At 50.3% G+C, this 123,370-nt stretch overlaps 1 protein-coding gene across 1 annotated transcript; it reads right to left on the reverse strand.

Moving 5' to 3' along the window:
* Positions 1–2,027: 2,027 nt before the first annotated feature.
* ABTB2 (ankyrin repeat and BTB domain containing 2) lies at positions 2,028–117,606 on the reverse strand. The gene is made up of 17 exons (XM_054171843.1): positions 116,489–117,606; positions 48,883–49,029; positions 44,559–44,769; positions 23,877–24,029; positions 18,561–18,726; positions 15,975–16,064; positions 15,422–15,523; positions 13,385–13,481; positions 12,026–12,161; positions 10,975–11,201; positions 10,104–10,282; positions 9,030–9,135; positions 8,815–8,917; positions 8,116–8,206; positions 6,087–6,155; positions 5,122–5,235; positions 2,028–4,223 (listed from the first exon to the last, which is right to left on the reverse strand). Exons 1-17 carry the CDS (start codon positions 117,351–117,353, stop codon positions 4,026–4,028), a joined length of 3,054 nt encoding a protein of 1,017 aa, XP_054027818.1. The 5' UTR covers positions 117,354–117,606; the 3' UTR covers positions 2,028–4,025.
* Between the last annotated feature and the right edge of the window lie 5,764 nt (positions 117,607–123,370).

The raw sequence follows: 123,370 nt of genomic DNA on the forward strand, positions 1-123,370 counted from the left end.
CTGCTTGCTCGGGGACCCCTGAGCTATTTTGACAGCTGGAAGGAGCTGACCTCTGCCTGGTGGCTGGGAGGAAGCAAACCCAGTGAGGCTGAGGCTCTTCCCTGCTGCCAGGAGCTGATTGTGCTGGCAGGAGGAGTCACAGCGGAGGGAGCAGTCTGGGGAGCCAAGGTTGGCTCCGGCAGAGGGGCAGGCTGCAGAGGGGCAGGACGCAGTCTTGCCTGTGCCATTTGGCCATCTTGATGTTCCCCTGGCAGCCTCTTTGTTTTTTTCCTACTTCCACAGATGGATTTTAGGTTGGCTGTGTCACAGCTTCTTCCCTGTGTAGTCCCTGAATCAGGAGGCTCTCTTGGGGAGGCTGTGAAGCTGACACACAGGAAGGCTGAGCAGGGAGAGATGCAGGGAGGGGTGCAGGAGGCTTTCTCCTGCCTGAGCTGGAGACAGCAGGGTTGGCTGAGCTCCTGTGCTCGCTCCAGTAAGCAATGAAATGATTCCAGCTGCAGGGCTGGGTGCTGCTGCAGCAGGGTCATCTTCCCTGCTGGGTGGTGATTTTTCATCACCTGCCAGAAGCCTTTTTTCCTGCCCCTCTTCTTGGGCAGATAGTGCTGAGTGCAGTATTCCCTTTTCTTTGCCCTGGATTGATGGATCCCTCTGACTCAAACCCACCCCTTGGGGAGGCAAAATCTGGCTTTGAGTCCTCTGCCACAGGCCCTGGTGACAGCAGCTCACTGCCCCTGCTCCTCAGGGAAGTCTCCTCTCTCCTCCCTCTCTCTGCTGTCTCCTTGGCTGTCTCTGTTATGGCAGGTGCAGGAAGCAGTGTCTGGCTGCTGGGGCAGCATTTGGTGAGGGCAAAGGGCCAGTCAGGAGTGGTGCTGCATTAGCTGGTGCTTGCCTGCTGTGCAGAGGCTTATTACAAAGCAAAAAAGGTTTTCTTTTAGGCTGAAAGTCATCAGGCATGCTCAGGCAGCTGTGTGAGCTCCATTTCTTTCCTTGGCTCCCTCCAATGATGTAATTATGGCCAGCAAAGTTCTGTGCTTCCCCAGAGCTGGGCAAAACTCTGCTCCTATTTCAGACCCCAGAGGCAGTGCTGTGTAAACTAGAGGTGGTAGTGCAGCCAGTTTGGTAAGACAGATCTCTGTAATCTCCTTGTTAAAGTGCTCTAAAGGGAATCTCAGGTGTTTGTGTTACCTGATTCTTGAGAACAAGTTGCTGTTGCTGTTGGTGGCTTTCCAGGCACGCTGGTGCAGATGGCACAACACAGGAGAAAGCTCCCCCCTCGTGCACCACTCCCAGCAGGCTTCTCTTGGGTGATACAAATCCAGTGCTGAGGAAGGCTTGGGCTGGTAATTTAGTCTAGAGCTGGCCAGGGGTACACTGCACAGCTCCTGTTGTTCAGAGTGTGGTGGGAAATTCAAGGCAAGGAAGAATTAAGAGGAGACTCTCAGCAGCCAGCTGCAGGGTCTGGCTCTACCCATGGTTTCCTCTCAGCTGGCTGCTGAGCATCTCTTCTTGTTCTGTCACTAACTACCTGGGAGAAGAGACCAGCAGCAGCCTCTCCACAACCTCCTCTCAGGTAGTTGTAGCCAGCCAGGAGGCCTCCCCTCAGCCTCCTCTCTTTCACACTAACCCTCCCCAGCTCCTTCAGTCTCTCTTCACCAGACTGATTCTCCAGGCCCTTCCCAGCTTCCTTGGCCTCTGCCCTGGCTCCAGCACCTCCACATCTCTCCTGTGCTGAGGTGCCCAAAGCTGCACACAACACTCCAGGTGTGGCCTCCCCAGAGCTGAGTGCCAGGGGCCAATCCCCTCCCTGCTCCTGCTGGGCACAGCATTGCTGACCCCAGCCAGGATGCCACTAGGAAGGGGAAGTGAAAGCCTCTTGCTCCCTTGGTTGAGGGCCTAACTACAGACCCAGTCGAATGGGAGAGGCTGAAACGGCAACTGCCCTTTCCCCAGAAGTGTTCTGTCAGTTTGAGCTTTTCCTTCCCCCTGTTAGAAGAGCAGAACAAAGAACAGCAGCTGTGTGGCTTTAAAATTAGGTTGTTAATAAAATCCTGGTACATTTACATAAATGCCAACATTAATGTACAACTAACAGAGCAGTGGAATATTCCAGCACCACGAGAGGACCTGTGTGTTTGTACAGAGCTGGAGCAGCTACTCCAAAGTACTTTCCAGGCTGAAGCCTTGGTGGTAGTTCTCAGGCAAACCAGTGATGGTTCTGAAAGGCCTCTCTGGCTGGCTGGTAATAAATAGAGTTATTGAAGCTGGTGATCTCCAGAAGTGGAGGTGGACTCAAGCCCAGACTGAAGCATGCCCTGACCCCCCCCTGCCTGCCAGCCTGCTGAGCCTGCACTAATCATTCTCACCCTTGCATGCAATTTGCCTCCCAAGTAAATCCTTTAGGAATGAGGCAGTGTCAGGGTTTGATGGATTTGTTTGGGAGATGCTGTAGATCCTTCTCCTTCCCTTCATCTACCTAACCCCTGTCTGTGGTGCTCTGGAGCCTGGGCCCAGCTGAGCCTCCTCCTTCCAGTGTGTTTAGTTCCAGCATTAATGAATTTCCACGCAGCAGTTCTCCACTGGCCACCTGGTTTCCTCCTCTCCATCACCCTCCTGTAACAAATGATGGTGCCTCAGCTCCTGCTGGTGGTGGGTGCCAACAGAGACCAGTGGGAACAGGTAAGGTCTTCCCTTGAAACTTGCTCAGCAGCAAGGTTTGTGTTTTTCACACAGGTAACTGCGTCCCTGCAGCGGGGATTAGCTCAAATGGAACACCACACCCAAAAGCACTGCTTCAGACTCAAACCCGGAGATGGAACTCTCTCCTTTTAGCTCTAAAGCAGCTCTAAGAAGGCCTAGAATGAGTCCTTTGGGCCCAGGACCACCTCTCTGCCGAGAACAAGGGACAAAAACTGACTCTTGGGCATCTGAGGCGAGACATCTTCAAGTGCTGCTGCCTAAATGTTAGACTGCAGCCAGCCTCCAGGAACCTGCCAGGTGTGTGCTCTGCCCAGCCCCCCCTGAGGTAGCAGATCTGTGGGAACATTCCATGGATGAGAATGTGGAGGTGGAGACTAGAGGTCAGAGCTTCTACTCCCAACTAGCTCCAGAGAGAACAAACCTTCAGGTTGTGAGTTCCTCGGGGCCAGAGGAGATTCTTATTGCTATTTATGCAACTGGGCACTGCTTGAGCACAGTGCTAGTGCCTGCTACACCTGAGTCTGTTAGGAAGCATCTTTCATGGGGTTGGGTCTCACAGGTAATGGTCAGAAACATGTTTTGTCAGGTGAAGGTCGTTGGGGCTATAAACCTTTGCAGTTGTCCCTTTCCTCCTCAAGAGGGATGCAGATTAACAGCCAGCACAGTGAAACCCTAGGAAAAAAACACAAAGAAGCACTTTCCCCCTCCCTGCCCCAGCTGGGTTCTTCAGGCTGGGTTTAAAGAGGCAGGCCAGAGTCAGTATTGGTCTCTGCCTGGCTTTGAACACCTACACACAATCTCTCTCTCTCTCTCAGTGTGCAAACAGGTTGGGGATAAATTCGTGTCCAAGTCTGTGCCGTGCACAGGGCTTGGTGTGTGCAGCAGCCTTTGTGTTCAGAGCTGCTGAATGGGCAGGGGGCCAGCACCCTCCTCCCAAGTCAAACATCTGTGAGTAGGAGCTGGGGGGGCTGTGGTGGTGTGGAGAGAGATGCTTAAGACAAGGTGTTGGGGGCAGGGTCCGGGTGGACTGCCTGACTCCCCTGCAGCCTTGCCCTGTGCCTGTTGGAAGGGCAGCGCTGGGCTCCGGGTCAGGTCCTCGCCTTGCATCCTCAGTCGCTGGCTGTGCTGCGGCAGTGTTTGTGTGACAGGAGCAGCACAGAGCTCCCCTCCCTCCGTGGGGCGAGGCACAGCACCCTTGCCTGGGGGGGGATCTGGTGGAGGGGATTTTCAGCAAGATGCAGAAGGCAAACAGGAAAGCCAGAGCTTTGCCCAAGGACACATCCCCGTGCAGGCTGACCCAGCGCTGCTGCCGCTGCCTCCCTCCCGCCTCACACCCTGGAGGTGACATAGACAGAGTGCAGGCGGCCGGCCAGGGCGGTCTGCAGGTCCCGCAGGGGGTCCAGGCCTTGCACTTTGCTGTTCCTGCTGTAGATCAGCTGTTTGAAGGAGTCCTGCTCCAGCAGGGAGCTCATGTGCTTGAGGAAGAAGCCCTCACAAAAAGAGGCCAGTTCAGGTGCGTTGTGAATCTGCAGGGGAGAGGAGGAGCAGTTAGGATCGCAGGCAGGTGGGGTGGGAAGGGACCATCAAAGGTCACTGAATCCAACCCCCCTGCAGGCAGCAGGGACAGCTCCAGCTAGAGCAGGTTGCTCAGAGCCCCAAACACCTGGAATGGTTCCAGGCATGGGGGCATCTCCCACCTCTGGGCAAGCTGAGCCAAGGCTTATCACCCTCAGTGTCAAAAATGTCATCCTTCTCTCCAGTCTAAACCTCCCTCTTTTAGTTTCAAACTGTTACTGTCTGTCCCCAGCTGCCTGATCCTCCCCTTTAAGCACTGAACAGCTGCAATAAGGTCTCCAGCACCCCCCCAGTCCTTCTCCACAGGGCAGCTCCCAATTAACCTTTTCTGCCTCAGACCCAAAGGCCACGCCTGAGCCTCCTCTCCTGGCTCATGCTTTCCCCTATAATTACAACAACAACAACAGGGATAAGCACTGAGGGTAGGACCAGTGGTGGCTGATGATGCTCTCAGGCACAGGTGTGAGCTGGGAGGCACTGAAGCTGCTTTAATTCCTTCCCCTGCTGGCCTGCTGTTGGCAGAGCCCCTGGCCTGCACTCCAGTCCCTTCCTCTTAAAGGAGCAGAGCAGCTGGCTGATGGAGTAGCCAAGCTACCTGCTTGGGCAGGGGCTGGGCAGGGGGCAAACAAAACACTGCACTGCCAGCTGGCACACACAGCTCGTGGCAGGAAGAGTATGGTTCATGGGATGGGAGCCTGACTGCCCAGAAAGGAGCTGGACTCTCAAGCAGGTGCCTCGAGTTCCCAGCAGAGCAGGGGCCCACACTCTGCCCCTTGTGTTGAGTTCCAGAAGGGGATGCAGGGGATGCTGCTCCCCTGTGAGGCCCTGGGGAGGCACTTTGCTGCCTACCTTTGCATATTTGTAGATGTTAACAGAGTTCTCCAGGCTGATGGTCTGGGCACAGAGGATTTCACAGTGTCTCTGGAGGCCATCCAGTTGAAACAGGCTGGCAGCTGACAGCAGCTATTGGGAGAGAAGAGGGAAGCTAGTTGAGATCATGAGCCCTGGGAAGCTTTAGGGCAGGGAAAAGGGACAGAGCTGATGATTTCCCCTCTGAGTGAGCTGCAGCTCCCTGTTCTACTGGCTAAGTCCTTACAAAAGAGCAGAAAGACCACAGAGAGCTTTCCCCTCCTGGCCAAAGCTTGCACCTCCTGCAGGAAGTGCATTTGTGGTACCTTCTGTCACCAGGACCTGTGAACTCCAGACTGCTCAAAGCCCTCTTTTATCTCCTCAAAAAGAGCTGTGTAGGCTTTAGCTGGAAGCTTTAGTGGCAACAGACTGCTTGTGGCTGAGCAGCATTACTGCAAGAGGACCTACCCTAGAATGTAGGGCTTGGAAGGCACCTCTGGAGATGTCCAACCCCCCCTTCTCAAGCAGGTAGAGCCAGAGCAGGGAACTGCTGTTGGACACCAGGCTTTGCAGTACCAGCAGCTGCTCTGCACAGGCTCAGCTGTGAATCATTTCTCTGCAATCTGCAGCCCCTTGCTGTGGGCACCTTTGCTGTGCCCCTCCAAAGTACTGCCCTGCCGCTTCCTTCACCCAGGACAGAGGACCTGGTGCCGAGGAGGCTCTGATCCAACCCTGGGCACCAACAGCTCTGTAGTGGTTTTTCTCCCACTGCATCTGCTGGACATCATAAGCTGTAACTGGGAGTTCTTATTTGTAAGCAGTTGTGTTCTGAATCTTTCAGCTCCTTCCAAAGTGTTGATTTGCCTCCTGGCTTAGCAGCTTGCTCTCCGCTGCTGGAGTTTGCTTTTCAAGCTCTTGTTTCTGCCCCGGTGCTCTTGGCAAGACTTGGAAGACCACACTCTCACCTCTAAGATCTCAGTGGTGGGGATTTCCATGGATTCTGTTCCTCCATAGTACAAATACTGCATCAGCATCTGCAATGGGAAGAGGGCCAGGCATGAAGCTGGTACTGAAGTCAGAGGGGCTGGGAATGCTGAGCTCCCCTTCCTGTGGGCAGGCTGCTGGCTCTCACCTCTGCTGTTGGCTTTTTTCTGGTGCTGCAAATCTGCTGCTTTCTAATAGACTTTTCTTCCTCTGGCTCTGAAAAGAGCCCTGGTGAGGATTTGAGGCTGAGTGTGACAGTGACAGTTTGTCTCTGAGCAACACCAATGTCCTGGGAGCCAGTTTTGTAAAGCCCTGCAGGCTGCTCACCCACAGAGCTGCCACTTAGCTGCAGAGCTGAAACTGCCACCATGAGCCTGTGTCTCGGGGACCTCCCAGCCACTTACTTCCCCTGCTGTGCTTCTAATCAACTTCCAACCCCCCATCAGGGCTGGAGGAAAAGGCCCTAATTGTTTGCAGGGAGAGTGAGAGGCAGCTTCTGCTCTTTGATCTGCATGTGCACAGGCCCAGCAAGCCCAGGCTGTCTTATCTAGGGAAGGGCTGGGTCTGGTGATGGGAAGAGAATTCCTTCCAGGGTCTGGGCTGCTGTGTGAGCAGGAGTGGGACTGCCAGCTCTGCTGAACTTCTCTAGCAGTAGTGGTGTAGCAAATCCAAACTTCTACCTTTAAAATTGCCTTCTCTTGTAATGGCATCACAGGGGGGCAAAGCAGCTTCCCAGCAGAGAGCCAAGCAGAACACAGCTCTCTGGTGGCTCAGCATCCTCCATCCACCACAGCTGGGATTCTGTGCACCCACCCCTCCTCACCTTGCCTGGTTTTATTTACCTCCACGTTGTTTAACTCTGTGGAAATCTCTCAGTGGTTCGATGCCTTTTGATTTCTGCTCTCTCCAGTGAGGCAAAAGTTTAGAGAGCTCTTGATGTACAAATGCTGTTAGGGAGGCTGCTTTTGCTACAGCTGAGCTGTGTTTGGGCTGCCAAAGTTGGATGTCCTCTACACCCCACAAAGATTTCTCATGGGCAGCCTCACTCCCTCTGCCTGTGACAGTACTGCTGACCAACAGCTTTGCTGTTCTCTTTGCTTGGAGGAAGAGGAAAAGCCTGAGCCCTGTAGTGAAACAGTCACAACCTGTCCTGCACCTCACATTTCCCTGCTCTCCACCTTGCTTCCAAATCTGAATTGCAGATGGAAAGCTGAAATAGCTGAACTCTCACATTTCACTGACTTGGCTTTTTCCCTGGGTGTGTGGTAAGTACCCTACTTTCCCTCCATCATGAAGGAACCTCCCTTAAGTCTGTTTAGTGTGGAAATGTCATGAAAGCAAAGTGCAGGGCTCCATTTTGAGCCTTTCTTGCAGGGGACATGGATGATTTATGACCATCTGATGTGAGTCCCTGTGGAACCTGGCAGTCCACCTGCTGTTAGTAGCTCACTTTCTGCTTAGCCCAGCATGAAAAGGGTGCCTGAAGTATGGCAGTGGTGTAAAACTACTTGGAGCAGAAGCCCAGTGTCCTAAGGAGGAGTCAGCTGTTGGTGGAAAACTAAAAACCACAGATGCATAGAATGGGTTGGGTTGGAAGGGAGCTTAAAGCTCTTCCAGTTCCAACTCCCTGCCATGGGCAGGGACACCTCCCACCAGCCCAGGCTGCTCAAGGCCTCATCCAGCCTGGCCTTGAACACCTCCAGGGAGGAGGCAGCCACAGTGTCCCTGGAGAACCTGTTCCAGCCTCTCACCACCCTCACTATAAAGAATTCCTTCCTCCTCATCTCCAGCCTACCTCTCCCCTCTTCCATTCCCTCTCATCCTATCACAACAGGTTTCTGGTTTAGGCTTGGACCTAGATGAAAAGTTCTGACAAAGATCAGAATACTGCAGTGCAGATGGGGTGAAAGGGACTCCACCACACAGTACCTCTGATTTCAGCCTTGGCTTAGCCTTATCTGCCAAGTGTGGGAGAAGAGGAGAAGGTTAAAGGAAAGGTAAGTAACCTACCTTGAAAATATTGTATTTCATATCACTGATTTCAACAGTCTTGCTGCCATGGCTGTCATGGTCTGTTTTGTTGGTCATCAGTGTCTTGAACCTGAGAAAGGTGTGAGAAGATTTCTGTGTTAGTGCTTCAGGTACTTGTGACCTCCTGACAGCCAGCCTGAGCGAGGGGGAAACAAAGCCCCTCCCTTCTTCTCATTTGCAAGCTGCAATGGAAACTATTGCTTTCCATTTCATCAATTAGTTTGGAACTTGAAGGACAGCTCAGCCTGTGAACTGTTTGGGTCTGATCCAGTCCCACCATGTAATAGCTGCAAATCACCAGTGACAGAAAGTACTAACTGCAAGTGTGCCAGGTCACATCTCCAGGTGATGTGGAGCAAGTGGAGCTGTAGCTGGCAAACCCTGAGAGGAGGGACAGGAAGGCAGGGAATGGCTGGGCAAGTACCCTCCAACTGCTGCACAGCAGTTTAGGGCTGACTGCTGGTTAGCTTGGCAGCAGAGCTCCTGGAATCTTAGCACACACTCTCACTGCCACTCACACACAGCAGCTTCAAAACCTCAGCTTCACTCTCCCATTAACAGTAGAAAAGCTGATGTGGCTTGGTCCTGCAGACCTCAGTTAGGGTCTGCTCTCTGTCCTTGGCAGCTGCCTGAAGGCTCAAAGCTTCCTTTGCCCCTTGGCTGTGGGCAGTGGCTCACCTGTTAGATGCAGTCACCAGCAGGACTTTGTGTGCATAAAACAGCTTCCCTTCCACTAAGAAAGTGACATCAGACATCTCTTTGTTGTTTAGGAAGTGAGGATCTGTGAGGGTAAGGGGAAGACAAAGCAGAGGGTGAGGACTGTGGGAGCTGGGGGTGCTTTCTAAACAGAAAGCCCAGGGCTGCAGTGCTGGGTGGGACACCGAGCTCCTCACCTAGCCGGGCCGGCAGCGCCTTGCGCAGCTCAGGAATGCTGGGGATGGGGCTGCTGCCGTAGCAGTGGGTGAAGATGGCTGCCAGCTGCTGATTGAGGGACTCATTCTGTAAGGAGGATGGACAGGTACCTTCAGTCAGCACTTTGCATTCAGCAGGTCTCAGACATGCCCTAACAGTTCACCTGAGGCTTATCACGGCTGCTCCCTACAAGAATAACCTCAAAGAGAGGGACAGGAGCAAGGCCTGAACAATGTCCTGACAGGATTCTCTCAGCAGGAGTTTGAGGCCATCCTCTGTCAAGGGGAAAGAGTCCCTCAGCAAAAGCTCATCCCCCCACTTCTCTAAGCTGGGAGCCCAAAGGTGTGCTCTCAGCACGCTGGACCTGTGGAACGTGGACCAGGTTCCACTTCCTAGTTTGAAATTGGTTTTTGTTGACCACTTTTAATGTCAAGAGCATTTATAATGTATGCTGCAGTGGCTGGCTCTGGAGGTCTCAAGAGCTCCTCAGCTTCCTCTGTGCATTTCAGCTGTCTCCTGTCTGCAGGCAGCCATCCACACACACCCCCACCCCCCACCGTGGAGGGAACAGCCTCTTGGAAGAGAATGTGGCAGAGACTGGAGAACTCAGCTGCAAAATGGAAGAGCTGAACTATTCACCATGCATCAGAGCTGCTCTAGGACCTGCTTTGAAAAGCAAGGAAAACTCACTCATAGGCAACCTTTAACTCAAAGGGAAACAAGAGAAGGAAGATGTTGCTGAACAAAAAGCATCATTCAGGAACCTGCTAGAAAATGCTTCTGAGAACCTGAGCTGCCCCCTCCTGTACTGGTGCCTCTCCCATTCACAGGGGCCCACAGGCCAGCTGCTGAACTGGACTTCCAGAGAGGAGCTTTCCCTTCTATGGAAGGAGTGAAGTGAGGGCTGCATCTCTCTTAGATAAATGCTCCCAGGGCCACCTCATACCCTGACTCATTAAGGACCCCACAGAGGACTTCCACCTGAGCCTGTTGTGCACTGCAGTACAGCAGAGCACAAACCAAGCACCTGACACTGTTACAAAAGCAGTAATTACCTTGCTGGTTTTGAGGATGTCAAACATGAGCTGCAGCCCTTCACTGACCAGCTCTTCATTGTAGTCCTCCTCTTTAATGGTGACAAACTCCCTCAGCAGGGTCTGCACCACTGAGTAGCGAGACTGGTAGAAGGTTGTCCGCAGCGACTCAATCCACACATGGAGCTTCCATGGGACCCCTGTGCCCACAGCAAAAAGGACAGGGAGAGGTGGTGAGGTGCTGGAGTCCCTGGGAGTAGGTGGTCCTGCTGCTGTGACTAACACAAGCAGAGCTTTGCACACAGCCTGACAGCAGATTCATTTCTCTCTCAATATTCCAGGTGACTGAAGTGGCCCATCGAGAGGTTAAGTGACTTATCTCCAACAGCAGAGGACTGGTACCAGGGCTGTAAGTTAGGGCTTCCTGCTGCTTGGTAAGGGCCACACAGACTCCCAGTTGCCTGTTTTGCTTCAGGATTAGTCAGAACTACAAAATAAATCTGAACTGAACATGTAAGGACATCTAACTACACAAACACGGTGTGAGGTCTCTTCTGCTTACCTGGAACAGTCTAAGCCACAGAAGCTTCAGAGCTTCTCTTTCCTACCACTAGGTCAAATCTTTAAGCCTCTTAAGCTCTGAGGTTTTCTTTGGGTTTGAGGCCAGCCAGCCTCTTGAACACTGAGTGGTAGGTGTCAGAGTGTCTGATGAAGAGACATGCCCCTTGCTTTTGATACTTGGGAACAGAGGATCCAGTGGGGGACATCCCAGATCAGTAGGAATTTGTGGGGAGCTTTAAATTAGGGCAGCTGGTTCCCACAAGCACTTGGGCTTACAGACTCTTCTCTGAGTGAAAGGGGCAGAGAAAAAAGCTCAGAGCAAAGCCCTTACCAAGTGCCCTGAGCTCCATGGTGATGTCCACGTAGCCATGCTCAGCACTGTAGTACATGGCCTCCTGCAGGGCCTTCATCCGTGTCTTGCAGAGCCTGACCTGCCCCTCGCTGGAGCTGCCCTGGCTGGAGGTGTCACTCTCCACTCCCTCAGCTAAAATCTCCTCCAGGGAGAGGACATCTTCCTTCAGCTGCTGGGGCTGGGTCAGGAGCTTGCGCAGAACGTTCCTGGGGAGGAAGAGGAGAGGCCACTTAATAAGGACAGAGCCTCAGACAGGACTCTGCTGCTCTGGGCTTAGGGGTCTGGCAGTAAATCATCATTTCCCTGCCCAAACCTGAGAGCTGGCAGGCATGGAGCAGCACTCAGCCCCCTCACCCATCCCTGTCCCACATGCCAGGGACTGGTGCCCTGGGAGCCAGGGCAGGAGCACGGAATAGGTTCCTGCACCTCAGTGGTCCCAGGGCATATTTTGGAGTGCTGGGGCAGCCTGGCTCTTACTGCAGTTTATACTTGGACACAGGAGCAGGTTTCATTCTGCCAGCCCCCACTGTGGTAAAATGTTAATCAGAGCCTCTGTTAGAACTCTTGCAGTTCCCCCAGATGCCCCTCCTCAAGCACTGTTACATTGCTGTAGTCAGACCTGCTAACTCTATCAGTAAAGAGAAACCATTAAAAAACAACAGTTCTGCATCACTGCCTCCAGGGAGAATTGGTTTGGGTTGGAATTCCACACTGCACTTGCAAGGAAGAGTCTTTCTTGTTTGTGTCCAGCCGCTCTGGCAAGCTTGCAGCCATCACTGGTGTCCCCACAGACAGCTGGAGCCAGCTGCAGCAGCCATTCCCCAGCCCAGTACTCAGCTGTGCTGCTGCACTGCCATGGGCTGCTGCTCCCTTTGCAGCCACACCACTCAGCATGGCTAAAACCAGTTCAGGTTGGGCTGTAGGATCATGTCTTGCTTTGGGTGCAAGACATGTCATGGTCAGTCAGAGGAACAGCTGCAGTGACAGCCTTAGGCTCACAACCCTCTTGTGAGCATGAGCCAGGCCCTACCTGTGCCCATGTGCAGCCGAGTGGCTGAAGCAGTTCATATCTTCGTGAAGCGATGAGGACATCCCATTGACTTCCAGCATGCTGAGCAGGGGGTCAGCACCCCTGCTGAGCAACAGGCTGACCAGCTCATAGTTCCCTGGGGGAAAAGGGACAGAAACAGCAGCATGATCCCATGTGTCACCTCTAGGAAAGCATGCAACATGAGACTGGTAGCAAAGCAAAACCTGTATTCTACCACTAAGGCTTTCAGGGTGCCCTGCAGGCATCTGTTAGGCTTCCTAACCTCTCAGAGAGAAACTGAGCCACAAAGCACTTCAATTGCCTAAAAAAAGGAACAGCTAGCCAGAGGCAGAGTGAAAAGGGAGGTAAAGTGGTCTGGGTGCTTTCAATACAGCCCCAGCAGGGATGGATGCAACCAGTTAAACCAGGGTCAGTCTCAGCTGCTCCACTGGTGGATGAGGCAGGATGAGAGCTGCTCTGTGCTGTGCCTGCTGGCCACAGGCTCACAAAGCCACCCTGCAGACAAGCACAGCTGTGTGGTCCACCTTCAGCCAGGCCTCCCCTCCACTGGGGCCATTAGACACAGCACTGAGTGGCGGCAAGAGACCAGCACAAGGAGTGTCTGTGGCTGGGAGGGGAGGAGGAGGAGGAGGCCCTTTTTTATCCCTTCAATAAAACTTGGAGCAGAGCAAGCCAGAGACTTGTCTTCATAAATGCACAAAAATAAAGTCAAAGGAAATAAAGGGGAGGGGGGGGGAAAGCAAAGCCAGTTAGAGCTGCTAAGTGTTGGAAAGCAGCACTTTCATGTCCTGCTAGGCTAGCACAGACTTGCTTGCAGAATGCTAAATTCTCCTCCTGACAGCTGGGTAGAAATGCAGAATTTTACTGGTATTTAATAAATCCTAAACTCAGTTTCTTGATGCAGTTGTTTTTCCCCAGGCTGATTTTTAAACCTGTTCATTTTTGCATCTGGAAGTTCTTTGGATCCAAGACATGCTGAGGCTAGGCAGGAGCTGCTTCGTGCTTCCTGACAGTGCCCTGTGCAGGGTTGCTGGAGTCAGCTTTGCTGCAGAGGCTGCTGGCAGGGGGGGAGTGGTGGCACTAGTCCCAGGCACAGACACTCAGTGCCCAGCAAGCTCTCACTGCATGACAGCAGTTGTTAGCTGCTGCCAACCCAGACAGGGCTCCCTCCAGTCTTTTAGAAATGAAAACCTGGTGGCTTTTTGCAGCCAGCTCACTCTGGCACCTCAGAACACAGTGCAAAGGGACTCCTTCCACAGACACCAGACACCCCCCTGAATTGGTTGTGGTTATTCTGGGGTAGCAAGAGACAGTGTGCTGAGGCTGCCCTGAACCTACCTGCTGCTGAAGCCAGCTGAAGAGGAGTCTCAGCATAGTTGTCCTCTCCACTGTTCACAGCAGAGCCCTCCACGTGGGCACCAGCATCCAAGAGCAGCTGCAAGAGACACAGGAAAGACAAGGAGCTGAGAAAAGAGGAATTCAGAAGGACAAAACAGAAGAGGCTGTGTGCTGGAGAGGAAAAGCAGTAGCTTCACAGTGTCTGTGGATGTGTGCACACAAAGGCACTGTCCCTAAAGCTGAAGCAAAATGTCTATTCCAAGGCAACTCTCTCCTGCACTTCCTTGCTCAGCCTAGGGCTGAAGTCTCCACACCAATGACAGTTCAGAGTTCTCATTTTGCCTTTTGCTTTGCTGTGCTCTCACCACTGAGTGTTTGCTGGGAAGGTGCTCAGCTGGCAGCTTAGAGAACATCACCTCCTTTCCCCTCCCCTTTTAACCTCCCTTATGAACATGGTTTTGCAATTGTAATTTCCCAACCCCAAAGAGCTTTGCAGTCAAAGCTCCTCTGCAGTGCAGGAAGTCCAACTAACTTAGCTTCATGCTGGGCAGGAAGCAAGGTTCCTCCAGGGAATTAGCCCTGGAGGCCAAACAGCCCTCTCTTGGGCTTCTAGGCCCTGGTAGTTCAGTGATTTGTCACACACAGGACCTGCTCTCTTTGAACTCACTGAGCTGCTCACAAGGGAAATTCAACCTCTCCCAGAGGACGGGGAGGAGGCTGCAAGAGGATGGGGAGGAGGCTGCAAGAGGATGGGGACCAGCCCCCAGGTAGGGCTGGCACACAGCATCAGAGCACCCAGAGCAGTGCTTGCTGGTGCAGAGTGGTGGCTGCTGCCCCTCTCCCCTGGCAGGGAGGACAAGCTCTGCATCGCCAGCACTGTTGGAGGCCCACCTGCTGGATGCAGGAGTCCAGCTGGCTTCATCATGCAACACTCTCACAATTCACCAGTTTCAGCCATCCCCAATTAGTGATGACCTTGGCACAAGCAGCAGGCACAGGCACAACCTGATTCTGAAAGTGGGTTTCTCTCTTGAGGCAGCAGCTCTTCCACACAGGTACCACAGGAAGGTGATTTCCCACAGCCAGCTCAGCAAGAGCTGGCATCTACCCTTTGTTAATCACTGCCACTTGAACAAAGCCTGGGGAGCATTTGGAAGGTGCAGTCCCACCTGAGCTTTGCCAGTTCTCCCTACATCTCCTGAGAGAACCACACTCTCATCCCCCCTCTGAACTGAAGCTGTCCAACCTCTGCAGCAGCAAAGGCTGCCCTGGCACTTTGCTTTGTGACTGTCGACAAGTGTCCACTAAAATCAGCCTCTGCAGCATCACTTTGCTTTCCCTCCCCCCAGACCTCTTTCAGCAGAAGGTAAACAGCTGACTACCTGCTGTGATCAGTTTCCAATCCCTCTTGCAGTTCAGGGTCACATTTCCAGGCTTCCACCCAGTTCTGCTGCTCCTTATGTTAATTCCCCAGGAGAAGGAGCAGGGAGGATGTCAAAGGCTCAACTCCCAGGGCAGCTTACATCTTTTCCATGCAGTTCTCAAGGATTACAAAGGAAGCTACAGATGACTTGCTGCCATTAGAGCAGCAATCAGCATGCCCTGAACTTTTGCACATGTAAATGCACAAACCAGTTCACACCCCTGGCAGGCAGCACCCCCAGCAAGCAGCCTAACTGGAAGCAGTCCCTGTGCAGCCCTGGTTTGTCTAACAGCACAGAAAGCACTGCTCAGAGTCCTTTCTGTGGTAAACCCTAGACCAATACTGAAACCAAAGAGAGAGAAGAGAACATCCTGTGTGTTGTTATCAATCCCTGTGTTGTTAGGACTGATACCATCAGCCCCTGGTTTCCCCCTCCCAGACAAGCCCAGCACTGCCCTTCTCCCCACGTGCCAAACAAGCCATTTCTCAGCAGGTTTTATGGTTCCCACCAAGCTGCACACGGAGCCCATGACAGATGCACAGCTCAGGACGCCTGAGGGTGCTGTGCCTCAGCCCCTCTGGGTCTCCCTGACTGCAGGACGCCCTCTGCTCACCTGGACGACGGAGATGTGGCCGTGCAGCACAGCAAAGGTGAGGGCAGTCCAGTGGCGGCTGTCAGGGTGGACTGAAGGGTGCCGTGGAGAGGCACTGGGAACCTGGGGGAAGGAGCCAGGCAGTTATTAACCACCACAGTCTGTCTGCCAGCCCCTTTGTACACAACTGGCTCTCTCCTTTGTAAGTGACAACCCCAGGGAACTGCAGCTTGGGCCATTTAGAGAGCACTGCCAGCGCCGTCTGCTCCCCTGGGCCTTTTTAATGGGCTTGTTGGTTTCTCCTAGTGGCAGCTCTTTGAGGAGGGAGACCCCTTCACCCCCACCCTGCCTATTAGACTTGCCAATGCCAATCATAATTGGAGTCACTGAATGCTCCAAGAGGTTTTGAAGGTTTTCTTCCCCCTCCCAAATCCCTGAAGTGATGATTTCTGAAGGAAGTGGCTTGCTTAGAAGCTTCCAGAAATGAAGGCTTCAGTGGCTGGGAGAGGTTCCCTGACTGCTCCTGTTAGTGTCCAGATGAGTGCTCACGAGGAGAGGCTGCTCTGGTACTCACTTTTATATCTAAATTTGCTCCAGCATCTATAAGCATTTGCACCATGGCTTCATCTCCAGCAGCACAGGCATACATGAGGGGGGTCATGCCCTTCAGGAAGGAGACAAAAAGTTATCTTTTAGTACTTCTCAACAGTGAAACTCTCACAGACCCAGGGAGTCTCAATGTACAGAACACTGTGTGTGCAGGGGCAGCACAGCTCTGTGTTCCAAGCATCTGGGGTTCTGAGTGGGCACAATGTGCTTGTATTGGAAAGTGAGGTGGACAAAGTCACAGGGACAAAACTGCCAGGACACAAAAGGGATCCCTGAAAACCTCAGCCCTGTGTTGTCCACAGTCCCTGAGCTTTCTCAAGGCTGCCTGAAATGAAGGCCCATTTCTTGGCTCATTTGTAGCCAGATGAACTGAAAGCAGGAAACACAAGAAATACTCAAGATGAATTTATTTGGCAGCTCCCCCCCTTGCTAAAATCCTGGCTGCCACAATATTTCAGCATTTCACTCCCATCAATCTCTCTGTTTAACCAGCAAACCATGACAGCTCAGGGATGAATGATGAGAGCAATGAGCCCTTCTCAGGGAGTGCATTCCAGAAGGAGCCAAGGACAGAAGGGAAATGGCCTGGTAAAATCCATTCCTGCCCATACCTATGGCTTCTCCCTCCCTCCTTAATTACTGTGTTTGATTTTTACCCAGGCACTATCTCTGCTGCTCACTGTGCTATAACAGAGCTTCATCTTCAGAGAGGGACACAGCTCATAAACCAGAATTATCTCTGACACTAAGGGCTTCTGACCTTGTGTCTGCAAAGGCATCTCTTCAGAACAGCCACATCCCCAAGCCTCAGTCCCACGGTGGAAGGGAGTGGCTGGGTTTGGCTTTGGGGGGGCTTGGGAGGAGCTGCTCACTATAAACAAGTAAAGAGTGAATTAAAACCTTGGGTCTGCAGGCACATTTACTGCCACAGGCAGGCTCCTAAACTCAGCAGATTTCTACAGATTTACCTTTCCTCTGCTTTTCAATGTTTAATATCAGTTCTCCATTCCCTGCCTGTTCCTCAGTATGCAAAGGGAAGAGGAGAGTCACAGGAGATCCTCTGAAAGCAGAGTGCTGCCTGGTCCCCACCACAGGGCAGTGCAGGCTCCTGCTCCAAGCTCAGGTTTCTGAAGGAACACTTGTGAGTTCTCTCCCTCTCTGCACACACACAGGGCTGAGCACACACCTCAGTGCTGGACTTGCTCAGCTGCTGGGAGTGGTGAAAATCTGAAGCCTGTGTGTGAAACTACCCCAACAGTTCTGCCTCGTGTAGGAGACCAAAGCCTTGGCTGTGCTTGCCAGGAGGGAGGGTCACACCTTTCTGTGATGCCTCAAAGGTGCTGCCTGCTGTGCTGTGTTTGCAAGACTCATCATGAGTCCAGCTATGGCAGAGTCCCAGAGTTTGGATTTAACTCCCTCTGGGCCTGGCAGGGCAGTGGTCACTTAGCTGCAGATGAGGTGCCCCAGAATCCCCCAGAGAACTGCAGAGCAGCAGCATCTCCAAGGGAGTCTGTCTTGCCCTCCTTGGGCAGGGCCAAAACACTGCTCTGAGCATGCTGCAGAGAGCCCCCAGCAGGCTGGGAGCCCCCAGCTCACAGTGGGACTGGCCAGAGGATGACACCAAGAGGATGGCAATGAGACCATAAATAAGTGCCAGCAGAAACTCCTCACACTGCCTCAGAACACACTCTTGATGCAACTGAAAGCCAAACAGCTGCCAGTGCACTGCCTGGCTGAAGAGGGAAGAAACCTCCTTCCTCTGCTTGAAGGGAAAGCCTCCCTGCTGCTCAATGTCCTGCTGCTTCTGAGGCATGACAGCTCCTCCCCACTGCTGTGACAGCCAGGAGTGTATGGGGGGGACAGGTGTGGGGTTTCTTTTCAGTTAGAAGCTAATCCAAGGCACTGAATGATGCCCCAGAGAACACTCTGCTGTTACTTGATGGGACTGACAGCACGAGCAGAAGAAACTCCCCAGACTCCCAAAGCCCTGGGGTTCAGGGGAGCTGGGAACAGGTCAAAAGGACATGGCCCTGATGGACTTTGAACAAAGCTAACACCGACTGAGCCCAGGGCCAGTGGGGTTCTCAGCTGTCTCTCCTCTGTCAGATCAAGAACATCTGAGTCACTTCACACCTGAAAGCCCTCAGACAGTAACAGCTCTTGGTCACTCCTCACTGACCCAGACTGGATTTAGGCTGCTGAACCAGAAGAGTGTCCCTGGCCAGACAAACATTGCTTTGGCATTGCCTTAGCTATAAGACACCATCAGAGTTTCCATTTGCAGCCAGAGTATCAACCTGCTTCCCATCAGTGCCTGCCACAGGCCATCCAAGGAGCAGACCTACATTCCAGCTGATAAAGAAACAGCTCCCTCCAGGCCCTGTCTGGCTCTTTGAAGGGGGTTACTGTTTGTTTGTTTGTAGGGATGCATTTGCAGACTAAAGCAGGAGCTGGAATTAGGGAAGCCTTGGAGAGGCAACTAACACAACCACAGGGGAAGGAAGATGCCATTGGGTGATGCAGAGAATCTGTGTGTGGCTTTGTGGTGCACCTGATCATCCATGGTGTTCACCCCCTCGGGGCCCAGGGCGTCGATGGCTTGGCTGATCAGGTCTGTCCTGCCACAGTTCAGCATCCGGAATCCCAGGTCCTGCTGGAACTTCTCAGTAGCAGCCTTAGCATCCAGCCTCCGGAAGGAGCTGAAGCAGCATTCAGGCCTGGCAAAGACAAAACCACTTCTGCATTCACTTTCCCTTTTGTTTGAGCCTCATCTCCTCCAGAAGCCAGGGCTAGGAGGTGTCATGGCTGTGGCCTCGCCTAGCATAAACCTTCCCTGGGAAATGTGACTCCACTCCTGCTGGAGGTGGAAGTTTTAGTTCTTGGAGACAAAGTTCAGGTAAATGCAGTGAAGCACAAAAAGTGCTGTCCAGGGAGCAAAACCTCCAAGGGAAAGGCAGGAAGAAATCCTTATCCCTTGCTCAGAGCAGGAGTTTCCAGGCAGCTCCTCACTGCAAGAGTAGCTCTGGGCCAGGCATTGCTGCTGCTACATCTTACCCAGCCAGGTGGGAAGGGGGCACTGGAATACAGCACAGCAAAATGAGCACTGAGCAGCTGGGGCTGCTGCAGCAGCAAGGGTGGTTGTGGTGGGTCCAGTGCTAGCAGCTGCAAACCTGCAGCACTCAGCTGTCCTTAGTTCTGCTGCTCACAAAAAAAAACAAAGCAAAAAGAAGCCCAAAGAGTCCTCCCAACCCCCAGCTGGGTCAAATAATTAGCCACAAGGATGAGCAGAGGGCTGGAGCTCCTCTCCTCTGAAGGCAGACAGAGAGTTGGGGTGGTTCAGTGTGCAGAGGAGAAGGCTCCCACTGTGGACTTCCAGTACCTGAAGGGGGCTCCAAGAAAGCTGGGGAGGGACTTGTGAGGGTGTCAGGGAGGGATAGGACTGGGGGGGATGGAGCAAAATTAGAAGTGGGGACATTGAGATTGGATGTGAGGAAGAAGTTCTTCCCCATGAGGGTGGTGAGAGCCTGGCACAGGCTGCCCAGGGAGGTGGTGGAAGCCTCATCCCTGGAGGTGTTTGCAGCCAGGCTGGATGTGGCTGTGAGCAACCTGCTGCAGTGTGAGGTGTCCCTGCCCATGGCAGGGGGTTGGAGCTGGCTGAGCCTTGAGGTCCCTTCCAACCCTGACAGTTCTGTGATTCTATTCTGGATCTCATATTTTGTTTCCTGCTTTTTGTAGGACACTGCACACACAAAGGGACATTGCAAGGAGGTGAAAGAGGTGGAAAGTGTACCTGGCAGAACACCAGAGTGGCTCTAGGGTGCAAGAGTTCTGGTGCCTCCTATCAGAGTAGCTGTGACTCTCAAGCCAAAGGCACTTGTGACAGTGGTTCTCACTCTCTTTTGGGAAAGAGGATCAAATTAAAACAAAATATGAAATGAAAATCAACTGTAGGCAGGGGAACACTCTCAGTGCTCCTCCAGTGCCTCAATAAAAGGAAGTGTGTTAATCCTCCCCCACTAAATCCTTATCCTTTAGATGACTATCAAATCTCATTTGGAAGGAGCCCAGGGATTACTGTAAATCCTCTGGTTATCTGCTCAGTGTCTCCTGAATTCCAGCCCTGGAAGTGTCTCTGCTTCACTGCAGAACCCAGCCCAAACTGGAGGTGTTTCCCATCTCCGCTGTGGCTCGCTATGGGCAGCCCTTTGATGCTATTTTGGGGTGAGTGTCGTCTCCAGGAGCTGTCTGGTTTTCAGCACAGGCTCTTGTGCAGGCTCTCAGAGAGTGAGATATCAGCCTGCCAAGTTCCTTTGAAAAATGAGACTCTCTCAACAAGGCCAAGCTCTTCTGGAAACTTCCTATTGCCTGCCAGCCATGGGCAGACACTCTTGAGAGGGAAGATCCAAGGTTAATCTTATTCATGCTTTAATTCAGCTGGTAATTTTGTAATGCTCCTAAACCTGCCCTGATGGGGGGTGACAAATGGTGAGCAGATGCTGTGAACAAGAAAGGTCTCTCCACAGCCTGGTGTCCAGACACATGGTACAGGGCAAACCACAGCTGCCTGCAGAAAGGGAACCATCAAGGGACAATTTGGGGACGGTCAGCAGGGAAGCCAGGTGGCAGCCTTGGAGTCACAGCCCTTTGGAGAGGCATCTGCACCTAAAATGTGCCTCCCAGGCTGCTGAGTGCAGCAGAAGACAACTTCTCTGAGGCACCCAGATACCAGAGGAGGGCACACAGAGCACAGGAGGACACTGTGGTGAAATGCTTAATGCTAGACATGCATAAATCCTAGAGCTAATAAATTAATCATCTAGTTCTATTAAGGCAGTTGGCACAGTACCATGGTGCTCCAATACCACAGAGAATATGATGCAATGACTTCATGGAGTGAGGAGGAGAAAGAAGGAAGGGGAAAGGAGGAGGAGAAGGAGGAGAATCCTGTGGAGAACAAAAAAAAATGTGAAATAAGATTGCAACTCCTGAAATGCAGTGAGCCTCTGAAAATAAAAGCTTGGGAAGGGATGGAGCTCTCCCTGCACTGCTTCTCCTGGGCAGGAGTCCACCCAGTGCCACTTAGGTGCACTGCTGGATGGAGCAAGGGTGCTGCTGGGACAGTTCACCATGGAGCCCTGCAGAGCAAGCAGCACAACAAAGCAGCTGCACAGAGCTGCCAGAGACCCAGCAAAGAGGTGAGCTGTGGCCCTTGGTGTAAAGCTGCCAGGAGGCCAGTTCAGGAGTAAGAATCTGCCCTTCTAATCTGTGAGCTTCACTCCTGAGGGGCCTGTGGGCTCAGCCCAGGCAGCAGACACTGACATTGTGCTGTTCTGGGGTAGCTGCAAAGGAGCTTTTTCTTTCAGAGTGTGATAAAAGCATCCTACCAGAGCTGGGGGAAGAGCTCACACAGGCACAGCTGCTGTGCAGCAGCTGTAACCACAGCAGGTTTTCCATGTGGGAGCTGTTACCCTGTGCAGAAGAGAGGCAAACTCCTGCCTGCTTCCTAGAGTAAAGCCTGTGCCCTGCAGCTGCCCAGACAGCAGCCCCCACTTACACCCAGCTGTGCCCAGGGGAGACACTGGACAGCTGAAGGTGGACCAAGAGACATTGAGGGGAGAGAGCGGGGACAGGGCTGAAGACCCTGTTTGGGAAGGGAGGGCTTGAAGACCTTTTCCAACCAGGCAATTCTACAGTTCAGTGATGAGGGAGCAGGAGACTGGTGTGCTCTCTGTGTTTCATGAGTAGCCACTACCACAGCAAGTATTGGCAGTGAGTGATTTAAATTTGGCCTGGAGTGAGGAAGAAAATAACAATGCTGGTTGAAAAAGCAGTGTGTGATAATGACTGACCAGGAAATCCCAACGTTTGTATTTAAGGAGGTGGAGGAGGAAGAGAGTTCTCTCTGTAGTATTTAACTGGTACCAGGTGAGTACTGAGGATGCTTATAAACTGTCTGGCAAACAGAGCTGAAGACAGCATCCCATTAGGAGGCATCATCCACCAGGAGACAAACAGTGGTTGTGGAAGCCTCGGCTGCCCGAGCAGCCTCACCTCACAGAGCAGCTATTAGAGGTCTGAATTTCAGGTTACCCTAATGATACTTCATCCTCCTGCACAATCTCTCTTCCAGGGCTTTCAACACACTCCACCTGATGCATCACCACTGCAAGGAGCTGTCATGGGGTGACTTACAGCCTGAGCATTGTGAGGAAAAGGGAGCTGTAATTTCCCTGCAGCCACACAGGAAACCAGGAGGAAATTTGGCTTCAGTTCAAAGAAAGCCAACCAAGGAAGCGCTGCAGTGGCTCAGTACAAATGGCTGCTTGAAAGGATCATAGCATGGGCACTGGAAACGAGGCACTGGCCTCTGCTGGGGGGGCTGGTCCTGTTAGTTGGACTCTTCCATGCAGCAAAAAGCCAATGCTCCTCTCTTACCACTCATCACAGAACATCCTCTCAAACTCAAGCAGACAGCTCAGAACAAGGAACCTGCTCAAGCTCAGCTGGGACTGACTGGTTTTTTTCCCCTCTACAAAAGGTGTCCCAGGCCAGGCTGGACAAGTCTGTCACCTACCACATCTCAGCAACTGAGAGCTGAGATCAAGACTAGGAGTCAGCTGCAGCCAACAAAACATTCAGTCATCTGAAGGCACCTCCACACTTGCCAACTAATTGAGCTCCCAGTGAGGCTTTGTGTAACCACCACCTCCCAAGTCGCAGCTGGGGAGAGGGAGATGTAGCACAGAGCAAGAGCCTCCTTGGCTGCCAGAAGGAAAAGGTACAAGGCAACAAAAGCAGATCCAGGACTCCTGATTAAAAGCCTCTTGCTGCTTGTATTGTTCATGACAAATGATCCCAGGAGTAATGAGGTATTGCGAGCTCTTGGGGTGAGCATTTCAGCACGGAAGAGCATGATAAAAGTATTGCTTGGTGTTATGAGTGTGTCCTGCCCACTCATTTAACCCATATGGGGGACAAAATTCACTCAAGGAGCAAGCATTTACCTTGTACTAAGCTCAAGCAGGAACCCTCATCTCAATCCCTGTGCTAATCACAGCAGCTTCAAGGACCACAAACCTGAACAGAACAGCTGTGATGTGCTAATGAATCAAGCTAATTACAAATCCCCCTTCAATATAGAAGACATTAAAAGGTACTGATACTTTTCATCAAGGTATCTCAGAAAGCAAAGAATGATCCTGTAATTAAGGCTGAGGCATAAAAAGGACAAATATTTGTGTTTCAGCCCTCTGACTCAATCCTCCTATGTGACTGCAGGGCAACAAAGCTGCTGAAGGGTCTGGAGAGCAGGTGAGGAGTGGCTGAGGGAGCTGGGGTTGTTTAATCTGGAGAAAAGGAGGCTGAGGGGAAGCCTTCTGGCTCTCTGCAACTCCCTGGAAGGAGGTTGGAGTGGGGGTTGGTCTCTTCTCACAAGTCACAAGTGCTAGAACAAGAGGAAAAGGCCTCAAGGTGCACCAGAGGCTGCAACATGAGGAAAAACTTCTCCAGTGAAAGGGTTATCCAAGACTGGAAGAGGCTGCCCAGGGAAGGGACTGAGTTGCCATCCCTGGGTGTATTTAAAAGCTGCCAAGAAATGTGCTCAAGGCCATGGTGTGGCAGTGGCCCTGCTAGAGCTGAGTGAACTTGATGATCCTGAAGGTCCTTCCCAACCACAGTGATTCTGCAGCTTGCAGCAGGACAGAAGCTTTCTGCCCCAGTCTGGCCAAAGTCTCTCTCTCGGAGTACCAAAGAATGAAACACCCATCCCCTGTGTATAGCACTTGGAGATCTGGATCCCATGGAGTACAGAGAGAAGGCTGGTGATGTGAGAGCTACTGTAGCTGCTGCTAAAGCTTAGTGCACGTACTTGAGCTGCCTGGGCTCGCAGTCCAGCCCAGGGAGGAGCAGTCTGGCTGTCTGCCTCACGTCATCACTGTCCACCGTCAAACTGCGCCGGTGCTCCGCGTAGGTGATGGCCACCCTCATCCACTCCATCAGTGGTGGCAGCAGCATGAAGGGTCTATGAGACAAGGGGAAAACCAAAATAATTCATCATGGTTAGCACTGGCTTGCTGTCTGGTAGCTGGGATGCCAAGGACCCCTCCTAGCCTCCTGGCCAGCATGGCACAGACAAAGCCTGCCTAGAGAGGCCGGCGCCGTGCTCAGCCCCACTGGCAGCTCACAGCAGGAACTGCAGTGGCTCTGCTTTGGTTCTTTCAGCTGATTCTCACCTAAAAGGTGGTCACACCAGCACACACTGGGTCCTTGCAACACATTTCAACCTGTGGGCATCTGGGGCATGCTGGATGTGAGGAACCTGCACAAAGGCACAGAATTGTTTTGGCTGGAAAAGCTCTCTGAGATTTATAGCTCCAACCAGCAGCCCAACACCACCACGGCCACTAAACCACGTCCCAGACTGCCATGGCCACAGGTTTCTTGAACACCTATGGGGATGGTGACTCCACCACCTCCCTGGGCAGCCTGTTCCAATCCCTGGCTGCTCTTGCAGGAAGAAATCTCCATCTGCTATTAGCTATAGGTCAGGACCCCCCCAGCTCAGGTGGCCAAGTGCTTTGATTTGGACCAGGAGAGCTCTCATCTCAGGGCTGCAGCTTATATACTGATGGTGTCTGATGCTCTAGGTAAGGCTGCTGCCCTGCTCAGCAGCACTGGAAACATTCTTGATTGTGCACTACCTCCACTGAGTTATCACTACCTGATCACTACCCTGCATTTCTCACAGGCAGCCCTCGGGCCTCTTTGGGTGTTTTTTTGCCACAGCTGACCCCCCCCTAGACCACAGCAGAAGCGTTGTAGCTGTGTTGATGTGAACTGGTTTGCCAGCATCAGAGAGAAGAGCTGAGCTGGAGACTTCCCTGCGCAGGGGCAAGTGTCTCTTGCTTAAACTGAAAGTCATTTGTGGCAAAGCAATCCATCTGTACAGCATCCAACAGAAGGAGGCTGCACAGCAATCCAGGGACATGAATAAGGTTCTCTACAAAATCTATACAAACAAGGAACATCAATAACATTCCCACAGCACCAGCAGCTGGGTTGGGATGTCTGCCTTCTGAAGAGCAAGCACTGGACCGAGATTACACAACAGTATATCGGAACCATAATGCTCTCATACACAACAGAGCTCAGCATCCAGCCATACTAATCCATTATTTGCTTGGTTTCCCCCCTCAGGATGCTTTGCCACCCTGGTGGAAGGTTCAGAAGTGTCAGCTGTAATTGAAAACACCTTTCCCATTTCCAGTAAGGAATTTATATTAACACTGGGAGAAGGGGGGGGGGAGGGGAGGGAGAAGCTCTTTTCATTTAAGCCTTCAAAAGAAAATAAATGAGAGTAGAAGGTACCAATCCCTTTATCAGGTTCAGAGGGGGGAAGAAAGACAGATCCCAGCAAACACAAAGTGGTTTTGGCATTCCTGAGAGGAGCTGAAGCCGTGGAAGGCACTGGGAGAGCCGTGCACGTCTCTGTGTGCACACACGTGAGCGCAGGCACCAAGCCCCTCAGAAACCATTTCCCAGTAATGGCATTTGCCAGCAGAACTCCCTTTGTGTGACTTGGAACATCCTTCAGGGTGGAATAACCACTCTGTAAAACACAGGCCATCTGTTTCCATTCTGCTGCTTGCAAGGTGTGCTCTGAAGTGCTGCCATTAGCTCTTCACAAACAAGTGCACTGTGTTCCCGCTGCTGCTTCTCTCCTCCTGAGTAGAAAAGCAGCACCTGACCAATCCTGCACTGCTCCTGCAAGGGTGGTTTTAAGAGGGCATCTATTTCTGCTCCTGCCAGTTCACTTCTGTGTCAAACAATGCCACATTCATCCTTTAGAAACTCACCCAGCAGCCCAGCACTTGAAAGACTTTCAACTCTGGAAGCTGAAAGACTTTCTGGACACAAGGAGGAAGTTCTTCACAATGAGAGGGGGAAAGAATGGCACAGGTCACCCAGAGACGTGGCCAAGGCCCCATCCTTGGAGACATTCAAGGTGAAATTTGGCCAACCTGATCTGGTTGGAGATGTCCCTCGTGACTGCAGGGGGGTTGGACAAGATGACCTTGGAGGGTCCCTTCCAGCCCAATGCATTCTATGATTCTATGAAGTTGAACTTGAGTCCTCAAGCTGTTCAGGCTTCCCAACTTGCCCCAGACCCACAGGATGGGATGGATCCCTCCAGCACAACCAAGCTGGAGCTGACTGCCTTCCCTAACAAGGAGCAGCCATCACCAACAGGCACTTGGGAGATGCTTTTCAGCAGCCTGTCCCACAGAACACCAACCCTCACCTGGCCTCCAGCAGGGGCATCGACACCTTTTACATGCAGGCACTTAAGGGAGGAGCCTAAATTAATTACCCAGACTCTAATTCCACAGCAGAGCCCCCTGAGATGTGGTGAGGACAGTGAGGGAGGGTAAAAGCACCAGAATTGAAACACCCAGAGTCAGATGGGCTGAAGAGATCAGGAGCAATGGGGAAACCTTACAGGGGACTCTGTCTATCATCTTCTGTGGTAGATGAGCTATTTGGGCCACATCTGACACTTTCATGGTGGGAACACTGCTGCACAGAGAATCATATGGATTGAGCACAGTCCTGATCATCGTATTAGGGAACAACCCCAAACTCCTAGCACTGGGCAGCAGGAGCCTGTGGTCAGCCAAGAGAAAATACCATCCAGTCTGCACCAGAAATAGCCTGGCCTGTGAAGAAATTTCCAGTCTGTAACAAATTCACATGTGCCAGGGTTATAAATGGCTTCCAGGCACAAGCAGCCCTTGAGGGTGGAAAACCTGGGTTGGGAGGAATGGGAAGGAGGGAGAAAGACTTTTTCTTTCTCTTTCAAATCTCAACAATTTTTTCCCCAAAGCCTTTCAGACTCCCAGGCTCAACAGAGCTGAGCCCAAAGGAGGACAGACTTTGGACCTCAACATAAAATGGCAGGAAGGGTGTTTCTCTCTTACTGCAACCCCAAGCTGGATAAATCCTTATCCTATCAGCAGCAGCTCTAACTACTCCAACTTCTATTTTTGCTCTAAAGACTTCGCTTCTCCTGAAGGTTTCCAGCTTGAGGATGGGTTTTCTACTCTTCCTCCCAACACACACACTCTCCTTTCACCCAGCTCCTTTCTCTCTTCACCCTGTCAGAGTGGGCATGCTTGCAGGAACAGCTCTGGTTTACTTTGCTCACTTACACTTCATGAGATCAGCAACATCATCCCTTGATCCAAGCAGGAAGAGATGCAGTGCTGCTGAAGGGAGCCCCAGCACTGGGCTGCACTGCACTGGAAGGAAATGCAAGCATTCTTCTTGTAGGAAATAAAGTTATCCCTGTGGCCCTTAACCTGGGCATCTGCCTCCAGGGAAACAGTGAGAGACTCTGCAAGGGGGCAAGGGGAGCAAACCTTCATGGGAAATGACCTGGGAGATGCTGCAAGCTCAAGCATTGCTTTGTCTCTGCATTTCTGGCTGTGCCATGCTCTGTGCTGTGCATTTTCTGCTTCTGGACTTCCTGACATTTAGAAGCAGTTGGCAGCTCGTTGAGTTCTGCACAATGAAGTGATCCAGCCTGGGGCATCTGGCAGCAGCTCACTGGGGACATTCTCTGTTTATTATGAGGCAAATGCCAGCACTGCTTCGGTCACTTTCTTGCCATGAAGTTGTCCTCAAGCGCTGCCTCATGCAAGGTTCAACAGGCACTGCTCATCTGAGACACCTCTTGCCAAGAGCCACACAAAGTCTGACTTAGATGGAGATGATTTTTGCAAAGGAACAACCCCCAGAGCCCTGCTGTGCATGAGCCATTCAAGAGCTGCTCAGGGCTCCCAGGGAGGGCTCCTGGGCAGCTCCCAGACAATCAGAGCTGTGTAAGGGAAAACCAGGTGGGAAGAAGACTAATATGCAACAAAATGGTGAATCATACAGGGGGGTGGTGAGGAGATGGTGTGGTGGTTGGACCTTTACACCCAGGTGGAAAATCCCCACAGATGGCAATGGAGTAAAAAAGAAAACAGAGTGAATTCTCATGGACTGGAGAAAGGAAAAGACTCTGAGACAAGGCAGAGTACCCAAAGCCTAAACTACATCCTGTTGATGTGGGGAACAGCAGCATATTTACCCTTTGGATTCTCAAACACTAAACCCTTCTTCAAGCTGCAGAGGCAAAAGAAATTAACTCAGTCTCAGTGGGTAATTATATGTGAAGAAAATAACAACAGAAAGGATGATTTTAAGCAGAGAGAAACTCTTTGCTCCCAAAACACAGCCAGCTGAAGCCAGGAGCCACTCCTTTCAGCCAGCTTACTGAATTTGCTAAAGACTCCCACATTTGGAGAGGAGAGGCAGGAACTGCCATGCTGGAGCTGGTTCAAGAATCACAGAACTGTCAGGGCTGGAAGGGACCTCAAGGCTCAGCCAGTTCCAACCCCCTGCCATGGCCAGGGACACCTCACACTACAGCAGGCTGCTCACAGCCACATCCAGCCTGGCCCTCCAGGGGTGAGGCTTCCACCACCTCCCTGGGCAACCTGTGCCAGGCTCTCACCACCCTCATGGGGAAGGATTTCCTCCTAAGCTCACCTCCACAGATGCCAGCACTTCCCAAGCAGACTGTCTCAGATCGTCACAGAAAAGGCAGAAATTTAATCACAGCCAACTGACCTCAAGTTTCCTTCTGAAGTGCCCTGAAACAGTGCCTGCCTCACATCTTGGAAGATAAAAGTCCTCAAGGTTTAGTGGATCATTATCAAGTTGCTAAGGTCCTGGCTTGGCTGTGGCACGACAGGAACAGCTTAGAGAGTTATCCTTCAGTCAGACACTAATGGAATGAAGAACATCTGGATAATATTATATTTATTGGGATCCCTCCTCCATTGGATCTGCCTTCACAGTGGTACAAGAATAGCTTTGGTCTAGAACTGGCAGCTCTGATCTTTCTTAGCAATCCTGCTAACCACAGACAGAAACATCAGCACCTTTTCCACCCTTGTCTGCGAAGAAAGGAGGTGCAGCACCAGACAGGTTTTACTCCATGCACATCACAGTGAAAGCTAAATTCAAGCCCACTAAAACCCCAAGAAGTCAGCAGTAGGAACTCTGAATCTGAAGAAAAGAGAGAGAAGGAGAGAGCCTCAAGCCTGTGGTTTATTTGTGATGATCACATTTTACAAACTTTGTTTTAGCAACAGGGGAAAGGATTCTGTTCTCAGGCTGGAGAGGAGGGCTGGAGCAGCTCTGGAATGTGCCATGTGCCTCGTTAGGAAAACAGATCTGCAACATCTGCAGGCTGGGGCAGAAGGAACTCTTGGTTTGCAGACTGACAGAAAATAATTAAAACCAACTTCAATTGCATAGAGCTGATGATAAGAGGCAGAGAGATAAACACAATATGGCCATAGTTATGTGGTCGAGGATGGGCCTGCTTCCATCTGCCTCCCCCAGGCACACACAGAGCTGTTTGATGATGCCTGATGGGCACCGTGAGCAGACACCTCCACGGAGGAAGGGAAACCAGTGGCCATGCTCCTCTTGCTCCACCCAAAACTCCCCAGAAGCTGAAGAGAGTTGCAAGCAATCTGGAGATGAGCTGCTCCTGTCTGACTGGACCCAGCTGCAGTTAATGTACAGCTGTCGGTCCAACCACCCGAAAGCTCAGCTGCAACCATGAGGACTGACTTGCTGAACCCCCCAGCAGACACAGAAAGCAGCACTTCCCAGGGACCTCTGTGTGCCAGCTGGCACCACCCAGCTTGCAGAGGTTAGTTCTGCAGAGTTTTGAAGGGCCTGGATCTCAGATCCCATCTCTGACCAGCCAAGAGCATTCTCACATCACCACTGAGACAGAGGCTCTTCCCACCACAGAGCAGTGGCTCTGGCTGGGTCATTTCCATCAGATCCTTCCCTGCTCCTAGATAAAAAGCTGATTACCTTGGCTTGCAAGTCACTGTCACAGATCACAGAATGGTTTGGGTTGGAAGGGACCTTAAAGAGCACCCAAACCCCCTGCTATGGGCAGGGACACCTCCCACCAGCCCAGTTTGCTCCTGGCTTCATCCAACCTGGCCTCGAACACCTCCAGGGAGGGGACATTTTCTAAGGACAAAATGCTTTCTGGACAAGACCTAACCAGGGCCCAGCCCCTTCACAGCAGTTCCTCAGTGCTGGTGCATGCTGAGCAGCTGGGATGGGAGCACATCTCACTGCTTGCAGACTTCACATCTGCATGTCCCTCAGTAGTGCCTGGCTGGCAGCCCAAAGGTGCTTGTGCTGAGCTCCATAGCAGGTCACAAACGGCCTCAAAACTTCAAAATCTACTCACATGGAATGAAAAGATTTGAAAAGTGCCTTTGTGTCCTTGTTTGAAATGTGATTAAATATGTATATATCTATTATTTTAAGCTAGCATCATTAGCTAACAGCAATATGAAAAGAGAGAGGTTGTTCCTATGGATTTCCTGGGCTGGGCAGTGAAAAAGGGGCAGGAAAGTTTGCAGGAGGTCCAGAAATATCTTTGGAGACTCAGTACCAGAGCCCAGCCCACAGAGCCACAGAAGAACTTGCCATGTGGAAGGATTCCTCCTGCAAGGCAAAACACTGGCAGAGTCTGGAGCAGGACCTGCATACAAAGTACCTGCATGAAAGCAGCGAGCCTGTCACAGCACGCTGGGAGCAGGCAGAGATAAACACAGGCAGGGAGCCAGGGTGGGCTGTCTGCTATTCTTGGATTAGCCCTGATCCCGTGGGCAGAAGAGCCCAGGGGTAACTCCTCTGGTTCATTCCAACAGCTATGCTGGCAAACTGAGAGAACAACTCATCACTATCTGCAAGCTGATTTATCTGAGGTCAGCACAGTGCTGACTCCTCCACCACACCTCTTCTGCCCATTCCCAAAAGCACTAGCAGCACTGAGATAGGAGGCCTCTCAGTTCTGCCTTCAATCTGATTTGTCAACGTGCATATGTTGAAACCATATGCTGAGGCTCCAGCCAAAACCAATCTGCCAGCCTGAATCACAGAACTCACTTTCAGAGCCCAGTTGTAAAATCCTGGAGGCTGAGCATTGCCCTGCTGATGGAAATCGCCCTGAAGCTGCCGGGCTACAACTGTGTGAACAAAGAGCCAGAAAGAGAACTATTTGTGTGCAGTTCTGGAATACTGCAAACTCTGTTAATTAATTAGAACTGCAAAAGGTTGTTCAGCTAAACAGAGATAATCCTCCCCAAAAGAAAGGCTTCTCACAGCCACCAGGGCACTGTTTACCAGCCACCTTGCAGCACAAGCCAAAACCTACTTGCTGTTTCCAAGAGAGAAGTTTTCAAACACAAAGAGTGGTCTCGAGAGGATAAACATTTCAAGGTCAAAAGAGGCTTCTTTCCTTTTGGGGACTAGAAGAAAAATTGGGTGGAGTTTCCATTTTTGAGTGGCTGGAGTGATGCCAACACTTCTGTGCCACACCACACCACGCTGCTGTGAGCATGGTCCTCTTGCAGCATCACTCTTGCCTGGTGCCAACATCAGTGTTTTCCTACAGACAATCTAAGTCATCTTTTGGCTTTTGGAATCTGGGAAGCTCCAGAAGCTAATTTAGCATGAAGGCAGGAGGAACACAGCAATACCTGCGAATGAGAAGAGCTGGGGCTGGAGCTGCCTCAGGTAATGTGATGTGTGCACTAAAACCAGGCACTCCCTCCACCCAGGAGGGTAATTATACAACCCACGGCTCTGGCTGCTGCAGAAGGTCCCCAAAACAGCCAACATTTAAAAGTCCTCTTCTTGAATAAAAGGCAGTTGAGCCCACAGAGTGCATCATTTGTGAATGAATAGGCAGCAGCCTTCTCTCTAAACCAGTGCCAGGTAAGACACATTCCGTCCTTAAGGAACGCTCCGAAGGAGTAAGATCACTGCGGGATGGAAGGGATGCCAGTGTGGCACGGGTTTAATGGTTAGTTTGCAAGAGAACATCTCTTGTCCTAATGGCCACCTGCTCAGGAGCAGATTTCATCTGTGCCTTGGAGGAGCTGCTGCTTTGTCCCTCAGTTATTGTCTTGAAACACTGAGGAGAGAGTCCTGGCTCCTCCGGAGATGTTTGGTAGCAGTGGTGAATGGATGCCCTTCTGGCTCTGCCTGGGAAGCAGGAGTCGTCTGTTTGCATCCTGCCTTAGCTAAGTAAGTAAGTCAGTGTAAGTGTATAGACAGGAGAGGTATTAGTAACAGCTGTGTCCTAGCAATGCCCTCCCTCTTCCATTTTGTGTTCAATACTGTGAAATCTGATTTCAAACCCTTTGGATGCTTCCCCCACTGTCCCTGACAGCGATGGCCTTACCCAGGGACATCGCTGACCCTGCGCAGCACTAGGAACGGAGCACACAGATCCTGACAGGAGGACTTCCCTGGCCAGGCATCAGGGAATGCTGTTAAAAAGGCCCATGTCAAACATGCCTCAGCTCCCACACCAAGTGCAATGTGCAACTATGCTTTTTCAGCTTAGGGAGAAAAATGGAATTGGAAGATCTTCATCTGCTCCACACTCCTCATGAGCGAAGCTTTCTGCCCACAGCCAGTGCTCTGCCTCCCAAGCACAAAGGAAGAGGAATCAAGAAACTCAGCAATAAAAGATGTATGAAGTGTGGTACACCAATACCTTTCTTCCCAGAGTTCTAACTCGGAGAACAAAATCGAGACAGGAACTCATTTCCATTTGCCTTTCCCCACAGCAGGTTCCCCTGAGCCCTGACTAAGAAAGCTGCACAGAGCCCAAGCTAGAACACGGCCCTAGGCTGGGGTGAATGCTCCTCCTATGTGCACACTCAGATCAAGTGATTTGGCTACTTAAGCTGAGAGCATTTGGAGTGTCTCAGCACAGAGGGTTTAGCAGACTAAACGAATTTCCAAACTGAATTAACCAACCCATTGGAACTCCTTGGGATGGACAGATGGAAAGCCACTTAAGGAACATTTGCTTCTGTTACGTTCTATCACATCAGCCCTTCAGAGAGAGCTCTGCTGAAGAGTTTGGCAGCCAGGAGGGGGAACTGAGCACTGCCTCCCTGGCACAGTGCAGTGCTGCACAAAGGTCACTCTGAAGCACTCAGTGAGGCTGGAAGCAGCATCATTACAATTAAGATACATTCTGAGCAGAGTACATTAGTCCTGGTTGCAGTTCATGCTAAGGTGCTTCTGTTCCTCTCACCCAGCTTAACTACCTTCTAGTACTGCATCATGGACATCTCATCCTTCCCTGCTGAAAAATCCTGGCACTTCTGAAGGTCTTAGAAGGACCTCATGCTCCTCTGAGAGGAACTTTTGCCTTTCTGAAGAGGTGAGGAATAGCTGAGCACATTCCTTGCAGTAGCAGAGAGTTTTCCAGCAAGCCTAGCCATAAAAACTTAGAGCTTCTGTCTCCCCTCTCTGGTCTCTAGCCATCAGGAGATACTTTCTGACCCATGGAAGAAAGAGCTTGAGTGGAATCTCTTAGTGGAACTGAAGTTCCCAGTAGTCTGACTCCAGACTGAAACTGCCACTTTCAGCAGCATCCCTCCAGATGCACACTGATAAACAGCAAGAGGCAAACACCCCTTGGTCTCTTCCCTCTCTCTCAAACACGTTAGACCAGCATGCAGGGTATCAACACGAGGTTGTTTAGCCCCAGAAGCATCCACAAAGCTGAATCAGCTCAGACATGCAACTCATTTGAATAGGATTTGTCTTGCAGAGCAGACATGCTTTCTAAAAGAGCCAGTTCAGCACTGACTGTAAAAGCATGATGAAAACAGCAGGGGTTAGGGCCAGAAGTGGCCACCAGGTCATGGCAGCACCTGGGCTGTAGGATGAGGAGGTGCAAACTGCAAGGGTCTCCTTCAAAAAGGAAGCAAAGCAGAGCCCAAGCGAGCTGGGATACCCCAGGGAAAGCTTAGTTCTAATCTCCACAGGGTCAAAGAGAAAGAAATTGTTGCTATTATCATAAATTATACCCAGAAATATTTACTTTGCAGAAGAGCTGAGCTCTTAGCCCCCTCTGTTAGAAAGATGTCAGGAACAAGAAGAGCAAAACCCCCACAACCTGCCAGCCCTGGCTGCTGCAGAGCAGAAGCTCAGAATTGAGTCTTCAGTCAGAGTGGCTTTGTTAGAGCAGCAGCAAGCCCCTTCCTCAGGAAACAGGCAGGTCCTGCAAGGGAAGGGCTGCAGTTCACTCCCAGAGGAAATCTATTGACTCCAGTTGGAATGCTCAGCAACTGCTGAAAAAGAAGAAAGTCATTGGCTGTCTCCATCATCACCCTCTGCAGCATGCTCAGCACCTTCCATCCACACTTCCTGCTCTCCACTTCTGTCAGTTACAAGAGCACTATGTTGGGATCACAGTACTACCTTCAAGGATCTAAGCCTAGGACAAATGGGGGGGGAAATGGAGACAGGCTGAAGAAAAGGAGACAAGAGCCCTACAGCCCCTAGTGAGGCTGCCCCTGGAGTACTGCAGCCAGTTCTGGGGTCCCCAGTTGAAGAGTGACAGGGAGCTACTGAAGAGTCCAGTGGGGACTATGAGGATGATCAGGAGCCTGGAGCATCTCTCCTGTGAAGAAAGGCTGAGAGCCCTGGGGCTGTTTAGCCTGGGGAAGAGCAGCCTGGGAGAGGATCTGATCAATGCTCAGCGAGAGCTGAAGGACCTGTGGGAGGCAAGAGGATGGAGCTGGGCCAGGGGTAGCCATTGATAGGCCAAGAGACAATAGGTACAAAACAGAACACAGCAAGTTGAGCTGAGCTTCTGGAGAAACTTCTTTGCTTTGTCAGTGCTGGAGCCCTGGAACAGGCTCCACTCTTCCAGCCCCCACCAGGCTGGAATGCTTTGATGGTAAATGACAACAGACAAGCAAGGCAGGTAGAGAAGCTTAGATTCTCAGTCTCAGGTAGAAAAAGAAGGCAGGAGACTTTGCCTCACTCGTTTCTGGTTCTAGAAAGCCTCTCCAGTGACACAGGCTCCAGCAGCTTGGGTTTAAGTTTCCCTGAATTACTTCTTGTTCAATTTGGATGCTAGCTTGCTGCTGAGCCCTCCCATCATGGAACAGCCAACAGCAAACACCACAAAGGGTGCCGACAGGCACCGGAGATTCCAGCTTGCAGCAGCCTTGCAGCTCCCTGCCAGGTTTGCCCTTCCTTTCTTTCTCTCTTTTTTGCACCTTCTTTTTCAATGATTCTTTATTTGAACAGATGGAAGTGAAGAGCAGCAGCCAAGCACTTCTCACAGACTACCTCCCAGTAGTTAGAGTAATTACTGTGGCTGCAGTTGTAGTAATTGCAGGGTGGCAGGACACAGAGACAGGCACAGTAGCTGTCATCTCTCCATCACTAAACCAGACAGGCAAGGATCAATCAAGGCAGCTTCCAAACACTGCTGAAGCCAGGGCACATTCACCAGAACTGGCTGAGGTCAAAGAGTCTTTCTGGGGATTTCCAGCAAGCTCCAGGGTCAGAATGCCTGGGCAAGCAGAAAACTCTGGTTTCATAACAAATGGTTTGTACCTGACAGGACAAAGACTGTTACAGGACTTAGGAGTTCTCCAGGTGGGCACTCAGGACCAGCTACTGCCTGCCTGAATCACAGAATGGTTAGGGATGGATGGGACCTCAAGGATCATCTAGTTCCAACCCCCCTGCCATGGGCACAGATTGGTTTGCATTGTTAAGGACCTTTAAAGGTCACCCAGTCCCATCTCCCTGCAGGCAGCAGAGACCTCTGCAACTAGAGCAGGTTGTGCAGAGACCCCAGGAGCTGCCAGGGCTGCTGCAGGAGGCAGCCTCTTTACCCTCCATGAAGTCTGCTCTGTGCTGTTCCATTTTGAGTGACTCTCACAGCTCTGCAGAGGATTTAAACAATGCTTGCAGCACAGCCCTGCTCTGGTACACAGAGATCAGAAGACACTTTGGAAACTCCTTTGGATGCACTCCAGTAACACTACAAATTGCTTGCAGCCAGCAGCATGAAGGCAGGCCAGTCTGTCCCAGGTGTGAGATGCACTTTGTTTATACAAACAACATAAAAGAGAGCTGGGGGATGAAAATAATCTAAGTCAGGGTAGCCTGAATTGCCTGCTTCAGCAGTTGGATGAATGCACTCCTCAGGGTCTGCAATTCATTCCCTTCCCCACTGCCAAGGTCATCCCTCACATTCCAATCACTGCAATCTTTAAACTATAGAGAAATTAACAATTAAAAAAGAATGAAGACACTTGAAGATGCCTCAAGAGGTGGTGCCAGGCAGATGCAGGAGTATTTCCAGGAAGCCAAAAATATCTACTGACTTTCATGGGACTTGGGGTTAATCCCCTTCAGATACCCAATGCTTTGGTGCTCAGAGTAAAACATTTCACCCCGGATTTCCCTGCAGGCTTTCATTTGGGATGCCAGCAGCACATGCAGAGGAGTCCCACAGGCCAGGCCCTGACTCTGGGAACAAGTCAGTAGTTTGAGTGTCACTGGTTCTTAATGGCTGGATGTTACTGCTGAGAAATGTGCTGAGATGCCACCACACAGAGGAGGGAAGCTGAAAGCTGCTCACCAAGGTGTGCTGAAGGCCCTGGGTTCTCCTGTTGAATGTTAGGTATTCTCAGTTCTCAAAACTGGGGAGAATATTCCAGATGCAGCTATTGAGTATGGGCTCAGCATAAGCAGCATCCTGCCCAGGGTCTGCAGTAGCACTGCAGGGAGTTGCTCAGGGATGCAGACTCACAGAGCTCTTTCAGTTGGGAAGGATCCCTGAGATCCAAGCATCAGCCTAAGACCACCACGGCCTAAACCACCTCCCAGAGTGTCCTCTCCATGTGTTTCTTAAACAAGGCTTAGTGGTGAGTCAGAAGTGTTGGACTTGGGATCTTAAAGGTCTCTTCCAACCAAAACAATTCTCTGATTCTGTGAACAGTTAATTTTAATCAGAGCTTGAAACAGCTGATTGGCCTCTGACATACAGCCAGGCACTCCAGCTTCCCTGAAAGCACCTCAAAATCACAGCTAGGTCTGAGATTAACTTGTTGAAGTCTGAAACAGGCAAAAAACACCATGGTAACAACTTCTCCTTAGTGCTGGTGAGGGGAAACTGATCTCTGCTTATAGCCTTCTTCTAATACCTCTTCCAGCAGCTTTCATCAACAGCAAACAAAGAAGGACACATTTTTGTTTCATAGAATTGTTAGGGTTGGAAGAGACCTCAAGGATCATCCAGTTCCACCCCCCTGCCATGGGCAGGGACACCTGTGAGCAGGTTGCTCAGAGCCACATCCAGCCTGGCCTGAAAAACCTCCAGGGCTGAGGCTTCCACCACCTCCCTGGGCAGCCTGTGCCAGTCTCTCACCACCCTCATGGGCAACAACTTCCTAACATCCAATCTGAATCTCCCCACTTCTGGTTTAGCTCCATTCCCCCAGGTCCAGTCACTACCTGACATCCTAAAAGTCCCTCCCCAGCTTTCTTGTAGCCCCCTTCAGATGCTGGAAGGCCACAATTAGGTCTCCTGGGAGCCTTCTCCTCTCCAGACTGAGCAACCCCAACTCTGTCTGTCTTCAGAGGAGAGCAGCCCCAGCCCTCTGCTCATGTCCACTCTGAATAAGCAGTGCCATAATGGCACAGTTCAAGGTAAGGCTTCCTTCTCTTGCCCCACATTTAACCACTGTATTTATATCCAAACAGGTCTGGGTGGGGAAAAGCCAACACCACCACCACAGCCAGTGGAGCTATTGCATGGGGCTGGGACTGGAACATGCTCACTGCCACATCTCTCTGTAGCCACCTTGCTGACTTCAGGGCTATTCTGAGTGGATTTCAGTCCAGCTAAACACCAGGGTATGATCAGAGCATTATTCCCTCCCAAGGTAAATTAATCAGGGTCTAATTTATTATTCCTACCTACTCCTGACTGGTGAGGCAGCTGTAGACTAAAATGAGAGCTATTAAAATCTCTCAGACAAGAGGTCTCAGAGCTTATTTTATTGCAGACCTCTTCAAAGGGACAGCTCATGGAACTAAGTGTATCGAGTTCTGTTCCTGATGCAGCCTGGTAACAATGAGACATGGCTGTAAAATACAAGAATTCAGACATAAATACATTAAATTTGAATTACCAAAGGCTAGGCCACAGATAAATCTAAAAGACAGACAATGATGTAGCTATTGCACTTAATAAAATTCCATAAACCTGCAGTTAAAGAGAGTAGAGGGGAGGGAAAAAGCCTCATGACAGATCAGTGAGTCTGGAAACATCCATCTGGAGAAAAGATTTGTCCTGCAAAGCCTCAGGCAGCTCTGAGAGCAGCAGTACCTCTCGGTGATGTTCTCTCCGTGGTGATGCTGAGGATGAAGCTCAAGCAAACACAGGCAGCAGGCCCTGCAGGTTATTCCTGATTGTCCTTCTTTTCCTGCCAGTTGGATGCCCATGCAACACAGAGCAGGATTTGCTGGAGACAATTCCCACTCATAACTGGGATGTTGGCATTTGCTTTAACCTGGACTGATACTGCTGCAGACATTTGATCCACAGAACTGACCTCCTCCTGTCTCAAGCAGTTCCAGAAGGAACATGTATTTGTGCCAGGTATTTTCTGAAGGTGGGGGAAGAAAGCAGCCAAGTGTGAGGGGGAGAGCTGAAGGCTCTGATGGCTTCTAATGATGCACCTAGCGAGAATCAAGTCAGAAGGCACTAAGTAAAACTAAAGCAATGCTTCTTCAAAACCTGTGGTGAGGAGGTGGTCCCTGGGGATTCAGAAACAGCCCCAGCACAGAAGGCTCTGAAAGAAGGTTGCAGTGAGGTGGGGGTTGGTCTCTTCTGCCTAGTATCAGGTGATGGAACCAGAGGAAATGGCCTGAAATTGTGCCAGGGGAGGGTTAGGTTGGAGACTGGGAAAAAAATTCTTTGCTGCAAGAGTGGTCAGGATTGGAAGAGGCTGCCCAGGGAGCTGGTGGAGTCCCCCTGCCTGGAGGTGAACACTGCACTGAAGGACAGGGTTCAGTGGCCATGGTGGTGGTAGACTGATGGCTGGGCTCAATGATCTTAGAGGTCTTTTCCAACACAAACAATTCTATGATTCTAACCACAGCAAAATTCTTGCTAGGGAAACTGCCAGAAGGCTCTGGAAAGCAGCACTGCAGGAAAGCAGATGAGAAACACCTTGGAGAGTGTTGTTCTCTCAGGAGAAGGCAGTAGCTTGCCTCTGATGTATCTGAGGACACACTGAACTTCACAATGAGTGATAACAGAGTAGGGTCTTGAGGCCATTGTGCTGCTCAGTCTGGTCTGAGCATGAATGAGTTTGAACCTAAGAGCATACCAAGCCAGGAATCAAACTTGATCACAACTGAACCCAGGGGTGTTTGGAGAGGATTCTAACACTGCATCAGGAGCTATTAATTTAGCTCCATGCCTGGTTTCCACTCTAGCCAGAGTTAATTTGCATTGTACAATCCAAGACCAGAAATACCAAGTTCTCCAGCCAATGAGCATTGAAATCAAGAGCTCAGCCATTAGCAGAACACAGCACTTGAGCCACTCAAAAATGGCAGGGAAGGGCTGCAATCTTTTCTCCTGGCAATGTCAGAGGCACTTTTCATCCTTCCCCAATAAAGACTCTTTCAGAGCAGGCATTGCTGGAAATAGTCCACAGGGAGAAAACCCAAGTGGAGAGCTCAGCTCCACCCTCCTGCAGCCCAGCTCACGAGGCACAAGCAAGCAGGCACTAATCCATTTCTAGAACCTCCTGAAGAATATGGTTTGGATGCTTATCCACAGGCCCTGGGCCATGGGAGGTAGCAGGTGTCATGAGAGCAGCAACACTTCCAGGCCCCTTGGGTCCCCCCTCAAAGTTCACTTTGTAGGTAAGAGCCATCCAGCTGCAAGCAGAAGGAGCAGCAGCCCCTGAAGGTTTTCCTGTGACAAGGGAGAAACTGAGACAGCCCAGGTTTGATTGCAATCACCACAGTGTCCTCTAGAGAGGTGGCAAACCTGAAGCAAGGTTTCTAGGTGCTAGAAAACAGAATGAACCTCTCTCTTCTTTACAAGGTGGCCCACTGGTGGCCCTTGCCCTGTTGCAGTGTCCATCAGACTGGGCCAGCCCAAATTCTCCTGCTGGCAGCTGACAGATCTGACATCATCTCTGGGATTCCAGCAGCATTTGCCTGGATCTTTCCCGACAGAGTCAGATGGGCACAGGCTGTGTGCTTCTGCCGATGTGAATTGTTTTATCCTGACTGACATTTGGAAACTAATAATGCACCAGCAAGCTCAGCCAGTGTGCAAAACTGGGCACAGGGGTAGTTCAGAAAGGTCTGACGTGGTCAGAGCCAGGGGAGTCATAGGGTGAAGAGCAATGGATATCAACTCCAGCACAGGAGGTTCCACCTCAACATGAGCAGGCTGCCCAGAGAGGTTGTGGAGTCTCCTTCTCTGGAGCCTTTCCAGCCCCATCTGGATGTGTTCCTGTGTGACCTGTGCTGGATTCTCTGCTCCTGCTCTGGCAGGGGGCTTGGATTTAATGATCCCCTGAAGTCCCTTCCAACCCCTGATATCTTGTGATGGACAAGCCCAGAATTACTTTTAGAACACTCTACAGACCAAGATTCAACCTCAGACCAAGACAATTTATAGGTTTTTAAAGCAGGTGGCTGAGGAGGAGGAAGCTCAGCCAGCCAAAGGCACACACTGCTCAGCTACACAAGGAACCAGGATCCAACATTCTTTTGTCTGTTCTTAAGCACTGGATCCTACTCACTTTGCTACATAACCAAAGAGAGATGGGATGAGGGCAGTCAATGTTGTGTTGGTTAACCAAGGGCAGAGTAGTCCACCCAGCTGTAAACTGACACCACTGCACTGAGCTGAGCTGTGCTCTTTGAGGAGCTGAGTCCCACGGACACAGAGGTCTTGCCTTGACACACCATCAAAAAGAAGAGAACAGCTTTATACTCTGCTTGGGGAAATGTGATAAAGAAGCTTCCTTTACCCTTGGATGGCCCTTCTCAAATCACAGCATCCCTAAGAGTTCCAGCAAACGTGCTCTGCTGCTCTGGGACATGATCTCACCCTGTGGAGTGCTCCCAAGCTCGGCCGGCTTGACACAAGCATGGGAAAAAACCCCAGAGCAGAACCCGAGCCCAGAGAGGGGGAGTACCACATGTCTGCTCCCTCTTTGTGGTCCCCAACCACACTGTTCGACCCCTGACACCAAAGAGTGATCTCTGAGAAACTCCAAGAGTCTGACTAGCCAGCAGAGAGACTTTTCTGCAGCAACAAAGGCAGATGTGCTGTCTGATGACACAGACGAGCTCCCAGCCCCCGGGCGGCTCAGGTGGATCCTTGCTGCGGAACGCAGCTTGCTCTCACCTCGGGGTCTAATTCCTCTGCCAAAGTGTTGCACAAGTGGCACTCTGTGTTTGCAAAACGCTTCCTCAGGTGGCCTATTTGACACAACAGAGCAGATGGTTTACTGTCCATGCAGTAAATAAGGTCATCTGGGGGTTCCAAGTGGGTCCTGGCTTGGCCAGCAACTGCATTCCTTGTGGAAGAGTTTCGTATCTCGTGGCTAAAATGCCTCTCTGCTTGCTCTCTAATTCTGCCTCCTCTTCTGCTGCTTCAGGGCCTCTACCTGGAGGCAAGTATCAGAACCAGCCATAACCAACCCACAAATTTCCTGGAGTTTCACTCTATTGCCATCCCAAACCATTTGCTTGCTAGGGGCCAAAACAGAGAGGTCTTCTATCTGCAAGCTCTGGAGACCACTGCATCCACTCCATTCCTGCAGGACAGTTTGACTCACCTCAAGTCCTCAGCAGCCAAGGTGCAGAGCATGGCTAAGGCACAGAGCTGGCTCTGCTCAGCAGGGTGCCTTGCACACCTCCCTGCAGTGGTGCAGGCTGTGTGTTTTCACACCTTGCACAGTCTGCTGCAGGCTAGGTTGGGAAGCTCAGGGAGGTTTTGCAAAGCTCTTTGTGGCATATGAAGCCCTCCGGTGCACATGGGGCCAGGACTATGTTGCTTTCACGTGTGAAGACCTCCCAGACCCTACACTGTGTGGATTTCCACAGCACTCTGCAGGGGTGTGACACAGAGAAAGCTCACTAACAGCAAGCCAGGCAAGGAGGACAGAAGGTTGTCAGGGCTCTAGACAGACTAAAGGACTGCAGCTCTCAGAGCCTCTCCTTGCCCAGGTGCAGAGTGCTGTTCAAGAGTGCTATCACTGTTCCCACAGGAGCCTAGGGCCTGCAGCACAGGTCAGCACTGCTGTCCTTGCTGGTGACCCAGATTTTCTCAGCTGCACACAAAGTGGGATGGCAGTGCACATGACAAGGGTGCTCCAGAGAGAGCACAACCACACAAAAGAGCAGTGTGGGATCTGCAGCTGATTGAGTGCAGCTCAGGAGAGAATAAAAGAACTGAGCTGCAAAGCCTTTCCAAGTCACATTAGGTCAATCAATGTCCTCATCTCTCATGCCACGAGTCCAGCTTCCCACACACAGCCTCAACCATCTCCCCTCTTAAGCTATGAAAAAATAAACTCTCTCCTGTCTAAAGTGCTGCTGGCAATAGGGACCCAAGTGGCCATGCTGAACACAGTGCACAGAGGTCAGTACAGCCAGACTCACACAGTTATTACCTTGGAGCAAATGACAGGCAGGGCTGGGTGTTCATTTCTGCTCCACTGGGCAGTATTTGTTTCATTTCCAGGTTTCATACACTTTCAAAGCCAATTCACAGAGTCAGAGGGTGTTAGGGGTTGGAAGGGACCTCAGGAGATCACCGAGTCCAAGCCCCCTGCCAGAGCAGGACCAGAGACTCCAGCACAGGTCACACAGAACACATCCAGATGGGGCCTGAAAGTCTCCAGAGAAGGAGACTCCACAACCTCCCTGGGCAGCCTGTTTAACCTGATTGTCCTCAGGTTCTGTTTTCCCTCTAATGTCAGGTTTTGCTCCATTTTAATGTACTCTCTTTAATTTCCTTTACAGCCAAGTGCTGGTCAGAAGATCAAGAATGGCAGAAATTTCCCTTACCCCAGCTGCTGCAGGATCTAGGGAGGATTTGAAAACAAAAGAGAGTTGCAGCCTGCATTCCAAAACCACTCCAGTGAACCATGTGAAAAGCATTGTTTGGGAGCAACTGGAGAGAAAACTGCACTCCTGATTTAACTCATTCATTATCCTCGGTGTACAAAACAAGTAGCTGCAGTAACATCACACAGAGAGCACTGAAAAGAGCTCAGCACAGAAGGGCTTCATCTACAGCTCTGAGATGGGAGCAAGTGAGCAGCTTCAGCTCTATGGCTGTGGGAAGTGCTGGCCCAACTTCCCAGAGGCTGGCCTCACTCACAAGAACTCTCTTTGCACAGAGAGCAAACACAAACCAAACCGAACCAAACCACCCTGCTCCAGGTATTTGCTGAAGATCAGTGATCCCCAAAGGGCTCTGGGTTATGCAGCTACCTCTCTTCCTATCCCTAGCTTATTCAGCTTCACTGACTTCATGGAACTGTTGAGGTTGGAAGAGACCTTTGAGATCATCCAGTCCAACTGCTCACAATCCCAGCACTACTACTATGCCACTACCTCTATGCCATGTCCAAAAGCACCACATCCATGCATCTTCTCAACCCCTCCAGGGATGGTGACTGAACCACCTCCCTGGGCAGCCTGTTCCAATGCCCGAGAAGCCTCTCTGGAAAGAAAGTTGTCCTAATACCCAACCTGAGCCTGATTTCTGAACTGAATGTAAAATTGGATGTGCATTTCAAACTGGGAGAGTCAGGAAGCAACTGCAAGGAAACCAGTTCTCAGTCTGCCTTTGAGCTGAGAAGCTAGAGAGCAGAAGCTGCCTGACCTGTCCAGGAACTCCAGCTGTGGATGGGGCTCTGAGGGTCCCTCAGCTCCCCGCTGCCACCAGCCTGTCAGGTGGACTGCCAGGGAGCTGGGTAGGAAGGAAACCAGGGTGGGTTCCAACAGACAAAAACATCCCCCTGGAAAGTTTCTGTCCACTCTAATAATGGAGCCTGCTTTCAGAGTTAGTTATGGCACTGGCAGAAGGCAGGGGGACCACTGCCTTCCCCCTGTAGGTGTTTGCTTCCTATACCAGACACACAGCACCAACTCAAGTCACCCTTCAGAAGGACGATCATCAATCCCTCCAGACCTCTGCACAGCAAACAAGGTTGCTTTTCCTCAGCAGGCTGACAATTGTTAATTGGTGCTATTCAGAAAGTAACATTTTCTTTGGTGAGGTCCTGAACTGCTTTAGGCAACCACATGTGCTTTTGGCAGCCTCTCTGGACAAGCCCTGCTGGCAGCAGCGGGGCTCTGCCTCGCTCGGAAAGACTGCACGAAGAAACAGCTCACTTTCCAGTGCCGGTGCCAAGGCTTCGTGAACTTGGCACCGCCGACCACAGAGCCTGGCCTGGCTGCAGAACAGCTCTGGCTGACAGGTAGCAGCCCCCAGAGCTGCCCAGGCACACGTAGTCACTCAGCAAAAGGAGAGCTGAGCTCCCCCCCGGCTCCTAGGGCTGAGCCAGCGACTCACCGTTCGTTGTTCAGGGTCATTCGTGGAGGGTCAAGGTTGGGGTTCTCCATGGACTCCATCTGAGGACAGCGCAGGAAGTAGTAGAGGGTGTGGAGAGCATCAGGAGACCAGGAGATGGGCTGCTGCTGGCGGGGCTGCCGAAGGGGGCTCATGCCTGGGCGGAGGGTGTTCAGGCACTGCATGTGGTGCATGGCTCGCGACACCAAGTCGCCTGCACGGAGAGAAGGAAGGCAAAAGCATCTCTTGTACTGCTCAGCCACAGTGCCCTTAGCTATGCTTTCCTGAGCTAAACAAAAGCTCTTACAGCTGAGAGAAATGTCTTTTGTGTGTGCACATCATCCTTTGCCTGCACAGAGCCACAAGCTGTCCCCGGCCTGCGACCCTGCAGGTTAGCCTACAGCAAACAGAGCTTTCTTTCAAAGGACAAGCTCCTGGCTCCAAAGCATGGAGTGAAACTTCCCTCACTAACCACACATTCAGAACAGTTTAACAGCGATTTTTCCATCCTACTCTGTTGCTGGGTTTCTCCTCTTGCCAGCCACACACACCAGCTTCTGGCTGCCTACAAAACCTACTGATAGCACAGCTGGAGTACTGTGTCTAGCTCTGGGCTCCCCAGATCCAGAGAGACAGGGAACTGCTGGAGAGAGTCCAGTGGAGGCTCCAAAGCTGCTGAGAGGCCTGGAGCATCTCTGTGAGGAGGAAAGGCTGAGGGACCTGAGGCTGTTGAGCCTGGAGAAGAGCAGCCCCAGAGGGGATCAGATCAATGCTCAGCAAGAGCCAAAGGGTGGGGGGGCAAGAGGATGGGGCCAAACTCTTGTGCCCAGTTACAGGACAAGGGGCAGTGGGAGCAAACTGGAACCCAGGAGGTCCCACCTGAACATAAGGAAAAACTTCTTTGATGGGAGGGTACTGGAGCCCTGGTGCAGGCTTCCCAAAGAGGTGATGGGAGGGTACTGGAGCCCTGGTGCAGGCTTCCCAAAGAGGTTGTGGAGTCTCCTTCTATGGGGAGCTCCCAGCACCCCTGGCCATTGTGCTCCTGGGCAAGCTGCTGTGGGTGCCCTGCTTTAGCAGTGGGGGTTGGACTGAATGATCTCCAGAGGTCCCTTCCACCCCCTCCATGCTGGAATTTTGTGACAGCTGTGTGGAATGTGCAGTGCCCAAGTTGGGAGCCCAGCTTGCACAAGGCACACCCAGCAGCACCAGGATGAATCCCCTACTCCCATCACCAGCAGCACCATCTTATGAGGTTGTTGCCACATCTGCCACCAGGGCTGTGGTGTTCTACCCTCCTGCCCAGGCACCTGTGACAAATCAATGATATGTTCAGTAGAGAAATCTCTTCTTCTAGGGGCCTGCTTCTCTCTCCCTTGCCCCAGCTGCAGGTTGCTCCAGAACAAGGCAACCTGGCTCTCCTATTCAAAAGCCAATATTCACCATGCTGACTGGCACGAGCTGGCCAGAAACTCTCCCAGGAGCCCTTTAAGAAGTTCAATCCAGGAGCTTTCTGAGCTGCTCAGCCCTCTTGGTCTTTGAGTTTGATGCAACCTGCCTCTGTGTCAGGGGACTGGGGGACTAGGCTTGGAGGACCCTGACCTGTCCTACCCAGTTTCTACTCAGGATTGTATGATTGCAGATGTTCAGAAAGTTCACAGAGCAATGGCCTGTAGACAGCAGCTCTGCTGCCACATCAAGCTGGTCTTTGTGCAAGAAGCCTGCTTTGGGCACACCCTGTTTACTCTCCTTTTATTGTGGTGCATTTCAAACTCAAGAGCTTTGCAATGAAGACTTCAGACACTACACCTCTGAGCAGTGCAACTACCACACCAGGGAGCTGAAGGATCACTGCACACAGCTAGGATCTACTTTTTCCCCTTGGGACAATCCTCTGCTGCTTTATGTTTTGCAGTCCCCTAAAATCCTGACAGGAAATCTCAGTCTATTGTGTCCTCCAGTTACAATACTGGGAAAGGATGGAACTGAAATAGGTGCCCCATCACAAAGGTGGTTCCTGAGAAATGGCCCCGAAATTAGCTGGGACATGTGCCTCAGTCTGGAATTCCTAGGAAGTTATTTTTAGTTCCTCTAACAGCAAGCTTCCCAAACAGCCTCCAGCTGAACAGGTTAGGAAGAAACCTCCATGTCCAAACATGACCTGAGAGAATCACAGAATTGGATCAGTTGGAAAAGACTTTGAAGACCATCGAGTCCAACTCTCAGCCTAAGACTACCATGGCCAGGAAACCACAGCCCAGGGGGCCATGGCCACAGGTTCCTCAAACACCTCCAGGGGTGGTGGCCACCCTGGGCAGCCATTTTTGTCCAGTCTCCAACCTAACCCTCCCCTGGCATAATTTCAGGCCATTTCCTCTCCTCCTATCACCTGAGACTAGGGAGAAGAGACCAGCCCCCACCTCACTCCAACCTCCTTCCAGGGAGCTGTGGAAAGCCAGGAGGTCAGCGATGCCGAGCGCCGAAAGCTTCGCTTTGCCACTCATTTGTGGCACAGGGCATTCGCTTTGAGGACTCACTTCAGAAGGTAAAACCTCCCAGCACCTCTGCCTTTCCCCTAGGGAACTCCTGACTCTCCAGAACCTACCCATTTTAGGCCTGTTGTGGATCCTCTGTGCAGTTGGAGCAGAAATTCATCTGGAACTCAAGTTTTCAGTGGGCAATAACCTTCCCTCTCCTCTGCACACTCACCCTCTCTATTTGTCTGGCAATGTGCAGCGGCAGTTAAAAAAAAAATTAAAAAGGAGGGAAAAAAAGGTAGGGGATAAAAAAAAAAAGTAGGCAACTGTATCAGGAGATCCATTCACTGGATGTAATGACCAAGCTGGCCCAAAGCAGGGACATGGGAAGAGAAAGAGGAAGCTGTATTCGATCTCAGGCCCATGCTACAAATGTTCTCTTGTGTTCCAGAATAAATAGAGGTGTGTTCAAGGAATCTGAAAACCTCAAATGAAGGCAGGTTGCAAAATAAATGGTGAAAGCCACAAGCTTCTTGCTGGCCCTGAGCTTCATTAGCATTCAGGTGGTGGAGGCTAAGAAAGCGATGCCAGCAGAAACCTTGCGAGGGGGAAAGCAGACCAGGAAAACACAAATCAGTTTTGTTTACTTTAGAGGGGCTTTGTGAGCGGCCTAGGAATGGAACATTTCATTTGGTTAGCATTAAAAGAAGGAGGATATGAACAAGTTTTTGTTACCAAAGTGCTCTCAGAATTTTTTTTCCCCCCTCCACTTTTTGTTTTGGAAGGAACTGAAAAGCTTCTCCCTGAACTGCCAGCACCCTTCACAGTTCCACTGCACAAGTGCCAAGAGAGGGAACTCTCTCTGCTGTCTGAAGGAGGTGCCACTGCTGCACTCCACAAGTGTACAAGAAAGCCTCCAGAAGCAGCTGGGCAGTTTGAAACTGGAGCAGGTAGATGTAGGTTGGGCATTAGGACAAAGTTCTTCACTGTGAGGGTGCTAAAATATTGGAACAAGCTGCCCAGGGATGTGGTTGAGGCCCCGTCCCTGGAGACATTCAAGATCAAACTCATTGTGTCCCTGGGCAGCCTGATCTAGTTGGGGTGTCCCTGCTGACTGCAGGGGGTTGGACAAGATGAGCTTTGAGGGTCCCTTCCAACCCACAATCTGTAAATGTGTGAAAGATGATGAGAGCAGTGGAGCAGCTCCCCTCGAGGGAAGGCTGTGAGAGCTGGGGCTGCTTAGCCTGGAGGCAAGGGCAGGGATCCCATGAATGCTGAGCAGTAGCTAAAGGTGAGTGCCAGGAAGATGGAGACAGACACTTCTCAGTGGTGTGCAGTGAGAGGACAAGGGGCAGTGGACACAGCCTGCAGCACAGGAGGTTCCACATAGACATAAAGGAAAAATTCTTTCCTTGGAGAGCAGCAGAGCTCTGGAGCAGGCTGCCCAGAGAGCCTGGGGAGTCTCCAGCCCATTCCAAACCCACCTGGATGTGTTCCTGTGTGATTTACTCAAGGTGCTCCTGCTCTAGCAGGGGTGTTGGGGCTGGATGATCTCCAGAGGTCCCTTCCAGTGCCCACCATTCTGTGATTCTGTGCACAAGGTCCATCCTCTGTCAGCACTAAGGCCAATAACCACCCAAAGGCTTGAACAGCCCCAGCTGCTGCATCTCTGGGGCCAATCAAACCTAAAGCAGTTTAATGAAGCAACCTGATTTTCACTACCAGTGCCACCTGGCAACCAACTCTTACCCAGCACTAGCCAAACCTCTGCTCACACTGCCAGCAGCCACTGACCTCAGCAGCAGAGGGACTGCCTCTCCTGCTTCCCCGTGAGCCCACGTTTGATTACTTACTCAGCTCCGAGATGCTCCCAACACAAGTTGCCAACAGGGATTGCTCCAAAGTTCGGAGTTCCAGCTGAGCATAAGCATCAGCCCTTCCATCACTGCCCACAGAGCCATCGTTGTATGGGCTGAAGGAGGCAGGCAGAGAGAGCACACCTGGGGGGAGAGCAAAGAACAGCCCTGTCACAAGTGGAGCTGCAGCAGAGGAGAAGCAAAGCCTCCCTCCTGCTGCTCTCAGCAGAGACCTGGACACCTTTGCACCTTTGCTTGGGGGGACCTGAGGCCTTTCAAACAGTTCCCATAAAATCCAGCAGTGCTGTCAATACCATTGGAGTGGCTGAAAGAGTGAAACCAGGCTCTAGGGAGTGAGGCTGGATGTTGCTACAGCCTTTAAAGAACTAGAAACAAATTGGAGTTGAGATGAACCTACATGAAAAGCCTCAGTGAAGCCTCCCCTGTTGTTTACACAACAACTCAGCTGCAGGCAGGCAGCTTGCTTTGCACCAGCTGTATGCAGATTGCTAACCATAAAGGCCTGGGTCTGGAGGTGTGGAAGATAATCTCAAGTCCATCTAAGGTAAATGTGTAGCTGCAGCCTTTGCCACTCCAAAAACAAAGCCATGGGCTCTGCCAGCTCTTTGAACCTGCAGTTTCTCCCCATGTGCCAACCTCTGGGAACGCCAAACTGCACCCACGGGTTCTGAGGTTGAGGAGATCTTCATCTCTCTAAATGACCTCTCTGCAGCACAGAGGGATGGGGAAGATCATTGCATTGCACACATGCATTCACCACACACTCCTTCCACTGCAGCCTCTTACACAACTGCCTCTGCTCTTACTCTGCTCAATCCTTTATTTCTGCCTTCAGCCCTGAGCATGCACAGCCACACTGATGTGTTTCTCTTCCTTCCCAGCCTCACCTTCTGACCCCGGTTCGGTCTCAGCCGTGGAGACACTTCAGCCCTACTGCAGTGACCTCCAGTCACAAAGGTGCTGTGAATTCTTGTCACACAAAGCCCTGCCAGCCTGGGAGGCAGCACCTTGGGCCAGGCTTTTGTTTCTTTGTCTCAAACGTTTTCTTTTGAAATGCTATGCTGAACTGATCTCTCCTACCCCTTTCACATCCTCTTTGCATCCTGCTTGGTGGTAAGAAGCCAAGGGCTGCATCAAAAACTTCCTGGAGGCTTTGAGGATAAGGGAATAATTGACCCTGTTGTGGTGGTGCACTGTACATCACTGTTAGCTGGTGGAGAGAGCTCTGCCAGTGCCCTCTGCAACCTGAATAATTAGGAAGTGGAGGCTTTAAGGGCTACCAGAAGGGATGCATGCAAACTAGAGGAGCTTGCTTGAAAAACACTCCAGCCTCCTATACAGAGCTGAAGCCACTTCCTTTTCCATGTTAAGGCTATGAAAGGATGTTTAAAGGACATATGGATTGAATTTATAGCAGAGGGAGGATGAAAATAGACTGATTTGTCCAAAGTTTCAACTGGAGGCACATAATTCTGCAGCAGGGAAAACAGCAACTGGCAGTTACATAATGAAGGCAGGCAGGGAAGGAAAGGGGGGAGGGGGCTCCTCTGGCAGCCACTTTGGGTTGGTTCTGTTTCCTAACAGGGAATCAAAAATAAAGATTTGCAGAGTGGTTTCAGCTGGCTCAGAACCGAAACAGCCTTGTCTCAGTTCCTCAGCTAGCAGTTTTCCAGGTGCTGTGGGGAAGAGGAAACAGAGCTGATTTATTTACTAGTGGGGAAAACAACTCCCTTGTACCAGATAGCTGAGCACAAGATTGCTGTGCTCGTCTGCCCTGGGACAGCTGAGGAGCAGCCTCGGTGCACAAGACACAAATAAGGATGTTACTGAGACTGGCCACCTGCCAGGGCCCAGTGATGCCACTTGGGATTCCCCCTGGGATGGCAGTGGGCTATGAATCAGCCTCTCCTTACATCACATCTCCTGAAGGTCCCCATGTCTGGCAGCTCTCAAGAGGGCTGAGCAGACCTGGGAATGAGAAAACAACTCCTGACACAGCTTCGAGACAGAGAGCAGTGACTGAACCTGCAAAGGGCAGGACCTGCTCTCCTCCCACCCAGGTCAAGGAATTTGCAGTCAAAAGGTGCTACGAGGAAGAAGTTCCTTGCTCTGAGGCTGGTGGAACACTGCCCAGGGAGGTGATGGAGGTCCCATCCCTGAACACATTCAAGGTCAGGCTGTCTGGGGCCCTGAGCAACCTGCTCTGGCTGGGGATGGAGGTTGGATTGGATGACCATGAAAGGTCTCTTCCAAGCCAAAGCATTCTGTGATTCTATGATGGTATAAACCCCAGGGGCAGCTTCCATTTCTGTTTGCCATTCCCTGCTCTGTATCTCGATAGCTGTGGCAATACTGGCTCCAGTCAGCACTAGCTAAACAAACACAGCTAAGTGAAACAAACCAACTCACATCAACACACTCTCTCGTCTGAGCACCTTACAACTGCCAGTTGGGCTCCTGGCCCTTAAGAATGTGCTTTCCCTGTAAAACAAGCAGGTGGAGCAGCAGGTAAGTGCCCTGCAGGAAGGGGCCAGCACTGTTCTCACAGCAGTGTCTCTGCTGGGGGCTGTGCTGCGGTCCCTGCACAGCCCTGGCTGGATCCTGACCTTCTGCTCACAATATCTTACTCATTTTTTAATGAGCCAAGCATGGCATATTAAGAGCATGGGCCCCTGAGGTATCTAGGAAGAAGACATGAGCCAGCAGTGTGCCCAGGTAGCCAATGGCCCCCGGCCTGTATCACAGACAGTGTGGCCAGCAGGAGCAGGGAGGTCACTCTGTCCTTCTACTCAGTGATCAACTTGTTCTCTTTAATCCCCACAACCAGGGGCTTAAGCATGGGATCCAAATCCAGGGGAAGTTAGTGGGAATGTGTTCTGTAAGCATGGCTGGCAGGGGGCAGCCCCCTGCAGCAGCCCAGTGGAAGGCACTTTTGTGCCACGGGGGCAAGGCTGAACAACCAATTCCTGCTACTGCCACAGCCTCTGAAAGAGCAGCTGGAAAGAAAACCAAACTCACTCTGCCTCAGCTAACAGACCCAACCTGTTCACAGGCACTTGCTGCCAACAGGCAGTCACAACTGGCTGCAATTCCTGTTAGGCACTTCCTCAAACTCCTTTCTTCTGCTTGCCTCAATATTTTGGAGTTGTCTGCAATTTGATGCTTTTTAACTGAAAAATGTTTCCACGGCGTGAGCTGGGTCCAGGGAAAAGTCTGCTCACACTGCTGGGCAGCTTTCTGCCTTCAGAGGGGCTGCTGGGAGCTTTGGCTGCAACCTGCTCTGCAGGGCTGGGCAAAACTCCTCTGTGGTTTCCCTCAGCTGGGCCACTGGTCCAGCACCCCACTGGGCAACTTCTGCAAGGAGCTCTGGGTCCATCTCTGAGCATCCCATCGTCACGCAGAGGCTGGCCTCAAGTTCTGCTCTTTTGATCTCAAGACTCAAGTCAACACAGACCTTGACCTGAATTTTGTTTGAAGATTTGACTGGTTTAAAACCTTATCTCAGTGGGAGAAGCTCCCACTCCATGCTGGGTGCATGGCACACTCCCAGCCCAAGAGCAGCCATCACTGTGACCCTGCTGCAACGATCTCTGTGCTCTCTCTACTTCAATCTAAATCCTTCACTTCCTCATGATTAACTCATCAGCATTTGATGACTTTCAAACACTTTCATGATGTCTGGAGGTTAAGATGGGGACTCTCAGGTGGCAAAGGGTTAAAGGAGGCTTGTTTGCAAAGCACTCAGGCTCTGCTGTTGGGACTCCTTGTGGAGGTTGCCCAGGGGTTTAACTCCCTTCTTCCAGACATGTGCTGGCTCTCTTCCTGACAGGTTAGGCAGGGAATCAGGAATAAAATCAGGACAGGGAAATACACTGCAAGCTGCTGTGGTTTTTAATGAACCTAGCAAAGTCTATGAGACAATACAACACACACTGATTTCTCCCTTTGGCCAGAATTGAAACAGGTTAGGAACTGTTTCTGAAAGCCCTGCAAAAAGCCACAGAAGTGAAATCAGAACTGCTGTAAATATACCAGAAAAATCTGCTGGGAAACCAAAAGCATCAGTGCAGTACTTGGCTTGTGATGAATTCCACAAGCAACAGTCTGTGAGATGAGAACAGCTGACCCCAGAGAACTGAGCTGTGCCTGGGAAGGCCAACTACAGAATGGTCTGGGTTGGAAGGGACCTCCAAAGGTCATCTAGTCCAGGTTGTTCAGCCTGGAAGAGAGGAGGCTCTGGAGAGACCCAATAGTGGAGTGACAGGATAGTAGAGTGACAGGATGAGGGTCAATGGCTTCAAACTAGAGAAGAGCAGATTGAGACTGGATGTTGGGAACAAGTTCTTTACCATGGGGGTAGTGGAACACTGTGACAGGTTGCCCAGGGAGGTGGCTAGGGCCCCATCCCTGGGGATATTCAAATGAACATGACCTGACTACACCACAGTGACAGCCAAAGTGGGTCTGTTTGAACCAGGGGACTCAGAACCTCATCCAAGTGAGCTGCAGTTCCCACACTGGCAGCTGGCTGTGCCATCAGCATGGCTGTCCCTGTCACAAACTCTTGCAGCTCTTTGTGGCCAGGAGCATGCAAGGCTCTCCTTGGCCATCTCCTACTCTACCAAGCAACACAAGCACCACACAGCTCCTTCTGCCCCATCAGCTCAGAGCACAGAACACCATCCAGAACTGATGCCAGTTGCTGACCTCCCACAGCTAGGAAAGCTCAACCCTTCTCCATTTTATGAAACAAGACAGGACCCTTCTGACAGAATCCAAACAATGCTTCCCACCTCTCAAAAAACACAGAGAGTCCACAGTGTTGCTGGTAGAACTCACTCAAATGGAAACACACCAGGTTCTATAATCGACTCCAGCCACTTTCTGGATGGTGAGAAAGGCTTGTGATCAGCAAACAATGCAGCTAATTGCTCACATGCAGGAAAGTGCTGTGGGCTCTGCTCCAAAGCAGGCAGGCAGCTCTTTCAGTTTCTCTCTGCCAGCAGGAAGGAAAATCAAACACAGTTGCCTGTATCTGCATCCACATTAAACAGTAATCCTGTAATTGGAAACAGGAGGAAAAAGCAGAAGGGGAACCAGCTTCAAGCAGAGAGAGAAGATCTTGTAACCTCCTGCAAGTGCTGAACTGAATCTGTCCATTGAAGAGCTGTTGTCCTGCTTTGGCACTTCTGGGCAGATCTGACTCGCACAGCCCTCCTGGGGGCTCCCTATGCAGCCCTCCTGGGGGCTCCCTATGCAGCCCTCCTGGGGGCTCCCTATGCAGCCCTCCTGGGGGCTCCCTATGCAGCCCTCCTGGGGGCTCCCTATGCAGCCCTCCTGGGGGCTCCCTATGCAGCCCTCCTGGGGGCTCCCTGGCTTCAGGCTAACTCCTCCTAGGGACAATGTCCCTTTCAAGTGAGCAAAATGCAGTTTGCTTTAAGAATCTGATCATAGAATCACAGAACTGTCAGGGTTGAAAGGGACCTCAAGGCTCAGCCAGTTCCAAGCCCCCTGCCATGGCCAGGGACACCTCACCAGAGCAGGTTGCTCACAGCCACATCCAGCCTGGCCTTCAAAACCTCCAGGCATGAGGCTTCCACCACCTCCCTGGGCAACCTGTGCCAGGCTCTCACCACCCTCATGCTGAAGAGTTTCTTCCTAACATCCAACCTGAATCTCCCCATTTCTAGCTTTGCTCCATCCCCCTCAGCCCTATCCCTCCCTGACAGCCTAAAAAGTCCCTCCCCAGCTTTCAGCCATGTGTCATCTCAAAGCATGCAGGCTGGTCCTCCACGTAGGACAGGCAATGTCAACAGACACTGACTCACTGGCAGCATCAAAATACCCCCAGAGAGAGTCTTAAAGCACTCACAAAAGTCTGCTGCTGATTTTGTAGGATCAAGGGCACTGCAGCACCTCCTGGTCCGGAAGCAGGGGAAGCAGCAGCACTATGTGAGCTGCAGCATCACCCTGCCACAGCAAGAGCAGAACCCTTCTGGTGGTCACTACAAATACCAACACCACCTCCTCACTCCTAGGTTAGTCCCTGTGCCCTGCCTTCACCCCACACTTGCAAGTGACTGACATGCTTCCCCTCACTTCTGCTGTGAAAATGGTGGCCCTGGGCTGGAAGCTGGAGAGCAGAAGGTGGGAAGTATCTCAAGGACTATTACATTTAATCCAGCTGTGACAGAGGAATGTGAATGACTGCAAATGCAGGAGAAAGGCTTTGGGCTTGTACTGAGCCAGTGATTCCTGAGTCATCAATCCCACTTCCATATCCCTGTGGTCTTCTGGACAACCAGGAACCTGGCTTGGCCCCAAGCCCTTAATTGAACATAAGCACAAGGGAACATATCCTCAGCTTGTGTTATAGTGACTGCCAAGAAATACAGCAAGCTATCTGCTGCAGCAGCAGCACACTTTGCAAGATGAAAGATAGGAGTACTTCTGGGAGATGGTGACTGTCCTCATTCCCCTCCCTTGATGGAGAAACAGAGACAGAAGGAAAGGAAGCAACTGCCAAGCTCATGCAGCAGAGGCAGCTCTTTGCACCTCCCAGTTCATTATCCCTGTGCCATCATCTCTTGCCTGGATGAAACTGCCCAACACAGAGCCACTGCTCCCTACACTTGGATCCAGAGACTGGAAATAAATGGCATGACTGCAAGGCTTTAGGCTGGCTTTGTAGAGCCACACCAGAGTAACACTGGTGGAGAGAGAAACCCACCTATGTTTCTAGGACTCTATTGTCAAGATCCAGCAAGGAGCACTGGAGAGGAACCTCCATACTGGGCTATAAATAACAACGAGACAAACCTCACACAAAAAAAGCAGCAGGAAGTTTGATGAGGCCTGGTATAAATAGGTTACAAACACTGTGAAAGAAACAAAACCAGAGCCCTGTGCCAAAAGTGACTGTGGTCCAAGAGGCAGAGGGCTTAGCATTAATTAGTTGTGTAAACCCCAACCAGTTTAACTCAGTGTCCCAGCTCACTTAGCTGGAAAATGAGGAGGCTGCTTCACTCCTCTTGAGGATGGAGTAACAGGAGCAGCACTTCTGCTTCCTTTCTCATTCTCATCTTCCTCCTCCATGCTTCTCAGCATCTCAGCAGTGTCTCCATTTCCCATATGTGTCAGCAGCACATTGTGTCCCTTAGCAACACTCCATCCTCCCTTCACTTCGCCCTTTTCACCTTCAGCAGCTCCAAAGGTCTCAGACACAGCTGCTTGGGAGGTGGATGGACGATGAGCAACTCCACCTCAGTGGAGGTTATGACACAAGAAGAGAAGCTTTACCCAGCTGAGAGGGTGGGGAAAGGATTTCAGGCTAGCAGAGACTGTGATGTGGATACAACACTGGGAGGGTTGTTCTGAGAGATCTGGCAAAATGATACAGACTCATGGAATGGTTTGGGTTGGAAGGGACCAAGGTCACCTGGTTCCAACCCCCTGAAGAGCATACAGAGATGTAACAGAAACACAGGAAAGCTCACAACCAAGCTTCCTTTCAAAAGGAAAGCTACAACAGGTAACCAATAACAACCCCAGAACCACCACAGCCTTTAGCAGCATTACTCTGGGATTAGAAAGCTTAGGGAGAAGAGATTGGAATCACTTCCTCCATCCCCCTTGGCATTCTTCAGAAGCCTCCAATGCAGTAAAACCAAATTCATTGAGTAATCCATGGGGCTGCAGTAAGTGCAGGCACCAAGTAGAGCCCTCATGGCCTCCACAATACCCTCTTCTAATCCAGTCCTTATTGTTCACTGTCCTTCCTGAAATATGGTCTCTGAATCATGCCCAGTTCTCCAGATGTGGTCTGACTGAGCCCTTTGTGCATGCCATAATGACCTCTCTCTACTTGTGTTCAATTCTTCTATTTATACATCCCATGATCTGTGTGCTTGCCAAGCACCAAGAGGATAGCAAAATTATATCCTCTGTCACTCCCAGTTCCTTTTCTTGGGGAAAGTCTAGATGGAGAACCTGGCCAGGGCAGTGCCCTGCAATCCCTTCCCAGCTATTCCCAAGCAGTCTTTTGAAAGTCCTCACTCTTCCTGACCCCTACCCAGCAGCTCCTCATACAGGTGAGCTCCTGGTGTGGCCAAATCCAGCCAGGAGACTCCTTGCTGCAGCAAACCTGCCATTAAAATAGACTTGTAGAACTCCTGGTCACTTAATCACAAACATCCAGACTACAATTACATCAGTTAATGACTTAAAATACCAGAGCATCATAAGAGCTGCTTATGCCACACTTGTGAGAAAGCCACAAGGAAATAGGACCTCAACAGTAACCAAACTGCTGCTCCTGCAGCTGGATCAGGGCAATCCCAGGCACCCATACAGGCTGGGCAGGGACTGCCTTGAGAGCAGCCCTGAAGAACAGGCCTTGGGTGTGCTGGGGGAGGAGAAGCTCAGCAGGAGCCAGCAGGGAGCACTTGCAGCCCAGAGAGCCAAGCAGAGCCTGGGCTGCAGCAAGAGAAGTGTGGCCAGCAGGGCCAGGGAGGGGATTCTGCCCCTCTGCTCCACTCTGCTGAGACCACAGCTGGAGCTCTGGGTCCAGTTCTGGAGCCTCTGTGCCAGGAAGGATCTGGAGGTGCTGGAAGGTGTCCAGAGAAGGGCCATGAGGATGAGCAGAGGGCTGGAGCTGCTCTGCTATGGAGACAGACTGAGAGAGTTGGGGCTGTTCAGTCTGGAGAGGAGAAGGCTCCCAGGAGACCTAATTGTGGCCTTCCAGCATCTGAAGGGGGCTCCAAGAAAGCTGGGGAGGGCCTTTTGAGGGTGTCAGGGAGGGATAGGACTGGGGGGATGGATCCAAGCTAGAGAAGGGGAGATTGCGATTGGATGTTAGGAAGAAGTTGTTCCCCATGAGGGTGGTGAGAGCCTGGCACAGGTTGCCAGTTGGAACTGGCTGATCCTTGAGGTCCCTTCCAACCCTAACACCCTGTGATTGTGATTCCTAAAGGACTGGTCCCTTTTAGTCACCTCAAGGATTGTCTCCACCAGCACCAGTGCCCCTCTGAAGCACAGCCTGGGCTTTGCCAGGGTGAAATCTGCAACTGCCACTCAGCATCCCATTGACATTCTATCTAAGTGAAACACAGTGCAGTCCTGAGACCATAAAGCCTGACCCCAAGAGGGCAAGGCCTGGAGGCCTGCTTGGCTGATCACAGGCACACCATGCCTGCAGAGCAAAGTGATTCAGGTTTTGAGTCACTGGCCAGGCACGACACAGCTGCAGGCAGGTGGAACCCGGGCAGCTCACAAGAGCAAAACCGGTGCACAGTAGATTTGATACCTAGGGGTTAATCTCCACTCTTTTTGTCAGCGCAGCTACAGTCAGTTGCTCACAGCAGCATTTACATGCATGAGCAGCTCATGAATCACAGCCTTGGTCATTTTCAGCCCAAAACTGCCTGGGACCCAACATTAGCTTCGGTGAGCACAGGTTTCTCGGGACAAGCATCCACACAACCCCCCACCAGAGAGATAACAACGTTTGTGTTTGACAGGCAGCCACCGGGCAGAGTTTGCTCCCCCCGAGTATTTGATGGCTCTAAAGAGCAGCAACAATTCTATCTCAAACCAGAAGCTGTTCCTCTATTCACTTTTGTTTCCTCAAGCACACACTTGGGAGTATTTGGCAGGTTTTTTTCCCACCACACAGAAAATCAGTCTCTTCCTAATGACAGCATTTTGCAACCTTCTGCTTCCTCCCATCAAAGCAGCTCCGAGATCTTGTCAACAATGGCTAATTGTTCGGAGACTCAGAAGCGGAGTGGAGGAATTCTACTTATTCACAAACTGCTGGATTTTGCTCTCTGTCCTTGCCACACCTCAGCCTCTTTCTCCCATCCGATGTGGTACCGAAGACCATCTCCTACCATCGACATTCCACGGTCCAGGCCACTTGATCTGGCTTTTAGCACCTATTTACTCTCCACTTCAGCCTCCCCATTCTTCTTCCTTGTCCTCCTAATCACCTGCTCATCATCATCACCATGCCCCTACCCCTCCCAAGATGCAGCCTTTCAAGGCTCAACTCGAGAGCTGGCCACAAGACCTATTTCTGAATGCACTCTCGAGGGGCAGCAACTCTGAAAGAATTTGGCAGTATCTGTAAGGCCAGCAGCAGAATAAACCCGCCCCGCTCCGGGGCTCTGGGCTGTCTCTCTTTGAAATGCAAGTCAAAGTCTAAGGCTCTTAGTTGCAGCCATTTATAGTTTGTATGAGAAGCAAAATTTGTACACTGCCATTCGAGCCCTAAATAAAACTGCCCCCGGCAAGAACTCCCTCCTCAAACAGAGCCTCTTTCAATTTGCTCTTCAGAAGGATGCTGTCGCCAGTCGATTATTTATAGACATCTATGTTGAGATCTAAACACTTGGTCGGGAAACTAACTCAGATTAATGGTTGCCCAGCACTGTTTTGGAAGTAAATAGCTCAGAAGCAAGTCAGCTGGGCTACCTTTGTGTTAATTGCAGACCAGCATCTGGGGGGGTTGGGGTTGGTTTTGTCTTGCATCAGAATAAGCAGCAGCAATGTTTGCAGCGTTAGACTCATGGCTCCTGGGTGAAGCTGGAAACGCTACCTGCACATCTTGGGGAGACACTGGCACAGGCTGCCCAGGGAGGTGGTGGAAGCCTCATCCCTGGAGGTGTCTGCAGCCAGGCTGGAGGTGGCTGTGAGCAACCTGCTGTAGTGTGAGGTGTCCCTGCCCATGGCAGGGGGGTTGGAACGGGATGATGCTTGAGCTCCCTTCCAGCCCTGACAGTTCTGTGATTCTATGCTCAGTCCCAACTGTTTTATTGATACTTGGAGCATAAATTATTTGCTGAGGTGACCTCCTCAGGGTGTTGAGATGATGCAACAATGCCTTATGGCAGAAGCAAAAAAGAAAGCCTTTCTGAGAGCAAGTCAGGCTCTTGTTGCTTTACAATGCTGAGCACACCCCGGGACGCTGACAGCGTCCCCAGGACAAATAGCAGCTCAGGGAGCCAGCACACACGTGCCAGAACAGCTTTGGCAAGAGCACAGCCAGCTCTCCAGAGCCCAAAGTGGTTCTTGTCACAGACAATAAGCACAAATAACGCCGGGATTCTGTGCCCAGAGTTTCTACCAGACTCATTTTCGTTACCTGCCATGGAATCCCTGCTGCTACCTGCAAAGTGAAGAGGCTCCTCCGGCACCCTGGCCAGAAGGGCAGCCCAGCCCTGTTCCCATCACTGAAAATGCCACAGAACGTTAGGGGCTGGAAGGGGCCTCGAAAGCTCATCCAGTCCAGCCCCCCACTGGCACTGCAGGCAAATCCCTGTTGGACCTGAGGTGTAGCAAACAAACCTGCCCAGCCCTGCCTGCCTGGCCACTCTTCTCAATGCCTTCCGAAACCAGGAAGCCAATCACCTCTCAGGTAACCTTCAACGATGCTGTGGCTAAAATAACTTGCTCAGGGCCACAGCCAGGGGCTGTTCAAACAGCACAGCAAGCACTCACTAGCCAAGGCCAGGAGGACACAAGCAGGCAGGTATTAGCACTGTGCAGCACCCATTTCCAGCAGCAAGCCAGCCTGCTCCTACTTGTGAAGGTAACTCCTACAGCAGCATCTCTCACACGGGTGGTGAAGATTAAGATTCCAGAGTACTTCCTGCAATTCTTAGCAAAATAATGGGGAAGTCAAGAGGAAGATCCTTTCATTGAGGGAAAATAGCTGGGAAAACTTTTCTTTCCTTTTCCTTTAATAAATGATCATACCATCACCTCTGTCTGTACAATGTCCCTAGTCATGGGGCTAGGAGATGAAATCTGCTGGACCCAGACTATGCTGCAGTTTTCTCTTCGGTGGCAACAGGCAGCATCCTGTGGCAGTTTTAGGCTGGTGCCTAGGAAGTTTTCCACAGGCTGAGCAGAAAGTGGTAGGATGTAAAGGAATTACCTTTGGATGCTAAAGAAGAATAATGATAGGGTCTAAATAACTACCATAACTGACAGCTAACAAAGAGTGAGTTGTGTAAACTCCTTTCCTCTCTTTTTGGTGTCTTTCACACCCAGAGGTAATTCAGTTACATTCTGCCACTTTCTACTCCATCTGTGGAAAGCTTCCTAGGCATCAGCCTAAACCTGCCTCACATCCCTAGTGCTGCAGAGCAGAGATGCACAGCATGGAAGTACTTGAAACCCAAAACGTCCCTACCACATAAATAATCCCACACCACATCAGTAATCACTTCTTGGATCCAGCTGTTTGTATGCAACCACTTATATCCTACTGACATTCAGACATTTGGCTATTGCCAAGGGCAAAAAATCATCTTAGAAGGCTTTATCACGGAGGAGAGCAACAGCCAGAACCGTGGCAGAGGCAGATTTGAGGAGGCTCAAGTGAGAATACTTCTTGTCCTCAAGTGGCACTTCCTTCCTTCCACTAAATTATTGGAGCAAAGGCTCAAGCTGAAACAGGAGGAGCTGGTGAAGGCTCAAAGTGCAGCTTCCACTCAGGGAAGTGCAAGTGCAGATAGGAGTAAAGTCTGGGACACACATCTGAAACCTGGGTGCTCCACAACTGAGACTCGTTTGGAGCTGAAATTTTACTTTAGACCTAGAACTTTCCCCCAGAGAAATACAATACAAGAGAGGAGAAGAAAAGGAACAGGCAAGAGGTTTAGAGGCTGGAAATAGAGATATGGAAGAAGGATGGTGGGAAAGGATGGGGAAAACACAGAACAACCTGAAACAGTCCCTGGTGAAGGACTGGGAGAGTCCCATCAGGAAGAGCCACTTCTGCTTTCTTATCTTGGAAAGAGTTTGTTTTTCCTTGAAAGTTTCAGAGTCTTGAGGAAGTTATAATGCTCCAGATCTTTTAACCCCCCTAATACAATCTGTCTCTGTCCCACTCACTTCATTCCCTGAAAAGTGGCACAATAAACAGAGCAGCAGATGTCCAGAGCTGGACAAGTCTCCTCTTAACACCAGTGGAACCTGATATCCACTGTAACTGGCAAAGTCATCCCGTTCCCACACGCTCCTCTGTGGGCTGAGTTCAAGATAACCATAACAAATACAAAGATAAATGAATCCAGTTTGAAAACTGTGCTTTCAAAGCTGCAGATCCTTGGGTTTGCTCTGCTTGTGCTGGTTTATTGTTCTTTAGGGCAGAATGAGCAGGCAAACGTGAACAGAACAGAATCCTGCTCTCCTAACTACCTCTTCTCTTCCCCCTCCACCCCTGCTCTTACTAATAAATCACTGAGTCTCCGTCAGGGTGCTGCAGGCTCGACCACGGCTGCTTCATCTCAGTGGGAGCCAAATGATGATTGAGATGCCAATATATTAGGCTGGCCTGATTCAAAGAAGGATAAGGAACAAAGCATTTGTGCAGGGCAAAGATAAATGAATATAAATCAAGTGCTGAGCCATTTTCTGTGATGGATTAGCACCTTTCTCTGACCTAATAATGTCGAGGGGTCTCCGTGCTGACAGCAACTAATGGGGAAATCTCTGTGCCATGTAAAGGCAGCAGGGATCCTGATCTCCAGCTGCACTCTTTCCTTGTTTGTATTTTGCTGGGTGTCTCACTGAGGTGTATGTAATCCATCTCCTTCATGGCACCTTGAGAAAGGTCACTACAGTGTCCACCAAACTACCTCTAGTGGATAGGAGAGAGGATTCTTCTACTATTCTGGGTGCCCCCCTGTAATGCCACTTCAGCAGCAAGCCAGCAGGTCACAGACAGCATTTTCCTAGCCAAGGACAGGATGGAAAAGTTTTCTCAGTAACTGTGATGTTGCTAGTGAATAAAACTACACAGAGTCATCAGCTTTGGATCAAATCTAGCAACCCCATTTCGCCCCAGACAAGATGAGGGACAAGAATGGCATGCACAGAGAAAACTTTGCTGGGACATAAGTCCAGACCTCTCAGGTTTGGCCACATGCAGTAGCTAAAGCTAGGCTCAACAGTGGGTAAATATCCAGTGTGTCACTGAGAGGTGGCAAGAGCTGCAGCCTTGGAGAGCAGGAAATACAGCCAAGCCCTGCAGCTATTGCAGCCTCCACCACTCGCTTCCCAGATGCAAGAGAGTTGACCAGTACTTGCTCCAAGAAAGAGAAGAGTAACACTTGTCCTGTGTGTGTGTTTGCAACAGGAGCCCCTGTTGCATGTGCCTGGACACTTGAGCCAGTTAAAACAAGCTGTTCATCCCCTGGCTGTTCTGAGAGCCAGCTCTGGAGCTGCCAACAGCCAGGGACACTCAAAACAGCTCTCAGGTACCCCACAGGTGACTGGTGCTTGCCTGACCTGTTATCTGTGTCTAGAGACTGAATCACCTCTTACCCTCTCTAAAGAGCTGACCTGATGAAGGAGACCTAGGGCATTAAAATGAGCTGAAGGCTTGGGACTTGCATCCTACACTGTTTTAAACTTCCCTTGAACTACCTCCAGCATGAGAGCAGTCAGGGCCCTGCCTCTCTCCTTGGACCCCCAAACTTTGTGTGCTTTGTCAGAACTGGAATGTGTGGAGTTGTACCTGAGATGCTTCAGGAAGCAGGGGAGGTGTTTCTCTCTCTCACCTCTCTCTCAGCAGGCTTAGCTCTGGTTCCATCAGTTCCTTGCCTCAGCATAAGCACTGTGTGAACACACAAATGCAAGAGCAGGCATAGAATTGGCAGTGGGAAGACGTTTGGGAGCTAAAGGGGATGGATGCAGCAACTCCAACTTAGTTTGGCTTAAGCTGCCACCAAAATAAATCATCAGACCCTTACACTGCAAGCACCTCTTGTAGAAGCTCTTTGTGATCCTCAGCATTTCAGCAGGTTCTGCTAAGTAAGATCCCTGGAATTGATCTCTTCTGCTTCTAGATAAAATGATAAAAGGCAAACTTCCAGTGATTAGTCAGAGAACTTATTCACAGTTTTGGCACCATGAGGCCACTCGAATTTGCCAAATGCAAGAAGTTGTTTATAGGAAAAGAAACAGAGGGCTGGAAATAGTTCCAGAGAATTTATGATGATCCACCTGGCTGTAGCCAACATATTACATCAGCCCAGATAGCCTGAGAACTGGAACAGCGCTACTCTCAAGCTAGCAAGCTGCTTGGTACAACAGGCAGGGAGAAATGGTTTTGCAGGAGGTCAAGGTTCTCTCCCCAGCTCTGCTAGGGACCAAGGACAAGTCACAGAATCATAGAATGCTGGGTTGGGTTGGAAGAGACCTTTAAAGGTCAGCTGGCCCAACCTCTCTGCAGCAAGCAGGGCCAGCCCCAGCTAGAGCAGGCTGCTCAGAGCCCCAGGAGGCTGGTTCTTGACTGACTGCAGGGAAGGGGCTTCCACCCCCTGCCTGCACAACCTGCTCAACAAATGAAACTTGCTGAGGCTGCACTTGCTCCCACTGTCTGTCTCACTGAGGAGGACATCAAACAGTACTTGTCCCAGTACTGACCCCTGAGGGACACCACTTGTTACCCATCTCCATCTGGACACTGAGCCACTGAGCCCTAACCTCTGGCTGGATGCAACCAGCCAGCCCATTCCTTATCTGCTGACCATCCACCCATCGAACACACATCTCTGCAGCTTAGAGAGGAGAATGCTGTGGGGGACGGTGTCAAAGGTCTTGAAGAAGCCCAGACACATCTGCTGGCCTTCACTTGCCCACTGGTGTAGTCACTCCACTGTAGAAAGCCACCAGGTTCATGGGGCAGGACTTGCCCTTCATAAAAGCCATTCTGGCTGTCTCAAATCACACAGATCCTCAGCCAGCTTCTCTGCCTCTAAACTTACTACCTGGTAACCAGAAACAAAGACATTTGTGCTCTGTACTCCCCAGGCTGGATGGTTTGTTGGTTGTTTTTGCCTGGGCAGGGGGAGGTGGTGCTGGTTTGCTTTTAAAGCTTCTTAGGACACTGAGAATCTCTTACTGACACTTCCAGAATTTGCTGCTTTCAGACAGGAGCTTTCCTGATTCATGCTTAAAGATGGCTGAGGGCAAAGGCAGCTCCCATCCAGATGTCATGGAGCAATTGGTGATGACAATTAGGGTTAAGTGCGGTGCCAGTTTGCCAAGGAGTGCTGCTGTACATTACAAAGGAAAACACATCACATATGAAAAGGTCGATTGATGCTCGACTATTTTACAGCTCATCATTAAAGAGCACTTTGCCAATGTTTAGCCAATTTCACTCCAAAATGAGACACAGCACTGCTCTGGTTACAGCCTGACAGCTCATCTAACAGCATTCTTCTCCTCTACCCATGCAATCAGAGCAGGCAAGCTCCTGGCTTCAGCTGGAGGGTGGTTTCTCTCATTTAGCACAACTGATCAATGACCTGGTTTAGGAGAGTCTAAGAAGCCAAGACTCATAAACTCTGATGGAGCTGGCATGACAGCATTAAATCTGAAGCAGGGTAATGGATGCCTTTTATCTTGAAGTGTCTAAAGAACTAATTCACAGGCAGTGCTTCCTGGAGTAAGGAAATACAGCCAGTGCTGGGCTGAGAGGAAAAGGAAAGCCAGGAGGTGCCCACACACAGCAATGCTGCCCTGCCCTGCCCTAGCAGCGTGTCCTGCAGACAGGCTAAACGTTTGGCTGCTCTATGAAGCACTCTGAAGTCCCAGCTGGACCATTTGGCAAGCCCAAAGCACTTCCCAGTGCCACAGCTCATTAAAGCCCTGACCGGCTCAGGGTTCCTCCTCCCTCCTTCCCCACAAAAATGCCACAGAGAGGTGGGAAGCAGGGAAGAGCCTCTGCTCATTGCCACAGCACTCATCCTGGGCTAGCCAGCACACACACTGACAAGACAGGCTTGGCTGCCATGAGTGATCCACCACCACCAAAGTGAGCTGGCTGTGCTCTGCAGGTCTTAGCACTGGCCTTAGGAGAGGGGAGGGGAGAGAGGAGCCTTCCCTCCTTATCATTAGAAGAGAACAATCATTTCAGCTAGGCAGAAGTTGCTGCAGGGTTCCAGTCTCTCAGGACACATCCTGAAGCTTATTCTTGTACTGCTATTTTCAAATGAAAGCCAAAACTTGTGCAAAGGATTCCCCAAAGCTGTCCTGCTTGGGACTCAGTCCAGCCATGGCCACTGAGGAGACAGAGGCTACAGAACTGGATGGAACCCCCAGGCTGCTTCTCCCCCACCTTGAACGATTTAGCTGTTTTCTGAAGTGGTGACCTGGTGACCCCAGAGCACCTGGGGCAGTCTCCAGGTGAAACCCCTCTCCACCAAGCAGTTTTATGCACATCCTACCTGGTAGCTGCTTGACAACCTAAAAGCTCGAGGCATTTCCACATGGCTTTAGCTTATTCAGTGTCTTCAGCTGGGAGTCACAAGAGCAAACAAAGCATATTTCAGTGCTAGAGTCCTATTCAGAATTGCTTTGGTTACCCTCCAGCTTACTTTCTTTAGGCTCCAAAGGGAGAGAGCCAACAAGACCTGCACCACTCCAAGGGAGAATGAGGAGCCTGGAAGGGGAGGCTTGAGGCTGCCACCTCTCCTGTTCTCTCCCTTTGCTCAACAAGTGTCACTCTTCTGGTTTGTTGCTTCTGTGCACCAGGCTAAGGGCTTCCAAGATTTTTCCACAACAATATCCAAGCCTCTCTTCCAGCACAGCATTCTGGATGATTTTTCCAGTGCACACAGACTCCCCAGCTGACTTCTTTCATTTCCAAGTTATTGTACCATTAGAATGACAGCAGTGGATTTATTACACCGTGGATGTATCTTAAATAACCCAGAGAGGTGCTGACAGTCCCTGCTCTGGATGGGGCTGATGCAAACCCCTCTTTCCTGCTGGAAGGACGAGCTGGGATCAGACTGATGTGGAGTTTTGCAGCAGGGGAAGGGGGAAGGGGAGGTATTTTGAAGAAAAACTCCTCTGTTCTCAGAAGAAAAGGCAAACTATTTTGAGGCAGTGTTATGAACAAGAGGATATAGTGGGAAAAGACTCAGCAAGCTGTAAAGGCAACGGTAGGTTTAGTACATAGCTCAGGGGACCCAGCAGCAGAAACACTGAATTCATTCCTGCCTGCCACTAAATCATGGGAGGGAGGCACTCCCCTTGGTGTTCTCATCTGTGCAGCAGTTAACAATGCTGCATCCACTTATGATGCCTCAGAGATGCTTTGAAAACACTCTGAGATGCAGAGGAAGGAAGAGCTGCAGCCAGACAAAAGCTCTCAGTCTTCACAGGGGCGAGAGCCTGTCACTAGGAACAGCAAATCCAGGATCTGCTTTATGCAAAGCAGCAAATGCAAGAGTGTACACCAGAGGGGCAGCTCTGCCAGGTGAGGCCAGGGTGAGAGCTGCAGTTGTTAAAGCCTCAGAAAGAGAGGGCTCAGGGCAGACCTTATTACCGTGGAGCAGCACATGAAGGGTGTCTACCAGGAGGATGGAGACCCCCATGGAACAGACAAGGATGGATAGGTACAAGCTACTCCTGGGGAGATTCTGACCAGGCTCCAGAAGAAAATCTTTCACCATGAGAAGGTAGAGATTGGAATCCTCTCCCGTGGGAAGGAGTGAATGCCCCCTGCACTGGACAGTTTGATCACAGTATCACAGGACATGAGAGGTTGGAAAGGACCTCAAGAGATCATTGAGTCCACCCCCCCACAAGATTCGGCTTGGCAGGGTGCTGGGCCAGCTCATTTAATCTCTGCTGTTACCTAGAAAGGTTGGACCAGATGATCCTTGGGGTCCCTTCCAAGCTGGTACTCCATGGTATCAGCCTCAGAGCAAGGCTACTTCATAGTTCTGGTTTTCCCCCCAAAAAAGCCCCACCAGCCAAACCCTTGGCAGAGAGATCCAGTCAGGAGAGGTAGCTGCTTTTCCAACACAAGTACTAACCTGAAAGCAAGCAGGTTATAGTCCAGAGCAAGGTAGGTGGTGCTGCAATTACAGACTGCTGGTATTCACCATTCCAAGCCTAATTCTCACCCTCTACAGATCACCAGGCAGAGCAAGGGAGGAGCCTGGGCTGCTCTGTCCAGAGCCACCAGGTAAGCAGCAGGGCTGAGCAGCGCCACTGTGCCCTGATGAGAAGGCAGTCTCGCTACAGAGAGAGAACGTTTCTCAACACCAGTTACTCAGAACTGCTCTAGAACAAATTCTGAGAGAAGGTTAAAAACCTCTCTGTGCTCCCCTTGGCCTTCTAAAAGGCTGAAAGATGAAAAGCAAGCCCAGGCATGCCAGTGGGAGCAGGAAAATGACTTCTAAGATCCCCAGTTACACGCAGAGGAAATTCTCTTTCATTGCCAGTGTCTGACTGGGAGGGAGGAGGAGGAGGAGGTGTGTGTGGGGAATAAATTAACAAAACCCCCCAATAAAAATCAATCTGTTGTGGTTAGAATCAAAGTCACAGAGCCTCAACAGACATCTTCACATCATGGCTTACACAAAGCTTCACTTTGTTTGCCACTTGGAGTCCTGCAGCAAGAGATGAGCGCAAAGCTTGCTCTGTCACAAGGTAGACTACAGAAGGATGTTGTTCCTCCCAGCCACAGAAACAAGGCACTACCCTTCATGGATCAAATCCCCTTTGGCTCTTTTGTTCAGGCTCTCTGGGATGTTTTACTTCATGTCTCCTTTTCCACAGTAGGAACTAAGGAACGAAATGGGCTCTTAATTGAATATTGGTATCTGCAAGGGTGTCTGATACAGGGGAACGCATTCTGTATGTGTGAGGCTGCAGCACAGCTGCTTCCTGGCCAAACACTTTGTCTGTTTCATATTTACAGAATTGCTTTGGCTGGAAGAGAGCTTTCAGATCACCCAGTCCAACCCTTAACCCAGCACTGCCAGGTCACCACTAATCCCTGTCCCCCAGCACCACATCTCCAGGCTTTGAAACCCCTCCAGAGAGGAGGACTCTACCCCTGCCCTGGGCAGCTTGACAGCCCCCAAGAACAATAAACATTTCCTATGTCCAACCTAAACCTCTCCTGGTGGAACTTGAGGCTCTTGCCTCTTGTCAGCTGACTGCTTTCTAGGAGAGATGACTGATCCCCCACCTGGTTCCAACACCTCTCAGTTGTGGAGAGCCAGAAGGTTCTCAGCCTCCTTTTCTCCAAGCTGAACAACTCCAGTTCCCTCAGCTGCTCCTCCCCAGCCCTGTTCTCCAGACCCTTCCCCAGTTTTGCTGCCCTTCTCTGGACAAGCTCCAGCACCTCAATGTCCTTCTTGGAGTAAGGAACCCAAAACTGAACCCAGGATTTGAGGTGCAGATCATCAGTGCACAGTCCAGGGGAATAATCCCTGCCCTGGTCCTGGTGGCCACAATATGGTTTCAGACACCAGATGAGCCAAGCAAAAGGGGGTGAGGGCACCCTGGAAGAAGGGCCAGAAGCAGATGAAGTTAAGAGTCAGAGTGTGTTCACAGGATCACAGATTCACAGGGTGTCAGGGGTTGGAAGAGACTTCTGAAGATCACTGAGTCCAAGCCCCCTGCCAGAGCAGGAGCAGAGAAGCCAGCACAGGTCACACAGAACACATCCAGAAGGGGGTGGAAAGGCTCCAGAGAAGGAGACTCCAAAACCTCTCTGGGCAGCCTGCTCCAGGGCTCTGTGAGCCTCACAGTGCAGAAGTTCCTCCTCATGTTGAGGTGGAACCTCCTGTGCTGGAGTTTCCATCCATTGCCCCTTGTCCCGTCCCAGGGTGCAGCTGAGCAGAGCCTGTCCCTGTCCCCTGCCTTGACCCCCAGCCCTCAGATCTTTATAAACATTTATTAAATCCCCTCTCAGTCTTCTCTTCTCCAGACTGAGCAGCCCCAGGTCTCTTGAGGCTCTCCTCACAGGGCACAGCAGAACAGGTTCCACAGCAGAACAGGTTCCTGTGGGTGTTCAGAGAGCTGAGGCTCCAGAGCACAGTTTACCATAACTCTGCAATGAGTAATGAATCTGCACAGCTTCCAGCCACAGCATGTGAGCCATGCAGCTTCTCAGTGGAGGAAAAGGCCTCTCCCTGCCACTGCATGGCTGGTCAGGAGAGCTGTGCTAGAGCCAGCTGAGCTATGCTCCCCAGGCTCCAGCAGCAGCTCCTGCATGGAACCAATCTCTACCACAACTGAATGAAGTAACACAGAGAATCCTCAGCTGTCACCTTGAAATGAAAGTTATTTCTTTCCTTTGCAGCTTGCCACCTTCCCTGTCTGGTTCTGAGCAACCTCAACTTCATCTCATGTTAATGACATCTCCTCTGTTGGGACCTGCTGCTCCATCCCTTGAAGGGCTCTGGCACAGCGAGTCTGAATGGCATCCAAGCTTGTGCCAGGCAGAGCTGCCCTGCCTCAAAGAACAGGCAAAGAGAAAGAGCTTCCCTTCCTCACCTGAAAGAGTTGGGGTTTATTTCATTTTTATTCCAAGCCAACAGCCTCTAAGAATAAAAGGCAAGAAAAGGGCCAGTGCAGCTCCTCCACTCCCCGTCACAAGGCCATGACTAAGGCTTGGCAGGCTCACAGACAGACCCTGAAATGGAGGAATTTCCTCTCCCTGCTCTTTTAAAGAGCATAACATCTTGGCTCACCCTAATGCCTCCTTAATCTCTTTTCAATGTTCCTGCAGCCTCCCAACCAGCTAGAATCAAGCTGCTCCTGCTGCCTCTCATTATGTAGCATCATCTGCCTGACCCTGCACGGGGGAGGCAGAATGGGGTCTGGAGCACTCACAGATCCCATCCCAAACTAGCCTGAAAGGACTTTGTCTTGTTCTGGCTTCGTTTGACAGCCTCTCATTGCAAACAGCTCAGCCTGCCACCTTTGCAGTCTGCACAGCTACCTGTTTAAAAACAGCCATGCAGCACCAGGCCAGGGGGGGATGGTTTGAAACTAGAGCAGGGTTGACTTAGGTTGGACATTAGGAAGCAGTTCTGTGCTATGGAACACTGGAGCAGGCTGCCCAGGGAGGTCGTGGAGGCTCCATCCCTGGAGTCACTCAAGGTCAGGCTTGACAAGGCTCTGAGCTGACTGCAGGGAGCATTGGGCTGGGTGACCTTTAGAGGTCCCTTCCAACCCAAAGCACTCTGATTCCAACAGAAGAGCCAAGATAATGGCTGGAGCTCCTAGTGCTGGAAGCAAGGCCTGAGGCTGTGACAGAAGGGCTCTGACAGTGAGCCACTATAGAATATTCTAAAGGTAATTTGGCATACTAGAGAAGAAAATAAAGAAAGGGGGAGGGGAGGTATTTATGGAAGTGTAACTCTGACCTCCTGCAGCTTCACACAATTCCTGCTTTGCTTTCCCTGGCACAAACTCTTACAGGAGATGCCAGCCTTGCTCTGGCTGGCACAGGGAGTGCCAGGCTCTCTTTCCTGATGCTTTGCTTTGGAGACTTCTCTTTTAACCTGCCACTTTCCCAAGGTGCCAAACACAAGTGTCATGGCACTATACTCACTTCTCAACTCAGTGATCCTACATCAGCTACACTTCTGCTTCCTGCTGGGAAAGGAAATCCCAACCATGTTCTCATCCATCTTGCACCAACTAAAGCATCCAAGGCTGCAAGGTTCACGACTGTGACACCAGGAACTAGAAGCAAAACAGCTTCTTGGTGATCTCTCTTAGGTCTTTTGAAAGGTGAACCCCAGGGTGAGAGAGGCTCTCTCTAACTTTCTTTAAGGCAACAAAATCCTACCTGGGAGTCTGTTTGGCAATACCACCTTAGAGGCTAGAATAAAGCATTACAGCTACAAAAGAATCAGGGCAAGAGAAACCCTTCTACCTTGATTTTGCTCAGTAGATTGCATGGGAAGGGGAGGGAAAGGGTTATTCCCACTCCAAATTCTTTTCCAGTCTTTGTGGTTTACCAGTCACATTTTTCTGCCTAACACTTCTCTGCTCTTCTGCTTCCAGACAGAGCCTTGCTAATGATAAAATGGTTTAAAGGATTACAGAGAGTTCCATTTGAAGTAATTAAACAGCAACATTTTAGTGGGGATTCACATCTGGCCACTGGTAAGGCTGGTCCCTCTCTACTTGAGCCCTAGGCAGATGTCTAAAGCGTCTGGATCTCTTCTGGGTGCCAGCTCTCCGGCTGACACAGCACGCTATGGCTCCCGCGGGACATGCTGCTCCTGCTGCTCACCAAGCGCTTGGGTTGGTTTGAAACACGTTTGATGAGGAGCTCAGGGACATGGTCTAAGAGTTAGGAAAGACAATAGGTTATGGTTTGACTCAGTGACCTTAAGGTCCATTCCAGAGAGCTGGGCTTGTGATTCTGTGGTTTGACTTTCAGCTGACAAACAGCAACCAGCCATGGAGGTAAGTCCCTCCTTGGCCCTCCAACACCAGCTGCATCCAGAGTGCCTCCAGTAACAGCCTCACAGTCCCTGGCCAGGTGACTTGCACCAGTTGCACCAATACCATCCCCAGGGCTACAGCTCCAGTTCTGCACTGCCCTAAGTGAGTGCAGGCTGGCTCACTGAAGAGAAGCAGCAGGATCCTATCTGACAAGAGGCAATATGCACAAGCTCAAGCCCCAAGATAAGAGACCACAGCAGACAAACTTCAGTTCTGGGAGACTCTCTACCTTTCCCTGCTGCACAGGAATGACTGAGGGTAGAGCTGTTAAGCTCAGCTACAAAAGCAGGAGGGAGCTATTTAAATGGACAAAGCACTAAGGTAACATCAACCTGCTTGGCCCAGCAGCACCAGCATGGCTGCTTCTGAAGCACTGGCAGACAGGTTGGCATCAATTTGTAGGGCAAACTGCAGGAAGGCACAGAACATGCACGAGGCTTGTATTACTAACTAGGTTTGTGGTAAGGATTGAGGGAGAAGCACAGGGATATAGTCTCACTGGATCCTGTCTTTGGAAGGAAAGATGAGGCTGTGCTCTGTGTGTATGCACACATGAAAAGAGGAAGGGAAGCCAGAAAACCTTGTCAGAGCTGACCACACTTGCTCTCCACAACTGAGGTTTCCAGCCACCCTCTTACTACAAAAGGAACTAAGTAAGAGGCAGCCAAGCAGAGGATTTCTGTGAGCTCTGTGGGTGTGGGAGCAGGACACAGATGACATAAGCTGGTATCACAGCAAGACTGTGAATCATATGGTAATCAAGTGAGAATTCCTGCCCAAACAATGCAGTGTTGGGCTACAGCTCTCATAGGCAACAACACTGAGCTCACAGATGAGGGCTGGGAGAAGCTCATGGTGCTGACAAAATGGAAGCAGGCACAGTGAACAGCAAAAACTAATGAAAGACATCCTGGGCTCTGTAACAGTCACAGATTATCTGTCTCTGAGACAGAAGAACCTCAGCATCTACAGAGAGAGCTTTGGCTCCTACTTATCACAGAATCACAAAGTTGTTTGGGTTGGGAAAGACCTTAAGATCATTGAGTCCAACCATCAGCCTAAGACCACCATGGCCATTAAGCCACATTCCCAGGTGCAATGGCCACAGCTTTCTTGAACATCTCCAGGGACGGACTCTACCACCTCCCTGGGCAGTCTGTTCACAGGCTCACAGGATGTTAGGGGTTGGAAGGGACCTCCAAAGGTCATTGAGTCCAAGCCCCCTGCCAGAGCAGGAGCAGAGAATCCAGCACAGGTCACACAGAACACATCCAGATGGGGATGGAAAGGCTCCAGAGAAGGAGACTCCACAACCTCTCTGGGCAGCCTGCTCCAGGGCTCTGTGACCCTCACAGTGAAGAAGTTCCTCCTCATGTTGAAGTGGAACCTCCTGTGCTGGAGTTTGTCCTTTGCTCCTTGTCCTATCCCAGGGTGCAGCTGAGCAGAGCCTGTCCCTGTCCCCTCCCTCTTGACCCCCAGCCCTCAGCTATTTATGAACATTGATAAAGATAAGATAAAGGCCTGGATGTCACCACAACCTCCCACAACTCAGAGAAGAGACAAGCAGTGACACTCAACAAAATGAATGCAAGCAATATGTGAGTTTGAACAGCAAATGCCAGAGAAGAAGACTAAACTAAACCACAGCTGAAGCACAAGCAGTGAAAAGCACCAGCACAATAAAAAGCAGACAGGAAAGAGCAACGGAGCTGGGTCACTGGCTCGGAGTTTTCTCTGATAGTGGTTCCAGTAAGTCCCCAGAAAAGAAATCTCCTAAGAACAGCCCTCCTGAGCTACAGGAGCACAGACATGCCCAGGTGATGGGACTGAGGAATCAGCATGGTTTGGGATTTCTACCAACCAGTGGAGCTGTGCAGTTTGCTCTGCAGTCACATCTGTAGGCACTGTGGGGAGGCAGAAAGGAAACATGCTCCTTAAACCCACGCTCCACTGCGTTTTACAAGCCAAACCACATACACACTCTGCCTCTGAGCCCCTACTGTAAGGCCAGTGTGACCAGCAGCTCCCTGGAGCCCCAGGCTCTCCTAGTTGAACATTCCAAGAGTCATGGGAGACCTACAGGAGAGGCCATGGCCAGAAGCTACAAAAGCAAACAAATCCCAAGTTGTGCTCTCTGCAGCAGCCTTGGCTTTCCCTGCCAGAGGTTGTGGCACAAGCTGGAGCTGAATCCCTGGGACTTCTACACTTCATCAGTGTAACCACTGGCAAGTCAAGGGGCAAGCACCTGCCAGGGACACTCTGGGGTGAAAGGCAGGACCCATTTCCATGGACAGCAGTTAGCTGAGCTGTTCTGCCAGGCTAAGCACTTCTCTGTCCAGACAGCCCCTGATCTCCTCAGGCCACCTCCTGCCACCTTTCTGACTTGTTTCTTCTTCCATGGTTGCCTGAGCTGATCTCAGGCTGAAAGCTCTTTAGGACAGAAAATGCAGTGCTGTGCATGGGAGCTCTTGGTGTATAGAAAGAGTGCACAGAGATGAGTTAGGGATTTGGTGCGAAGCTTATGATGGGCTGGTCCTGCTTACAGATCATCAATCAGTAACCTGACACAAGTCCTTGACTAAACCATGTCCCTGAGAACTACATGGCCACAGCTCTTAAATACCAGCTCACCTTTTAATGAGCTCCTGCCACATGTAGCTGAACTGTTGAAGGTCCCTTCTTCACTGTAACCACAGAGCACACTGCACTCGATCTCAAAGGTCTTTTCCAACCCGGTTAATTCTATTCTATTCCAGCAACAAAGCTGGGGAAGGGTCTAGAGAGCAAGTCTCACGAGGATGCCTGAGGGAACTGGGGTTGTTGAGGCTGGAGGAGACTGAGAGGAGACCTCATTGCTCTCTACAGCTCCCTGAAAGTAGGTTGCAGTGAGGTGGGGGTTGGCCTCCTCTGCCCAGTATCAAGTGAGAGAACAAGGCCTCAAGTTGCACCAGAGTAGGTTGGAGACTAGGAAAAATGTCTTGCCTGCAAGAGTGGTCAAGCATTGGAACAGGCTGCCCAGGGAGGTGGTGGAGTCAGCAGCCCTGAAAGTGTGCAAGAAACCTGTGCCCATGGGACATGATTTAATGGCCAAGGTGGACTTGATGATCTTAGAGAGCTCTCCCAACCCAAACAACTCCGTGACAACTCTGCCTGAACTATCCCAGGTGGAACCATAGACATACTTAAGTAGCCCTGTGAATTGCCCTCAATTGTCACACCGAAGATAGGCTGCTGCAACAAGAGGACCACCCAGCTGGCACTGTTGAGGTGGTTTTCCCATGTAACAAGGAACAGAGGTTCTGTTTCTCCTCTGGTGCAACACCTCTGACTTGTGCAAGTGAAGCACCACCATCAGTATGAGCAAAAGGAGGCTGAGACTCAGGCACTACTCTGGCAGATGAAAGGCTCTGCAAAAAAGCCCAGGAGGTAGCTGAGCTGTACACACCATCAGCTGCAGACATGCTCCCTACAGCTTGAGCAGCCTCCAGACCTGTGGCCTGAAAGAAACAACAGCAGTAATGTGCAATGTAATTTGGGAACATCCTTACTACCCCTGTCCAGTGGCAGATTAAGCTTGGCACTTTGCTTTCCTCTCCCCATCCCTCACAGAATCATTTAGGTTGGAAAAGACCCTCAAGATCCCCAGCTCCAAGCATCAACCCTACCCTACCCAGCATCAACCCTACCCTACCAGTCACACACGTGAGCATTTCCCCTGCACTGGGCAAGCAGCCAGTGCTGCACTCCTGGGCCAGTTACTGTCAGGTTAACTCAGCAGACTTGCTTTTGAGGGCCTCTATCCATTTCTCTCCTTCTTACACATCACAACTCAGGAACACTTTGGTGAAAGCAAGGGAATGTTCCAGCAAGCCATCTGCTCACCTTGAGGAGGCCGAGAGGCAGAGCTGTGCTCGTAGGAGGAAAAGGTGAGAGGCTTGCAAAGGTAGCCTTGCATAACCTCCCTGACATCAAAGGCTTGCCAGGCTTTTAAATCAGATCAAAATCTGACTCTGCAGCATTTGCACTGGAAACAGCCAAAACTCAGCTACCCTCAGAAGTGACTTTTGATTCATGCTCAAGTTTTAAGCAAGAATCTCTCTTGACCATCCCTGCCTCTCTCTCTGATCAGGTAGGGCAGTTTCACAGAAGATTACTGATATTTAGTAAATCAATTTATAGGTCTTCTAAAGCAATTGCTTAAAGTGTCTGAGCCCATGCAGAGATCCCCAGAATATTAAACAGCTGACCTGCAGAGTGAAGCATTTCTATAGGGAATTAAGAAGAGATAAGAAGGGGATGAGGAAAGAGGATAAAGCTTAATCAGCAGAGGAGGGGGAAACCCAGCCCACTGCTTTGTAGGGTTTTGAGAGGCAAATAACTGACCTGAATGAACACACAAATACCTGCTTACTGTGTTACATTTTGCATCATGAATAATACATAGATCCCTCCTCTGTGCTGAAAAGAAAGCTCTCACTTGAGCTCTCCTAGTTACTGTGCAGCTGGAGAGCCTAGAGATTGAATGACATCCTTAGGTTGCAGAGGGAAAACATGCACAGTCTTGTGGCTTGTCAGTGAAACAGGTTTGTGTTTTAGCCCCTGTCCCAGCCCAGGAGAAGCCTGGAAGGCATCTAAAAGACGTTCACTATCTAGAAGTTCATTGCCCATGGAAGGAGAGGTCACAGCAAAGAGAAGCCACCTTCCCCAGAGCCATCCTGATCCAAGCATCACAACAGCTGCCAAGCTCCAAATTCACAAGGCCACAGCTCAGCTCCCCCACACAAGGAATGTTCCTTGCTGCTGGTGTGCAGGACTCACACCCTGTCAGCAGACCACATCCACAGGAATCCAGCAGAAACTCCTAGCCAAGGAGAACACCTTGTGCCAGCAGGAATGAGAGCTTTGCCCCTTGCTGGTTCCAGTCTGTAGTGTGGATGAGCACCCACCCCACCCCCCACACACACTGTCCCTCCAGCCACGGGGCCAGGGCCACATCCACAGCACCTATTTCTCACTGATACTAAGAACACTGCAGCCAGGCCAGGGAATGCACTGCAGAGAAATTCACAGCATGTGTGTGAAAGGTGAAGACCCAAGGGTAACAACTAGAGATGAGGAAGGATTAGTTTTTCCCCACTGAGGATGTCCCAGGCTGCAGGGAGGTGGTAGATGCCCCATCCCTGGAACCACTGCAGGTCAGGTTGGACAGGGTTCAGAGATCTGCAGGGGGGTTGGACTAGATGAGTTTGAAGGTCCCTTCCAACCCAAGCCAGTCTGTGATTGTGTGATACACTGGTGTATGGAGCAGGAGCAGAGGTGATGGATACCCACAGGGTTAAAAGCACACTTCAGCTGGGGTCACTTTCTGCACAGATAGGACGAGTTCCTAAATGCCTCTGTTCTCAGCCACCTAGGGAAGGCAAACTTACTCAAATGGAACAGACACAGGAACAGCAACAAGGATTAATTACTACATAATTAATTGATGGGCAAGTCTAGATGAAATGATAGACCAGTGGAAAGATTAAAAATAAAAGATAAATTACTGTGAGACAGATCCTGAGCACAGGGATCCATTTATTACCATTAACACACCCAGAGCATGATTCTGCTTCTCTCTCTGCTATATAAAGTTATATTTAATTATGCAGCACAGCCATGGACACCTGAGATCAAGTCACAATCAGCTATACTCTTACAAGGCCAGGCTCTGAGAGGAGAGAACTTTGTAGGTACCTGATACCATCTCAGCATCTGCTCCCTCGGCAGAGCATCTGCTTAGCATGGTAAACAACTCACACAGCACAGAACCATAGAATCATTTAGGTTGGAAAGGACCTTTCAGATCAACAAGTTCAGCCATGAACTCAGTACAGCCACATCCACCACTAACCCATGGCCCTCAGCACCACATCTCCACAGCTCTGAAACCCCTGCAGGGTGGGGACTCCACAGCTGCCCTAGATTTACAGCTGCAGACAGAAAACAGAGGGGGTGGGGGGGAAGGAAGGGGTGCATTTAATTTCCAAATCTGCCCTGCAGAATTCAACACATCCATTTGATGAGGTCTGTGAGGCACAAGGAGCTCACTGACTTGTGGCCAACCATTGGACCATGCCCTACACCGAGCAGGAGATTCCCTTTAGGGCTGCAAAGTCCCTGCTGGACAAAGCCAGGCAGGGCTGTGCCGCAGGGCACAGCGGGAGGCACTTGCTCTCTGCAGTGGAAGATACAACAACTTTCACCTCATGGGGTCCCAGAAAGGAATAATAGAAGGACTGTGAGATGAAATCAGCCCAAATTGGTAATGAACTCCAGGTTTGTTTTGAACTGAGCTCATTCTTAAATTGTCTCCCTTGCACCGAGTGTCTCGGGGGACCGGTTTGGAATCAGGAATGTTTTGAATTGCTGCGTTCTGGATTTCATTATTCCCCTCTGGGCAAGTGGATGCATTTGAGAGCCTGAAACTTCATTTGTGGAAATCCTGTTATAGCTGGAAAAGCAGGAATCAAACCAACCAGGACAGAATATGTGCTGATGTCTCTGAGTCAGCATTCAAATTCCTGCCCCAGCCTTCACCACGTCTAGAGGGGGCAAAGAGGGGAAAACCAAAGACAAGAGGCTTTCCTTCCAGTACCAGCAGCACACAACTATGTGGCAGGAGAAAGCCTCGGTCTCTGCTTTTCAGAAACTCCTTTTTCTACATGAAGCAGCTCATTGTACAATACCTACAGCTCTGGTCCTGTCCCTGGCTTACAGTTTCTCACCTTCCTACCGGCTGGTGGCTGTACCTGCTGCTATCTCATCAGCTAGGGAGCAGTGAGTGTTTTTCCTCTTGACAGGAGACTTGTTGCTGCACGTTTGCAATGTTCCACATTCTTTCTACCTGGTTCATTTACTACCACACAGTAATCAGCCTCCAGAGAAGACCTCGCTCTGTCTGGCTCTTCGTGTTTTCGTTTGGGAAGTACAGGCTAGAAACACCTCCCTACTTCAAAGCACCGAAGTGCTTTGAGATCCTCCTCATGAAAGCAGCGAGTGAACAGCAGTTGGGATCTGCCGTGGGATCGCAGCAGAACACCACGAACTTGCTCTCAGCTTTACAGCTCCTTCACAGATCATTCATTCTGCTTTGTGCTGCGACTGAAGTAGCTGGTCGGTAACTTGCTGAATGCAGAAACGCTACTGTACTCCTTGGAGTATTCCTTGCTGGTTCTCTTTCTCCATTTCCAGACATGTGGTAGTAGTTAGAAGCAGTTTGCTGAAGCTCAAAGTTTGACAGAGGGGGGAGGGAAAGGCAAAAAAAGTCACTATCCATGTTCAAAACACCACAGAATCACAGAATATATCTGCTGGGAAGAGACCTCAAAGCTTATCCAGTCCAACCTTCAACCCAGCACTGAAGCCTCGACACTAAACCATGCCCCCAAGTGAACACCCCCAGGGGTGGTGACTGCACCACTGCCCTGGGCAGCTCATTCCAACGTTTGAGAACTCTTTCAGAGAATAATTATTTCCTACTATCCAGCCTGAACCTCTCCTGGCACAGCTTGTAACCATTTCCTCTAACACCTAGAGGACACCCCTTGTGTCTCTACCTACACACTCTTCTTGTCTCCATAGATTTTTAGTTAAGGCCAAGAAACATCTATACCAATAGAAGTAGCAAGTAATGGAAGCAGCCCCTGTTATTTATACCTGTGCTTGAGTGAAAATAATGGTTAAATAATGCAAGCACACAGAGTTTGGTCAAATGCATAAACTGTGCATTAGCACAGAGCAGGAGGAGTTATCTCCTAACCTTCGTGACGGTATCAGTGCACTATCTGCAGGGGTTACTCCAGTAACTTTGCTTTTGTAGTTGTCTGTAACACAACTTTGCTGATGAGATGAGAATCTCACAGGAAGGCTGAGCCCTGCATCCAAAGTGGTGCTCCCTAACAGAAGATCTGAGGAGAAGCAAGGAACAATGCACCTGACTACTAAATGGAAAGGAAGAAGTCCAAGCCTGCTGCTCGGAATCGCTGCAAGACAACAACCAAGTTATGCTGCCTTCTGATTTCCTTTATGTCAGAGACCTGAAGAAAGTAAAGGAGATAGCTGAAAGAGTCACTGCCCTCTCTGGGCCAAGGCCAGGTACACAGAGTGATCAGGAGCCAAATGAGAAGAAACTGGTTCACAGGCTCACAGGATGCTAGGTGTTGGAAGGGACCTCTGGAGATGATCGAGTCCAAAGGCCCTGACAGAGCAGGACCAGAGAATCCAGCACAGGTCACACAGGAGCACATCCAGACAGGTCTGGTTGTGGGTTAACAGGGAGTACCATCTGTGAAATGCCAACTCCAGCCATCATCCCTGTGACAAACCCCAACCCACCCTGAGCTCACAAGTATCAAAGTACAGGCAGCCACACGGTGTTACACACGTCGCTCCAGAGCCGTAAGCTGATGGGAGCCACAGCAACAGGACACCAAACTGGTGCCTACTGGAAGGCAGATCCCTATCTCACCCACTTCCTCGGAAGCACGTCTGTTACACAGGCTCCCAGAACCGCTGGCATCCTGCCCGAAGAGCACTTACTCAGCCAATTCAATTAGCATTATCGTTAAGTCCCAAGTATCTCATGAATGGCACAGCCAAGTCACTCCTCCCTATCGCAGCCTTTCTCCCTGGAGCAGTGTCAGTGACGGGATGCAGAGAGCCGGCAGGGAGCGGATAAGGGAAGCTAACACAGCCCGGATAAACCAGCTGCTCTGCTCCCACTTCCAGAGTGGAACCTGGGAACAGAACTGCTCCTTGGCTGCAATCTGTGCCGAGCCTACACGAGACTTTCTCACGGCAAACAGGGAGTCTGAAGGGAAGAGTTCAACCAAACCAAAACTATTTGAGTTGCTCCACATTTTCAATCAGTTCATTAAGGAGAACCTTGGGAGCCTGGGACAAACGATTTTTGTGTTTGTGAGCTGAATGGGTGTGTGAGTGGAGAATGAGTCAGGAGGAGGAGGTTTGCCACTGCCCTCTCGGGGACTCCAAGGGCAGCTCTGCCATGCTAAACATATTGATCCTGTCAGCAAGCTGTCCTCATGCCTCTGCTGGGCTGGGAACAGGAAAGGGCAGAAGATCCACACCAGTGTTGACTGTGGCCTTCAATGCTTCCTCCTGAGTCAGTCTAGACCCAGATTCCAAAGTTATCCAAAACCAACCTCTCCCTACACAGATTTTATAGCAGGTAGGGAAAGCACAGCTTGTAGCTCCGAGGTGAGCTCCTGGGCAGCACTGCTCTAGCAACAACAGTAGCTGAGTCTCTCAAATCACAGTCATTGAAACAGAGAAGACTGACAGGGTTTCATCTTTATCTCAGCTACAGACTTCTTCCTTGTGTTTCAATCAGTGCAGCTTCCAGCACTTCCCTGCAAGTCTGCTTGAGAGAGCAACAGATCCACTGTCAGACAATCCTCCTCCCTTGGTATTCAGCTTGAAGTCTGTCTTTGCTTCCTTTTTTTTTCCCCTCTGCAGTTACCTCTCTGGAGCACACTAAGCAAATCCTTCAGCATTTCCATCTTTAAAATAATATGGCATAATTAACTCCAGGGGAATAGCTTTCACCAAACTACATCTATTTATCTCTTTTAATCTTGTGTTATTAATTTCCCCCTTCCAGCCAGTCCCCGAGTTGTTTGGGTTGCTCTCCTCTGAGCTCAGGCCAATTTGTTAGCAGTTTTCTGGCAGTGTGGTAGGTGTGGTCTGTTCTGAGCCCCGGTGAAAAGCCTCCGTGGTTTCAAGTCCATTCTGAACCACGAGGACCGACAGCACATTCAAATACTTCCTAAATGGAAGCTAATTCCCACAGCAGCTCTCTGAGGAGGGGAAGTGAGAGCCTGACCTGTTTTACAGACTGGAAACAAAACGTTTTACCTGTGGCCACAAAGCAATGTGAGAACAGTGCCTGAAATTCAGCATTTCCCCCTTAGTCTTGAGTTTAGACCATTCCTGCTGCTCCATGAAACAAAAATCAAAGGAGCTCCAGAGGGGAAATCTGCAGAATGTAGCTCAGTCCCTGCCGTCCTGTAGCTGCTGCTAGCACTCTGCTCTTGGATCCTCATACTGGCTCAGCTACCAAGGACCCATTTTGCTTCCCATGGTTCAGACACTGTTCTGATGCTTGACTTGCCTCCCTTATTCTCATCCACCTGAAAGTGTAGTCTGAATCCACAAGCCTCTGGAGCCCAATTCATTCATGCTCAGGAGCATCTGTCAAACTGCAGCAAAGCACAAGACTGAGACCATGCAAGGTCTGAAAAGCCACAGTGCCAGCAAAACACTGCACAATCTAGAAGTCACAGAACCACAGAATGTTAGGGGCTGCAAGGCAGGAGATGGTGAAAGATCCCAGAGGAAAAGCTCCTGCAGAAAGGTGGAAACTCCTGAATACCCAGCCCTTCCAAGCCAGGCCAAAGGAGACATTGGAAGAACCAGTTAAATTACAACCGAAGTGATAAGTACCCTCCGTGCTCAGGAGGTGGTCATCATGCCTGTACCCGCCAGGGAGGAGTGCCGATTGAGGGGAGATTTCATTCATCCTGGAACCTAACCTTTCCTCGGGGAATCCCCTTCAGAGTTCAACACAATGCCTCTATTCATGGACCACTTTCCCCATTAGTTGCTTGGCTTTAGGGAGTCCCTTCCCTGCTCAGTCCTTTCCTCCAATTCCCCCTCCCTCTCCCCCATCGCCGGGGCACTTTGTGAGCCGTGGTACTCGCTCCCATCCTGTTATCCTTGCAGTGCAAAGTCGATGTGCTTGGCATACAGAACCGCACACGGCTGAGCGTGGCAGAAGCAAGCTATCCCCACTTGTGGAGGCTGCAGTGTGTCCCTGCTGGGAACAGCCCAGCACCATCGTTATTACATTAACCAGCACGAAGGGAAATGGCTGAGGTTCTGCTGGTCCTTCCACTCCGTGCTGCAGAGGCCAGGGCTTGTTCCCCCCCAGCTATGCAGGGTGAACATTTGACACATACTCTCATTTCTACTTAATGGCTCCTCCATCCTTTCAAATCATTCTCTCCCCTCTGTCCAGGCTGTGATTTATGGAAGCAGAGCAGAAACGAATGGATTCCACAGCTAATGAAGAACCAGACCAAGCCAAGAGGCTCGATCATATGATTGGGGGGGTGGATAAATGGTGTTTCTGCTCCTTAAGGTCTTTGTGCTGGTATTGAGGTTTCAAAGAGGGAGGATCCAGACAGATACCACATTGTTAAAAAATAAACCCCATGGAATTTCAGTGTGGCTCTGCCTTCCCTGGCATCTTCCAGCAGTGTTCAGCGTGGCTCTGCCTTCCCTGGCATCTTCCAGCAGTGTTCAGCGTGGCTCTGCCTTCCCTGGCATCTTCCAGCAGTGTTCAGTGTGGCTCTGCCTTCCCTGGCATCTTCCAGCAGTGTTCAGTGTGGCTCTGCCTTCCCTGGCATCTTCCAGCAGTGTTGGCTTCATCTGAATTAGCTGTGATGGATGCAAGGACTTCTGTCCAGAGGTTGATCTGTGCTGTCACAAAGAACAACTTTGGGAGCATTCTCCCTCTCAATACAGCTACAGCATCTTGCATTTCTAGCCTAATATGCCTCTTGGAAAATATCCAAGCTGGTGAAATTACCTGCTCAAATCTTGCCCTTTCAGTAGTAATGTCAGCCTCAACTTCTAAGCTGGATAAACAACCCACCCTAAAGGATGGGTACCTGGAGACTCCAACAGGAGCTGCAGACCTTGCCCCAAACTTGCATCCCAACAACCATCTTGGACAAAAGCTTTGCTTTCACATCAGCCTGAAGAATCTCTTTCAACATCACACCCTACCACGAATCACAGCATGAGGGGCTGGAAGGGACCTCTGGAGATCATGGAGTCCAAAATCCTTGCCAAAGCAGGAACATCAAAACTAAAATCACCTCCTTTCAGACACAAGCAGTAGTAGCAGCCTTGTATGACAGACAGACAAGAGGAGGAAGTTCTGTGCTAAGACAATGCAAAAAGTCATTAGAAATCAGAGCAACTGAGCCAAGTTCTGCTGTGCCCCAGCCCCAGTTAACAAACTAACTTCCTGTGGCAGTTTACAAGGCTCCAACACGGGCAGGTAGTTGTATTAATTGTGTTGCTGTTAGGGGATGTGTCCCCCAGCTCTGCTGCTCTGCTGTCTTAGGAGAAAGCAAAATTCTGACACATGCCTTTCCTGAGAGCACTTTCTTCCCACTAAGCCTCAGAGGGTTTCTTGCTCCAGTTTTTGACTTAACACAAATCATTATTTACAGCCACACAAAGCCAGGGGCTGGGGCTGGCTTCACAGAATCTCCTCATCCAAGCTTCAGGTTTGTGCAATCAAACCCACAGCTGGTCTTGATTCAGGTCTAACTTCACTCAGCTATGAAAGGTGGTTTGTTTGGGTTTTTCCCCTCCTGAGAGCAGAATCCAGGGAAGTGGTTTAAATACAGTTTCATTCCCAAACTAGTTCTGGACACACAATTCATAGGGTGGAGAATGGAAGTAAATCTAAGAACAGCCCCAGCTCTGTCTTACCACAACACGGAACAGACAAATCAAGCCAAGTGTTCTCACCACAAGCTTCTACCTATTGAACTATGGCTACAGCCTTGGGCTTACTATCAAATTAGCTTAAAAAGGTGAAAGATTGTTTTGTTTTGATTGCAAGTTTCTTCATGGCTCACAGGATGCCAGGGGTTGGAAGCAACCTCCAGAGAGCGAGTCCAACCCCCTGCCAGAGCAGGACCAGAGAAGCCAGCACAGGTAACAGAGGAATGCATCCAGATGGGGCTGGAAAGGCTCCAGAGAAGGAGACTCCACAACCTCTCTGGGGAGGTGGAACCTCCTGTGCTGTAGTTTATATCCATTGCCCCTTGTCCTGTGATCCAGCACCAGCTTCCAGTCTTGCTTCTCTCCACTCTGGGTTCTATGAATGAATTATTCCAAATGGATAACTCCTGTAGACCTCAAACCATTCCAGAGGTGTGGGGTTGGGTTTTTGTCAGGACTGCTTAGGAGAGTGAGACGTTATCCGAGTGGTGTCTTGTGTGGATGGAAAGAGAGAGAGAATCAAACAATTTCATGCATGATACTGCAGGATATGCTTAATTAGCCTTCACCATTCTGAGCTGGAGAGCATCTCAGCAGCTTAGCCATAAATACTGACCCAGACTGGGCCTTTCACTGCCCAGGCACTAAATTGTTTTTTACTTAAGAGCTCTTGTGAGATTCAGCCTTTTGGTATCAATCACATTAACTATCAGCTACCAGCACTGCCATGACAAAACCTACTTCTATTCCTGGAGATTAATATAATTGATTGAACCCTGCTCTGCACTTTATGCCATGTGGAGAAATGAGTGGCACACAGTATTTCTCCCTTTCTTTCCCCACAGAGCCTGACATCTCGTTTCATCTGGGCATTTTATTGGCTCTCACATCTGGATTAGATAAATGGAAAGCAGCTTTCAATATCACTGTTGCTTAAGGTTACAATATGTGACAAATCCTATTCGCTGGGCTGTCAAATTAAATTACCATGGGCACTGGAGGGGGAACAAAAGAGCAAAGAGGCTAAGTTTTAGTCCCTTGTGCTCAGAAAGGGAGACAAACTGAACGCCCCTGAAGGGGAAGCAGCAGCCCCAACACGTGAGCCTGCTGGAGGGGTACCAGGTAGCATGACACAGAGACACCCTTGAGACAGCCATCAGGTCCCAGAGGTGAGACCAGCTGGTCTCAGCTTCACTCTACCCTCCCTGCAATTGCATTTTGCCCCCACTGGCTTCCTGCATCCCTCTCATGGATGGATGGATGGACTCCACACAGAACTCTTGCTGGGTAACACCACAAGCCTTGTTCAAAGCACAGACTGCAGCTCATGTATGCTGCATCATGCTCACCCAAATAGAACAAGATGGGCTCAGCACCCAAGTCCACCACTGTCAGTGAAGGAGGAGACAAGACAGCTCTTTAAACCTTAGCAACAAAGCATTTTGACAGGAAGGACTGAAAACAGATGCCAAGAGAGATTCAATTTCTCCTGGTGGCTCAGTGTAACAAGGCTGTCAGCCCAGCTGAGCTTTGGTGACCCTTATCATGAGATAGAGGCAGCTTTTAATTATTTACAGTCTGTCTGACTGTCTGGCTTCCAAGATTAACTTCCACATTTTGAAGGCTTCAGAGGCAGCACCTTCACAGCTATGATGGCATTCCTTCCAGCTGCCTGCAAGGAATCTGGGAGGGGAGTGACTTCTTTAGCTCTGTGAAAGTCAGTATTGAACCTGAGGAACATCTTTGTGCCTTACACCCCTTCATGTTCAAAGCACATAGGTTGCATGGAGCCTCACAAAATGGGGATTTGTATTTGAGGAAATGAAGGGAACCACACAGCTTGGCTGTGCAGGTTTGGTGCTGGTACTGGAGTCTGCAGGCTTACAGATTGAAGCTTCTCAACTTCATGCAAAGAGTTAAGGGAAGTCACTTGATGTGGGATTGTCAATGTGAAAGAAGAGAACAATCAAACCCAAACTGCATGGCAGGCTGCTGTCACAATCCATACTGCCAGGGAAATGCTGGCAATGTTTGCTCCTTCCAGCTGGCAATTTGGAACATGCTTTTGCTTATCTTAACTTCCTGCTGACAGGAAACATGCATAAATGTGATCATCTAACAGAGACATGGGCAGAGCTTTAAAACCACCTCCTTATGGCAAAGCTAAGGGAGTCACAGGCAGTCAGGAGAGCAGAGAACACATGCCAGCAGTGCCACTGCTCCCCTGAGACACAGGAAAGCAAGAGATACCTGTCAGGAGATAAAGGAGCACGAGAAAAGTCTTGCATGTAGAGAGGTCTGTACATACATATTGAACACTACACTAGCAGTCTTGTCAAGTATTGTTAGATGTAGTCATCATCATGTCAAAATGGTAGCAAAGCTCTCTAGGAGCCCCAAGAAGCATGGGCAAAGATCAAAACCAGCTCACAGCTGAGATCAGTCAACGTTACAGCCACTCCCTGGGTGTTTTTCTAGGTTTCTAACAGTGGTGGAATCACTGCAGGTGTTTAAAGGGCTTTTGGATGAGGAGGTTAGGAGCATGGTCTAACAGCTGTGCAGAGGGAGATGTTAGGTTATGGCTGGACTTGATGATCTTAAGGTCTTTTCCAAGCCCTGGTTGGCAACTGCTCAGGGATTCTGTGAAAAGGCCACAGCAGGGAAAGGCAACACAACAGAGCAGCAATAGTCCAGAATTGGCCAGCATGTGGGATGGAAATGTGAAAAGGGGTTGGAATCTCTCCAGAGGAGACCCACAGCTTCTCTGGGCAGCCTGCTCCAGGGCTCCAGCACCTTTACAGTAATGAAGGTTGGGGGGGGGGGGTGTTTCCTCATGTTGAGGGGGAACCTTCTGTATTCCAGTTTGTGTTTGACATCAGATGGAGCTACTCCTGATCTCTGTCAAAGTGAATGGAACAAAGTGGACCAGGCTGAGATGAGGTCTTGCAAAAAACCAGTGTGTCCATGCACCACTTCATGTATTATGAATCAGAAAGATTAGGTTAGAGCACAGGAGCTGAGAGGATAAAGCATTTGTTTCTGCCCTGGAAATTGTGGTTTCCTTCTGGTTCAGTCAGTCACTAACTTGACAAGAGAGGCACTCACCCAGAACACTAAGCTGGGCTGCAGCAGGTTTCTTCCTGCTTCTCAGAGACACATAAAGGTGTTTAGAGATTTGCTCCACACCCTCTGATAAGAGCCAGCACTACCGGGAAGCTGCACATTCACCTTTTGTGTTCCTCTAGGAAGCACTCATGATGCAAGAGGTGCTCAGCAGGCAGGGAAGAGCATTGCCAAGGAGTGAGTCAGTGAGCCCAAGGATGTTGTCTTTGCCTACTCAAATTCCACCCATTCCAGTGTTTCCACAAGCAGTGCTATAACCATGCAGGGCAGCTCACACCCAATAAAGCAGCACCAGGATCTCACCCTGCAGGGACCAACTGATGCTTTAAAAAGCCCCTAAGTATTCCATAGCCTTCAAACAAGACAGAACCAGAGTCTGCAACCTGAAGTCCCAATTTCACATTGTGCTGGCTACTGTTGAGAGGTGAAGTCCTGTCTTCCTTCTCCCCAAGGTCTAGATCTTCACCCTCAGTCTCACACAGGATTGTAGAGTGTGCTGTCTCGGGCCAGCAATCCAATCCAATGGAAAACTTGCTGCTAGTTCTGAAAGCAAGTTTTCCATTAAGTCAGCAAACTGATCCAACTTGCCCACAGGCAGAGAGTTGCCAGAGCAAACATAAACAGTGGAAACACATGGCTGGCCCAGGGAGAACAAGATCTTGTCTCACTGGCAGCCTAAACTTAGGCTGAACTCAGTGTCACATAAAACTGCACCCTGAATTTTCTACAGAGCTGTTTTCTAGCTGTGCTCTGTGGCTCACAGGGTAGTGAAGGGTACCTCTGGACAAGGATGAAGAAGCAGCTGTTTCATGTGTGGCTGATTCCTCTTCCACTTGGTTGAGAAAACTGAACATGTCAAGCATTTTGTTAGGAGTAGTTCGAATGGTTTTCAGCTGTAAGTGCTTACAGAGCTTGGCACAGAATTCACAGTGGAGAAACAACCTAGCCAGGGAGCTGTCCTGAACGCTTCCTGATGGAACCTGGTGCACATACTGTAAACAGTGTCTTAACCTTCTCATACAAGCTCAAATACAGTGAAAACAACATTCACCCACCTCATTCAGGCTGCCCTGGAGGTGTTCAAGAAACCTGTGGCCATAGCACTTCAGGACATTGTTTAATGGCCCTGGTGGTCTGAGGTTGAACTCAAAGGTCTCTTCCAACTGAAACAATTCCATGATTAAATTATTATGGAAGCTCTCAGACTTTGATGTGAAGTCAGGACTCCAGCACAGTATTGGGTCAGCCTCTTCCAAACTGAGCAGGAGGTCAGTTGGTGGAGCTGGTAGCTTTGTGCAGGGTTTGAAAGCTGGACTAGATTTGGTTGTTCCATGTCACTAGCTGCCAGTTTGACAGCAACAGCCTGAACCTCATTTTGTCCAGCACACCAACTTCAGCCCAGTCTGGGCTGGAGCACCCTTAAGCAAGCCTCTCCCAGCTGTGGCAGATGCTCATTGTTCAGAAGCAGAATATTAAATGCTCTTTACAAAACAAAACAAAACTGTTTCTAAAGGTGAAAAGACCTTTTCATACCAGCAACAACCCAGTCAGTCTGACAAGAAAGTCTGATTTGGGCTCTAATTCTAAAGGACAACATTCTTCAGCACACAGGCAGGTTTTTACACAAGCTTTTGAAATGGCTTTCACATTTACTTTCCCTCTACATGGCTGACAATACAATACCAAACTGCCTGAATTTAAAACATGCATTTAATTTCCACCACAATGGATTTATCATTCTAGCAGATGTCATTTGGAATACCCAGTGCCTCTAAAATGTCTTGATCTAAAGTGAAGTCTCACTGTGTACCCAATACCATTTGGGGTTTTTTTTCCCCCCCTTTCTCCAGTGAAAGTGGTTTCTTGCAAACCTAGCTCCCATCATTGTGCACATCAAATGTGCAAAGCCATTCGTGGGACAGCTTGAAAGCTCAAGCACCAGGCACCAAGAGAGAGTGTCAACATCCCTGTGGATTCCAGAGCAACACTCATTAGTCAATGGGGTTGCAGCCACTGCTCTGAGGGCAGCTGCTGGATGTGTGCAGAGTGCAGGGCTCCTGAGCTGACCAACTCCTTAGCTGCACAGAGCACAACAATCACATCCCACGTGTGCCAAGAGCAGCAGCCTCACCTTGGCACCCTTGGGTGGGAGCACGCTGCAGGAGCCACCTCCTTGGCCTGCTGGCAGCTCTCACTGGGACAAGATTTTAGCTTACCTCCGTGGTTGGGTTTTACTGGGTAAGGATTGGTAGCAGAGGAGAGAAACAGCAACTCTGAGCAAGAGTTACTGGGGTTAGGCACAGCCTGGGGGTTAGGGCTGCTAGGGACTTCTGCTTCTGTTAGCTACTTCTGGCCAGGGCATCTGGTTGCTACAGGCAGCAGGGTTGGTGCCTTCATTTGCCACCCAATGGCCCCCAGATCAGGCTAGAACAACAACTGGGGTTTCTCATCTGTAGGCCAAGGTTTCTCAGCATATCAGGTTTCTGTGTTGGGAGGAATGGCTTATTTGGAAAACTGTAGCAGTATTCCTCCTGGAAAACACTGAGGGCAGCTCTTTGAAAAGCAGAAGCTGACCTGAGTGTCAGGGCAGGAACTTCAGCTGCTTGGTGCCATTTTCAGTAAGGAGTCCAGGAAAAATGCAGAGCATTTGTATTAACAACTGCACAAATGCTTCACTAAATTGCTGCCTCCTTACCCCCTGAAAACCCCTACTTCAAAACTGGAATGGCTTGAAGCCCAGAGCAGGTACTGGTGTAGTACATTCCCTATTAACAGGGTGGATTATTTGCAGTAGCTTTCCAACAGTGTTTGCCAATCCTCTACTCACTGTAGCAACAGAAAGCCCAGAGCCTGACTGCTGCATGGCCAAGCCTTCAAAGACCTCACCTGCAAGCAGCTGCCTGCATACAGCAACCTCAGGCTGGCTCAGGGACTGCCTCAACTTCTGCTATTTCGCTTTCAATTTCCCTACTAAACCCTCCCACTGATTTTCTTCACTAATAGTTGACTTCTTGTATGCACACAGCTAGAACTACCATTCTGGCCTCTACCACTGATGATCTTAAAGGTCTCTTCCAACCAAAACCATTCTATGACCACACACTGCTCAGAAAACTGAGTCTCTAGACAGGAACTGAAAACAGCCCAGAGGTGAAAGAAAAGCAGTTTGCCTCCTCTCCATTTCAGGGCTCTCATTGCTCTTGCTAGCAGCTATTTGATGCTTCTATGGTCATTTCTCTCTCTTTAATGTTAGTTGAGCAAGTCCAGCAGCCAGACAGAAATGCTAAATATACATAAAATGGTTTGTCAAATGAACCACACTCTGGCTTTGTAGGTCCCCAAATAAACAACAAAAACACCCAACCCCCAACTACAACAAAACAGACTAAAATCAGCCATAGCCATGATGATCATTAGCTTCCATCAAACATGCAGTATCTGGATTTCAATTAAGTGTTAATTGTTCACTCAAATCATAATCCATCAAGGAGTTTAAAAAAAGAATTAAGACTGGAGAGCTCAACCTTCGAGGCCAGCTGGAAAGTGGCTGAGCTATTCATCAGTAGTTACCAGTTTGCCTCAGATGACTGAAAGCCATTAATATAAAGGAGGAGCCTGAAAGGACCACATTAGTGTCCTATCAGCTTCAGCATTTACAACACTGGCAGAGGTAAAAGAGTTGAACTATCACCGGCTGCCTAGGAGGATAACTTGGCATCCTTCATTTCATTCTGCCATTTGCCAAGCATGCTCAGGAAGGAGAGGGGCTTGGAAATGTCAGTGCCAGGAGCTTTTGCCTACATCCCCTTTTATGTTTTTCTTCACAGTGCTGGCAGTTAGCGAAGGAAACAGCTCCAAAAGCATTCAAATAACTTGAACTTTGGCTACCCAGCAGTGCCAGCCAGCTCTGCTGCCCTTCTCCAGAAGCCACACTAGGCTGTGTTTAAGGCTCTCATCCACAGACCCTCACCCACTGAGCCAAGCCTGCTTTTCTCTAAGGTGATTAAAAGCCAAGGGAGCTCAGGAGTTGTCAGCCAAGATGCAGAGATGACAGAAGCTGTTTAGCCTGAGGAAAGTTTTACATTCCTTTGGATTTCAGCGGGTATAGACTTCAGAAAAGCACAGTCCTGGGGCAGCTCTTCCCAAAGACTGATTGTTAGGTTGTTGGGGTTTTTTGTTTCCATTACCTTCCTCTGAGTAGAATAAGATTTTCCCCCTCTCATCATCTTCATTCTGCACAAAATGCCAGATAAAAAGTTGGTTACTGCTGGCTGGCTACTAACCAGCACACAGCAGTTCACCAGATCTGGTTAATGCTGCTTGAATTGTTCATTCTTAAAGGGACACCCAGGAGGAGTAGGAAATGGAAAGAATTTCTCCCTTGCTGGTTTACAATTATTTTTAAATCTACTCTTTAAGGGTCAGTTTCTCTGCTCAAAAATTAATACTGAAGAATTAATGCTGGGAAACCCAGGAGTCATCTATGCCTGGTCATCAGACCCTGAAGCGGTAAAACAGCTTCTTACATAGGCTCACATTGAGTCTGCGGCTGACGGCAGGCAAAGCCAGCTCCTCCCTCAGCCACACAACCACTGGATCTTTGCTCTTCTGTCAGAGCTTAGTATTTAGCTCATGAACAAAAAGCAATTCATAAACATGAAATATGCCTACAATCAATGTAGAGGTGCAGATCCAATCTGCCACTCAGTTTAGGCTTGGAAACATTCAGTGAGCTCAGAGAGAGCAATTCCTCAGTAAACTGCTGCATGGATGAGCAACCTGCTGTGGTGTGAGGTGTCCCTGCCTATGGCAGGGGGGTTGGAACTGGATGCTCCTTGAGGTCCCTTCCAACCCTGACAGCTCTGTGAGTCTAGGATTCTGGTTAATATTTGTTCCTGGTTACTTTAATTTACCCAAAAACTGAAAAAAGCAGAAGGTGCTGCTGCAGTTCCTGAGGTAGTTAACCATCTGCTGGATGAGGATTATGACAATTTATTTACACTCAAGATCTGCATTCAACCTAAAACTGAATTAGCCTTCAGGCATAGCTTGAATCTGAAAGGCTCCACTAATCTGAAGGACTCATTCCTGATTTGAAGCACTGCTAGGGCAGAACAATTTATTACCTGTGCTTTCTAAAGAGCCCTCCCTGGCCCCGCAGAAGGGAAGCATTCATCTTGCACATTTCCTTACCCCACAGCTAATCCCTTTAGCTTTTGGGCTGACATACTTCATAGAAATTCAAAATAACCAGCCACGAGACTTATTTCATACTGCAGCCCTTTATGGAGCTCTTCAAAAGGCATTCTTATTCCAAAGAGATAAGGGAGTTCTTTTGTCACATTGACAGAGAGACTTTATTATGCCTTAATGGAAGCTTCATCATCTGTGGCAGTTTTGAACCTAAGGAGGTTGTGCTATTAGACACAACAGACCTGCTGCTTTTAGCTGCAAAAGAAAGTTACAATCCAGTTGTTTCCACTGATCTTGACAGATTCTGATGTTAGCCAAGACATTGGCTCTTTTCTTCCATGCAACTCCCACCACAGGAACATCCACATTAGAGGCCTCATTCAAAGCACATTTTAATGTAAAAAAAAGCAAAACCAAACCCCCAGACAACAACAAACTTCCAATTTTTAAAGGCAAGAGGAAACCCAAGAGCTTTTCAGCCTTGGTTCTGAAACTTGGTATCATCAGCCTCTTTTCTCACACTGAGAAATGATGATCTACAGGTCAATAAAGAAGTAAATCTGCACTGACAGCTTCTTTAGTGGATGCTTCAGAGCACAGAGCTCATGGAAAAAGAATCCCTCCAAGCAAAAATTAACCTTTGTGAATATCACTTTAAGCCCCAGGTCAGTGTTGTCTATGCATTCAGAAACACGGCCATGAAGCAAGGATCAATGTGACAGAGCTCAGGTGAGATTCTGGAAGCCCCACCAATTATTTTATTCTCATTAGTATAATTGGCTGGAGGGAGACAGCATGAGGGGAATTGTTCAGAGACCTTCAGAGTGTTTGCTGTGTGTCCAAGGAAGAGTTCAACTTCATCTCCTTCAAGGGTCCCTCCCAGCCCAATGCATTCTAGGATCTGCCATTGATCTGCTGAGGTCCTGCCATGCTCCTACACAAAGGCTGCAACTTTGCATGCAGCAGACCCTGGGGCTGGACTTGCAAAGAGGCCAAATCCACTTGCCATGCCTTACAACCACAAGTGGACTTCAAGCCACAGTGCCACCCTGCTAAAGGCTCTGGTAAAAGAATCTTCAGGGGTTAACAGAGGCTGAGAGGGAAGTGCTCATTAGCACTTATCAGAATGGTTTCCACACCTATTATGATTTTACTCTTCCTTATTCTTATTTCTAGCACTGAATACTAACTACCTCCTTCAAGAAAAATGAAGCTTTTTGATGCTTATTTAAAATCACCTTCCCCCCACAATGGATTAAAGAGAATCTTAACTCTTGTGCCCACAGAGCTACATTGCCTATCACTTGAGAGGATCAAGAAAAGGAATAGGCAGTGGGGAAAGCAGGATTAAGCCCTCTCTGTGCTATTTGAGCAACAGGTTTTGACATTAGGAGGCAAGTAGGCAGCATGCAAACATAAACAGCCAAAGATGGAAGTCTGGGAAGCAAGAGCTTCCAAAAGCAGCTACACAACACAGCCAAGCAAGTTAGTGGGAGTAGAGTACAGCAGTTTAGTGCAGGCATAGTCATTTAGGTTTGGGCTAAAACTCACTATTAGATCCAGAGGCAAGCTTACTGCTCGGACATGCAATTCAAATCTTTGGCTGAAGATGAAATGAAGTTGGGAACATGCAACATGCTGGAGTACCAGGAACAAAAGCCATGCCTGCTTTCTTGAAGAGGGGAAAATAAAGATCCAGGGAGAGAGATTCCAAATGTCAGTCATTAAAAGTGTCCCCTTTTTCATAAGTGAAAGATTCACAACCAAAATCTCACTCCTGCATCCCCCTGTGGCGCAGAGAACACAGTGCCTCCCGCAGCTCCATCAGCGCCGCCAAACACATCAACGCAGCACGACCCCGAGTCAAGAGAAGGCATTCAGCAATCAATTAGGAGTAGCTCACATGACACACTTCAAATTCTTCTACCTGGTACTGCCCATATCAGTCTGTTTAGAGTATAAATCCATCCTGGAAACAGAGCTGACGATCCAAGCTGACAGCAGCTATTTGGAAGGCAATTATTAGTTGAAAGGTGCTCATTACTGCTAAATGATTCCTCTTGGATAGGACCAGTACCTGCAATGCTCTCCCAGCAGTGAACAGCTCTTAACTGCTCATTTATCTGATAACATAACTGCTCTGCTCACATACACTGTAATTAAATTTCGAGTCTATAAAGAATAAGCTCTCCCAGATCTATCTGTGGAGAGAGGAGTTCTTTATTTGGACAGGGATGGGGATTCTTTTCCCCTCCAGCCGAAGGGGGAACCCTCTACCAGGAGATTGCTTTGGGAGTACTTGCCCCCAGTGGTTCACGTTGCTGATGTGTCCCCCCCTCTCACATGGCAGGGGAAGTCTGACAAGCTTTGTTTCCAAGAGTTTGTTTGCAAATTTTCCTTTTTTCCCTCCCCCAAGCATTTGTGCCACTGCTGCCCCCCAGCATTCCTCCATAACTGATGTGGCTTTAACAAATTTTGTAATTAAAAGCCCTGCTGGAGTTACTATAGCAACAGAGGCTGCAGAGATCTATTGACTACAACAAAACAGCCACCAAAAAACAGTTGATTGCTTGGCTTTGATATCTTCTCTTTGCTCAGAGGTATTAGGAATATTCAGAAAGGTACTTTCCTCAGCTGCAGAGCTCAGTTACATTTCAAGGCTTGCACCATTCACGCTCACCAGCAAGCCATGGCATAAGTGCAGACACCCTTCTGTGTGCTGTTGTCTTGCTGGGGACAGCCCTAGATGCAGAGCAGCTCCACTTGCACGGTTTTAAGAGAGATTATCCTGAATTTTTGCTGCCAGTTACTCACCCTTGAAGCCTCAGGTGGGAAAACTCTCGGTGGTGAAGCACATCTCAGTAAAGATTCCTCCAGAAGTAAAACCCAATGCAAGTTACAAGAGCAGAACTCAACACTCATTTCAAAGCAAGGCTGAACTGGAGGGTGCAGCTGTTTCATTGCAGTGTTCTGTTTGGGTTTGGTTCCCCTAGAACCTGACTCTGCAAGCTGCCATTTCAAGAGTCTGTCTTTCCACTTCGACAACTGACTGCAGAGCACTGAAAACCTCTCACTCAACAGCTCTGCTCCTTCCTAGGCTGTGTACAGACAGAGCCAGATCAGTGGTTCTTAGGGCACAGATCAACCCTTTCTTGCTTCTCTGTTCAAGAATCAACATAAAGGAGAACGTGGTGATGCTGATCATTGTATTTTAGCTATGCTGACAGCATAAGCCCTTGTAGGCCAACATTACTATGTTACCCTGAAGAAACTCCTCCAGTACAGAAAAGGAATGGTGGGACGTGGCCAAGTCCTTTGGCCCCATGACTTCAACCTGGCTGTGTTTTAAAGTCACTCCACTTACACTCAGTGAGAGAAAAAAAGAAATACATCAGAAACTTTCACTGGGAAAAAGACTCCACCAGACACAGACTACAAGCCCCAAAGCCCATGCCAGTCTGGATCAGAGGTGGCTGTACAGGATGAGATTGTATTTGCCATGTCCTATCCTACTACACCTAAACACAGGGGTTACTCTCTGTGGGATCCCAACCCATCATAACAGCATAAGCACAACACACTGCAGTTGCCACCCATGTTGGAAGGGCATAATTAGCACTCCAGAACCTTTCCTGGGAAAGGATGAACCCACCTCAGTTCCCAGAGCCAATGTGCAGAGCCAAGTCTGGGCTCTGTTGCAAGCAGCCACCTACAACAGGGTTTCACTTTGCAGTGATGAAAGTGAAACATTTCCCCTGTAAGAGACAACTACCTTGTGTATACTGCTTGGAAAATCTCTGTTTTATGGGCAATTGTCTCATTTCTTTGCAGGCATAAGATGAAGCAATCAATCTGAACATCAAAAGAGAATCAGAGAACTGTCAGGGTTGGAAGGGACCTCAAGGCTCAGCCAGTTCCAGCCCCGCTGCCATGGCCAGGGACACCTGACACTACAGCAGGCTGCTCACAGCCACATCCAGCCTGGCCTTCAACACCTCCAGGGATGAGGCTTCCACCACCTCCCTGGGCAACCTGTGCCAGGCTCTCACCACCCTCCTGGGCAACAACTTCTTCCTCACAGCCAATCTCAATCTCCCCACTTCTAGTTTTGCTCCATTCCCCCCAGACCTATCACTCCCTGACAGCCTGAAAATACTGAACCTATCCAAAGGCTGGAAAGTCCTGCACCTCTCTGGTGTAACCTCTGGTGTAACCACTCCCCTGGGGTGGCATGGCCCCGTTTGGTCCTCCTCATCAATCATGCTTAAGCCACAGGGATTCTGCAGTCTGAATTCCTCAATCATGCAGCTCTAAGCCTACTGGAAACTCCTGTTTTCCTTAGAACAGAACTTAAGTGCCCAGGCAGCCAGGCATATCAGGGAGGAGGTGGAGAGATGCACTCTCTCAAGTCCCATCCTGCCTTGTGGTAGGAACATCAGGAAGGTGTTAGACCAGATCTGCAAAGCACAGCAGTGAGCAAATCCACCCCACAGCTTAGGCATAACCAGCAGGACCCACGATGTAAAAATGACATGGAATCGTTTTTCTGCAGAGGAAGAGAGATCCCTGAACAAATTTAGCAACAAGGAAATTCAGCCACTCATAAATCAGTAACTATTCCAGACTCTTAGCCCAGCTTAAGTAAAGATCTGTTCTTTAAGACTGCTGTAACCAATTGACTAAGCTGGCTAAATTTATGGCCACACAGTTATGGAATGAGAATAAACTTCCCTGCAGAAGTTTAGTTTCACTTAGTAAAACCTGGTTAAGGCAACAGCTCTTCATCGGTCTGAAAACAGGCTCCTTTGCAGATGGGAGATAGGAGCCCAGGTGTTCATTTCAGATACAGTGCTGCAACTGAGATGAACATCACATCCAATTCCTGCAGTCAGAGGCTGAGGGGCATAAATCACAACTTTTTTTGGTTTATATATAGGTTATGCTGATGAACTTCCTCAGCCCTTTGTATTTGCAATTAAGATAAGAAACATGATTCAGAATTACTGAGGCTGGAATAGACCTCTGAGATCAAGCCCAGCCTGTGACCTAACAGCACCACACTGAGTGGATTCATAGCTGATTAATGACAGAACCTGTCTCTAAGCTAAACCAGCTCTAATTCAATGTAACACTAAACTGTGTTCCAGGCCTAAAAGGAGCCATAAATGCAGCCAAGGCTCTGTTTCTTTGCTGCTCCAGTGTCTATAAGCAGACAGTAAGGATCTCTTTATGCATCCCCACACATGCAGTAGGTATAACAGGAGCAAAAGGCAGCAGCAGATCAATCTCCCTCTGTCTGCAGCATCTACCATGGGGCAGTAAAAAAAAAAAAGAGAGAAAATTCTCCTTTTTGAGAAGGACCAAATGGAAATGGGATGAGATTCCCCTTTCCACGTGGAAAGGAGTTTTGTAAGCAATTCAGAGGTGATGCACTGAGAATCTGCTCAGTCTGAGAAGGTGGCCTGATTCTCAGCTCACTCAGCTGCAGCATCATTTCTCCCCTGCACAGCTCCCTGCAAGAATCTAATCATAATGATGTCTTAGAACACATGGTTAACACTTGACAAGTCTCAAGCAGAGCAGCCTACCTTCTAAAGGCTGCTCAATATCAGAAGGAATGTCAGGAGGCTCACATCCCATTGCTGGTTTGGAGAGAGAGTGAAATGCTAGAGATGCTTTGCTGCGTGGTGTCACCCCCTCCACCGTCTGTGGGCTGTAAATTCAGGCAGTCCCAGGGCTGCTCTAAGAACCTCTCCTAGGCAGAGAGCACGTGCAGGACACTACTAGTTCAACTCCTGATGGGCTTAGGGCTGGCAGAAGCCCTAAACTAGCAGCATGAGTTAATCAATTACCAGTTATTGATGCATACTGCACAATACCAACTGAGACATCTGAGGATTTCCTTCCCAGTTTTGCCACTTTGCTCTTTGTGCCACTTCAACCAAGCCACTTCTGCACACATCTCACCTTTTCCCAAGAATCACAGAATGGGGTGAGTTGCAAGGGAGGTTAAAGATCATCTAGTTCAAACCCCCCCACCATGGGCAGGGACACCTCCCACCAGCCCAGGTTGCTCAAGACCTCATCCAACCTGGCCTTGAACACCTCCAGGGAGGGGGCAGCCACAACCTCCCTGGGCAACCTGTGGCAGTGTCTCCCCAGCCTCACCGGGAAGAATTTCCTCCTAATATGCAACCTAAATCTCTCCTCTCCCAGCCTCAATCCATTGCCTCTCATCCTATCACTACAAGCCCTTGTAAAAAGGCCTGTTTCATTTTAAGTTTGGGCTATTTCCCTGCCTTGAGAAGGTGCTAGGAAGGTTATTTAGTAGTTGTGAAACCCTAACAAAAGGTACTTTGTAAAAAGCACAACTTATCTGTTATAATAACAATAAGCTTTATAGCTCCCAGCCTGAGCCCTGGCGGTACTTTGGAGGCAGGGTGTGAAGCAGAAGCAGCACACCAACTCTCCTGGGTTGTCATCTTCACAAGAGGTTCCCCACCTGTTACACTGCCTGCAGTGCTTGGGGAGCTGCACAAACACCTAGTGAACCAGAGAGCTGAAAGGGGAAAGGGAAAGGGTTTCCTCATGGGTATGGTATGCTCTAATTCTGCTCAGCTGTAGGAGAGTTAAAAACAGGCTGATGACAACTGCTCTGACGTAGCCACCAAGAGTCATCATGGATGTGACAAACCAAATCCAAAAATAGATGACTGCTTCAGAAAGAGAGAGAGAGACCTTCCCAGCATCTGTGATAAGGAAACCACCTTGGCTTATCAGAAAGCAGAAGTCAGATCTCTGCTGGGCTGAGCAATGCTTTGTCACCAGATGGGTGCGTGCAGGCTGTTACTGGATGTGATGTCGGGAGAGCTGCACCAACATGCCTCAGCAGTGAGCAAGCACAGAGCTTTGCTTCTCTGCAACACTGCAGTGCTGCCCAGCCGTGGGTGACTGTGCTGGGAGAAGCATTCCTTCAAGCATTTCACACTCATACCCCACATTTGTTTCTAGCAGCCTCTGATGTGCTGCCATGCTGTGACACAGTCATAGTCTCAAAGGCCTTCCAAACCAGCTGGGTCTACATCCACGTTTAGGAGGCAGTGCCCAAGGCCAGTGAGCCAGGATAGCCACCTCCTGTTCTGACCCCAAACCTCTCCAGCTACTGACTTGTACTTGCAACAAGAGTGTTGTAATCTCTCCGATTGATTTATTCCAAGGTGTGCACACGAAAGGAGAGCTTTTCCCCTTCACAACCCAACACTCAAGTCCCACTGCCCCAGCTTCATTGCTTCAACGGGCACATCTTGGGGCAGGCTTTGGGATTTTCCTGCTCCTAGGAAAAGTCACCAGATACCACAAGAGATGCCTTCCTGATCCTGCAGGAGCTGCCAGCACTCAGCCTGGCTGGATACAACCTGACAAGCTCCTTCCTAACACTCAGGAAGAGAAAGCAATTAGCAGCAAGGCTCAGTTCTGCAGTGAGAAATGTTTAATTAATAGGTTTCAGCATCATGCAAAGGTGGTTCCCCTCTAATCCCTTTGCTAAAGCCTGGGATCAGGAAAGCCTGGGAGAAGCTCACTCTTTCTGTCTGGCTTTACGAGCAGCTTACCTGCACAAACCAGCCCCTGAGAGATCACAAACATCCCACTGGCCAAATCCCAGGACAGCTGACTGGTCCCATGGGCTGTGTGCACCAGGCTGAATTGCTTTATAAAAGGCTTTTACTAGCACTATTTTGGATGACTTGAAAACTCAGCAGTGGCTTCCTGAGTAACGTAGCTGGCCCAAGCTCATACCAATAAAACTTTTACATCAGGCCAAACTGCCACCTAGTATTTTAACATCACATATTATGTAGGGAAGCTGTTTTAGAGAGCTTTAAAGGCTATATATTTGCTCTACTTCCTCAGGTCCCCAGCGATTCCTTAACTGCCAAGAGCAAATGGTAGCCAGCTGTACAGTTAGAGACAAAAACACAAACAATTCTCAGGTCACTCTGGAGGAGCTTGCTCTGAAGCAGCAAGACGAGAAGCCTCCCAGAGCCTCTTCTCCACCAGGGTGCCCTGTCTAGCCTGAAAAAGCACTGCTCCATTTCTTGACCTCTACTATACAGAGAGAGCTTGTCTGTGGCAAATTCAAGGCCAGACCCTGATGTCAGGTATGTGCTCTTAGGTTAGTATCCCACAGCACATGGGGGGCAGCAGGCAAGCCTGGCTGCCAGCCCTCTCCCGCTTCTGAATCCTCGCGCGCCAGAAGCGAAAGGGCTGGTGACATCCAGAGGGGAAGAATAAAGGAGTTCCTCAGAAGATAAGGTTCTGCTCCACAACAGCACTGCTGTGGATGCTGGAAAGCTCTGTGCTTTTGTGCTGTGAGTGTGTGTTTCAGGGTGTGCTCTGGACCATCTGCAACATCAGTTGCGAGTACCTCTGGAAACTGAAACTGGCTGCGCGTTCTGAAGGCTAAGTAAAAGCAGAACCATGGGAGAGAACCCCCTAATTACCACAGAGCCAGGCTCCTGATTGAAACCATCAGGGCAGGGATCCTGGGTTTCATTAAATAAATACACCAAGCTCAGCTTTATTGTTATTTTAGCTGATGAAGGGAAAATAAAGTCTACCTCTGCATGCATGAAATTACCTCAATTCGAAGCCTGGCTGGCAACAGGCTGCGAGCAGCGCAGGACTTCTCTTCTCCCTGATGTTTGTATTTAAGTAGCTCACTACTGTAACTTGGGGGCAACATGAAACACTGAGGCACAGCTAACCTCTGGCGTTTCCACCTCTCTGCTGAGCCCTCTCTTTGCACATCACATGGCAGGGTGTAACTAATGAATGCAACCTTACAACACTACCTGAGGAAGTTTTTGAACGAGAGGCAGAGGAGGACTCGAGAGCACGCTGGTATCGTGGACACCACCACCTCATCTGTTCTCCAGCTTACAGGGCTGGGGGTTTCTTTGCTGCTTTCTGGCTACTGCATTGAGTATTCAAAGCTGATTGCCAAGAGCTTGAGCAAACAGCCTTAGAGAGCTCATTTTGGGGTATCAATTTCATAGAGGGTTTGCTTCAATTAAAGACATGAGTTTGTACCTAAGGAGCAAGCTTCCCCTCGCTACCAGCAAACTCAGTTTGGTTACACTGCTCAAGACAAGAGCACCACTTGCATAGAATCATACATGGTAAGGGGTGGAACACCCCCAGCTCCCTCAGCCCGTCCTTGCAGCAGAGCTGCTCCAACCCCTTGATCATCCTCATGGCCCTCCTCTGGACCTGCTCCATCAGGTCCATGCCCTTCCTGTGCTGAGAGCTCCAGACCTGCACACAGTACTCCAGGTGAGGTCTCACCAAGGCAGAACAATGTGGCAGAATCTCCTCTCAGGATCTCCTGGCAACACTGCTTTGGATGCAGCCCAGGATGTGATTCGCTTTCTGGGCTGCAAGCTCACACTGCCTGCTCCTCTCCAGCTTATGCTGAGCTGGAACTTCCTGGGCGCCAGTTTGTGTCCACTGCCCCTTGTCCTACCACAGGACACCACTGAAAAGAGCCTGGCCCCTTCTTCTTCACACCCACCCTTCAGACATTTATCAACATGAATAAATTTCTGGGGCATACCAACACAAAACAAGCTGGAACCCAGGAGATTGAACATCAGGGAAACTTTGCTGTGAGGCTGCTAGAGCCCTGGAGCAGGCTGCCCAGGGAGGTTGTGGAGTCTCCTCCGGAGAGATTCCAAACCCACATGGCCATTGTGATCCTGAGCAACCTGCTGTGGGTGCCCTGCTCTAGCAGGGGGGGTTGGACTGGATGATCTCCAGAGCTCCTTTCCAACTCCCACCAGATTGTGGCTCTGTGAAGCTGTGAGCTGCTAGCCCAAGCAGCTTCCCTGCTGTCAGTGGGGACAGCGACTCTGACAGAGCATGGATCCATGACTTGAATCACAAAGAGCACTGCTTTGGTCTCAGCTTGCTGTAAACCCAGGAAATGATAGAGGGACAGGGGAGGTGGGAGCACATAATTCACTGCCCATACAAACAAATCCAGTGTTCAGTAGAGGCCTGAACGTTTTGAGCAGCACCAAACACTGCAGCAACGCTTAATGCCTTCAGCAGCGCTGCCTGCTCCGTCTGAGCGCTATCAACATGCAGCTGATTACTCAGCATCAGGAAGTTGGGGCCAAGGAATAATGTCTCCCAAAGCAGCCAATTGGAAAAACAAAATAATCTGTGAACAGCTGGGTGATTGCTGCACAAGGGCAGCAGGAAAGCAGTGCAGGGAGGTCAGATTCTGATCATTACATCATTGTATCTCAAGACAACCTCTACTGCAGACAGAAGCCATTAGAGATGCAAAATAAGCTCAGAGTCCAGTCCACAGTCTGTGGGACAGACAGGAGAATAGAGCTCATTAGCATAGCTACATGGCTGCCATTATTCAAACAAAATTAGTACCACGTTGCTCTCGACCTCAGCCACTCACTGCACCGAGCCATGCGGACGTTAAGAGACGACAATTCAGACCCCAAGAGATCTCATTCTGGTTCACCTCATGAGCTTCTACTGTTAGACCCAATTAAAGCTGCCAGTTGCATTAAAGGATGCCACAAACCTGACTGCACCCTCCCATTAGGGTGAAAATGCTGCCCCAGTGTCTTCCTTAACAGCTGACTGAAAGCTTAACCCTGTGGTTATGAGCACAGCACGGGCTGCAGGAGCTGCTTTGCTCCTGTGCACAAGGCAGGATTCTGACCAAATCAGTCAATCTTTCTGAGAAGTCACCTACTGATCCCTCCCCTCCACCTCAAAACAAATCTAGGCTTTAACTGATCCATTTGCTTACAGGGATCAAACATTTCTGCAACAAACAAACATCATTATGGCTTAGCAAGCTCATCCATCCCATGGAGGCAGGCTGAGAGCTGGGGCTGTTCAGCCTGGAGAAGAGAAGGCTCCAGAGAGACCTTAGAGCAGCATTTCAGTACTTGGAGGAGGCTACAGGAGAGCTGGAGAGACTTTTTACAAGGGCTTGTAATGACAGGATGAAGGATAGTGGCTTCAAAGTGGAAGAAGCTTGATTTAGATTAGACATTAAGAAGAAATTCTTCCCCATGAGGTTGGTGAGGCACTGGAACAGGTTGCCCAGAGGTGATGTGCAGGCTTCAAGTGTTCAAAGCCAGGTTGGACGGGGCCTTGAGCAACCTGGACTAGTAAGAGATGCAGGAGGAGGAAGGAGATGATCCTTAAGGTCCCTTCCAACCCAACCCATTCTTTGATTCCATGATTTGATACCATTAGGGCTACACAGGGGATCTGCAAGAAAGACACTTTGCCAAGGAATGCAAGAGACTAATACAGAAGAAGTTCACTTGCAAAATGAGCACTGGGAGTTTGGGGAGGAGGGGAGGTGCAGGAATTGGTCCATCTCTCCTTCTCCTCCCCTGAAAGACTTGCAGGAAAGTGAGGGCTCCTGCTCTGGCAAGGATTGAACAAAGAGAAACCACTACACCAGGACAGCAATGTACACATGGCAGCTATGGAGTAAGATGAGAGCTGCCAGCAGCTCTTCAGTTGTGCAGGTATTTATACACCTCCTGCTCCTAGAAGAGAGTGACCGGAGAGCCAACGCTTCACGAGGAAGCAGTTCTGGGTTTCCTCCCTGTTCCACCTTTCTTTGATGCTCTTCACCTGTAGATCTGAGCACACAACATATTTCTAAGCAGCCCTGACATCCTGAAATTGATAATAGGTGCAAGAAGAGGGTTTTTTAAACAATCAGTTAAGGTCAAGGTCAGTGGTTAATGAGCTCTTCAATGTGCTGCTCTGGTTTTGTTCCAAAGTAAGCAGCTGCTCTCTGTGAACTGCTTCATTTCTCCTCAACAGCAGATCACCAAACGTAGGAATCGCTCCCACACGAGTCTTCTAAAGCTCATGAGCAGCACAACACAGCCTGCTGCCCCTCAGCAACACAAGTGTCCTCAGATGAACCGCTCCCATACAGCAAGCACTAGACCTGCTTACAGATACTCACTTAGTGAGCTCCTTTGCAGTTAAGAAACCGGCAAGTTGGGAAAGCAAACTGACTCCCAATTCCCGCTGATCTTTGGACCCAAAAGTCAATTAGCATTTGCCTGCCAATCCCTATGAAAGGCAAACAAAAACACAGCTTTCCTGTTGCCTTCTAAAGGGTGGCAGAGTCGGGTGAAGCCAGCCCATACAAGCTTCAGCAATATTTTTAAGCAAGAAATATTCTCTCCCCCTCACAACTGGCTCCGGGGACTCGGCAGAAGATCTCCTACCTCTGTGCAAAACACAAGTGACAGTAGCTTTTCGGGGCTGTGGAGTAGCAGGAGAACGGCAGGTTGTTCAAATCAGCCTTGCTCCGACACACCAGCACTCCTTTGTTATGCATTCTCATCAGAGGAATACTTGGCAGGGCTCAGAGATAAATCAGCAGCAGCTTCTTGGATCACCTCTCTTTCACGCGGAATGGGCCCAAACGCTTTGGAATGAGGATGTTTTGCTTTTCAGAAACACAATGTGCCGCTCGGGCAGATGGCTTGGCTGGGACAAGTTTGCAGTTTGGAAGTGGCCTCCAGTCAGATGTACAATAAAATAAAATGTATTAAAAAAAATAGCTACCAGCAAGTGTGAGATTGTGTTGCACACACACAAGTAGAGCACTTGTTGGAAGATAGAGGGGCACGAAACAGCCTCCCTCCTTCACTGAGCCCAGCCCCAGGGTTAAATGCTGCCTCAGTTGCTTCATTTCTAAATGGGATTAATTGGTAGCTTCACTCTCATTCTTGGCAGTTACATCACCACTGCAGCCAGCAAGATTTGGCACGGGAACAGGCAGCCCTCACCTTGCTCCTGTTCACAGCTCCACTCTTCCACACAGCTTAAAAGGGGCTACGCACACAACCGAGGCGAGCAGGAAGCAGCTCTTACAGCCAATAAAAGCTATGGTTGGGAAAGGCTCAGAGAACAAACTACCCCTTCAGTCAGAATTAAAAAAACACAGATGGGTCTGTGAGAAAAAGTTGGAGTTTGGGTTTCTGCCACGAGAGGTTTGCTGAGCTCCTATCGGTTTAGCCCATGGTATTACCATGGCATTCAGTGCTGGCTGCTTGGTCTTTTGTAGCTAAGAAGTAAACTACCACCTAAGGAGAAACTGATGGAGAAATCCTCTCCCACCATCTGCCAAGGGAGCACAATTTGAGCAGTTGTACCCTGCTCTTTACACACTGGCAGCTTTGTAAACAGGGCAGTTCAGAGCCTGCAGATGACTGTGCTTGCTCTCGTTGACAAAGCCCAACAGCCCAGCAGTCCCTGTTCCAGCACATCCATAACTGACCCTCTGCTCTACCCAGAACTGGAAAGCCATCCTGCTCTGCCAACCACACACCTTCTCTGTTCCTGCCTCTTGAGAAGAGGCAGGAGGCAAATCTGAACATAGGAAGTTTCAGCTAAACATGGTGAGGAACTTTTTTCACTTTGAGGGTGCTGGAGCCCTGGGGCAGGCTGCCCAGAGAGGTTGTGGAGTCCCCTCTGGAGAGATTCCCAACTCCCCTGGCCACTGTGCTCCTGGGCAAGCTGCTGTGGGTGCCCTGCTTTAGCAGGGGGTTGGACTGGGTGATCTCCAGAGGTCCCTTCCAACCCCTACCATTCTGTGATCCAGTGACAGACCATACACAGAGCCTCCTGCAGCTATGCTCTGCACTGTGTACATCGATTAGCCCACAGAACCCAAGCCTTGTTCCCTGAAGACAAAAGCAAATCCCCCAGCTGTGGTGAGCCTGGGGGAAGGAGGGAGGCAGGAGCTGTGCTCTTTGCCACGTTGAGGCCAAACTCTGTGTGGCCACTTCACCAGGGGCTTGATTCTGCACGTCCCTGCTTTCTGAGCAGTGTGGCCAGTTGGATGAGGACTGGCTCAGGCCCCTGATCCATAAAGGGAGCATCTGAAGTCACACACATGACTGGAGGTGGAACACATTCCAACTTTTTTTTTTTAAATTATTTCTAAAAGGTGCATATAAAATACAAAAAGGCCTAAAGTGTGTGCAGGGGCAGCACAGAGGGCACTTCTCCTCTGCACTGCCTGTGCAGGAGAACAGATAGCCTGTTCTCTGCCTCCCTTTTCAACTGCAAACCTTCCACTAGCTGTGTGTGTTTTGGACCCCTTCCCATCCTACCATGATTTCCTGTCTGAGTCTGCAGCCCATGGCAACAGCAGAAAATTGGAGTGCAGGCTTTGCAGATGGTGGCAGGCCAAATGCCCTCTGCCAATTTACTATCTCCTGCCACAACATATGTATTATCTTGAGTCCTGGCTGCAGAGCAAGGGTTACCTTCCTGCTAAGAAATTAATTTTACTGCATAAGTTCTGCTTGCCCTGGGGAAGCTCTGGTCTTCTGCAGCAGAGAAATCATGCAGCCTTATGTATACATCATTATACTTGAGAAGGGAAATGATATTCTGATCTGCTCTCAAGGTAGAAGAAAATTCACCCTCTTTTATCACTCCAAACCAGCACGTTCCAGAACCAAGCCAAGCAGTCCCCTGCCCACATGCATCGATACCGGGGTGCAGCACAAGCATCGTCCCACAAAGTAACTCAGGGCAGAGCTGCACTTCCACCTCTGCAACAAAAACACCAGACCCAAGGCAGGGAATAGGTGCCAGAAACAACCCCAGGGTTGCCTTCCATTGGGAAATGCAGTGTTAAACAGGAATCTTCTCCGAGTGGCTTTAATAATAGGCTGCATCTGGCACGGCCCCAAGAGGGCTGCGGGAGGAAGGGGCAGCAGGGAGGAGGACACATTTTTGAAAGGAATTCTGCATTAACCAGACCATGGCAGGCACCCACAGCACTCACTGCTGTGGCTACAAAATTCAGCATAGAGATGGTTTACAGCCCACCCTGTTCCCCCCCCAGCACACACTACAGGAGAGCCAAGTTTTCCATGGATTAAATGGTCACCATCAAAGCTTCTCCCACCTCGAGGTGTAAAGCCTTTAAATTTATTACAAAGCACTAAACCAAAACTACCTCAGACCAACACGTGGCCTCAGTCCAAGAGATTGCAGTGGAAAAGCCCAGGCAACTGCCTCAGGAAAAAAGAAATCCAGTCTTTTCTGATCAGCAAAGCAATTCCTATGCTACTGTTAGGAATCACAGACTAAAATCCCTAACCCCCTGCTTCACTCCATGGTGAAACTCACTGGTCTCTCAGAACTGGTAGACAAATCCATTGGATTCCCCACTCTCCCCCAAGTCTGTTTCACAACTCTGATCCATTTTCCTGACTCTCTGCCTTTTATTTCTATCTCCTACCAGGTAGGAGCATTGTTCAGAACTAAGAGTCACAAACCCATCCTGGAACTTTTCCAGGTCAGATTGTTTGGAGCACTAAGCAACCTGGTCCAGTTGAAGGTGTCCCTGCTCACTGCAAGGGCTTAGATTAGATCCCCTTAAAGGTCAGACTTCCAACACCACCCAGCCTGTGCGATTCTATGGTTCTGTTCTGGATACTAACCAAGACCCCCCTGAAAGGCAATGGGAATGATTTGTTTGGCTCCAGCAAGATTAGCCGCCAAAGGTAAGCAGCGCTTCTGGCATGGATCCTGAGCCTGCTTTCGAGGGCACCTCATTGACAACTGCTCTGACAAATTCCCTGCTTGATGATCTCGCTGTCAGCATCCTCAAGCATCTTCTGAGTTCAAACAAAACCCCTACTCAGCCAAGCCAAAAGCTCCATGTATCTTGTCACAGCATGAAAGACCTTTCCAAATAACTTCTTGGGGAAAGAAATAAATAAAGACCCAAAACACAAACTGAAAGAGCCAAAGCAGCCATGAGCCCAGAGACAGGCTTTAGAAGTTTTTATGTATTGCCTATAGACTGAAATGCTTTACTACAAACAAGTAATAAAAATGATGTGCCCTGGTTGCCCACTGTGAGAGCTTTCCATCCCCTTCCCTCCCACTCAAACTATCACTTCACTAAGCACATCCAAAGACACTTTATAAATCCTATACAACTTAAAAGTACTGAAAACCATACTAAGGCCACAATAAAACTCTATCTGGTCAAGTCTGGAGTGATTTGATTTTTAATGATCTCTAGACTAAACAAAACTGCTGGTGCAAGAGGAGTGCAAGGGGGGGGCAAGATAACACCGGAGGCAAAGAGCAGAAATTCTGTGTGCCATCACCCAGAAACCACATCCACCCCCAGAGAGGAAGTGCAGTTCATTCTATGTTATCTCTTAGATTATTACAGCATGCATCCATCTGTAACATTTTGGTCAGACCTGTGGTATTAGCTAAGGAAACTGCACAAAAACTAGGGGAAGAAAAAATAAGGAGAAAAGGAAGCCTCTCCAGCTTTTGTGATGCAGGAACAGATGAGCCCTTCAGAGGACCACCTTACGGCACACACCAGTCCATTAATGGCCCCCTGACTCACATTACTGAACCTTCCCCAGTTCAGCACACAATAAAACACCTCAAAAAAACCACCTCTGAAGTCATCACCCCCGAGCAGTGGTACCCAGAGGAGTGCTCTCTGCCCACATGTCTGCCTAACTGCTCCATCTCTCTGCTCCTCACAAGCCTCACAGCATCTTGACACCACTCCTCACCCATCTGGGAAGGCTGAGACATACTTCAGATTAAAAGAAGCTGCAGGGCCATCAGCAGATCATCCAAGTGGAATCCAAGTTAAAGATGAGTGGAGTGTACCAAAGCAATTAGAAAACCAGGGGTTTGCATGACTGGTAACAGGAGCTAGCGGTAGAACAAGAGGGAATGACCTCCAGCTGCACCAGGTTTAGGGCTGTCAAGCCCTGGCCCAGGCAGGTGGTGGATTCACCATCCCTGGAGGTGCTTAAAAGCCATGGAGATGTGGTGCTTGGGGATATGGTTTAGTGGTGGACTTGGCAGTGCAGGGTTAATGGTTGGACTTGTTAATCCTGAAGGATTCCCCTAAGTGATTCCCTGATTCTGTCAGGAAGTTCTCCCTGGTCAGCCTGGCAGCTGGAAGTTTTATCTCCTAGGTTTGAGATGAGTGTGCATGGCAGCCAGTTAAACAGAACAAGCAGACAAGAAACTGACTTCTACTAAAGTCTATCAAGACATCAAAAGCCCAAAGCAGTCTGAAGAAAGAATGAGGCAGGAGTGGCCTATTCCCTTAGTTCAGCTGCTTGCCAGAGCTCAGCTCTTGGCCTCTGTCTGAAGTAGTAAAGGGCTCTGCTCACAAGCAGCAAAATGTAAGTAGTAGAAGAAAATCTCTTTGCTGTCACCTTGACAATACCCAAGGGGGAAACACAGAGCTGTAAGGGAGCAAGAGAATAATAGAATGATGCCTCTGAATGTTTATCTTTTTAATGTCCAAGGCCCAGCACAAACACTGAGTCCTGTCACCATCTTTATTCTCCAGGTCCTAGGCAACAGATTGGGCTAGAAATGAAAGCAAGAGAAGTAGCCGGCCTGGAGTGCAGCGCTGTAAACACGGAGGAAGGGGACAAGCAGATTACGTCTCCCATAGTGTTGCTCTCCTCTCATCCCTGGGATATCACAAACACTGACTTTGATCTTGTGGAGCCCCACAGCAAACTTACCATTTGTTATAGATCTACATGCACAAGCTGCAGGCCTGCTCTGAAATGTTTATTTGGCTTCAGCTCTCATTCCCTACCGCAGGATCACACCACAAATACCCTTCTTCATCCCAGGCATTTGGTGTCACTACACAAACCCTACAGCAATTACTTGAGCTCATTTGCCAGTTTTCCTCCCTCCCTTGTTTTTTTTTTGCTTGCTTGTGTCAAGACCTCCTCAATGTTTCTGGACAGGGAGAATCAAAGAGAGTCTCCTGAGAGCCTGCTGTGGCATTGTGCTCACCTGGACACAGCTCTGACACGCTATTTATTTGGTTTTTAATAATCAGGGCTTACATTTCAATTTCACTTCCATAAAGCTGCCAAATAGCTGACTTGCAACTTGTGCCTAAAATAAACCAACAAGTGGAGATGCATATTCCCAGTAGAGCTCAGTGCAGAGGGAAACCCTCACACAAAACACATGGAAGGCTGTAGACCGACTCAAGGAAATTAAGACAACTCTTTGCCTTCTGCTGTCTCTATCGCCCCACAGCCTTGAAAGCAATCTGCACAGATGACTTCATGCAACCTTGCAGCATCCTCCAGAAGCTGCTGTCTTGATTAGTTTTGCTCAGGTTAAGCAGCCTGGTGAACATCAAACAAGTTTCCAGGAAGAAATGGTCCAGGTATAATAATTACACCACCAGAACAAGCCGGACAAGTGCTCACAACCAACCTTTGAGCTGTCAGGATCAAACCCACACCAAGAACATGAGACAGCTTTTGCTTGGTCAACAGGAAGGAGGTAAATACATTCACAGCAACCCCTGTCAGCTGACTTCATGACTCTCTCAGGTCACCCTCCAGTGTCTCAGCTCTGCTCAAGCTCTCTTTCAAAGAAATGTTTCGTGTTAAGATTACAGTAAAGAGGAATCCAAACAAATGTCTCCCAGAAGACCACCACAAAACACATCAGCTAGATTATACTTAATGAAATCACATCATTAAGCAACAGGTTTTGAGCAGATGAGGAGGAAGTTCACAATACTAAGGGACTTTCATCTGCAAATACCACATAAGCAAGGTTTTCATAGACAAGGACTTTATGGCTCAGAATTCCATTTAACTTGAATTGAAAGGACTGATCTTCAGCTTCCACCCCTGAAGACATTACAACAGACCCCTCCCTCTTCAGTTATTTTCTCACTATCAATTCTCTCCCACATATCCCAGGCTCACAAAAGCTGCAGCCACCACCCTGGCAGGCTGCAGGCAGACACATTAATTATGGGTTGACAACAACCCTCAGCTGTGCCCTGCCCATGGCTGGTCTGTCCCAGTGCTTGGTCTCTCCTTGCCCCAGCTGCAGAGCATACCAAGTCACACCCACCAGAGCCAGAAGTTTCCTAAGGACCAGGATGAGCTCACGGTTCCAGCTTGGTTATGACCTCAGTCAGAAACAAGTCTGGATGTGTTTGGCTGAAAGGAACAAACCTTTCCACATTTGTGCATCCTTTCCTCTTTCTATGATTGCTTTCTTGTGACAAGGCCTGCACTGCCAACAAGAAGACTCCATTTGCAAGGCTCTCCTCACTCATACATGCACTGTCTGGAATCCTTCAGTTGAGTTAAGATGCTCTCAACAAGGTCCAGAAGCTTTTTTTAAGTTCCAAGTGCAGCTCTTGTTCTGCAAGAGAAGGAATCAGAGCTTTGTAGAAATATTTTTGTCCCAACTTGTAAATTAAGAAAGCATGAAGCCACCATTGTCCTGGTGTTAGCAGAGCCCCAGGCTTGCTTAGACCCAACCAAAATAGCATGCAGATTAACCCCCTTCAAACAAGAAGGAGCAAAGAAGAAATTACTGATTTCATTCTTTTGTTTTTAGCCTGAATTCTCATAGTTCAGTGTGAGCAAATGGACATTTCTGCTGTGGAGTTCCAGCTGCTGGAGCAGAACTGCACCTCTGCAGCTGTTTGGATGTTCAACTGTCTGTGGATGTGAGCACCTCTACATCAGCACTAACATTTAGGCTTAAAGAAGCTGTCCCTGGGGGGTTGTGGATAGAAATCCAGGCTCTTGAATGCGTAGCAGTAGAAGGACATAAGGCATGCTGGGTGTACCTTTGTACAGAGGTGAATGAAGGTAGGATCAGAGCTACAGCCACCAGCTCATCTAACATGGGAAAGTGCACTTAAGTCAGCACCACCAGCCAAGAGTTGGGGTTTTCATTTAGTTTGAATTGAGGGGGTTTTGTCTCCATGCTGTGGGTTGGTCAGCCTGCCTGGCTGTGGCCACACGATGTGAAATACTCAGACCCTCCTTAAAACTGCTGTCTGAAGTGACTGAGACTGTCTTAGAAAGCCAGGCTGAGAAGGCAACATCTCTTATGTCCCTTCAGGCACACATGAGAGTGCTTTGTACATGGCTGCATCAAAAGACACCTCACCAGCAGAGCCAGAGAGGGGATTCTGCCACTTTGCTCTGCTCTGGGGAGACCTCACCTGGAGTACTGTGTGGAGGTCTGGAGCCCTCCACATAGGAAGGACCTGATGGAGCAGGTCCAGAGGAGGGACACAAAAATGATCAGGGGGTTGGAGCAGCTCTGCTACAAGGACAGATTGGGGGAGCTGGGGGTGTTCAGCCTGGAGAAGATGAGGCTTCAGGGAGACCCAATAGCAGCCTTCCAGGCTCTGAATGGGCTACAGGAAGGCTGCAGAGAGACTCTCTGCAAAGGCCTGCAGGGACAGCACCAGGGGCAATGGCTTCACACTAGAGAAGAGCAGATTGAGATTGGATATCAGGAAGAAGTTCTTTACTATGATGGTAGTGGAACACGGAACAGGTTGTCCAGGGAGGTGCTTGAGGCTCCTTCCCTGGATATATTCAAGGTGATGTAGTTGGGGCTGTCCCTGCTGACTGCAGGGGGTTGGACTGGATGACCTCTGCAGGTCCCTTCCAGCCTGGACCATTCTATGATTATTATTTCTTTTAAAATACTATTAAAATTCTCCTTAGGCATTTAGAGAGTTTTAAACTTCACCCTTCACACACAGCAGGATGTGTTGGTCACAACACATGTGCTCCAACACAGGGTATAAGCTTCCAGCCTCCTCAAGAGCAGGGGCTGGGCTATGGTCCTGGACGGGAGGTTCAGCAGTGCAGAAACACATCCAGCCTGCAGCCTCTGGAGACTTCAGGAGATTTGTGTATTTACTGACTGTTTCTCAGCCTCCAAAGCAGTACCCTGTCCTGATCTAACAACAAAAACAGTACCCAATAGATCACAATGCCAGAAAGGTCATTATGATAATCCAGTACCCTGCTGCGGGTTCCACCCAGAGATTGCTACGCTCGGCCGGAGTTAGGACTTAACCTCCAAGTGCTTTTTATCTCCAACATCAAACTCAGGGCTATAAAACAAAACATTCTGCTTACATGCCAACCTCACCATTTACAAGAGCTCCATTAAAATGCTCTTGCTATCAAAGAAACAAAATTGACAGTAAAGCCACTTTGCCTGCTCCTTATGCTGCAATAAATCCACTTATTCCACCGCTAGAGCTACTTCAGATTTAAATGAAGGTGAAAGAAGATCATCTGAAATCACTGTAGTGAAGGATGTGAGCACTACTCATTAACAGTTCCTAGGGAGAGAAGAAGTTATTCCAAGCTTTTTTGCATCCCTGTAAAACCATTTCTGACCTTAGAGCTGCAAGAAAAGCCCTTTAGACGATGCACTGACTTGTGTCAGGTAAAATACCAGCAACAGACTGCCCCAGGAAATTGCAGAATACCTGCTTGTGTGGTTTGATTCCATTTTCAGACTCGAAAAAATATGCATTCAGCTATTGACAGCATTGATCCGAGAGGCAGGAGCAACAAAAGATGCCACAGAAGCCAATCCTCGCAGGTCTGGGGGCTGCTTGGTATTACCCTCCAGGAGCGTTATCATAACTGACCATTTGGTGGGTTGAATATTCATAACGCATCTCCCTGCTCAGCCACTCCTGCTCCCATTCACCACCACCTTCCATCCACTCATGGCCCTTTTTTCCAAGGACATTTCTCTCAAGAGGAAAAAAAAAAGAAGAAAAGCTGTGAGGGACAGACTCTTCTCCTCCATTTCACACACACAGAACCTGTGTGGCAGGAGCACCAAGCAGAAAATGGCCAAAGCACACGTGCTCTGCTTTACAGAAGTGCAGTATTTTACTTCCTAAACAAGGGATGTGAGAGAGAACAGACTCCTCTTTTAGGGCCTGGTGACAAATACTCCCATGGTACATTACAGCAAGTGCTTTGGCAGAGGACAAAACATCCTCATACCTTTCTAGTCCTCCATCTAAAAAGCACTTAGGCAAAAATATAGATGCCTGTGCCTGACTTTTAGAGTTACAGTTCTGTCTTGTACCAGTGCCAAGAGCACATCCCAAAGGGCTCTTCAGATTTATTTCACATACCTTCAGTAACACTGCCAGCACAGAAAGGGCAGCTAGAGTGCACAAGAGAGGTTTTGTGAGCGCTCTAAGAGCAGCCAACCTCTCACACTTTACTTGAACCACGGTGATCCAGTGGTGAGAGTCACTGCACCCATACACTGGTGACCTGAGTTGTGACATTGCCGCTTTGGCACGGGAGAACTGCAAGCAAGTAATGCACCCGAGGAGCAGAAGCCGAGTCAGTAAGGCAACAGCGTCGGAGAAGGGCTAACTTTCACCTAAGGTACATTCTTTCCTCCAAGAGAATCTGATCCTTTACTTGTCTCTTGTTACAAGATCATCTTTTCGAGAGGACCAAGCCAGGTGGTGATACAAAGCGTTAAATCAGAAAGGTACTAAGCATGGAATATCTGACCAGCAGAAGTCGTGAGACTGTGTGTGGTACACAGAAGTGTTTTCTAAATCGAACGTTTCTCTGCATTTCCCGTGGAAAAAAATATGGTACTGCTCAGTGTGACAATGCAAGATAAACACTGCAGCCTCTTACAGAGCTGTCATGACTTAAGCCTCTCAGATTGCTCCGCAGTCTCCGCGGAAGATGCCAACATTCCTTTATCTGCTTATTTCCTTCACTGCTCCAGAAGTCTGCCTTCTAAACAAATTACAGAGGTGAGCATCTTAATGCTACATTACTCTCATTACTGAGGCACCGTCCTACATACTCAACCTTGGCAAGCCAAGCACAAGCCTTTGTTTAGCCCACGAGTTAATTACAACACAGGTTCCTGATGAGCTTGAAGGAAGTCTAAGTAACATGAAGTTAGAAGTTTTTGCTCAGAAACGGAATTCTACCCTCGCAAATGAAAATCATGTTGTTTTCCCTCTCCAGGCTGTATGTGGGAATAGCAACTTTAAGACGCAGCTGGCAGGTATTGACTAGAATGTAAGTTTCATTTGTAAACAATAGCGATGCTTGCTGAAAGCAGCTCCTAAAGCACCTTTCATTCTGTGGTAACAGAGAAACACATTTACATGCCACTTGAGAGTGAAAATGCCTACAACAGCAGCTGGCACAAAGGCAGGAGATAATGTTGGTTGGGTTGTTGTTTTAGGACAACAGGGTTTGGTTTCCCACAGCCTCAGCACCTTGTATGAGCTGGTACATCTTAAAGCAGGATCGTTCCTGCTTGGTGAAGCCCTCACATCTGCTTTACACACCACGACTAGATGCAATTCAGCCAAAACGAAGGGGAAAAAACCCCAACAACAAAACAAAGCCAAGTCCGCTGAAAGCGACTCTTTGCACTGTAAAGCCTGCTAGCATGAAGAGATGAAAATGTAAAAGAAGGCTCTTACCGTTAGCATTTTTCCCACAGATGAGATGCTCGTAAGGCTGCAACACTCCCCAAAGTTCTGCGTCGTTGTTGATAACCATCTCCAGGACTTCAGCTGAGATCTCCCCTCCTCCACCATCCGGGCTCTGACTTGCCAAAACCCTCGCCTTGATCTCTTCTACAAGGTTTTCCATGCAAGCAGTTAATGAGATGGCTGCGTACTCATGGATCCTAACCGAGATCCTGGTGTCTACCATCCACCTGAAAAACCTCCCCACTGAAAAGGTGAGGCCACACCGAGCTGATTTGCCTTTCCTCAGTCCGTCACCCGCGCTCATGCTGTAGAGAGAGAGAGCTTTGACAGTCGCCAGGACACAGCTTTCCGACAAGGACCAGCTCTGTATGAGCTTGATGGCGCTCTGCACCTCGAACCTGGTGCACTTGGAATGCATGACGCTGAGGCGCTGCGCTTCCCTGGAGACCCTGATCAGGACGCGCCGCAGGACCTGCGAGAGCCGCCTGACAGCTTCCTGAGAAAAGCCTCTGCTGCTGCCCTCTCCCTTCCCTTTTCTGAGTATTCTTCCAATGTCTTCATCAGTCCAAGGATATTCCTCTAGGTCCGGCAGCTTAGGACACTTGGAAAAGATCTCTGCAACCTCGGGGTCTTCCGGCAGGACAGTGTTCACAGTATCCCAGCTGTTGTTCCTACTGTTCATGGAGCCCGAGTAGTACCACCAGTTGCCTCTGTGCTGAGAAGAGGTGAAGGCTTGGGAGTTGGACTTGGAAGAAGAGAGACTGAGGGACCTGCAGGAATCCCCTGCCCCATAACCAGAGTCCAAAGTTAAATCCTCCAGGGTCTTGAGAGTAGAGCTGTATATGCCAGCCATAGGAAAGACGAGTGAAGCCAACCGCAACGAGCACGAAAGGTGAGGCTGGCGCAGATGCCTCCTGCGCTCACCGAGCCAGAGCCGCCTGCCCCACCAGCAGCTCGGGAGGATTTGCAGCACAGCGGGAAGGAGCCCTCCCCACACGCCGGCTCCGCCGACGACCAACTACCTCCATCGCGCAGGGAGGCTGTGCTCAGCCATCTTCTGCCTCGGGAGGGGAGCGGTTGGCGGCAGCCGGCGGTGGGGAGCTGAGTCCCGGGCCCGGCCGCCCGGTGGCCGGGCGGGGCGCGGGGCGCGGGGCGGGCGCGGGGCAGCGGCGGGAGCCGCGCGGCAGGGCACTTGGCGGCGGCTCCGACTCAACTTCTCCGCGCGGCACTGCCGGGGAGCTCCGCACCGCCGCATGCAAATCAGCTATGGCAGGAAAGCACCAATCCGCGACGCCGACCGAGACGGTCTACGCCAATGAAATCCGATCTGGGCGGTCGCTATGCAAATAGCGCCGGGAGGGCGGGGCGAGGGCTGGGCGAGTCGGGGAGCGCCGCCGGCTTCGTGGAACCGAGCGGCAACCGGCCCATCGCTGCCACCGGCCCATCGCTGCCACCGGCTCCGCTTGCCTGTCCACCCTCGGAACTGCACGCGACCGGGCCAGGTCAGGCCCTGTGGCGGCTGCTCGGGGAGAGGGTCGCGCACGCCGGGCCCCGCGGGGGTCACCGCTTGAATGGGGCGATTGTGCGGGGGCCGCGGAGCCAGTGTGGCGGCTCCTGAAAGGAGCTTTTGTGCGGCAGTTTACACAGCGCTGACCTTGAACCGGGAGCTGGGTACGAAACGGAGTGGGCTGGTTTCTGTCTCCCTCCCTTCCTCCCTCCCTCTTCCCAGGCTGGCGGTGCAGGGTGCGTGGGCCGAGGGTGCCCTCCCGAGGCAGCCCCGGGGAGCGACGGCACCCGCCTGTGGGCTCTGGACGTGGTGGGGGAGGCAGGAGAAACCTTACTCTTCTGCATCGGGTTTTTGCAACTTAATCCTTACCTGCAATTTTCACACCTTTCTGCAAGAAGTAACCGCCAGCCCCCTTCCCTGAGATCACAAGTCCTCTGCTGCTCAGGGTCACCCTACCATCATCAGACACATTGTGTTTGCACAGGTGGAGCAGTGGGCAGCATGGGTCTGACAAAGACAGCAAATTTAAGAGTCAAATACTATCCTTCCACTCTTACATCTGTATTTAATCCTATAAATTAGGTGCCATGCCCCACTGCAGACTCTTTAGACGTAACTGTCGCTATGTGACTGTGTGGTGCCCATAGAATCATCGAATTCAGTTGGAAAAGGCCTTTGAGAACATCCAGTCCAACCCTCATCTAACTCTGCCTAGTCTGGACCTAAACCACGTCTCTCAGTATCACATCTCTGGATCTCTTAAACCCCTCCAGAGATGATTTCTAACTCCTCCTTTCTAAACGCCAGCGATCCTTCAAGCACCGCATGAGCCATGGAGGCGGAGCCGCACCGACCCGAGTCGAGCCGGAAGGAGCCGAGCGGAGCCAGAAGGAGCCGAGCCGAGCGGGGCCGCCGCGTCCTGCCGCTGCCGCTCTCGGGTGAGGGCTCCGCTGTCCAGCCCGCGGGGCGCACGCCGCAGAGGCTCTCCCCGAGACTCGGCGCCCGGCAGGGTTCTCAGCGGCCGCGGGTGCCTGCGAGCCGCCGCTCTTGCGGAGGGGAAGGAGAACCTCTCGCATTCGCTGAGAGAGCTTCGTTCTTCTTCTCTACGGAAAGGATTCAGCAAATCAATTGACCACATCTGAGACACGTCTTAGAAAGACATGTTAATGACGGACTTTGAAGTTGCTTCGTAGCTTCCTTTTGGTTTAAATAGAAAAATTAAAAGTCTGCGCGTCCCCTGTTCCGCAGTCAGCCAAGCAGCTCAGAGCCTGTAGATAAGCGAAACTAGAGAGCTAAGCCTAAATAATCTGAGATTTGTAAGAAGGTTTCTAAACTGCCCATAAACGATATTTGTAGCAAGGATTTAAAACCTTGACCCTCCCCTGTAAACATCTGTCTCAGATGGGGAAACCCTTTCAAAAGCCTCCATTTCTCCTGGTCCTCTTCTTCCCTCCCGATTTGGGGCCGATTGTCCCAAACCGGCAACTTTCCCCCTGCAGACGTCCGTACAGCCCTGCGGGTTGCTATGGACGCGGCGCACACGCTCCGGTGCCCCGCGCTCCCTGCCTCACTGCTGCCGCCGTGCGGACACGGGCCGGCGCTGCTCGCTGCCGCCGTGCGGGCAAGGGCAGGCGCTGCTCGCTGCTGCCGTGCGGACACGGGCCGGCGCTGCTCGCTGCTGCCGTGCGGGCAAGGGCAGGCGCTGCTCGCTGCCGCCGTGCGGACACGGGCCGGCGCTGCTCGCTGCCGCCGTGCGGACACGGGCCGGCGCTGCTCGCTGCCGCCGTGCGGCCAAGGGCAGGCGCTGCTCGCTGCCGCCGTGCGGGCAAGGGCCGGCGCTGCTCGCTGCCGCCGTGCGGCCAAGGGCAGGCGCTGCTCGCTGCCGCCGTGCGGCCAAGGGCCGGCGCTGCTCGCTGCCGCCGTGCGGCCAAGGGCCGGCGCTGCTCGCTGCCGCCGTGCGGACACGGGCCGGCGCTGCTCGCTGCCGCCGGCGAACTCTTATTTCTCAGCAGTGTGAAGGGATCAATAAAAGCCTAAATTTGTACCCCACCAAACGAAAGTGCTGACAGGCCCCACGGAGGCTGAGAGGCAGCAGAGATCCAGCTCAGGCTATTTATAGCAAAATTCACTTGTTGATGGCACACAAACACTTGTGTTTGGGAAAAAAATTAAATCTGTCCCAACCCTGTCATCTATTTTGTTCTACAGGAACGTCAGTGGGGCTCTCCTAGAGAGCAGACAAAAACACCAGCCTCTGCTCCCAAAGACACTGAGATCTGAGAGCTTGCTGAAGGAGGTCCTTCCATTAGGCGCCTGCCAGGTTTTCTCCTAGGATGATGGTTTTAAACCCACACGATGGCATGAGGTGCCCACACTCACTTTTTGTCCCTCCTAGAAATTATGGCAGTCACTCAAACTCAGAAATGACTGAAACACTGCTCACAGATTGCGCTGGGTTGGAAAAGACCTTCAAAGGTCATCTTGTTAAACCCTCCTGCAGTCAACAGGGACACCTCCAACCACATCAGGCTGCCCAGAGCCACATCAAATCTGCTCTTGAATGTCTCCAGGGACAGGGCCTCAAGTACATCCCTGGGCACCCTCTTCCAGTATTTTACTACTCTAATTGTAAAGAATTTCCTCCTTATGTCCAACCTGTGCCATGCAGTTCACCAGGCTGTTTTCAGGTGATGACTTTAGAATGAGATTAACATCTTTAAAGTGTCACTGTTAGGCACAGAGAGAGCATGGGGAGATGATCCCAGGAGGCAGCTATCAGCTACTCACCCACTGGCCTGCTGCTCCTGGAAGCCCCTCCTGTACCATGAAGGAGGGCACATGCAAACAGTCAGGGAGTTCCCCTGACAGCTTCCCGAGTCCCCATTTTCAGTCCCCATTTCCCAGCTGTCACTGAAACTCCTCTGGAAATCTTTGAGAGGCACTGCAGAAGGGTCACTCAGGATGAGGCAGCAGCACAGTTCAGATATCAGAGGTCAGAAGGTACATAGACCCCTTACACAACTACCATTTGGAGTGGATAGTTTGAGAAGCCTGCATAGGCCCTGGATGCAGATCTTTTCGTCCCCCCATCCTCTCCTCTCCCCATCAAGAATTTTCACACATTTAAGCATTCAAGGCAGGCAGCGCTGAGCACTGATGGGGCGGCGGGCACCGAGGCAGACGCTGCAGTACCGGCAAGTAAACAGCAGGTGACAGCACTGAGCACAGACGGGGAGGCTCAGGCCGCTACAGCGCTGCAGTACCGAGAATTTACCAGCGGGTGGCAGCAGACGGAGCACCTCCTGCCGTGGGGGGTGAGCAGCTCAGCTCAGCTCCCGGGGTGCCTCATTCGCCTCCTCCAGACCATCACTGCAGCCCTCCCCTGCAGCCCGGCGGAATCACAGAATGTTAGGGGCTGGAAGGGACCTCGAAAGCTCATCCAGTCCAACCGCCCTGCAGAGCAGGGTCACCTATACCACATCACACAGGAACGCTTCCAGGAGGGTCTTGAATATCCCCAGAGAGATCCTCTGGCTCTGAGCTGTCCTCTCGCTCTGACCCCCAAAGACTACGCTGCTTATTTTCCAGCACACCGACGAGGGGGCGGTGACACGAGGCTGTTGTCTGCAATGCCAAAATGCCTCCCTCCTCGGCTGCCCTGGGCACACCGTGCATGCAGACAGGCTGCTGGGCAGCTGCAGGTGACGGACAAAGCTTTTGGGGTGCACCGGGGTGTGCCTCAGCCTTCGGCTCCCAGGGGAGGGGAGGAAACAGCCTGATAGCCCCAGGCCATGCCAGGAGCTCAGACTGCCTGGCCAACCCTGGGTGGCTCCACCAGAGAGCCTCACGGTGTGCCTGGCTGCGCCTCACGGTGTGCCTGGCTGTGCCTCACGGTGTGCCTCACGGTGTGCCTGGCTGTGCCTCATGGTGTGCCTGGCTGTGCCTCACGGTGTGCCTGGCTGTGCCTCATGGTGTGCCTGGCTGTGCCTCACGGTGTGCCTCACGCTGTGCCTGGCTGTGCCTCACGGTGTGCCTCACGCTGTGCCTGGCTGTGCCTCACGGTGTGCCTGGCTGTGCCTCACGGTGTGCCTCACGGTGTGCCTGGCTGTGCCTCACGGTGTGCCTGGCTGTGCCTCACGGTGTGCCTGGCTGTGCCTCACGGTGTGCCTCACGGTGTGCCTGGCTGTGCCTCACGGTGTGCCTCACGGTGTGCCTGGCTGTGCCTCACGGTGTGCCTGGCTGTGCCTCACGGTGTGCCTCACGGTGTGCCTGGCTGTGCCTCACGGTGTGCCTCACGGTGTGCCTGGCTGTGCCTCACGGTGTGCCTGGCTGCTTGTGGCTTAGGATGAAAACATTTTTGCCTGGGGCTTGTGCAAATTGAAGAGCAACTTGAAGCACTGCTCTGCATCAGGTGGGGCAGGGAACAGGAACAGCCAAAGCTGGCTTCAAGTGCATAGAGGTCGGGTGAGACAGGCTTGCTTGCTATGCCCAAATGTGTGATGGGCATCACTGGTGCCAGTGGCACAGTGAGACTGTCCCCAAGGGCCTCCTGGGTTGCTCACTGCTTTTGCAGCTCTCTGCTGTGGAGTGACCTGACCCTGCTGAGATGGTCCTACAGAGCCCTGCGAGTTTCAGGAGGTAACTTACGAAAACAGGGTGCAGCTGACTGTGAGGAGAAAGAGCCCTTCTGCCTGGAGGGGCTTTGAGCTGGGGTCTCTCCAGGAGGCAGGTCTTGACCCCACATCACACCAGGTCTTAATGCAGGGGCAATAATTAAACCAAGCAGCCAGGATCACCCTGACAGCCAGCCAAAGCCACACCTGCTCTCGGCCTCCTTCACTTACCAGCACATGAGACAGGCACAGCGCTCACAGGCTGCCTCAGTCCTCCACAGAAACTCAGGAAGCAGGCCAGCTCCTCCAGCAACTGCTAACAGTCACAGCTGGGAAACAAGAACAAAACTGCAAACCCACAGGAGCTTCACTTTGATGGCTTTTGAACTCACATCTCTCCCCTTCTCGTGGTGAGAAGATTCTCCAGGCTTAGCCTAAAAATAACATCATCAGCCAGGACCAAAGGGATTGAGCTTGGGCTTTTTCTCTTGTGCAAGTGTGCCCTCCCCTCCCAGGTTTCTGCACAGCCAAGAAAAGCTTCAGTAGCTCTGTGGGGGGGGTGTGTGTGTACAGAGGGACTCTATTTCTCTATTGACATGCTCTAGACACAGCTTGGATTCAGTCCAGAGCAGTTCCCATGCCCTGGTGCTGAGCAGCAATCCCAGCCAGCAGCCAGCCCCAGGCAGCCAAGCCCTGGGTGCTGTAGGATGCCTCAAGCTTTTCCACTTTCATCTCAGCCTCAGGTGCTCC

The sequence above is a fragment of the Dryobates pubescens genome, chromosome 22 (assembly GCF_014839835.1).
Source record: "Dryobates pubescens isolate bDryPub1 chromosome 22, bDryPub1.pri, whole genome shotgun sequence".
Classification (NCBI taxonomy): domain Eukaryota; kingdom Metazoa; phylum Chordata; class Aves; order Piciformes; family Picidae; genus Dryobates; species Dryobates pubescens.

Excerpts from the sequence above, each read along its gene's own strand:
- ABTB2 (XM_054171843.1), bottom strand. The coding sequence starts at position 117,353 with ATGGCTGGCATATACAGCTCTACTCTCAAGACCCTGGAGGATTTAACT. Across the intron at positions 16,065-18,560 it reads TGAACACCATGGATGATCAG|GGCATGACCCCCCTCATGTA; the intron begins GTGCACCACAAA and ends TCCTTCCTGAAG. Across the intron at positions 15,524-15,974 it reads GAGCAAATTTAGATATAAAA|GTTCCCAGTGCCTCTCCACG; the intron begins GTGAGTACCAGA and ends TCCTTCCCCCAG.